This window comes from Orcinus orca, chromosome 19, assembly GCF_937001465.1.
Source record: "Orcinus orca chromosome 19, mOrcOrc1.1, whole genome shotgun sequence".
NCBI lineage: Eukaryota > Metazoa > Chordata > Mammalia > Artiodactyla > Delphinidae > Orcinus > Orcinus orca.
This window is the reverse complement of record NC_064577.1, coordinates 24,629,059-24,773,237: the sequence shown is the minus strand read 5'-3', so window position 1 is coordinate 24,773,237 and position 144,179 is coordinate 24,629,059.

Here is a 144,179-nt window from a genome sequence, read left to right as displayed (position 1 = left end):
TGATTGTTTTCAGTCCACAAAAGGTGGTCACGTTCCTTTCTCAATGGATCATATACTCTGCCAGGTAAGACCTCCCAGGAATTCGCCACCAAAAAAAGTCAAGAGTGAAATGTCAACCTCAAGGAATCTCTAATAAGAGATTATAATTCTCTGCCACAGATCAAATAAAAGTTGGTCGTTGGACCCATTGCATTCCACCTGTCATTTTGATGAATTACGGCCCGTATCCTCTTCTTTCCCTGGTTTAAGGAGAATTTTATTAAGAAATATTGCAATATTTTAATTCTTAGGGGCTTATTTGTTGTCCAAGAGGCAATGGTAGCAGTTTGCTTTCTAAATGCAAAATAGTTCAAGGAAGGAATAAGCGTGTTATTGCTCGGTTTCAAAATAAAGACATTATTTTGACTCCTCTCTTCAAAGACAATTATTTTGCAAGAAAGGTCCTTAATGAGGAGGGAATTAGCCCTAAAAAAATGTTATGCACGGAAAGGCAGTAAACCCTCAGTGTTTTCTTTTATGTGTTAGTTCAAGATATTTCACTTCCTCCTATTGAATTGTCACCTAAGCCAGCCTTAGAGTAGAAGTAGAAAATACCTGCGTTTTAAAAACTGTATTTGGATTTCTCTTTGCGTGCAAAATTCGGAGACCTTTATTTTAAATAAGCAAAATGAAATGAAAATAGTTAATGAATATTAGCCCACCTTCAAGCACAATATATACAAAATACTGGGATAGAATGACCTCCCTAAGAGAACTCAGCTGAATTCTCAAACTGCCCAGTTACATGGCAGAGTTTGCTGAAATGGCAGTGCACATCAGCTTTGCATATTATTTTCGATTGCCCTACACACACACACACACACGCAAACACACAAAGCGACTTCCACAATATCCTCTGGGGTAATTGAACATCTGACATTTTCAATGGATTTTGAAGCATTTGTATTTCGGATTGAGAGATATAGAAAGTACCGCTTACAGAAGGAAGAGAAATACAGGCATGGGAAGGGAACGGGAGTGGAGCCTGTGTCTTTGGTCTCTAAAGGAATATCCTTTATTCTCACTGAGAAGCTGGATTTGGAAATGAGTGCTTTTAACAAAAGGGCTGTGGGGTGTCAACAAGAGTCTTAAGGATATTAACTAAATACATCTACATCAGCTACTACTATAGTGAGGCAATAAATATTCCAGCTTATGCCAGACACCACGGTTCTGGCTTCCCTTTGGTGCTATCTTCATGTCTTTCTGATTTTACTTAACTGTTGAGAAAAGAAGATGATTTACCTGACCTTGACTGTTTGGGAAATAAAGATTCTGATAAAGACAGAAGTGGAAGAGGTTCCTTGGTTTGATGTCAACAGATGACGCTGGCAGCCAAGTCCTTTAAAGAGGAAACTCTGGGCTGGGAGTGGCTTCTTAACTTAACGTTTTTTCCTTGAGTATAACTCCCAGCACACTTTCCTGACCGTGGCAATTTGCCAGTTCAACAGCGATGTTTGCCATCCAGCTTCTTTTGAATTTACCATAATGCATTCTGTCAGAGCCAATATATAGGTCACTTTTCCCCTGTTCTCTTTCATTTCACAGGAAACTACCATCAAATACAAATATACTTGCAGGATATTAAACATCACTTTTACTTAGCCCAAGATTTCAGAGTCTGAGAGGAACATGGAAAGGCTGTTTGACTCACTGAGTCGAGTTGAGTCAGAGAACCCTGTGGTAAAGGCTGACAAACATGTTGCATATTGAGGATTCTGTTTTTATTTTTTCTCCAGCTGAGGATATATCAATATGCTGAAGCATTTTAAGGATTTGAATTGCTCAATATTTATTTGAGATGTGACTAGAAGCTACAAGTTGATTATGAAGCCAGGAAGAGTAGAACAGGAACATTTATTGAGCTGAATATGTTGGCGGCAACTCAACCCACAAGAGGCAGATAAAAATAAGTGAAAATAAACAATTAGTAATGTGTGTCATTTAGCTCACAAATGCAGTGCATGTCTTCTTGAGCTGAATATGAAACATTCTATAATCGACTATACACATATCAGCTCAGAAAGGCAGTATCAGTTTTCTCAGGCTGAATATTATGTACACCCAAAATAAGTGTATAGTGGAAAGAAATAATCTTTTAACTATTTTTTGGGTAGAAAGGACCCTGAGATGTCTCTGAGGCATGAGATCCTATTCTTCCAAAAATTATGACACTGATAATACTTTAGGCATCTTAAAAAAGAGAAAACATAAGAGACTCTTCTTTCAATGGTGGAGATGTTCTCCTGTCTCAACATGTCTCATAATGAGACATACTATAATAGAATAGCAATTTAAGAAGACTCAAAAAGCACCATGGAAATCTAACTTTGCTGAAAGAAATGGAAGGTGACCTGAAGAAGGAGACAGGGGTCAAGCGTAATTGGCTGAGATGGACCTCATGCTTTCTGGGAAAATAGAAGGCCATGTTTTCCCTGTGTCTGGAATTGCAAGTTGCTGAAAAAAATGATGTTATAGGAAATAGCATGTAGATGTAGTTACCCTGACTATCACCCAGGGGTGAGGTCTTCATCTAGTCATGCAGAAGGAAAAAATATAGAGAAGCAAGAGCCTCAGGCAACGCAGTGTTTCCTTCAGAGCCTGTGGTACCCAATGGGAGAAAATACCCAACTCAGAGCAGAGGGTTCTTATTAAGGAGAAGTGGAGGTGGAGGTGAAAAGAATGTGTGGAGAGAGCACACTTTGACTCCACAGGCAAACAAAGAAATTTAGACACAGACCTTACACCCTTCACAAAAATTAACTCAAAATGGGTCATACATCTAAATGTGAAATGAAAAATTACAAAGCTCCTAGAAGATAACATAGGAGAAAACCTGGATGACTTTGGGTATGGTGATGCCTTTCTAGATACAACACCAAAGACACAATCCATGAAAGAAATAATCAATAAGTTGAACTTTATTAAAACTTCTGCTCTGCAAAAGACACTGTCAAGAGAATTAGAAGACAAGCTACAGAGAAAATATTCACAGAAGACACATCTGATAAGGGACTGTTATCCAAAATACACAGAGAACTCTTAAAACTCAACAATAAGGAAACAAAAAAAACTTGATTAAAAAATGGGCCAAAGAGCTGAAGAGACCAATCACCAAAGAAGCTATTCAGAGGGCAAATAAGCACACGAAAAGATGCTCCACATCATATGTTATGCAAAGATGCAAATAAGCACACGAAAAGATGCTCCACATCATATGTTATGATGCTCCACATCATATATGCTCCACATCATATGTTATCATAATGGTCGAAATCTGGAATACTGACAACATCAAATGCCCATGAGGATGTGGAGCAACCAGAACTCTCATACACTGTCAGTGGGAATGCAGAATGGTTCAGCCACTTTGGAAAAAGCTTATCGATTTCTTATGAAACAACCATGCTCTTACCCTACAGTCCAGCAATCACACTTCTTGGCATTCACCCAAAGAAGATGAAAACTTATGTGCACACAAAAACCTGCATATGCATATTTATAGCAGCTTTATTCATTATTGTTAAAACCAAGATGTCCTGCCGTGGGTGAGTGAATGTAATGGTATATTATTCAGAGCTAAAAGCAAATGAGCTATGAAGCCATGAAGAGACACAGAGGAACTTTAAATGCATATTATCAATACAAGTGAAAGAAGCCGATCTGAAAAAGCTACATGCTGTAGGATTTCAACTCTATGATATTCTGAAAAAGGCAAAACTATGGAGACAATTAAAAAAAAATCACTGATTGCCAGGGTTTCGGGTGGGGTGGGGTGGGGTGAAGACTAGGTGGAGCACAGAGAATATTAGGGCAGTGAAAACACTCTATATAACATTATAATGACGGATATGTGTAATGATACTTTTGTCCAAACCCACAAAATGTACAACATGAAGAGTGAACCCTAAGTTAAACTATAGACTTTGGGTGATTATGATATATCAGTATAGGTGCACCCTTCATAAAAAATGTACCGTTTTGGTGAGTGATGTTCATAATGGGGGAGAGTATGTGTGTGTGGGGGCAGGGGTACATGAGAAATCTCTGTGCTTTCCCCTCAAACCTAGAGCTGCTTTTTTTAAAAAAAGAGCAAACATTTTCATTAGTAATTCTTATCTTAGATGTACAAAAATGATAATTATTTGAGGTCTCCAGCACATTATGTATTTATACGTACATATATAAATTAAGTGCCTCACTTTCTGACAGCTTAAAAATCTGGTTGAAAAAAATAGTCAACAAATTATGTCATAAGGATTCTTAACTGTAGACTAAAGGGTGCCCTTTTCAAAAGACAAGTGATAAAACTTCTATTTTCAGCCAGGATCCCAGAGGATAGTTCTGAGATGACTCCTGGTTGGTTTATGTTAAAGTGCATTGCTTTAAATGATTCTTTCTTTACCAAACGATTCTTTCTGTAAATGATAAGTATAGTCTTGGGAGGATTCCTTTTTCTCCTTTCACTTAACATATCATATTTGTATTGAGCTTTTCAAACCCCCAGGATTGACAAACCAACACTTATAAAGTACTTTAGAGGCATGGAATATAATTAGAATATATATTTTAACTGAAGATTATAATAACACTTTCTTTTTATTCAAGCTGATATCGGCACTTTATGTATCAATAAATTCCCATACAAATACAGAGCTCCTCCATGTTTGAGTCTTCATCAGACACAAACTTTCCTGAATCCATTATCTTTTCTCTAACTAATTCATGAGGTCTGATATCTTAACTATTAAGTATCCTTAAGAAAAGCAATGGAAATGTTTGGAGAGTTAAAGTTATTTCAACCACCAAAGCTCTTTCAGAAGCCTTTATCAGCTGTAATAGCCAGTCTCTCTAAATGTGTCTATTTCATTCTGCATTACCAGCAATCCTTATACAATATACCTCCTCTCCTCTGGTCATATTCCCTTCTGTGTGAATTAATTTCATATGTGGCAGCAGAATACAAAAATACAAGAATAACAACTTTTATTACGTGTTCACTAAGCAAGCATATTACATATATTATCTTAGGTAAGCCTCATGAGAAAGGAAGGAAGGAAGGAAGGAAGGAAGGAAGGAAGGAAGGAAGGAAGGAAGGAAGAAAAGAAAGAAAAAAAGGGAGTTTTTTTCCCACTGCTTTTTTTTTTTTTTTTTTGCGGTACGCGGGCGTCTCACTGTTGCGGCCCCTCCCGTTGCGGAGCACAGGCTCCGGACGCGCAGGCTCAGCGGCCATGGCTCACGGGCCCAGCCGCTCCGCGGCATGTGGGATCTTCCCGGACCGGGGCACGAACCCGTGTCCCCTACATCGGCAGGCGGACTCTCAACCACTGTGCCACCAGGGAAGCCCTGTTTTTTTTTTTTTTTTTTTTTTTTGAGGAAATTAAAGCTCAGAAAGTTTTAAAAGATGAAATTATTTTTCCAGAAATATTCAGTTAAAAAGTGATGAAACCAGAATTTGAATCTATAATATATCTGCCTAACTCCAAAGCCTATTATTATGATATCATACTACACTGTATTTCACATTTGTAAAATAATTATAATAATGTTTCTCTTGGGACAGTTGTTAAGATAATTAAGGTGTTTATAAAGTGCTGAGTTCAAGCTCATCAATGCTTGAAGACAGTAGCCATTCAATCAATGGTATACAGATTTTCGTACCCAAAAGTGGGGTGCTTCTGCATGTACCAAATATCTAAAAATGTAGAACTGGCTTTCAAATTGGATAAGGGGCAGAGCCTGGAAGAGTAGGGAAGTGTATGGTAGGAAAAAAACCTGTATCATCTTAGAAAACTCTGAGGTCATTATAAACAGACTATTGGTAAAAATATGGACATGAAATATACTGCAGGTGAAGACACAGAAGGAGATAAAGGAGAACAACAGAGAAAATCTGTATCATCTTAGACAATAACTACATCATCATAAATAGAATTTGGGTAGAAATATGAGTGTGAAATCATTGCTGTTGAGGCATCAGAAGGAAATGAGGGCAGTGTTATTGGAAACTGGAGGAAAAAAGATTCTTTCAATAGAGTGACAGAAACTTTAGCTGTATTTTGTCCTGAGGTTAGGCAGAAAGCAGAACTTGCAAATGATGAATATGGGTATTTATCTAGGGAAATTTCCAAGCCAAGTGTTGAAGGTGCAACCTGGTTTCTTCTTGCTCCTTATAGAAAATATGAGAGGAAAGAGATAAGTTGAAGAAAGAAGTGTGAAGCAAAAAGGAACCAGAACTTGGTGATTTGGGAAATTCTCAGCCTATCCAGATTTCAAAATGTGTTTAAATTAGGAGATTCCTGGCCAGAAAAGTATGCTCTAGAGAGAAAGCCAAGGATGTAGCTGGACAACATTCTACTAGTGCCTTAAAAGGACCAAAATGTTGGAATGTTCAGTCACATAGAGGACTCTTTGAAGAGCTTAGGTGTATGAATGGTGAATCCCTACATCCATCTCAGTAGAGGCCAGGAATAAAGATGTGTTTACCCAGGGATGATTTGTGAAGGAGCCTCTTGTCTAATGAACTGAATACCCCAGACACAAATGGAAGACCCACAAGGATTTTTAGAATGTTATATCGTTGGAAACACCACCAGTTTGGACTGAAAGGGACAAAGAGAAGGTTAAAAGAAGGAAGGCTATCTGAAACCCCCAACATTTTTAAGGCAGGAACCAGGCTGATGAAACCACTTGGCCCCAAGCATATTCTATCTTTCAAAATAAAGCAAGGACTCTGAGGGCAAAGCCACAGGTCCAGAGGACAGATGGCAAAGCCACAGAGGATGATTTCCAGGACTTGAACCCTAAATAGAGTTTGCCCAGCTGGATTTTTGAAATGGCTTGGGACTGGCGACTACATTTTTCCTTCCATTTTATTCCTTTGGACCAGGAATATCTACAGCTATTAACTGTTATCCTATGTCTGCCTCACCGTGGTATTTGGGAAGGAGATAACTTTTTTTTTTTTTCCAGTTTCACAGGCCCACAGATGGAGAGGAATTTTGCCCCATGATGGATTATACCCAGAGCCTCAACCATACCTAATTTAGATGACTGAGATGATGAGATTTGGGCCTTTTGAACTGGTAAGAGTCAACTGAGATTTTGGATTTGATTGGATGCTGTAATTGGTCAAGATTTTGGGGAACACTGCGGGGAGATGAACACAGTTTGTGTGTGAGATGGACGTGAATCTTTGGGGACCAGAGTTCCAACTGTGCAGTAGGCTGGATAATGGCTCCCCAAAGATATTATACCCTAATATCCCTGGAATCGGTGAATACGTTACCTTTCAAGTTAAAAGGGACTTTGCAGGTAGGGTTAAGTGAGGAGCTTGAGATGGGGAGATATCCTGGATTAGCCAGGGGACCCCAATGCAAGAGCTAGGCTGTGGAGTCAGAATGGAAGGAGGTGTTGATGACAGAAGCAGAGGCTGGAGTGACTTGCTTTGGATATGATCACAAACCAAAGAATGCAGTTGACCTTGAGGAGCTGGAAGAGTTAAGGAAACATATTCTCCCCTAAAGCCTCCAGAAAGAACACAACTCTGCAGATACCTTGATTTTAGCCTGTAAAACGCATTTGTAACTTCTGACCTCCAGAAATAGACGATGATAAATTGTGGCTGGCTATTACAGCAGTAATAGGAAACTAACGCAATATAATAATAATAACTTCTTATTGTGCCCTTTAACGTTTACACTTAGCCATTATGATAGGTATCTTTCTTAAATACAGTATTCCGATTATTTTCTTAAACAGAAAATATTGAGCAGAAGGGGAACACTTCGTCGTGAAGAAGGGTCCTAATTTTGTTTATTGCCTGATGTGTTATGTTACAATAAAGTGAAATATACATTAAATATACATTTAAAAAGGGACTATTGTAATAGTCTATTTTAATATTTGCTATTTACAACATTTTATAACTATTTTAATATTTGCTATTTATAACATTTAAAATTTTTTAATATATTTAAAAAATAAATATTAAAAAATATTTGAAAAACATTAAAAAATTTTTTAATATTTTAATAGAACTATTTTAATATTTGCTATTTATAACATTTAAAAAATGTTTTGATCTACATCAGTTCAAACGTCTAGATAATATCATTTTGCTTCCAGTCATCCCTTTTACCCTTGTAATTTGCAACTGTAATCTATAAGGATTTGGGTAACTACGATAGCAGAGTTGCTACCAATTTTTCTAAACTGTGAAACGGAAACTGAATTTTACAAGGAGCTTTCTCTTTGGCTTAACAAAATCGATAGAAATGTACTAAAAATGAACTTTTGAAAGAAATTTGTGCCTGGCTTTTTGGGTTGGTCTGAATTTTGGAGCCATATGGTTTAATACTTTAAACATTCTTTTTAAAACTTTTTGATTGCACATTCTTATCATCACATATTTTAAGCACAACCTACAGTATGTAAATTTTTGTATTTATACACTTTATAAACTTACTATATTATGCATATGTTATATCATATACAAAAACAATTTTTAAAGAAAGAAACACAAAAACTGAAATGAACTTCTTTCGTATTTTCTTCTCACACCCCAGCAGGTCATTTTATACACCTGCAGAGACATGCCCAGCCAATCTGGAGGCTGCTGGTTGTAAAGCTTGGATAGTAGAGACAAGCAGACGCATTTGGGGGTCAACTCCTCTTCTACTATCCACTGTGATCTCTGACAAATTGGATGGGTTGATTGAGTGAATTAATTTATTTAAAGCACATCACAATAATTAGCACTGTTCCCGGAAATTAGAAAGAGTTGAACCAACATTAAGGTGGTACTTGTGGCTATTACTATAATATCTGCCTTAAAAACATGTTAGACTTTTTGCTGGTGTTTCTTCTGGGTTTTGGCCATGTTTGGGGAAAAAATTGACTTTCTGGATAACAGTCATCATTCTTGGGAAATGAATGTATTTTTAATTTTCACAATCTCTTTCCACCTACTCTGTTGATCTCATTCTGATCACCCTGCCTTGCACCAGCATTTGTGATTTTCCTATGAGTCTGCACGTGTAGGTTTGATGTATGGTTTGTGTTTGCATGTGTTTTTCCGTGAGAGACTTCTGGAGAACAGAAACATTTTCCGTTCTTTATAACTTCAGTCCTGCCCCTTACATAAACTGAAACATAAAATGCTTTCTTACTCAAATTTTGTATTATCAAGAGCATTCCCCAAGATGATGGGATACTGCTGGTTCAGTGAGAGGCACACCTTCTCACTTACAAGAAACAAGGCTTTAAAAAAGGCGTTCTCGTGTTTTCTTCTCTATCTCTCAAACCTTCGCGGTTCTTCTCACCAAGCACGATCAACACGCCCTGTATTTATTTATTTATAAAAGTTAGAGTCCCTTATTTTCATTGAATGCACACTCTTATAACAGTTTGCGGTGAATTAAGTGCTTTTCCGTTGTGAAAGGCATTGTGTAAGTCCACTCAGCGGCAGCAGCTTGTGGGAAGAGAGATCGCTGGTGTCTTACGCTTGAATCTAAGAGATGTGTATTCCCTTGTGTTTTGAAACTACCACTTCCTCCTTTAACTGCCCACCCCTCCTACACACACACCCACTCGGGGCAGTCAGGTATAAAATTAGAAGGGAAAAAAATAACACAAGCACGGAAAATATGAGATAACATTTCTAAAAATAATTCTTGTAGGAGAAGCAGTCCACTTGGAAACCCATAAGAGGGTGTTAAGTCCTCTCCAGGCTGGATTTCTCAATTATTCTTCTTTGGTGCTGCCCTTAGTAGCCAACTAGCACCTTACATTTCCCAGTAACTTTCCTGTGTCCCTTACCTACGATTTTATAAGATTACCCAACACACGATGCAAGTTTCTTTTTATATCCTACAGAAGTACGTGTTCCCACTACATCTCCTTCCTTGCTTACTTCTTCCTCTTAAGTCTTTGTTTACTTCTGTCCACTGGGCAGGACCAGCCCTTTGTTAAGCTGTGAAATTGACAAAATATTCCTTAGACTTCTCCAAGTTCAGGCACCTTTCTACAGCAAGCTGCTGAGAAGTCTTGTGAAAGAATTATGAAGCCCATTCTCTGCATCTCCTAATAATTAAAACTAAGGCAGGTCGGAGAGAAGTTATGGGAAAAGAGAATTTAAATCAGAACGAGGAAAACTCGTTTTCTAACAAAGCCTGCCCAAGAATAAGACTGATTTGGGGGAGGATACAAAACAGTTCCTGGTGTGGGGGGGGGGTGACTTATAATAAGGGTGGCTGACAATGGTTTATGCAGTGAGAGGCATATTCTATGAGTTAGAATCCAGGAAGATATAGACATAGATATGATTATACGTATTTTAAAAAAAAATAATTCATTCTCATTGTAATAAGTAAATCAGAGGTGAAGAAAGAAGGAAAAAAATACACAAGTTTCTTTTTTCCTGTCCCCCGAAATCCCAGTGGAAATAATTTTGGGTGTTTCATCCTATCCTTTTTCTATGTCTTTTTTCTTAGCTCTTTGGGAGTAGTTCATATAAATACATCTTATTATGGCAGTTAGAGGGATCACGTTAAATATTGTTCACCACTCCAGTGTTTAAAATCTTCCAGTGGGTCCCACTTTACACAGAGGTGAAGGCCAAGTCCAGGGATGCTCTACCCTCCTCCCTCCCACTCTGCCCTCATCTCCTACCTCTCTCCCTCCGTCACGGCTCCCCAACATCTCCCTCCAGCCCTGAGGCTCCTGGACCCGTCTGTGCTCTCTGCTTGGACTACTCTTTTCTCTGATATTCACGCGACTCATTCTTTCATCTTCTCTATGTCTTTGTTCAGATACAATTTTCTCAATAACTCTTCGGTTTTCCCACCCTGTTGCTCTGCCTGTTTCCTATATAGGGATTCAGGGAGATACCAAACCAGTACCACTGCTGTAGTATCCTCCCCAGAAACCTACTGCATGTTTGCCTTTAGCTCAACAAATGGGTAGGAGTTATGCTAGTATAATTTATGTTCTCACAGTATACCCTTTCAAATTCTTTTTAACCTTGCATTTGATCATTGAATCTTCCACTTGGGAGATCTCTCCACCCTCTCCCCTCACGACTGGGGTTCTCAGGTTGTCAGTTTTGCTGCCCAGAAGCCCCTAACGGCCTGCCTCTCTCTAGCCTGGCTCTTTCTGGACCATGTGATAGTCTACGCTCTTTATCAAAATTTATTTGTTTTTGTGGGAACTTTTCCAAAAGACAGATTCATTGGGAGGAAAAGCTGAAAAACCCATCTATTTCCTTAAGAAGCCAAAGGATTGCATTTCAAATGGGAGGATTCAGACACCAAAGTAAGCATTTTTCCTGCTTCCTCTAAAATGTGTTCTGTACCTTCAGTTTTAGAGAATATTTCTTCTTTCCTTGAAGTCTAGGGGAATTCAAAGCAATTTGAAATCTGTCATGATTCCTCAAGTATAAATTTTATCACTTAAAGAACACGCTACATCTAGATATGAAAGGTCAACGACAAAAATGACTTTCCAGCCACCCCTTAGCTCTTTTGGAGTACTTACTTTTTCATCTAGTTCCTGAAAGCAAGAAACCAGAGAGTAAAAACACTGTGAGGTACAGAGATAACTGCAATTTCACAGGAAGAGACGTGTCATAAGAATTCGTGTACTGATTGGGAATTCCCTGGTGGTCCAGTGGTTAGGGCTCTGCACTGTCATTGCCGAGGGTCCGGGTTTGATCCCAGGTTGGGGAACTAAGATCCCATAAGCAGTGAGGCCAAAAAAATTAAATACATAAAATTAAAAAAAAAAAAGAATTGGTGTACTGATTGAAATTAAATGATATAATCTTGATACTGATGATATCTACCCAGAGTTACATATTGCTAAATTCATTTTCTGTTCTCTCTCACAGTTTTTAATTCAATTTAGTTAATATTTTTCTTTGCCTTTGCCAGCTCAAAAATAGAGGGGACAAAGTTTTCTTTGACTCCTAGTGTGTCTTTACTATTCTTTCTGATAATGTCTATAGCTGTGTTGGCCTCCATCACCCAGTGATAAGTAGATAAATGAAACAGAACCTCTAATAATATTGGACTAATATCTGTGGTTTTTCTAGGAAAGGCAGGACTGTACCTGGGCTGGTTAGAGATTATGGAATTCACAGATTTTTTTTTTAATTAAGCAATTACATTTAAGATTACTTTTCCAATAAAAACATAAAGCTAATCCTCTGATTTCCTAATATCGACTACATTTTTAAAAAATGCATCAACTATCAGGTAACACCTGTCAAATTTTCCTGGTGTGTTAGTTGGAAGCGTACACACACGTTTCATTGTCACAGGATTCTCTAAACCTTCTCTCATTATTTATTTCACTAATATAATACGTGTTGACGTCAATACTCTTTCCTTGCTTCCAATTTTATTCACTCCATGATGGTATCAAATCGTTTCCTGAATGAAAGAGAGACTCATAAATATTTTATCGTGGCCCAATCGCTATGTCAAGTGCTTCCTGATCTCTTGATCTTCCTGAACTGTTCATTTTTTGTTTTCTAATAGGACACGGTTTGGTCACAGTGTGTGGAATAAATGACATTTTTGGAGGTTGACATTAGCCATGCTATCTGGTATATTTTACACGTGAGTTTACTCATACGTTGCCCTATTTTTTTTTCTGCAAGTTGCAGCATAGTCCATTATTTCTAAAATATGGCAAATATGTCCTTGTATTAATAGCGGTGAATTTCATTTTCACTCTGTATCTTCCTTAAGGTCTATTGAGCTGATAAGGAATTATTTGATAAGCACTATGGGCAAACGCTTGCACCAGACAAAGAAGACTGCTACTTCTGGTTGCATCATTCGGACAAGGTTTCTCATTCCAAGAAATTTTAAGTTCGATTTTTGGAGAAAAATGTCTTTTAGGACCTTAAAGTCTTCTCAATCCATTGTTCAGTGCCATGACTAATCTAGCTTTAACTTTTTAAAAGTCAGTTTGCAATGATTTATGATGACGCAGGGAGAGACCATTTGCCCGAAATCAGTGTTACCATGAGACCCCAACATAAAAGGCCATGCGGCCAAAGTGAATGAAAAATACTTGTAAAATATTCAGCATAATATAATTAATAGCAAAACTCCCAAATTTACTCTGAAACGTCACCTTTAGTTTGAAATAATACAATAAGCAAAATTGAGAGTTTTACTTGAAAGAGGATACAATCTTTTTTTTTTTTTTGACCACACAGCTTGCAGGATCTTAGTTCCCTGACCAGGGATCAAACCTGCGCCCTCAGCAGTGAAAGCGTGGAGTCCTAACCCCTGGACCATCAGGGAATTTCCAACAATCCTGAGACTGTAGTGTGATTTCTTCCAGTCACCTTGATTCAAACAATGGACACATGTCCAAGAAGCAAATTGGATTTCTGTATATCATCTGGTTTTAACTTTGATATACACTTCCAAATATAATTTAATTAAATTAATACTGTGACAGAAACCCTGCTTTTTAGGAACTATATCTAAATCAGTCATGCTCTGTTTGACAGAAAACTGGGCATTTTACTGTTCAAAAGTAACATCTAAGTACTTAGAGGTTACGCTCCCAGGGAGTCTGAGATATCAGTCCTACAATATAGTTCAAGTCAAAGTTCCAAGCTCCAATCCACAAAGCCCCAGGGCCCCGCAAAATAACAAGTGTTAAATCCTGCTTCCAGAATAAGGCAAGAATTGCAGCTTATGAGAAATGAACTGAAACTCTGGTGCACTTGTCCACCAGGATCTTTCTCTGCCTTGTTTTCTGCCCAGGGAGCTTAACGACAGGAACTACAAAGCCCAGGGTCTTTTCCTCTGGCTTCGGGCTCTGCTCTCTCAGGGAGACTTGCCAGCAGGAGAACAGAGCGGTCCTATAGCCCTCTGCCCCTTTCTTGCTGGGCTGTCACTCTTCACCTGTGGCTTTTGCCGGGTGACCCTCTTCAACATCTACAACTCTCTCCGGGTTCTATATCACAACCTTCTCTTCTCTCCTCTGCAGGCTTAGAGGGTTTCGGCCTGAGCTTCCTATTCCCAGGAACCTCTGGGCACTTCACCATTTCTTTATGATTCCGTTAATCCTTCCCATACATCAGCTAATGTTCCTTCTCTTTGAACTCTCTTCAATTAACCCTTCGAATTGACTGAGTGTTTTACCTGTTTCCTGCCACAACTCTGTCTGATACACTTGGTTCTGGCTTTCCCCCTTGCCACAACCATTTAAAGTGGTCCCTCTACTCAGAGCCGTTTCTTCTTATGTAGTGTAGGAACAACACACCAGAAAAACATAACGGCACACTACGCGCCAGAGTGAAAGCTCATCACGTGCTAGAAAATCCGCCAGGTAGTTTGTCTGCATTATCTCAATTATAGACTCACCACAACCCTAGGAAGTGGCCACACTTATTATTTCCATTTTACAGGTGAAGTAAGTAACTTAGATGAAGTCTCTCAGTAAGCTGTGAAGCAGCGCTTCAATCCAGGACAACTCGCTACGGAAACCCTACATTTAATGACTTGACTTTCTTTCTTTTCCACGTAGGTAGCTGCTACCTCCAGAACTCCATCAGATATTACGACGTTTTCAAGAATCAGGGCTGCCTAGCTGTTGAAATGTTCACCTGCGACAATTCTCATTGTCGCAGAGCTGACATGAGTGACAAAACAAGAAGTCTTTGTTCATCGACAGAGGAATGGATAAAGATGTGGTACATATATACAATGGAATATTACTCAGCCATAAAAAAGGAATGAAAAAATGCCATTTGCAGCAACATGGATGGCCCTAGAGATTGTCATACTAAGGGAAGTAAGTCACACAGAGAAAGACAAATATCATATGATATCACTTATATGTGGAATCTAAAATAGATGATACAAATGAACTTATTCACAAAACAGAAGGAGACTCACAGACTTCAAAAACAAACTTATGGTTACCAAAGCAGGAAAGGGGGGGAGGGATAAATTGGGAGATTGGGACTGACATATACACATTACTATATATAAAACAGATAACTAATAAGGACCTACTGTATAGCACAGGAAACTGTACTCAATACTCTGTAATGACCTAAATGGGAAAAGGACCTGAAAAAGAACGGATCTATGTGTATGTCTTTGCTGTACAGCTGAAACTAACACAACATTGTAAATCAACTATACTCCAATATAAAATAAATATTAAATTAAAAAAAGAAAAAAGTTTTTTTTGTCTTAAAGTATCCAAATATTCTCTTGTCCTTATCTGAGTCTGAGATTCCCAGTTTGAAAAATCTATAGCTCAATGACAACACTATTATGATATCCAAAATGCTACAGTTGAAGGAAGAAGCAACCGGACCATTCATGAGACATGGCATCCGTTGGTAGTTAGTAACTTGGAAGCACAGAGTGACTGGTGTAAAGTCTGGACATATGTACTATGGACAGAGAAGATACCACACAGAATGAGTATCTCTCACATAAACACTGGTGTCAGCAGAAGACCCAAACTTGGGAAATGTCATTAAAGATTCCCAAATCGTTGTAGAGAAGTAGTGGGGAAAGGGAGGATGGACCAAGAGAGGTTCCATTAATACCACCTCCTCAGAGTCTTGACAGCTTGGTTCTGAAGATACACATCTCCTGTTTCACGTGTTTGACTAAGGCCTGGCTTTTTCATTTAAGTGTCCATTTTATTTTCCCCAGTATCATTCACAATGGTATTTGGAAGTTTAACGAAATGCCCAAGCAATAAATTCCCTAGAGTAATGTCCCTGTGAGGTTCAAATTATCATCCAAAGAGTTTTCAGCCTAAGAGTCTTAGATGGTCTAACCAAAACGATCCACTACTTGGGTTATATTAGGATCATCTTTTAAACGCGTGCCTTACAACTCTCTATTTTTAAGGTAACTTTAAAATTTCACTTTATTCTTCCAATTTTTAGTTATTTTCTATTTTTTTCTTCCACTAATTCATTTATTCTCTCCTCTTTCAAATTTTCCTCCTCTGAACTCCATCAGATATCATGACATTTTCAGGAATCAGGGCTGCCTGGCTGTTGAAATGTCCACCTGGGACGATTCTCATCAGGCAGAGACACCTGGAAGATGTGCCCCCAGGTGAGTAACAATATCCCCCATTGTGCTCCCAGCCTTTCATGCTCCCCTCTCTTCTCAGGAAACAATGTTTCTCATTCAATTTTAAAAGTCAACAGATTAGAATGCAGTCAGACAAAAGCAAAACTTACGACTGTCCAGTTCGAACTAAGCTTTTATGACGAGGGCTTTGTCCTCCTTGGACAAGAGTTGTATTTAGAGTTTGAAAAAAAAAAGGGTCTCTATGAATGCGATTTCCATCTGATGTAAACAGGCAACATCCCTCAAACAGTACCTCCCTTTACAATAAATATGAGATAGAGTTAGGGATTTCTTTTTCTACTTTTATTATTAGACGAAAAAACAAAGAGCTCCCTAGATAGTTAGAAAACAGTGACGCATCTGTTCTTTCCAGTTAAGCCATCTCTTCAGTCCCTTTGAAAGGCAAACACTGCTGATAATTGTAAGACGTGTCGTCAAATAAATAAAAATGTAGGAACACTTGGAGTTGAGGAAAGTGGAATGAGGGTGTAAACCAGAAGGGTGATCAGGAGACATTCTCGCCTTTAGCATCCTGTTTTACCCTCGTGTTTCCACAAATAGGACACCTGAGGTGACTTTTGGAGCTTCATAGATGTGCTCCTTTGATTTTAATAGTCAGGTATTTATTTTCATGAATTTTGGACAATAAGGAAATAAGACATTAAACTTATGATTCCATTATATCAAAGCTGCGATGGATAACCATATGACAAAGAAATGAATTTCTGTTACACACAAGGGATCACTTTGGAGAAAATGTCAGGAGAGGTGGCATTGATACGGAGCAAAAGCAAACACATGACTGAAATTTTGGAGTCATAGTTCTGAATTAGATATATGTTGCTACCTAATTTTAAGCCAAAGCAAACTTACTCTATGAGGGGATCATATTGCGTCTCTTAAGAGAACACATGCCACAAAGCCTCAAATGCGTTGTTTTGCTGTGTTCATTTGTGCACAAACAGGGATTTGTACACAAAAAGTGACTTTTTCTAAGAGAAAATGGTGCTTTCTTAAAAAAAAAAAAACAAACAAAAAACAGGGTATAAACCAATGGAAATGAAATCAGTACCTTCAAGAGATATCTGCCCACCTATGTTCATTCAGCATTATTTACAATATCTAAGATATGGAAAAAAACCCCAAGTGTCCATCAATGGAAGAATAAGAAATATTATATATATATATATGTAATTTAGATTTGATAAAGAAGGAAATCCTGCCATTTGAGACAACATACAACACGGGTGAACCTGGAGGACATTATGCTAAGGGAGATAAGCCAGACACAGAAAGACAAATACCGCGTAATCTCACTTATACGTAGAATCAAATAAAGTCAAATATATAGAAGCAGAGAGTAGAACTGTGGTTATGAGGGGCAGGGAGGTGGGGGAAACGGGGAGATGTTGGTCCAAGAGTACAAAGTGGCAGTTATGTATGATGAAAAAGTCTAGAGATCTAAAATACAGCATGTTGACGACAGTTAATAATACTGGGTATGTTAATTAGCTTGACAATAGCAATCATTTTTATTAAGTAAATCAAAACATCATGGTGTACACCTTCAATATATACATTTTAATTGGAAAAATCAAAGTGTAAAACGTTTTATTCTTTTCTTAAAGTCAGTGTAGTTTCATCAGTTGTAACAAATGTACCACGCTGGTGGGTATACTGACAAGGAGAAAAGCTATGCGTGTTGTGAGGGATATGTGAAATCTCCACAGCTTCCTCTCTATTTTGCTCTGAACCTAAAACTGCTCTAAAAAAAAAAAAAAAGCTTATTTAAAAATCCTTGATGGAATGCTATATTTCTGGTCTTTCCATTATGTGGAAATCATTCTTGATTTTGTGGAAACTGTCTATACTGCAAAGATCTGAGCTGGTTTACTTCAAAAGATCAGGCCTGATTTTGCGCACCAAGGTCTGTCCCTTTTTTTCTATTCACCAAAGCAACAGAATTCATTATTTTACTTCAATACAATGAAAATGAATGTAGAGAAAATGCTGACAGAGATCATATGTACGTTTTTCTTACTTTATTCTTTGAAGAAATGAAGACATTCTTTAACCATGTTTGAGGGGCAAAAGGCTGGTGAAATTCCACGACACTGGGTCACGGGATACAAGGGATTTTTAGATGATGATAGAATTTTGAGGGAAAGAAACAGTTGGCAGCTAATGAAGAGGAAAGGAAAAGGGGGTCCTTGTCTCAAATATTTCCAGGGCACACCCCTTCCTCACCCACCCTCATGTCGAAAAATGTGTGCAATACAGACCAATGGACACTCATCTAAGCTTCTCTGAGCTGGAAATCTAGGGTGGAAATTTTGTATAAGTGTTAGTTTATGATATTTCCTGTCTCTTCACTTCTTGAAGAGGCAAAACACTCAGCTAAATAGCCATTCCCTGAAATCTTAGAGTTTGGATCCTTTTTCTGGAAGCAGGAAACATAGAAGCTGATTAAAGTGAAAAATAAACCTAAAGAAACTTTAACCAAACTTTGATTTTTATGTCTTACCCGGATAGCTTCATTTTAGTCCATTCCATTCAAACCCTAAAGAATTCTAAAAGATTTTATATTACTTGTTGGCCTGAGGGGAGTCTATTTTTCTTGTCTGTATTAGATGACGTTCAAAATAGCCCAAGGAAATAAAATGTGTTTAGATTTACTTTTAAACTGTACATACGCTTCCAGAATTATTTCCAAAATCGTATTAGGCTTCCCTCATTTTCGATTTAAAAAGATGGAATGATATTTTATACATGGTAATGTGCAGTCTGTTACTTCCAGAGCCTTTTAAAAACAAACACGAGTCATGCCCTAGTTTTTATCAACATGTCATTTCATTTCAACAATCAATGATTTTTCTAACTTAAAAATTTCCCAACACTTCCATAAAATATACTCTCTCTGGCAGGAGTCATGTTATTACTTTCTGAGTCAGGAAGTTCATTACAGGACTAGCTAACGACACCCAGCTGAGAAAATGAACTGAGAGGCTAGTTTAAACAATTGGAGTTAGAGAAAGTGGGTGCAATACATTTGTTTATCATATGTAAACAGTAGTCTCAAAACACAGACAATCAATATTTGAGGAGAGTCATCGTTCCAAGAATTACAAAGATACATAAGAGAATGAATTCTGTTTCCACCCATCCTTCAAACAATCATTTTCCTAACTCCTTCAGAAAATTAGATTTGGAAGACTGACAGGAGAGTGAACGCTTAATAGGAAGCCATAACTTTGGTTTTGGGAAGTGATCTTAGACTTTTACTCACACTGAGTACGTAACAGTCCCGTGCCTCTAAAAAGAAGGATGTGTGAAATTCAGCTACTAAAAACAAAGCCTTGCGGCCCAGATTTCCCCTATATTCCCCTGCTTATCTGTCTATCTAATCCTCCCATGCCTTTGTCTCCTAGATTCTCTCATTTTTACATCCCCTTTCACTTAGGATATTTTCACACGTTTCCATTTTCTGAATTCAATATCTCAGTCTCGAACTGTGAGAGACAGACAGGGATTTAGTTACCATCTCTGCTGAATAAGCTTCCCGAGGTCCTTAATCTGACAGACTTTGGGGAACAATGAATAAAAGAGGGGGTTATATTAAATGCTGGGACATAGCAGCAGGGTTTGATGACTAAGTGGCCTGAGTCTTCTGACTCAGCACCTATTTCAAAAGGGTTGGGGGCGCTGCTGAGGGTGTCTTTGTAAATGACACGCCAGAGTGAGGGAGAAGCAGCCTCTGCTCCATCCTGAAGGTTTCCGGGGGAAGCAGAGCGGGAGACTCATTTGGTTTACATTCTACAAATACAACAAGTGACTGTGCCGAGAGACAAAAGAATTATTCCATGGCTCCTTTAACGGTTATAAAGATTAAGTGCATGGTTTGCTGATTCAACAACACTTTTCTATCTGTTTCCATGCTGGGTTTACTAGCTTTTGCTGGGCTTTCCACCTCTATCCCCTACCGTGTAGATTAGATGACCTAAGATAATAAACTTGAGTACGTTATTTGAAAAGAATGAGACCACTAGGAAGCTTATATTTAAATTCACTATCAGGGTCTCTGAGAATTTGAGGGCTGCAGGATCCTACTTCTATCTCATCGATGTTCCATAATTATCAAAGCTTTTCACCAGTGAAATACAGCAGGGACTGAATGGATCATGGCAAAGAAAGGCAAACAGTGAAAATAATACATTTTTTAAATGGACTACTCTCCCCATTAACTCCCCAAATTCACTGATCTTATCAATTTGGTCCTTCAATCCTTGATTCTATACCCAGTCTCTGTGTCTGCAGCTTTTCCTTTCTGGTTTGGAAATGCATCCCTTGGCTTATGGACTTCAAGGCAGGACTAGACTCATTCCTGCCAATGCTTCATTTTATCCACTGCAAGACCTTTTTATCCACAAACAATGAATAGATACAGTAAAAGAGTAACAATTATTGTTTTAACAGCCAGACAAGTTTCCCAGTGTGAATTTTAGGACACAGTTAGGTTTGACAGGTGGGGCCATAAACTAATGGGTCCCTAATCACTCTAATTCAAAGAACCACCTTCTCTGTGGGTTCTGTCCATTTTACTTTGATTTGATTGTTAAGTGCCTGAAGGAGGTGTATTGTGTATTAGCTACCTACTATATTATTTGATATACTTACTCTTAACAAGCATAAAAACTGGCAGAAAGCAGAACATACAATAGGATAGAGTCCAGATAAGATGTGATAAGTTTGGAAAAGTTAGGGAAATATCATGTCTACGTTCAGGCTGCTATTACAAAGATACCATTGGCTAGATGGTTTAAGTATCAAACACTTATTTCTCACACTTAGTTCTGGAGGCTAAGAAGTCCAAGATCAAGGCACTGGCAGATTGAGGGTCTGGAGAGGTCCTGCTTCCTGGTTTACAGTGGGCTGTCTTCTTACTGTGTTCTCCCAAGATGAAGAGAGCTCTCTGGGGTCTCTTTTATAAGGGCACTAATCTCATTCGTGAGAGCTCCACCTTCATGACCTAATCACCTCCCAAAGCATCAGCTCCTAATACCATCACATTGGAGGTTAGGATTCCAACATATGAATTTTGGGGGGATGCAAACGTTCAGTCTGTGATATATACATGACGCAATGCCTCCCAAATGTCAATTCCTATGTCTCTGCTGTCCTATGTACATACTATTTAAACCGGTAACTTGTTAAACGGAGTAATCCTGGGAGATTCTGATTCACAAGACCTAGAAGGGAAAGTGTGGTCTAGGAATTTGTATTATTTAGAAGCTTTCAGTTTTATTCTCAAGGAAGCACTCGTGTTGAGTAAAGGATAATGCCCCAGTCCTAGTTAGAAAAAACACGGGTAGATTTGAGTCATCGAGTGTTTTACTTGATGGTACGGGACACCTGGGAAGGTGCACCACTGAAAAGAACCAATAAAATCCAGGAGAGGAGCAATATTGACAAATTTTATCTTATCTATAATTTTCCTATTGGCTGGTCTCATTATTTTATATCCATTCTTCTGGTTTACAAAGGGATGGAAGTGAATTTAAAGTTTAGCTAATTAAAACAACAATACTGTCCAATCCATCACACCAATCTAGGCAAACTATTCATTTATGATAAGAAACAGAACCATCCAATGACCCAATAAAATGGAACATTCTTTAAAGCACATTTGGCAAATCATGTCCTAGCATGTAATCCTAACAGATTTTCCAATGAGAACGTGGAGACTGAGAGAAATATGGTAACTTACTAAGGTCACAGAGCTCCAAGTAGCCCAGACAAGACAAGAATTCAAACCTTAGTAATGTGATTCCTTACTTATTCCCTTAAACTATTTAGCTATGTCAGCTCTCAAGGGCCTACCTCTGTGGCACCTGAAATCTTAAGAAAGGCACACAGTTCTGGCACACAGAACTGAGTAGATGTGGTGTAAAGAAGTGAGGATAAAGACCTGCTTTGTGAAAGAGTTTATTCCTCTCTCCAAGATGAAGTCTTTGATCAGAAACTAAAACTGGAGGGACCCTGGAGATCAGCTAATCCCACCCAGTAGGTTACAGATGAGGCAAAGATAAGGAATCTACAGGAAAACTTCCTTTCCTGATGGGACACAGGTACCTACTAGATGCAACGGGGGCATTAAAATGTGACCGAGTAAAATAAGGTGGAATTATAACTCGTGACTTTCTACTGATATGTAATTCAGTGTTCTTCCCCCATTCACTGTGATAAATGAACAAAAAGAAGGGCAGAAGTGGAAGAGATCTGAATCCATACTCCAAAGGAGGCTTTCCTCTACTGAACAGCACAAGCACTTTTAGATCAGTGGCATACTCTATTTGCGTAAAAAGTATTGGCTGTGGGCTTCCCTGGTGGCGCAGCGGTTGAGAGTCCGCCTGCCGATGCAGGGGACTCGGGTTCATGCCCCGGTCCGGGACGATCCCACGTGCCGCGGAGCGGCTGGGCCCGTGAGCCATGGCCGCTGGGCCTGCGTGTCCGGAGCCTGTGCTCCGCAACGGGAGAGGCCACAACAGTGAGAGGCCCGCGTACCGCAAAAAAAAAATCGGCTGTTTTCAAAGTTTCTCAATGTTCATTTTATTGTAAGCAACAAAACAAAAACAACACAAAAAACAGACAAACACAAAACCTTAAATGCATCTGAAAAAGGCCTGGATTTATTTAGATTTTCCAGACAGGATTAAGCCTAATATTCTAATTTTCAGTGGCGTTCACACTGTTGCTGTTTTCCTTGCCTTTTTTTTTCTATCCTATTTTTACCTTTCTTTTAAAAAGTTGTTGTTGTTGTTGTTTTTGGTGAGGAGGGGGAATTTTACCAGTCCTACCGGCAAGAACATGTTCGTTCATAAACACATGGAGATTCTTATTTTCATGAAAGTCCTTTTTCTTTCCATGGAAGACTCTTTGGAAGCGTAGATCTCATTTGGAATGGCAGCGAGTAGTGAAAATTCATTTTTAGCATTTTGCCCATCATTTCTGCAAGGCCAATATTCTCCTCTGGAAAGATGGCATTAGCTGTGTCCTCAAAAAACAGTCTCTATTCCTTAAAATTGTTCCAGGTCACCAATCTCAGGTTACTATTTATTCTTACAAGATGGAAAGGGTTAATGATTTGACTCTGTTTTCCTTGAGAGTCTTTCCAATTCAATTTCCAGGTGTCCAAAATTGGCCCGTAACAAAAAAAAATACTGCAGCAGCTACTGTCTTCCATAACATTTTTTCTCTCTTGACTCTAATTTGGATTATAAATTCAGTCAGAAAAACCTATCTCTAATTTCACTGGGAACAAATGCAAAATGGTCAAATGACACACAGTTCTGAGCTCCTTGATGCAGAAATTAGATGGAGGGCGTCAACTGATTGGGATATTCTGACCTTTTCCCCTTAAAAAGTATAGTAGGGAAAATAGGTTTGGATGACGGTCTATGTTTAAAATATTCTACATTAACAATTTAGACAACTTCTTTGGTAAAGAAAATGGAAAGTTGGCATAAGCACCAACACACATACTTCAAGCCACGGCAAAGTATCCAAAGTCTATTTTACACTCTGCCTCTCTACATATGGACATGCAGTATGTAACAGACACAGTTCTATGAAATGCCCAATATTAGAGGAAATGTGTTTTATTTAAGTGACAAGTAATAAGTCATTCTCTGCATATATTATGAAAAAGAGCATTAGAAACTGGAATGTTGTTTTTGTGGGTTTGTGTGTGTGTGTGAAAGTCTGTTTGATCTCTATAGAACTGCAGTAAATAGAATTTTTTTTCAAAAGTCACTTCCAAATGAACAAAGTAAACCACAGAATTAAAAAATTAACTGGAAAATTTGAATTGTGTAGGCAATTGATTCTGCCTTTTAAATGTACCTTCTTTTGAATTACACTGTTTGGACTTTTTCAATATATGTGTGTGTGGTTTAATTCATACCTTCATATTTTCAGAAGAAGCAGAGACTTATTTTGGTTTGGAAAAAAATCTGCTAAACAACATATAAAATTAGACAAGATATTCTCTTAAATCAATGAGTTATATATGTACGTGTGTTTGTGTGTGTGTCACTCTGTTTGAAACTTAGTTTGTTGGTTTGTCCAATCCTTAGTAATCTTCACTGTGCTTCAATTACAGTCCACTTGTTATGAGTCAGATATTTTCTGAATAAGATAGCCATTTTTTTAAATTTAATGTTCAGTTGAAGATGTGACGAAGAATCTCTTTTTATAGACCAAATGTAGACTCCTCAGTATAATGATAACTTTTGTTAGTGTGACAGATCAAAACAAATAGTTGCAGTATCTTATTCATATATATATATATATATATAATTTCATTTTCCAGTGAAATAACAATAATGTTTACATTATATACTTTAATATGCCTAAGGAATAGGCATGTAACTATTATTCCCAGTCTGAAGTAAGTAGTCTGTTACACATCCTTGATGAAGTACAAAGTACAAAAGAAATATAGAGGGACGCAAGTGGAGGTACAATAGAAATAGTTCCCTTTTTTATGCTCTGAAGGATGCATGACAATAAAAAAGAACACTGTACATGTCCCCACTTCTATAAACATTAGTGGCAGGGTAAAAGTGTTAATCTCAGAAGTGGCATTGAGTTTTTACAGAATTAGAATGGAGGTATAGATTGTTTTTTAGTTTGTATTGTCCATAAGTTAAAAAAAAAAACCTTTTAATCTCCTTACATAGTACTGATAAATTAGAAAAAAAACAAGTAGTAAATTCAACCTTCTATCTATACAATATTGACTTTCCTAGGTGCTTTCACATATGTCAGTTATTTGAGATCAGCCTTTTAGGTAAGTAATATAGGTATTATCAACATCCCAGATATGAAATATTGTAAGTTGGTAAAAGCAAAAAGTAAACCAATGTAACTATGGTTGCTGATCCTTCCAACAACCCTGTGACATTGACAGGGGAGGTATTTTCTCTCATCTTCAGAGAAGAAAACTGAGGTTGTCGGTAGAATCAGGTTGCACGGAAGAACGTGACCAAGCCTGGTTTGAGCCACATGCAAAGGGCCACCTAATTTCCACTCTCCCAGAGTTTACCCAAATTCCATTCCATATTTCTCTAAAAGTGCAGAATCTATCTTAACCAAAGGAAAAGTGGCTTTTTCCTCAGGATCTTCCAGATTCTCAATGTGCTTAAGAATCTCCAAGAGAAGTACTACTCATCATGAAATGTTTTCAAAGTTTTTGGATCCTGAAATCTTTCTTTGTTTCCTTTTCTTCTTGTTATTATCCCCCTATTAAAATCTTCTGGAACCACTGTTTAGCAAAATACAGTGTGGGCAACGTTGCACTCTACCTTTGTAAGCAAAAATAGAAACTGTTTTTCCTTTAGAGTATTTTGTTAAAGTTTGGGAAAAGTAGTACCTGATGTGCTGAAACCAAAGAATGAAGCCCCAAGAGCACGGTTCCCACTCATTCCTGGGCAATCGTCTTCTGAAAAATCCTGAAGGTCCCTTGGAAATACCTTCAGCCCGTTAGACCTAACTCCATAGTCGAGAGCAGCTCCTCTCTTTGCAGGGTTGATGATAACAACGACGATGATGGTGATGATTTCATTTCTGTGTTAGTTTCCCAGGGAAGCCATACCAAGTTACCATCAACATGGTGGCCTAAAACAACAGAAATTTATTCATTCGTAGTTCAGGAGTTTAGAATTCTGAAATCAAGATGTCCGCAGGTCCATGCTTCCTCTGAAGGTTCTAAGAAAGAATTGTTTCTCGCATCTGCCTTGCTCCTGGTAGCTCTTAGTAATCCCTGGCATTCCTGGGCTTGTAGCTGCGTTACTTATTCTCTGCCACCATCACCACGTGGCCTTCTGCTCTTTGCACCCTCTCTTCTTCTTCTAAGAACACCAGTCACTGGATTTAAGACCGACTTTCATCAAGTATAAACTCATCATAACCTAATTACAACTGCAAAGCCCCTATTTTCAAACAAGATCGTGTTCTAAAGTTCCTGGTGGGCAGGAATTTGGGGGGAACACTGTTTAACCCACTACAGCTTCCAAAAAAGCTTTCTATTGGAAGGAAAGGTGAAGCTACTAAAATTAATGTCTGAAGGTTTTAGGTTTAGAAAAAGGAGAACTGGTAACGTCTTATATGATCATGCAGCAAAGCAAAAGCAAGCAGGATTCCTAACTGCATAAAGAAATGGAAGGGACACTTTTGAATATAATGTATTGCATAAAAGCATAGAGACAAATGTAAGTGCATACTACGACTCACAGTGTGCTTCAGTAAGATTTTCCACTGATGGCAAATTGACAGTGATTTTGTGTTTCTCACATTGCGTAAAGGTTGAGGATTGTCTGTAGGTACCATTCCATCCGTCATCATGTTATTAGTCATCTCAGTAAAAATAATTCACTAATCCAGAACATTTATCAGAAGAACGTCGTTTAGCTCCATATGTATGTAGAGATAATGGAAGAGGGTATTGTGAGACAGTGATTAAGGATACAGAAAAACCACCTTGAGAAGCACTACAGAAATCTTAGGAGTGGGGCTTATCTACATAGAAACAGAAAAGCATAACTCACAAAATACTGGGAAATGCTGTTGGCTAGAAACTGATTTGTTTCCCTTTATTTCTTTGTCAAGATTTCATAGAGAACATAAGAGGGTACAAATAATTTTTGTTTCTTAGTCCAGATGAGTGGTTTGCAAACTTGAACCTGCATCAGACTCATCTGGAGGGCTTGTTCAAACAAAGATTGCTAGGTCTTAAAACTACAATTCAAAAAGATCCATGCACCCCTATGTCCATAGCAGCACTATTCACAATAGCCAAGACATGGAAGCAACCTAAGTGTCCATGGACAGATGAACAGATAAAAAAGATGTGGTATATATACACAATGGAATATTACTCAGCCATAAAAAAGAATGAAATAATGCCATTTGCAGCAACATGGATGGACCTAGAGATTATCATACTAAGTGAAGTTAAGTCAGAAAGAGAAAGACAAATACCATGTGATATCACTTATATGTGGAATCTAAAATATGACACAAGTGAACTTATGTACAAAACAGAAACAGACTCACAGACACAGAGAACAGACTTGTGGTCACCAAGGTGGGGGGTGGGGGTTGGGGGGAAGGGATGGATTGGGAATTTGGGATTAGCAGATGCAAACTATTATATACAGAATGGATAAACAACAATCTCCTACTGTATAGCACAGGGAACTATATACAATATCCTGTGATAAACCATAATGGAAGAGAATATGAAAAAGAATGTATATATATTATATATATATATATATATATAACTGAATCACTGTGCTGTACAGCAGAAATTAACACAACATTGTAAATCAACTATACTCCCCAAAAAAATTTTTTTTGAAAAGTACAGAGAGGTAGATAGAGACAGGGAGAGGGTCTGGAGTAGACCCTACTGAGAGGGTCTCAGTAGGTCTGGAGTGTAGTTCCAGAATTACTTGCCTCTACAATGTTCTTAAAGAGATATTGATGTTGGTGGGCTAGGAACACACTTTGGGAACCACTGGTCTAGAGGAATCAAAGATCAAATCAAGTGGAATGAAGTATTCACAAAATACAAATTAATTCCAACCATTTATGAGAATATTTTAAAAGATTTTCTCCCTTTCATTCCAGGGGTAAAAGCTTTACATTGCATATGCTAATACTTAATATTAATGCAACTCAAGAGCTGGAGAAGGGCGGTAGACAAGGATTCTCATATGGAGGAAAAAGAGGGAAAAATATCATAGAACTTCCATATTTTTATGCTCTTTATGTTTCTTTAAAGGGTACATATCTAATATTTTTGCACTGTATTACATGTATATTAACTCATTATTGAATTTGTGTTGCGAGCTACATATTTGAGTCCTCCAATATTTCATATGTTGAAACTCTATTCCCCAATGGGATGGCTTTAGGAATTGGGGTCTTTAAGAAGTAATTAGGTTTAGATGAGGTTGTGAGGGTAGAGCTGCCGTGATGGGGTTAGTGTCCTTATAAGGAAAGGTAGAGACTATATCTCTTTCTTCCAATGTGAGGATACAGGGAGAGCATCCTCTGCAAACCACGAAGAGAGCTCTCAACATGAACGCATCGACCTGCACCTTGATCTTGGACTTCCAGCCTCCAGAACTGTGAGAAATAAATGTTTGTTGTTTAAGCTTCCCTGGCCATGGTCTATTCTGTTATAGCAGCTCAAGCGGGCTAAGACAATTACTAAATGAGTGAACAGGTGCAAAGTGCTAAGAAGAGGGCCTGGCACATAGCAAACATTCTGTGTTCATTGTCATTATGAAAACCGCCACACAACATAGCAGATGATGAAATAAATCCTTCAAGTTCTCCTCTGTCTCTGCCCACTCCTGGCAAATAAAGAGTGTTCATAGTTTGAGGTACATCCTCCTAGAATTTTTTATGCATACATACATGGAGAAATACACTTTTCATTTTTGCATAGTTGGGTTACTTAAAATACACGTATTATTATTTTTTTTTTTTGCGGTACGCGGGCGTCTCACTGTTGTGGCCTTTCCCGTTGCAGAGCACAGGCTCCGGACACGCAGGCTCAGCGCCATTGCTCACAGGCCCAGCCGCTTCGCGGCATGTGGGGTCTTCCTGGGCCGGGGCACGAATCCGCGTCCCCTGCATCGGCAGGCGGACTCTCAACCACTGCGCCATACGTGTGGGAAGCCCACACGTATTATTTTTGCACCTTGAACTTCTCATTCAAATATCATGACAATTTTACTGTGACAGTTCACGAGCATCTGCAAAATTCTCTTAGTTTTATAGAAGTACCGTAATCTTTACTTTTGTGTAGTTATTATTACATTTATTTTATTAGTATTGTATAGAAGCAATGTGTATATATGGTTAAAAATAATAAAAGTGAGGGCTTGTAGCAGATGAGCAAAATTTTCCTACTCTCCCACCTCCTTCCTAATCATTGCTTCATTCTCCCATTTTTCTCTACAAAAGCAACCACGGATTTAGATTCTTGTTCTGTTTTAAAATTTAATCTCTTGGTGGTTAGGCTATGACTTTAGCTGATATACCTTTATGGCGTGACTTTGTGGAACTTTAATGAGCCAGTGTTGGGCTAATTTACTAAATGATTCTAAATGGCAAGATAAAGAAAACCCAATTCCACTGGAGAAAAGATGCTAATTCCAAACAAAATAAACTATACATCACCATTTCAAATGAGATGAAATCCTTTTTTGAAAGGTACTTTTCTAGTGCAGAAACAAATCAGCTCTATTTTTAACCACCCAGGCAGTTAAAAGTAAGGATAAGCTGTGAATTATACATTAAATATTGTTTATAAACTTTCTAGTGGGGCTTATGTGTCGGGTTCATGTGAATGAGAGGGAACAGAATCAAGCTTTTTTAAAAACTTGATATAAATGCCATTCTCAGATTGTTTGGCTTCTAGAACCCAGATAACCATTACACTGTGGCAGGATGTAAGTGCTATCAATCTCAACTCTATTTCAAGTTGAAACTTTCGGCCAAACATGGCAAAGTATAAATGTAATTGCTTTTTTTTTCCCCAAGCCTTAAACCTTATCTGGCTGAAATGAAACAAGAGGGGGAAAAAGTCTTTAATTTTGTTTTATATACACCAGGAGGAAAACAGAAATCTTTCATCTGAAATCGTTCTGACATTTTGACAATGTATAAAGTGAGGGTCTTCCAATGCCTGACTGGAGTCATTTCCAGTAACCAAGGGTTTACACATGTTGAAATGTCTGTGAGATTCAGAATTTCTCTTGGTCACTGGGATTTTCTTTGTATCGTGATGACAGAAACAAAGGTTCCCACTACGCTCAGGGAATGTAGGCAACTGAATTACTCAAAATGTCTAGATCTTCCTCCTTTTTTCACTGAAGCCTCAGTGGAAGCTGTTTGTAGAACACTAGGGCTTAAAATCAGTCATTTAAAGAAAGCTTTCCCATTATATTTTTCTTCCTTAATAACATATTTGCTATTATACAGCAACGTTCTTTGTCTTAGTTTAGTTTCTTCCTATAATTTAATCTTATTGTTAAGAATTTCACATCAAGAAAAATTATTCAGGTCCTGGAAATAGGTAAGAGAGGCTTCCTGTTGAGTGAAGCACTGGGAATTCTCTAGAAGCTCCCCAGGGACTGTGTGATTCCACAGGAGTGTGCGTCTTTGGAGTGTGCGTCTTTGGAGTGTGCGTCTTTGGAGTGTGCGTCTTTGATTGATTTGCCATCGATGAGGCTCTCTGACAACTTTGAAGGAGTTAAATGGTGAAAAACGGGGAGTGATGCAAATGTTTCCTGTTCATGGCCATGCAAATTACTTTTGCCTGTTAGAGAATATACATTTCTGTAAGTCATAGTCTCACTTGAACCACGTTTAACACCTTACTGGTCTCCTCGTTAATTAATGAGTCAAATAAAATATTTGTTCTGCGTTCCCTGTATGTAAGTCATATTTTTGAGTTTTGAAAACACATACCTTAACAGCTGTCATTCATGGAGGCTGTGAATCTCTTGAAGGTTAGAAGTTATTTCAGAAGCAGTCGATTTCCAGACGTGTGTAAATCCTACAAAGATGAATTTCTCACCCGTCATGTGGACACAGCATTTCTTGTCTTTCAAGGAAACAGTAAATCTAACAGAAGTTATATTTGGAAGCCGGGCAAATCTCAATTTCAGGTCTCCAGAGAAAACGCAAAAGGAGGAGAAGAGTGCCTTCTTAATGCACAGCGAAACCTTTAAATGTCATTTTTTTTTTCTGGGTCCGCCACGAGGGCCAGAGCTCTGTGTTGGAGGGGGTCATCGAGAGGACGCGACCGCCGGCTGACCGTGGAGCTGAACCCAGTGATCCGAGGCGCCTCACCTCTCCCCGGCCTTGAAATGTACATTCCGCCCACCTTCTCCAAAGTAGGAGCCGTTTCCAAGGACGCAACGCAGCCTTGAGCAAGCGGTGTGTTATATACCCGTGTGGATGGAATAAGTGACTGAACCCCGTTAAGGCTTCTAGTCAAACTTTTGTTGTTGTTTTTTTTGCGGTACGCGGGCCTCTCACTGTTGTGGCCTCTCCCGTTGCGGAGCATAGGCTCCGGACGCGCAGGCTCAGTGGCCACGGCTCACGGGCCCAGCCGCTCCGCAGCATGTGGGATCTTCCCGGACCGGGGCACGAACCCGTGTCCCCTGCATCGGCAGGCGGACTCCCAACCACTGCGCCACCAGGGAAGCCCCAGACAAACTTTTAAGATTCTGGCCGTGGATGTGAAGACCTGCTCTTCTCTCTGTGCCCAGGACAAGCCTCGGATGTAAGTTCCCTGTTTCTGAAACCTGCCACCTCCCGGTCTGGAGGTGCTGCCTCTTTTTTCTTCCGTGTCTGCCTGACCTTCGTGCACCAGGGCCCGTTTTGGAACCAACACTCTATCTTCTCGCCTTCCCCCACCCGCCATCTCTTCTCTGGGTTCAAGTCTGAGGAACTAGAGCAGAACAGCTTAGAACTGAGGATCCAGCATCCCTGCATCCTTGGTCTGGCTCTCAGACTAGTAGCTGTGTGTCCTTAAGAGAGATGCTTAACCACCCTCTGCCTCAATGTCCTCATTCATAAAAGGAGACGATAATAATTATACTGTCGGGATGATTTCATTGGCTGGTAAATGTAGGTGCACTTTGAATAGTAGTACTTGATGTCTGGAACCTGGATGAAGGGGAGCTGTGGCTTCCGCCTTCCACTAATGAGAGCAGACAGGAATGGATTTTCTGTAAAGTATCTTCTCACGTTAAATCTCTGAATATATGAATCTAAGCGGCATCTTACACCTTCATCAGGACATTATTACTGCCTCCAGAATAAACGTTTGGAGGATTTGCTCTTTACTGTTAGCTCTCCATGAGTTCTGCATTATGGCTTCGGTTCTTTCATTTGCATTTAATATCAACATAGTTTCAGGGACTTCGCTGGCCGTGCAGTGGCTGACTCTGCGCTTCCACTGCAGGGGGCACGGGTTCAATCCCTGGTCGGGGAACTAAGATCCCCACGTGGTGCACGGTGTGGCCAGAAAAAATAAATAAATAGGTAAAATCAACATAGATTCAGTCGCTTTCTCTCTCCCACTTCAAATGTTCAACATTAACTCTTCTGCGACTACTTTGCTCTTTTCTCCACCTCTTTCACTGTGCTCTCCGAAACCTTCCTACTTCCTTGAATCTGCCATATATTAGATTTATTATGATTTTTCACTGCAGTCTCAATAAGTTTGGTTGCTGTTGTTCCCTCGGGTGAGGACTCTATTTTCTCATCTTCTTGTCCGTCTCAGGGCTTATATAATATCCGGCAGGTAGTACACACTCAGTAACTGTTTGCAGATTGAATACATAGAAGAAAAAGTGGATGCATGAACCATAAGACCAGTGAGATTTCTATTCTTTATCACATTTGAAAATTCCACCCTTTCTTTGATGTCTTGTTGGAGTTTCACGGAGTGAATGAAGACCTCTTTGATCATCTGAGACCTCAGAGATGTTCTTTTTAAAAAATTACTCCAGGATTAGAATACAACTTCTTTCCCTCCCCCGCTTCTTCTTTATTATTATTACTAAATTATTTGTTTTGAAGGCTGATACGTCTTGAGGGTAAGGACAATGTGATATGGTTTGGTACCACCTTCAGCTGCTCACACAGTGTCAGATTCATGTTAGGTACTGAGTAAATTTTAACTTAGTGAAGGTTGTCCCTTTTTTTTTTTTTTTGGCGGTACACGGGCCTCTCACTGCTGTGGCCTCTCCCGTTGCGGAGCACAGGCTCCGGACACGCAGGCTCAGCGGCCATGGCTCACGGGCCCAGCCACTCCGCGGCATGTGGGATCCTCCCGGACTGGGGCACAAACCCGAGTCCCCTGCATCGGCAGGCGGACTCCCAACCACTGGGCCACCAGGGAAGCCCAAGGTTGTCACTTTTCCCATCAATTCATCAAGGGGCAAGAAGCCTCCGTGAATTTCCAAAGGCAAGTACCTGAGAAACCTCCAAGGAGTTTGTGGTCGATTTAACCTAACCTGGCTTCAGAGCAGGCAAATGAGTTGCCGATTTTGTCACTTTGAGTTTCTAAGTTGTGAGCCACGCTAACTATCAACAACTCAATTTTTAGAAAAGACAGAGGAAAAGGAACAGGAAAACAATGCAGCTGTAGGGAAAGTCAGGGGAGACGGGCGTCGGGTACAGATGAAAACGCAGACAGAAGACTCAGTGCATTAGAACTCTGCTAAAGGAGAGGTGATTAGAAGCCGATGAGAAAGAACCTTACTGAATGAAAAGACAAAGCTATGCTTTGGCTGTAGGGGCATTTGTTCTGCAGGAGTGTCACACTTTTGAAAGTCTTTGGTTGTTAGTAACAAATATACTTAAATGGCATAAAAACAAAATGACACACAGGGCTGAAGGCTGTGAACCAGTCTGGCAGTACGTAGTTCCACGTTCTGGTTCCTGGGCCTCTTTTCCTTCCTTGGGTTTTGATTGTTTTTTCTGTCAACCAGGGGATGAAAGAGAATAGCAGGCATGTTTTCAATTTCTGGAAAGTTGCAGGATACCCCCGTTACTATTAATTGCAATACACCTTCTGTATTTCTTTTTCAAAAGAAGTGTTGGATTAGGAAATGTACAGGCTCATCAACCAAAGACAGAATGCTGGCTACCAGTTGGACCTCACAGGATATTTTTGGAAAAAAATCCTGGAATGGTGAATGGAAAAAGGACAATCTAAGAGCAAGCCCCACCATTGAAAAGCCATGCACAGGCACGTTTGATTCTGAAATCCCATCTCAGGTCTATAAACTTGGAAAAATGTATTTTCTTTTTTTCTTGTACTGTGTCAATCATTTGTAAGACACCAGAAACGAACTACCCGTTTTATTTTCAAGTTTCTCTAAAATTGTGAAAGGAGAACTGAATGAAATAACAACAGGCCTGCTGTCTGGCAGAGGATAAAGCATGATTTCAGAAAACCATAAGACCCTTAAAAAAAAAATGCCAGCATTCAAACAATGCCTAGCCTAGGACGGAGCCACAATTTCTCACAGATAAACAATTTCATAGATTTGACCATTTATCATTTTCTTGCGCTGTGCCCACAAAGTGACGATAAATATAAAACCATGTCAGCCTTGCCACAAACTATGATTTTTGAGAAATAAGTTAAAAATGAAGTTGTTCAATGTTTTGACACTTTTTTTTGGCATAAACGATACCATGCAAGTCTTTCGAGTTTTACCCCTTATTTCACGTTTCAGTGTATTTATCACTTAGTACCCATTGGTTCTGTTTTTACTTAATTGAAGTAGACTTTTGGACACACATTCCATCCAACCACTATAAGATTTCTGATGCATCAGTGCCGATGTCAAAGGCTTTAATGGCCTGGATTCGGATAGAAAGGTAAAGTTTCCACATCGTCACCATCATGATATAATGAACATACATGAAAATAGGGAGGGTGGGAGGGAGGAAGATGCAAGAGGGAAGAGATATGGGAACATATGTATATGTATAACTGATTCACTTTGTTATACAGCAGAAACTAACACACCATTGTAAAGCAATTATACCCCAATAAAGACGTTAAAAAAAAAAAAAGCTCTGAGAATGTTGGAGTTACTCCTTTGGGTCCCACTTAGGATGTTTCTTCCATGACATGCTGCCTCTAAAGATGTATTATTTGTTTATATTACTAATCTGTTTACTTCTCGTGTACCCACACTAATGTACAGGGAGCCTCAGAGCTGGTGACCTCTTCCACCACTCTTAAGAGAGCTTCTTTATGTTGCTTTCAAAGTGAGAAGCAGTAGGAATAATATTTATAATGGGAAAAGGATGTGCTAAGGGGGTCAGACAGACCTGGAAGCAAAGCCCAGCTCTGTCTTTTAACAGCTATGTAACTTCTCTGACTCTTAGTTTGTTCATCCATGAAATTGAGATATTAAGACGGACTCTGCCTGTGATGTTTCCAGGGTTTGAAATAATGTAGGTAGGTCTTTAGTAAGTATTAGCTAGTATTAAACAGTATTTCACTCCTTTTGTCACAATTGACCGATTAGGTAGAAATTCCTGTCCCATAGGAGTCTATCATGATTATGACCTATCTAGGGCCTTCCAGACAAAACAATACATGAGGTCATCATATCTTCTTTTCTTACAGATGTCTTTCCTCTGGAGACTTATGGATATACCTCCCCTACACACTGTCATTTTCAACTGCCGGCAGAAACAGGTCAGTCTCATTTTATTAAAATAATAAACAGAAGGTAATCGGGGAATCATTTCTGTCTTCTGCATTCCCAGATTCCCCAGAAAAGTTGAAAACTGTTAACAGACTGGTGGCATTGCTAACAAATCATGGGGCCAGAGGAAATGCAACACTCTCCAGCAGACATTTTCCAAATGGTGGAATTACTTTTCTTATTTACAAAATGAAACAAAAGAGCTGCATTATTTCAGCAAAACTTTTGGAGAACAATATTTAACCCATTCATTGAATGGGTAGTTGGGCTTTTGCATGATAAATGAATGAAAACTTATCTTGTGTGCCCGAACTTTTAAGTAGAAAATGAGACAAAGGAGTAGTTGATATCCAAACCTTCAATGCCCGTTAACAAACTTCTGCAAAGTTTTGCTACATATAGTTTGCCCTCTGTATCCACGGTTGTGGAACCCATGGATACAGAGCGCCAACTGTGCTAAGTTGCTTTATATAAAGAACTTGAGCATCCACAGATTTTGGTATCTGAGGCGGTCCTGGAACCACGGGATGACTGTATATCTGAAATCATATAATTTAATGCATTTTAAAGCATACATTGCATGGTTCTTAACAAATGAAACTATTGAAATTTGTCCAGCAACTACAAATACCTGTAGGATTATCACAAATATCACCTTCTTTTTCCTCAATTTGATAATAAGAAGTTAATCATATCAGATGTCGCCCTTATCAAACATACTTAATTTCTTTTAATGCTTGAGATTAAGAATGAACTACTGCAGACATTTGCCACCCTGATTCATGTTGCTCTGAAATTTCCACAGTCACATATGTTGCTGTTTTAAAGAAATTAATTCATACCTAAGATACAGTTCTTGAGAGTTCTTAGAACTGATGTTGCGTCTCAAACCACCCCCCAAGCTGAGGTATTACAGCTGAAGAAGATGAGAAGTAGCCTCACGATAGGGAGCTGTCTGAGCATCCTTTAAGTGAAATGTGTTCGCCCATAAACAAAGGAGTTGAATGATTCCATTGGGTAAATGAAAACTTTCCCCCGTAGCCCATGTTGCAGAAAAACCCATAAATTGGTTTCCTAATCATTTTGCTTAACATATATATTTTAGATGATGAGTAATTTGAAAGCCTGATGGAAACATTCTATTTAATTTTCTTTCAAACGTGGGCCAGAGAAAGAGAAATCAAAGGATGATTGTACGATGGATAAATAAATAAAAAACATGCGTGAAAGAAAGGTAGTGAAGGAGATCAGTAAGTTTGCTACAGCATAACACTTATTTGAACGTGTCTTTTGGACTTTATGCTTTTATGAATAGCACCAATGGGAAATGTTATAATTTGAGTCAACCCTGCTGATTCTCAGTCTGAAGGGCCCATTCCTTATGAGACCTCTCCCTCATATATAGATTTATATGTTCTCCCCCATTAGGCCAGGATAGGTTGTGTTTTATTAGGATTAGTGCTTTTATTGTGTGTACAAAATACATAGGAAACAAATCTACACCCCCGCTTTGAACCTGATTCTCTCAGGGATTATTCAAAGGAAAAAAAAGATACTTTTTAGTTTCCTAGGCTACAGCCGTCACTGAGAAAGAGCCCCTCTCCCATCACTGCTTCAAAACCTGTCTTTCTTTCATGCATTTTATTTTTTCCTTCCTAATGTTGAGACATGCTTCTCATTTTTCCCCATGGACTTCACTGTTTTGTGATATCAGATTTTTTTCCCCCTTCTAAACTCTGTCCCAGTCCTCTCTTTCTGTGAGATACAAATTACAATCGTTCTCCTTGACTGCTGAGGACATTTTCTTGGAGACATTTATAGATACAAATGCTTCCCCTAGTTTCTTCATATAGATTGCATTCCACGATAATACATTTTGAGCAATTGAATGGAAAGACTCAGCAATGTGATGTGGAAGGCAAGAAGGAAGTTCACCATGGATGGGAAAGGAAATGAACCACCGGCGATGAGATAAATGTGTACAATAAATATACCATTGTACCTCAGGGGATGACAGAGGCACTGCACCTAATGGCTACAGACCATAGGAAAGCCATAAAAATGACATAAAATAGAAGAGTGTACTATTCCCAATAGGCACCCACCCAAATGTCGCTATAAACCTAGCAGCACCACAGAAACAGATGAGCAGAAAAATTTCCATGATGCATGGACCACCAGTGGGGCTCAGAGAGATATGATTTAATTGTAGTTTTCTGGCTTATCTTTTCAAAGCAGTTTGCATAGGAATGTGATTGTGAATGAAGTAGGAACTCACTTCAGTTTCCAAAAGCAACTTAAACTACACTTCATTTATAAAGTCAGTAAGGGGGTATGTATACTACTATTAAGACTCACATTGGCTACTGTTAAGGAATTATACAATTATTAAGGAACAATAATACATTATTATCAAGGAATTATTAAGGCTTTTATTAAGGAATAATAATCAAATTCATGAGTCAGGGATAATTACCTTCTTTTAAAGAAATTATGGTTTCCAAATATGTATATATAAATTTTTAAGGTTTTAAAATTGTGAAATATAAATGGTGAAGAAAACATAGAATAGTTTCATATCCAGCTGAATGAATTGTAAGAAAAAGGACACCTGTGTTGCACCTGAGTCAAGAAAGAGGATGTTCCTGCATCCCAGAAGCTTCCTCGTGTCTCTTCTCTATCATAAACTGCTCCCTCACCCCTGGTGGCAACCACTTTCCCGATGTTTTAATAGCTTTCTTGAGCCACAACTGACTAAACATATTTAAAGTCTGCAGTTTGATACACTTTGCCATATTTCAATGCTGATAAAACAATGATCATGGGCTTCCCTGGTGGCGCAGTGGTTGAGAGTCCGCCTGCCGATGCAGGGGACACGGGTTCGTGCCCCGGTCCGGGAAGATCCCACATGCCGCGGAGCGGCTGGGCCCGTGAGCCATGGCCGCTGAGCCTGAGCGTCCAGAGCCTGTGCTCCGCAACGGGAGGGGCCGCAACAGTGAGAGGCCCGCGTACCGCAAAAAAAAAAAAAAAAAAAAAATCATCATCAGGACGATGAACATGTACATTAGCCCCCAGAGTCTCCTTGTGCCCCTTTATAACTTTATAATTCCTCTTTCTGCATTTCTATCCCCATCCCCAGGTACCCAATCATCTCCTTTCTGTCTCTATATTTTAGTTTGAATTTTCTAGGATCTTCCATACATGGAAGCATACAGTTGTACTATTTTCTTGCCTTTCTGCTTTCACTGAGCATAATGGTTTTGAGATTTGACCTTGTTGTGGTATTTATTCATAGCTCATTGTTTTACATTGCTGAAGAGTAGTCTATTACAAATGGATAAACATTTTTTTTTTATCCATTTACCTGTTAATGCACAAATGCACCTTTGCCAGATTGGGATCATTACACATGTAAACTCACTGTGAACATTTCTGTACATGTTTTTATACAGACACATGCTTTCCCTTAGGTAAATACTGAGTAGAAGAGCTGGGCTATACTGTATTATTTTAAAGGTTTAGATAACTGCCAAAGGATTTTTCCAAGGTGCTTGTATCTGTTTACATTCCTACCAACACTGTATGAGAATTTCAGTTACTCTACATCTTTGTCAAAACTTCATATGGTCAGTCTTTGAATTTCAGCAATTCTGTTAGGTGTGGAGTCATATCTCATTGTTTTTAAATTTCATTTTCCAAATGACCAATAGTGTTAAGGAAATTTCCATGTGCTTATCTGCTATCTGTGTATATATTCTTTGGTAAAGTGTCTGTTAAATAATTTCCTCATCTTTTTAAAATTGATCATTTGCTTTTTCATATTTGAGTTTCAAACATTCTTATATAGTATGGATATAAGCCCTTTATCAGTTACATGATTTGCAGATCTCTTCTCTAAGTCTTTGGTGACTTCATTTCCTTAACAATGTCTTAGGAAGGACAGAGATGTTTAATTTTGGTAAAATACAGCTTATCAAATGGGTTTTTAATGGTTCATGCCTTTCGTATTAGAGTCTAATAAATTTTTATACAGCCAAAGCCAACAAAGATTTTCTCCAAGGTATAGTTAAGAAATGTTATAGTTTTACATTTGACAGTTAGGTCTGTGATCCATTTTCTTTTAAATTTTGTATGTGGTACAAGCATGGATCAAAGCTCCTTCTTTTTATTTTTTTTTTCCCCCACATGGGCATCCAACTGTTCCAACACCATTTATAGAGAATCTTAAATATTCCTTTCTCAATAATTTCTAAAACAAGAAGAGAGAAAAATCAGTAGGCATATAGAAGTATGTAGATAATGTATTTTGAATCAAAATAAAACTTTGTAAGGTGATGGAGAATTGCTGTGGTTTTTAACACTATAAAAGTGAGAATAGGGCTTCCCTGGTGGCGCAGTGGCTGAGAATCTGCCTGCCAATGCAGGGGACACGGGTTCGAGCCCCGGTCTGGGAAGATCCCACATACCGCGGAGCAACTGGGCCCGTGAGCCACAGCTACTGAGCCTGCGCGTCTGGAGCCTGTGCTCCGCAACGGGAGAGGCCGCGATAGTGAGAGGCCCGCGCACCGCGATGAAGAGTGGCCCCCGCTCGCCGCAACTAGAGAAAGCCCTCGCACAGAAACGAAGACCCAACGCAGCCAAAATAAATAAATAGCGTTCCCTTTAAAAGAAAAAAAAAAAGTGAGAATACACTAGGAAATTTTATTCTTTGTTTCCTTTCCCACAGTGGGCCTGATGGAAATCTGTTTTCCTCCCTAGTGTAACGCCTAGGAAATTATTTGGTCTCAATATCCTGCGTGTCCAATTGCCTATTATCAGGAAGATAAAGGTTGTCGATTCTTGGAAATAGTCAAATGCAATGTTTCATTATGGAACTAATTTCTGGTGGGAGTTTTCCATCAGCTGTTGACAATATTTCTATTGATGCTTTCAGAATATTTGAGAAAAAATATGAAAAATTTCTCCCAATCAATGAAAATAAAAATTCTATAAATATTCAGAAAGAATGTCATGAATAGATCATTATGCCAAGTAATTTACCTGGGAACAAATGCAGTTTCGGGCAGAATTCAGATTCCTGGGCTATTTGTGATGACCTAAAATGTCAATTACGATACTAGTAAATTGCCTTTGAAAGAACAGCCCCAGTAACGATCAGGCTTATATGTGTCAGGAGCTGTAATTTTGTATGTTTCAAATACTTAATCTAGAAAAAAGCAGTGAGATTAAAAGTGAAGACAGTGTGCAAGGAAGAAGTAGAAAATAATAATTAAGACCTAACTTTAGACCTAAAATTCTTGAACCACATTAAGCTAAACAGTTATTTTATTTTCCCCAGTTTGAACATCGCATGCTGTTATGTAACAGGACACTACAGATTTATATTCGTTTATTTAGCTTTGCTGAGAGAGAAAACTGAAGCCAGAATTGTCAAGTACACACACACTTAAGAAAATACATTACAACACAGGCACTTTGGAGAGGTAAATCCCTGAGCTGTGTCTCCTTCAACATGTATAAAAATGGAAATGTTTGCAAGACATTCACCTTGAAAACACTAAGAAGATAAACTGTCATCCAGGTTGGCTGCCCTATCCAGCTAATACCTGTTCCATATCTTGTTACCATGAAAGTTTCATAGCTCGTTCACAAGATGTATCCTTGGGACATCTCGACTTTAAGAGATTATTATTAGCTCCTGTGAAATACAACCCAATACGTATGACCCCACTGTTGTTACTCTGTAACTGAGCTAGACTCTACATGGCTTGAATTTACCTAATCGAGAAACATTAAAGGGCTTTATCTTGCTCTCACCATTTGTGATGGTCTGTCTTAAAAATCATACTCTGATTCATTTCTTAAAAGACACAAAAAGGGAAAGATTCTTCTAACACAATAGCCATTTAGATGCTGTGTTGATGATGTATTTGCATCCACTGGCTTAAACATCTTAGGATAAGGAATGATACTGCATAAGAAAATAGTTAAACAAAAAAGCATTATATGTAGAGAATCTGTTCCTTTCCAAACAGACTGCTAATGACTAAGAGTCGATTATGATCTGTTCTGATTCAAAAAGACTGAGATAGACTATTAATAATTTAAAGAACTAGACCTTGGATAAGAGGCTCATTGTTCCGTAAGGTTGTGCTTGCAAAGTGTCCTGACCCGGCTCCCCAGAATTCCCACTTGAGGACCCAGGTTCTCATTCTAGGTGTTAGAAGTAATGCCTGCTGACACAGCTGACTCTTTCCCCAGGGACGCCCTTGGCCTGGAGGCACCTGTGTCCAATGATTTGTCTGTACATCAGGTCTGGCCCCTTTGCCTGGACTTGGGGCCTCTTTGAAGGACCACCCCAGCTGCAGAGCTTCCCTTGGGATTGGCTGAAGCCCTCCTGGCACCTGCTCAAGGCTGCCTCTTGTTCATAGGGAGACCACCCCCAGTTCCAGGCCATGTGGGCCCCTTCCACCTGGCAGGTTGCCTGCGGACAGTTTACTTCTCCCAGACGAGTGAGGGGGAGTCTCTACGGCTCCGATGGAATTAAGACTGAGTCTTACATAATGTGACATAATCACAGGAGGAACAGCCCATCCCATTGCCATATTCTATTGGCTGAAGCAAGTCCGAGACCCCACTCACACTATAAAGGTATTAATACTAGAAGACAAGAATCACTGCAGGGCAGAGTTCAGAGGGTGGGCTTAGGGTCTGTCCACCCAATAGACAGTGGAGACCATGGGTCACTATCTGTTGTTTCTCTGTTTTTGTATCTCTAGAGCCTCTCAGGTTGAATTCCTTCCAATAAACATCTCCATCTCCTTGGTCAGTGATAGATGGAGGAGGGGAAAGGGGAGGGGAGGAGGAAATGAAGAGGGAGAGGGCCACAGGCTCTGAGACTTCAAACCCTTTGTATTAAGTTCACCCATTTTGCCATACTCAGTGCTACCTTATCCTACCCCTGGGTGGTGCCTACTGTCTCTAGGGGTTAACCCCTCCTGAGGATTTTCGGGTCAGTTAATACACTTCTTTATCAAATTCTCATCAGACTCTGCGGTTGCAAATTCTTACCATCTGCTGAGTTCCTTCCTCTGCGGCATATGACAGTTCTCCAGCCTGTTGAAATATCTCAATTTCAGTTGAGTTCTCTCCAGTTTTTTGTTTTTTTGTTTTTTTTTTTGGTCTTTGTGGGTTTTTCTTTCCTTTTATGTTGTTTTATTGTGACTTTCATGAGGCACGAAGAGGGAGAAAAAATAAAGGTGTCTGGGCCTGCTGCCTTATTTAACTAGTCATTTCTCCTTAAGATGCTGGATTTTGCCTTTTCTCATGTAGCCCCTGCTCTCCCTTGTACCATGTTATCCCATGGAAGGTTGACACCTGGACAGTTTCTCTGTTTTCCCACATCACAGGAAGCACTTTTAAAGGTTTCTTGCCTTACCACATATAGAAGGAAAATAAAAAACAAGGATTAACTAATAACTGCCGTTAGACGCAGCAACACTTAGGGCCAGGAACAGTCATGGCCAGAGCAGGTATCATCCTCAGAAGAGGTCTGATGGGGACACTCAAAGGTTGCAATACCCATGTCCCTCCCAGCAAACTCACCTCTTAGCCAGAGAGGTAGCCTTGCCCTTGGCCTGCTGTAAGGTACTCATTAATCAGTACACTTGAGGAAGTACCTCGGCATATTTCACAAGGATAGGCTATACAGTCATTATAATCATTGTACATGGGACAGCAACAATATGGAGTTGTGGCCATCTGAGTCCATTTCTAAGTCTGTCACCCAGTAGGAGAGAAACAGCAGGATTTCAGCACTTTTCAGGGCATCCCAGGGTCTTTACTCCAAATCACCAGGGAGAAAATGCATTCGCTCACGGTCGTACACCTGCCCTGAAAAAGGCACTCTAATTCCATAAAGGGAATGCAAAAGCCAACAAGAGCAAACAAGAAGGTTCTGCAGACTTAGATCCCGTAAGTGCAACTAACTGAAAGTACCAGAAAGGCTGCATCAGGGGTCCTGAACATCCTCCCCCCCCCCACCGAATCAAATGGCAGGTGTTGCACTTGAACTTCATAACTAACATTTGTTGAGGTACTTGTTCCATAATGAAGAAGTAAGCTACCCCGAAATGAATTCACGTCGCCATTGCTTGGGATGGAAATGCTGCTGACAGGTTTAACGTGGCCGTAGTTTTTAGTTCTTAGTCCTAAGAATTATCTGATATATTGGAGCTCATTCACATTCTTTGTCTTGAGTTATTCTAATAGACGTAACGTGCGGAGGTGTGCGTGTAAGTGTGTGTACGTGTGTGCAGGCAAATTAAAAAAATATTTTTAAATTATATTTTAATTGCTGATTGCGTGACTCACAACAGTTATCCACATGTTTCAGATGAGGATAAATGAAAGAACTTAACAACATGATTCGACCAAGTCGATTCTACTCTAAGGACCTTTCACTCCATAATCCTGGCTTATCTCAGTAAGAGACGGAGCTACAAAGAACTCTCTCCTTTTTTTTTTTTTTTGTAATTAACATAGAGACACAGGAACCATATATTATTCCCTTAACAGTCCAGTGAGTAAATGGTATCAGATGCTTCTAGCTGACCCTCTTTCTACACCTGTGGCAAAACTCAAACAGATGCAAGAAATGCTGACAATGTTTTGTTTCTGATTTTTTGTAAACTACATCACGAGACTTTACAATGCGCTTTTTAAAAAACGTTCTTATTCAGCAACTAAGAAATTCTCAAATTATTAATACTTTTTCCTATGGAAGGATATCAGCTTCATACAGTGCGTGCTAATCTTAGTTTCAGAAAAAAAAATGCAAATCTTAGCATTTCTTTAATCCATGATGTCTTTTAAGGGTAAGCTGTTGAAACTCAGGGGTAAAAAAAGCATTGCACCCAGTGATTATTTGGAAAAAAGAATGACCTCAAAAATTTGAACTTAAATGCAGGAAAGGAAATACATCATATATTTTTTTTCCTATGGGTGATGACAGGACTTAAAATGCAAAATGCTACGCTTGCCTGGAAAAGCTACCTATTTAAAAAAAAAAATGAGACTTTAAATGATCTCCTGGGTACTACTATGTTACTCAGGACTGTCGACACAGAGAAATGCGGCATTCCAGTTACTGAAATGTTGAGAAATGGCTTAAACGGTGCCAAGTGCATGTCCCCTACCGTGAGCCATTTCTCCGTTCCCTGGACAGAAAGTTACAGACCGATAATCATTCCTTTGCCAACTATGTGAAGTTGAGATGCCAGGCCAGAAATGTCCCTTGATGTCCCTCCTGTACTCACTCATTCAAGAGAAGCAACATATAATTGTTCATCGTGATAAGATAATCCTTCACTCACTCTTGTAAAAGCATCTGAAAACATCTCAGATTTTCCAGCAACATTTGGATAGTGATACATAGTATATAGTCTGTGCCAAACTCAAAGTTACAAAGCCTTATTCTTGGCCATGACTACAAACAATTTCCATTTTACTATGAAAACGAAGGGAACACACAAAGTTTCAGGCTTCTTCCCTGGGGTGTTTGCAATGGATAAATACAATGTGTTATCCATGAGTAAATATGTTCTTCTACTGAGTTACTTTTTATATCAGAAGCACAAATAATGTAAAAGGAAAATTAAACATTATTTTGGACTGTGAAATCCTCATAAAAGAGAATATTAAACTATTTATTTTTACTGATTATAGTCACTTAGTATGGGAAATTTAGAAGGTAGAGAAAAGTAAAATTATAATAATAAAATGTTACCTGTAGTTCTTTTTGTTTTTTTAACATCTTTATTGGAGTATAATTGCTTTACAATGCTGTGTTAGTTTCTGCTTTATAACAAAGTGAATCAGTTATACGTATACATATGTTCCCATATCTCTTCCCTCTTGCATCTCCCTCACTCCCACCCTCCCTCTCCCACCCCCCTAGGTGGTCACAAAGCACGGAGCTGATCTCCCTGTGCTATGCGGCTGCTTCCCACTAGCTATCTATTTTACGTTTGGTAGTGTATATATGTCCATGCCACTCTCTCACCTTGTCACAGCTTACCCTTCCCCCTCCCCATATCCTCAAGTCCATTGTCTAGTAGGTGTGTCTTTATTCCCAACTTGCCCCTAGGTTCTTCATGACATTTTCTTTTCTTTCTTTCTTAGATTCCATATATATGTGTTAGCATACGGTATTTGTTTTTCTCTTTCTGACTTAACTTCACTCTGTATGACAGACTCTAGGTCCATCCACCTCACTACAAATAACTCAATTTCATTTCTTTTTATGGCTGAGTAATATTCCATTGCATATATGTGCCACATCTTCTTTATCCATTCATCTGTTGATGGGCACTTAGGTTGCTTCCATGTCCTAGCTATTGTAAGTAGAGCTGCAATGAACATTTCGGTACATGACTCTTTTTGAATTATGGTTTTCTCAGGGTATATGACCAGTAGTGGGATTGCTGGGTTGTACGGTAGCTCTATTTTTAGTTTTTTAAGGAACCTCCATACTGTTCTCCATAGTGGCTGTATCAATTTACATTCCCACCAACAGTGCAAGAGGGTCCCCTTTCTCCACACCCTCTCCAGCATTTATTGTTTGCAGATTTTTTGATGATGGCCATTCTGACCGGTGTGAGACGATATCTCATTGTAGTTTTGATTTGCATTTCTCTAATGATTAATTATGATGAGCATTCTTTCATGTGTTTGTTGGCAATCTGTATATCATCTTTGGAGAAATGTCTGTTTAGGTCTTCTGCCCATTTTTGGATTGGGTTGTTTGTTTTTTTGATATTGAGCTGCATGAGCTGCTTATAAATTTTGGAGATTAATCCTTTGTCAGTTGCTTCGTTTGCAAATATTTTCTCCCATTCTGAGGGTTGTCTTTTCGTGTTGTTTATGGTTTCCTTTGCTGTGCAAAAGCTTTTAAGTTTCATTAGGTTCCATTTGTTTATTTTTGGTTTTATTTCCATTTCTCTAGGAGGTGGGGCTAAGATCTAAAAGGATCTTGCTGTGATTTATGTCATAGAGTGTTCTGCCTATGTTTTCCTCTAAGAGTTTGATAGTGTCTGGCCTTACATTTAGGTCTTTAATCCATTTTGAGTTTATTTTTGTGTATGGTGTTAGGGAGTGTTCTAATTTCATACTTTTACATGTACCTGTCCAGATTTCCCAGCACCACTTATTGAAGAGGCTGTCTTTTCTCCACTGTATATTCTTGCCTCCTTTATCAAAGATAAGGTGACCATATGTGTGTGGGTTTATCTCTGGGCTTTCTTTCCTGTTCCATTGATCTATATTTCTGTTTTTGTGCCAGTACCATACTGTCTTGATTACTGTAGCTTTGTAGTATAGTCTGAAGTCAGGGAGCCTGATTCCTCCAGCTCTGACACTGCAGAAATACAAAGGATCATGAGAGATTACTACAAGCAACTCTATGCCAATAAAATGGACAGCCTGGAAGAAATGGACAAATTCTTAGAAATGTGCAACCTTCTGAGACTGAACCAGGAAGAAATAGAAAATATGAACAGACCAATCACAAGCACTAAAATTGAAACTGTGATTAAAAATCCTCCAAAAAAGAAAAGCCCAGGACCAGATGGCTTCACAGGTGAATTCTCTCAAACATTTAGAGAAGAGCTAACACCTACCCTTCTCAAACTCTTCCAAAATAGAGCAGAGGGAGGAACACTCCCAAACTCATTCTACAAGGCCACCATCACCCTGATACTAAAACCAGACAAAGATGTCACAAAGAAAGAAAACTACAGGCCAATATCACTGATGAACATAGTTGCAAAAATCCTCAACACAATACTAGCCAACAGAATCCAACAGCACATTAAAAGGATCATACACCATGATCCAGTGGGGTTTATCCCAGGAATGCAAGGATTCTTCAATATATGCAAATCAATCAACGTGATACACCATATTAACAAATTGAAGGAGAAAAACCATATGATGTTCTCAATTGATGCAGAGAAAGCTTTCGACAAAATTCAACACCCATATATGATAAAAACCCTCCAGAAAGTAGGCATAGAGGGAACTTTCCTCAACATAATAAAGGCCATATATGACAGACCCACAGCCAACATCGTCTCCAATAGTGAAAAACTAAAAACATTTCTACTAAGATCAGGAACAAGACAAGATTGCACACTCTCACCACTGTTATTCAACATAGTTTTGGAAGTTTTAGCCCCAGCAATCAGAGAAGAAAAAGAAATAAAAGGAATCCAAATCGGAAAAGAAGTAAAGCTGTCACTGTTTGCAGATGACATGATACTATACATAGACAATCCTAAAGATGCTACCGGAAAACTACTAGAGCTAATCAATGAATTTGGTAAAGGAGCAGGATACAAAACTAATGCACAGAAATCTCTTGCATTCCTATACACTAATGGTGAAATATATGAAAGTGAAATTAAGAAAACTCCCATTTACCATTGCAACAAAAAGAATAAAATATCTAGGAATAAACCTACCTAAGGAGACAAAAGACCTGTATGCAGAAAATTATAAGACACTGATGAAAGAAATTAAAGTTGATACAAGTAGATGGAGAGATATACCATGTTCTTGGATTGGAAGAATCAACATTGTGAAAATGACTCTACTACACAAAGCAATCTACAGATTCAACACAATCCCTATCAAACTACCACTGGCATTTTTCACAGAACTAGAACAAAAAATTTCACAATTTGTATGGAAACACAAAAGATCCCGAATAGCCAAAGCAACATTGAGAAAGAAAAACCTGTAGTTCTTATATCCAGAATTGGAAGCAATGTCATCATTTTTGTGCATTTATTTCCAGATATGTATGTATGCACATATATCCTTTGTGTCTTAGCTTTTGTGTGTTTCTTCACCATAAATATGTGATCATATTGTATAAATTGATATTTAGGTTTTCACTTATAATGAATACTTTTAAGGTATCCAAAATCACGGGCGCAGATAAAGTTTGCGGAATGCTTTGGTCACAAGCAATGGTTAATCGTAAGCAGTATCATTATACAATGATATATCTGGAATCGTTTTTAAAAAAGTCTTTATATCTTAAAACATTTTTATCCAGTGGAGAAGATTTGATTGAATCTATAGAAATTTTAGCCTTCGTTTATGCAATTTTGTAAGAGAAATCCAGTAGGTACAGGTTATTGTATTTCTTCTTACCATATGGATGCTGTAAACTGGTTTCCATTCTCTGACTTGCCTTTCCGTTTTTTTAAAATTAGTTAATTAATTAATTATATTTTTGGCTGAGTTGAGTCTCTGTTGCTGCGTCCGGGGCCCTCTCCAGCTCCGGCGAGCGGGGGCCACTCCTCGCCGCAGTGCGCGGGCCTCTCATCGCTGTAGCCTCTCCCGTTGCAGAGCACTGGCTCTGTTGTCTTTCGTTTTGAGAGATGTGGGGAACCTAGTTTTATTAAATCTTCCTTTGATTCACTTTATATATATATATATATATATATATATATATATATATATATTTGTTGTTGTTGTTGTTTTTTGGTGGGTTTTTTTTTGCAGAATTTGTGTTCCCTGTTTCAAACTTTGTTACACAGGTTAAGCATTTTGAGTAAAAAGCGCTCGTAATGTGTATTTGTTTGTAATTTCCTGTTGGTTTAATTTTTTTTTAAATTCATTTCAAGTTGATTTATTAGTCAGGTGTCACCTGAGGTACAGGTTTCTTTTCCCAGAGCCTGGTCACCACCTTTGCTCTGCTGAAGTGTAATCCTGTCTGGGCCATATGCATTCTATTTGTTCCTCCAGATTTACTCTGCCCGTCCTTCTTCCCTGTGCTCTGTGCCCTGGGAAGGTGGTCTTTGGGGTTCAGACATTGGGAAGCCTCTCTAGCGGCTCAAGGGTGGGAGGAAAGCAAGGCCAGTTTCCTCATTTCTAGGCCCCTTTCCTGTGAGGCTCGCTCACTCTACCTTTTCCCTTCCCCATGGTTTCTTTTTTTTTTTTTTTGTGGTACGCGGACCTCTCACTGCTGTGGCCTCTCCCGTTGCGGAGCACAGGCTCCGGATGCGCAGGCTCAGCGGCCATGGCTCACGGGCCCAGCCTCTCTGCGGCATGTGGGATCTTTCCGGACCGGGGCACGAACCCGTGTCCCCTGTATCGTCAGGCGGACTCTCAACCACTGCGCCACCAGGGAAGCCCCCTATGGTTTCTTATCTTCTTTACTCCAATCACTGCCTTCTGGTCTTCCAGGAATCTCACTCTGTTCCTTTCCTTTGTCCCTTTTGGGGAGTAGACTTACGGTTGCAAGATTTAGCAGAAAAGAAAAAAGGGGGAAAAGCATACTGACACTAAAACGTCTAACATTTATTTGTTATTTATCTGAACCACAAATCTAACTGGGCACCTTCTGTTTTATTTAGGAGTGATAGAATAGTTAGTTGCTGTCTTGCGGGCTATCTTTGTGATTTCCCTACCACACCCGCATGTTATAAGTGGGTCCTTTGTAAACGAATCCTCCTCAAATTTTCTTTACTTGATTAAACCATTTGTTGCCTCACTGAGACACAGTCTCATCTCTCTTTTCAGCAACAAAGGAAGTTCAAAAGAAATTAACTTCAGGCGTTCTTTCTTTGGAGCATCTTGATTTGTACTTGTGTTAAAAAGAAAGAATGTCTGTAGTATTTCAATGTACAGACATACAGTAATTGCGGTCAGTTTCCACCCAGAGTTAGCCCAAGGCAATTCTGGGCTACTTTTTGTCATTGCAGATTAGTTTTGCAAAGGACTTGTAAACTAGTTAATTTTATAAATAATGGATGGACCTCTAGCCAAGAAAGAATTTCAGTTATACCAAGAGATCACTATGGGAATCAAATTATAAATAGAAAGAGGAACAGCACATTTCTTATTGGTCTTCCCAACATCAGATATTATCCATTACAGAAAAATACTGTTATACATGTAATAGACAAGAATATAAAGATTTTTTAACTTTTGCCTTTATCTTATTTGTAGTCTCATTTAATACTTAATTATTACAATACTCTGGAGATAACATATAATCTTTGTTTCTTCTCTTTAAGTTGTATTTTGAAATTCAATTTAGTAATTTCAATTATTACATTAGGCATTGGTAGGGGGATATGTTTTGCCTCCAGTTTGTCTAAGTCCAGAGAATGTATATTTTTTTAAAATTGAAGTATAGTTGATTTACAATGTTGTCTTAGTTTCTGGTGTACAGCACACTGATTCAGTTATGAATATATACATATATTTTTTCATGTTCTTTTGCACTTTGGTTTAGTACAGGATACTGAGTAGAGTTCCCTGTGCTATACAGCAGGACCTTGTTGTTTATCTATTTTATTTATATAGTAGTGTGTATCTGCTAATTCCAAATTGCTAATTTATCCCTTCCCCACCCCCTTTCCCCTTCGGTAACCATAAGTTTGTTTTCTATGTCTATGAGTCTGTTCCTATTTTGTAAATAAGTTCATTTGTGTCATATTTTTATTTATTTATTCATTTATTTTGCGCCGTGCAGCATGCAGGATCTTAGTTCCCCGACCAGGGATCGATCCCGTGCCCCCTGCCTTGGGAGTGCAAAGTCTTAGCCACTGGACTGCCAGGGAAGTCGCTGTGTTATATTTTAGATTCCACATATAAGTGATATATGATATTTGTCTTTCTCTGTCTGAGTTACTTCCCTTAGTATGATAATCTCTACGTCCATCCATATTGCTGCAAATGGCTTTATTTCATCCTTTTTTATGGCTGAGTAATATTCCATTGTGTATATGTACCACATCTTCTTTCTCTCCTCCTCAGCTGATGGACATTTAGGTTATTTCCATGTCCTGGCTGTTGTAAATAGCGCTGCTAGGAACATTGGGGTGCATGGATCTTTTTGAATTAGAGTTTTCTCTGGATATACGCCCAAGAGTGAGATTGCTGGGTCATATGGCAACTCTATTTTTAGTTTTTTAAGGAACCTCCACAATGTTTACCATACTGGCTGCACCAATTTACCAGAGAATGTATTTTTCATATTCAGCCCATACATTTCTCATCCTCAAAAGTCTCCCTCTCTCTCTCTCTCTCTCCCCCCCTCGCCTCTCTCTCTCTCTCTCTCTCTCTCTCTCACACACACACACACACACACACACACCCAAAACACTCTGAAATAGAAAGCAACACCTTCATTATATCAGGGGAAGAAAAGTTTGCTTGCCTGTAGTTTAGAATTTCAAACCTTGGCCCTATTTACATTTGACCAGGTAATTCTTTGATGGGGGCTGGGGGCAGACGTTAGCAGTCCTGAGCAATGCAGGATATTTACCACCATACCTGACCTCTACCACTAAATGTCACTAGCAACCCCCCTCCAGCCATGCTGATCGGAACACTCTCCAGACCTTGCCAAATGTCCTGAGGGCCAAAAACAACACCCCTTTGGAGAATCACTTCGGTATAGGATGCTAAAATGTGTAGTACTTTTTATTCTCCTGTTAGCATAACAATAAGCTAGCAGTTGCCCTGTTGGATTCTCCCGCAGCTTAAACCAGTTTTGCGTTAATATTCTTATAGATTAACATTATACATCAACATTCTTTGCATATTAACATACTAACATTATTCCCCTAGATATGATGTCAACATGTACTGTGGGATGATAGGAAAAGCAAGAATCATAGGATTTACTATTTTTTTTATTTTTTATTTTTCTTATTTATTTAATTAGGGCAGGATTCAATGAACAGATTTACTACCTTTCTTCAAATTAATTAGGGAAAGTTTCCAAGGGATGGACATTTTTTGTTTTTCTTTTGAAGCAATAGCATGCAATAAAACCATCATAGGTTATATTAAATTTTGATTTGTATGTGAACCAATTGAAACGTTGAATTCATTAAACCACTATGGTTCTGCTTCCTCAGTGGAGGAGCTGTCAGACCAGTTTCCCCTGAATCGGCCCAGTGTGTACGAAGGTAGCAGGTCCCAGAGGAGCAGAGCCAAGCATCTGGAGCAACAAGCCGATGACAACGCCATCAGAACTTTTGGAGTAGAGGAAGCCCTCTTTTAGATCACAAAAGTGCGTGTCAGCAGCTTATATTTAGCAAATTATTCAGAACACTGCTCGTGGCTTCCTAGCAGGGCAAATTAGAGATAACCTTTCACTGTAATAAAGAAATAGATTGTCAGACTCCCTGAAATGCACACGTGCAACTAAGAGAAATGCCCAGCTTCTGTTTCTCCAGTTCATTTCTGTTTCTCCATTAACTATCCGAATCCAGATTATTTTAACCCGAGAGGAGGTACTTTAGGACAATTTTCACTCTTGTGTTTAATTACTAAGGTCTTCTGAGACTCCACACTGGAAAGCTTACCTGTGGTTTACCAACGGAATGAACAGAGTGGCGGAGAAAATACTTTACCCTTTTATTCCTATGACCACACATGTTTGCCCTCAGCTCTTTGTAAATAAGAATTGCTTCATCTTACGGTCTCTGAGGTCGCCATAGCAGCCAACTCGATGTACCCAGAGAGGAGGGGTGTCCACACTATTGATTTAATAGAATAGCATTCTTAATAAGTATGTTTTTTTTTCAGTTTGTCTTCATCACCTTCTTAACTTGCCATTTGGGAAGGTTAAGAAGTTAAATTTTCTGGCTATTTTTAAAATTCCTGATAATATTCTATTTATAAAAATAATTTTAAGGGCATTTCCAACTTTCACCTGCAGGCACGCGTGCACACAAACACACACGCACACACAATTGAGTTCAATAGCCTATATTCCCCGCTCAATGCTTTTTATTATTTATACTGTTTTTCAATATTAAATTCACGGATTAAAGGATAAAAGGTATGCATTAATAGATCTATTAATTGTTCACGAAAAATTAAGAGCATCGGTTTTTCTCTTAAAAGTACTTGCAGCCTTACATGTGATGCGTTTAAATATCATGAACCGAACTTTCCTAAGATTGCAGGTAATGTACTTTTGCATTATCTCAGTTTATAAAGTCATGGTTAAGAAATATCTTTTTCTTAAAATATAGGATTTTTATGGTAATTTTTTTTCTTGCTACCACTGTTTCTGTTTATAGATTGACACTAGGGACCCCCAACTTGCAGTGAGGGGCAGATGCCCCTCTAGAGAAGCATCTAGAGGCTTATTAAGTTCAGGTAGACAAAAAATATCTATACTCCAAGTGCTCATTCCTTATTCACAACTTCCTGGATCAGACAAAGTGGGTCCTGCAGCAACCTGAATAACTATTTAAGGGGAGTGTGAGAGTGTGTGTGTGTGTGTGTGTGTGAGTGTGTGTGTGTGTGTGTGTGTGTGTGTGGCTGAGGGAAGGTCAGAGGTCGGGGAACCAGAGGAAAGTCTGTATCACATTTATAAGTATGGGAATTGAATACATTTAAAATATATGTATATATTTTTAAGAAAGCTATCCCCGAATGATAAAGAATATTCTCTCACATTGTGGTGTGCTGTGCATTCAACACATTTTAGCATCGCAATATTGGGAGCCATGTTGATACGTACAATAGCAAAAGAATAATTCTAAAATCAAGAGCGTGATTCAGATGCTCTTGAAATGATTCAAATGCTTTCAAATGATTGAAAGCCCTAGCGGTTGAAAGGGGCACATAGATCTAACACGTGAACTGTCCGTCAGAGAGGAATAAACTTCTCATTGCAAATAATTGCAAAAAGGAAGATTCCCCTCTCCTTTGGCATGCTTTATTTTTACCTTAATTATCTCTTTTTTTTAATTCAACGACTGGTAATGAATTATGTATGAAGAAAAGAAGGTAGGATCTAATTAAGGGAGAGAAGAAGAAAAGAGAAATCTTATAGATTTAATCTACGTTCAGTAAGATAGGAGAATTTTAAGACCTCATCAAAATCTGTCTATCAGACAAAGAAGAGCTTAATTGGGTGATGGCAGGGGATAGAAGGTACTGTTATTGTAATATTAGTATCCTAAGACGCATTTTATTATTTTAATGTTAGTATTTTAGGAAACATTTTATGTTTTAATAAGTTGGAGAAGCCAGAACTGAGTTAGAAATTATAATAGATTAAACATATCTACCATATAGGAACCATTTGTTAATAAATCTTTATCTGTCCTAATACTTACAAATGCAAAGCATAAACCCTATCCTGGTACATCAAGTACGGGAAGACATAGCTGTTGGCTTGAATTTTTAAGAAAAGTTTTGTGGAGTTTGTATGGACCTTGAAGGATTACGGAGATTGCAAACAGTAGAGCAAAGGTGACAGGAAGTCTTGGAAAGTGGCAGGCAAGAAGGAAAGAAGAGAATAAAACAGCAGAGAAATGCATAGGAATTCCAGGAAAACTCTGTTCTATTTAAGAAGATATTAAATTAGAATTGGCTTATGTCATAACCTGTTCACGATAAGAGGAAATCTTTTTAAAATTAAATCTTCTAAGCCTTGACTTTGCAGATGTGGAAAAATATAGCAGGAAGATATTTTCAATTCCCTCCTGGCTAAACTTTCATACTTGTAGCCAATATTTTTTTTTTTATAAGGAATAAAGAAATCTTGTTTCCTTACGACTTAGGATAAAAGATTTATCCCAGTGTTCTCTCTTCCAATGAATGGTGACCCAGAAGTATAAACAGGTACCTCCTGGTCTAGCATGTTCTGCAGGACTTTGATGCCTGTGCAAAATGAAAAGGAAGTGTGTGGCTTAGTGATTAATGTTTATACCAATCTAAATTTTATGACGCCACATGAGTTACTATTAAAATGACAACAGAACTCTACCCATGTAAAAATCTTCCACTCCAGTCCTCTGGAAGAGAAATTTGTCCCAATTAAATTGACTTAACTTTGTTATCTATTAAGACATAGCATCTTTGAATTAGATGTTATCATTAATAACTAAGAAATTGAATTCAAAGTAACATCACTTTTGAAGAGGAAAAATTTTTTAACCAAGACCTATATTAGTTTCCACTACATAGCGTCATCTATAAACAGTGGAAAGTAGGTTATGGACTTGAATTTAAATTAACTCTTTTTATATGCAAGTAACTAGTCGAGACCAGTACCAGACAAACCAGGACTTAAAACAAGCGAAATTACTCTTCTGGAAAATTTAACACCTGGGAAATAGATTCTATAAAATAAAAGCCATTTTACAGAAGACATAAAAGCTTAACTAACATTATGGTGATTCCAGTTGGAGAGAAGGATCATATGCTGTATTTCTACAAATTCTGAGAGCAGGAAATTTCAGGGGATATTGGTTGAGAGGAAAAAAGTTCCTTTAATGTGAAAGAACTCTTCACATTAATTAGGCAAAAACCAGATTAATATTAAATTAATATTTCCCCAAAGCAGTTTGCAGTTTGACACGTCAATTAAATTGTAACTTTTTCAAGGTATCCTACACAAATATAGTATTTTATTTTATTTTTTAATTTATTTTTACATTTTATTTATTTATTTATTTTTGGCTGCGTTGGGTCTTTGTTGCTGCGTGCGGGCTTTCTCTAGTTACAGCGAGCGGGGGCTACTCTTCGTTGCTGTGCACGGGCTTCTCATTACAGTGACTTCTCTTGTTGCAGAGCACGGGCTCTAGGCACGCAGGCTTCGGTAGTTGTGGCTTGCGGGCTCTAGAGCGCAGGCTTCAGTAGTTGTGGCGCACGGGCTTAGTTGCTCCACGGCATGTGGGATCTTCCCGGACCAGGGCTCGAACCCGTGTCCCCTGCATTGGCAGGCGGATTCTTAACCACTGCGCCACCAGGGAAGCCCTAGTATTTTAAATTGCTACTCTAAAGTGGGTTAATATGATTCCAGAATTATTCAGTAATCTCTATCTTTGTACAAAGTGTTGATGAAAATCATATGCTTTTTAGAACTTTCATTTCTCAGAATTGCCATCATATCATTACATTTCATTTTCATTTATAAAATCAAATTTAGTTACATTAAGACAGTTATTATTTTCTACTATTATTTTCTACTATACCTGCTAGGCAGGAATGTTTGGGGATAAGTATCCAATTGACTTTATTTAGTTTAAGAGGGGGGATTTATTAAGAATACAATATTGTCTGAGAGAATCCAGGGCTAGAATGTAGACAATAATGGAACCAACATGGAAAGTTTCAGGAGCCCGGGGAAGTGTCTGTTACCTCTCTAGACACAACCTTCTCTCCAGGAATTGGCATTCTTGGCTGATAGTGAATGGCGGCAACATGGTCATGCCAACCTTGGAAAACTTCCATCTCTCTTCCTGAAAGCAGCTCAGGCTGATGAGAACCTCTTAGCCATGATTTCAAGGGTCAAGGGTCGAGGATCGGACTGTTTCCACTTCTCTCAAATCCTTACCCTTGTTCCATCAACTATTTTCAAATTTGGCTGCAGGGGACACATTCCACTAGGTGGCATGGGCAGGAAAAAAAGTCACTTGGAACTAAGCAAACTTCACCAAGAGTGCCTCTCAGCATCACAAGTTAAAAAAAAAAAAAAGATACAAGCATTTACATGATTGATCAAGACCCTCATAGTTGGTAATGGAGTTAATTCTAAGCTAATGTTTTTTTCTAAAATACCTTCAACTTCAAGATCCCACTCTATCAATAGTAGAAATATTCAAGGTTATACCGGACCTAAGATCAATGATTTGCTCTTGCTTTCCTTTGTCCAAAGGATTGATTTTTTAATATTGTACAAATTGACTTATGATGTCAGAAAGTTTCAGCTCTTTTCTCCTCTCTTTCTCACTCCTTTGTGTGTGTGTATGTGTGTCATATGGTTGGAGAGGCGGGATATGGCTGTACTGACAAAGATTGATCACTGAAATAATATTTGCCATGGAAGTATTAGCGGGTAACCAGCTAGGGGGTGGTCTTATTACAACTATATAATTCAGTTTCCTTTAGATTTTAATATAAATGTGGACTTTCTATCCTCAACATGATATTTCAAAAAATAAGTTTGGGTACTTCACTACTTCTAATAAAGAAAAAGAAAAAGAAAACTCTTTGACAGCACAACTAAAGTTTCCAAATCCTGAAGATGTAAGCCTGAAGCTCTCTACTGAAGACAAGGTTTTCAAAAGGATTTGAGAGTATTTAGGAAATCCTCTGTGTCTCTAAAACGAAGCATGATTCCACATTTCTTGCAGCAATTCTGATTCTATGTACACTGAGGTTTTACAAATGAAAACATAAAAATGGAGAGAGAGTATAGTTTTAAAATATCCGTATCGTGAAAGATAACTGTGAAATATCACTCTGTGAATCAGTAAGTACTTCTGAAATGACATAGCAGACAGAAGATAATTCCTTTGGAAAGTCATCTACTCACTCCTAACCCCTCAGGTCGTGAGGTGTTTGTGCAGGAAGGAGGAAAGAGCTGTTGTAAGTGTGTGGATTTTATGTATTTCATAAATGCCAAAATGAAACCATGAATAAGATAGCGCCTATGTGACTTTGTGCAAACCCGAGCTCCTTTTTGAGGTGAGACCTATAATACGTCGTTTTTCTTTATCATCATTCCCACAGAACACTGAAGGGGAGTGAGTTAAGGATTTGAGTTTTTAGCTTAACCCTTGGCTGAAGTCATCACTGAGGTACAGAAAGAGAAGAATCCCGTACAAGCTCTGGTCAAAAGCTTATTTTCTCTATGACCATCCATATCATTGGATGTACACTGAACACGTTCAAGATATTTTCAATGTCTTTAGGTAGGGGGGTACAATAATTTAGTACACTAAGAGGACAAATTGTTCTAAATAAAGCAATAGATCTCAAGGTGCTCTAGGTTTAAGAAAAAGATCAGAGGATAGAGCTAGAGTATATCTATCACTGTACATATATATGTATATAGAATGGATCATATATGTGGATATATATCCTTATCTATCTACCTATCTCACAGATAGATAGATAGAGATATATAATGGATCAATAAAGAAGTTCACATCACTACAAAATGACTATTAATATGAGACTATAGAAAAGTAAGGTTCCAATCTCAATAGGGACAAGTTCAGCTGCTTGGAATCTTAAATCATATCTCTGAAAACACTATCCCACACCTAATGGAACAAATACACCAGACAGCCCTTGGTATAATTAGGCAGATGGCCAGTAACAGCATTTAATTGATAAAGTATTTAGAGAAGACATGAGTGAAATTCAGACTGATGTAAGCTGACTGCAGTCATAGCATTTAGCAGCATTAGAAAACTGGAGAGTAAACCACTGCCTTACTGAAAATAAGGGAACCCAAATTCAGAGTTGATTCACTTGAGATCATACAGCTATTGAAGAAAAGGGCAAATTTGTGTCCTGTTTCCACTCCAATTTCAACATTGTTTCTACAAAACCAGGTTGATATTTGATGTCTAGTACTCAAAGGTAATCAAGGAGAAATTAAATTGTCTCACTATTAAGATTTAATAGGCAAGGGAAAATGCTGATTCAATTCTCAAACTTACAATATGTTTGGGTACCCAAACAAGCAAAAATATATATGTAATAAATATATTACCAAGATCCAGCCAAATGAATAGCTTGCCTGAATTTTTTTTAACATTATCGAGTTTCACTTTTTAGCCATGATCAGTACTCAGAAAAATGAAATAATAATATAGTAACTAGTTGTGGTTGATGAGTTAATTCAAAGTAGAAATGGCAAGAGTACTGTAATGATATCAATGCAGATAACTTGACTGAAAGAAAAATGGAAAAAAATAAAAAGAGTTTCTACTAGAATAAGTTGGTTTGGAATTTATCCCATCAAAACTAACATGCATTTTTATCCTCTTCATTCTTTCTTCCTTGTTACTTTGAAAATACTGCAAAAAAATATATATACAATAGTTATCTAAAGAAAGACACTGGGAACAGAGCCTAAGAAAACTACCAAAAGTACATTTGCAAACATAAATCAGCATAAGGCTTGTTAAAAACATAAGAGTAGGGCTGCATTCTTGGGCATCAAACCAGAGGGGTGTTGGTTGCTTTAGAAACCATTTCTACATTGTGTCTCTTGAATTACCAATAACCCCAGCTATGCGCTGTTTAAACACCAATAACTAAATACACATTTTAATGCAATTTTTAAACACCAAAAATGAAACCAGGCAGTTGCACATAGTACATGCTTATGGAAAGCAAGGAAAGGAAGGGGTATAATGCTGAAGACTAGAGTCCATTAAGCACATAGTACAGCCAAGGCATTTAGTCTTCACAAAGTCTGGCTATGATTTCTGTTTTACAGAGGAGGCTCAAAGAGGTTACGTGCTTTTTTTCCCAGAGTTCATATAATAACAGGAAGTTGTAATGCCAGTATTCAGACCTAGGTTCATTTGAGTCCAAAGTACAAGGCTTTTCACTACACTCTGTTGTGAAGTCATAGACCTTTGGGATCCCAGATAGAGCTCTCTTTCTCTTTCTCCATCTTTCCTTGCAGGCTTGGAATGTTGAGGGAATGTTTTGAAAAAGAGCTATTTTATATACTTTAGATAAATTTGTAGTTTATAAGATTCCCTTCCCAGCATGGAGGGATTAGGAAGCCAACTAATCCTCTCTCTGACAAAATGCGACCATAAAACTGGGCAAAACTGTCAAAAACAATCATTTCAGATTGCTAAAAAAAAAAAAAAATCTAGAGATCAAACAATACTGTACATCAATATGAGTAGCATTTATGTGATAACTGCTAAACTTTGGGTAAGGACAGCACGCGTCTATGGGGTCCTTGCCCAGGACTGCTCCCATGACCCCACTCATTCTGTCCATGATAATTCAGCCAGGGATGGACAGGCTCGGAACACCAGCAGCTTCACTGTCACTGCCCGTGAGGGCGCACGGGACTATAACATTATTATAAAGTGGTGTGATGGTTAATTTCATGCGTCCAGTTGACTAGGTCACAGGTGCCCAGATAATTGGTTATACCTTATTTTGGGGTGTGTCTGTGAAGAGGTTTCAGGAAGATATTTAGCATTTGAACCCATAGACTGAGTCAAGCAGGCTGCCCTTCCCAATGTCAGTGAGCATCTTCTAAACTGTTGAACGGAGGCCTGAATAGGACAAAAAGGTGGAGGAAAGGAGAATTCTCTCTCTGTCTGGCTGCTTGAGCTGGACATTGGTCTTTTCCTGCCCTCAGAATAGGACTTACACCATTGGCACTCCTGGTTTTCAGGTCTTTGAACTCAGATTGGGGCTAACCACAGTTTTCTTGGGTCTCAGATGCCTTGCAAATGGCGGATGGTGAAACTTCTTGGCCTCCATAATTATGTGAGCCAATTCTTTATAATAACGTTCTTTTTACATATCTATACACACATACACACAAATATATACACAAGTATATGCGTGTGTGTTTATATGTGTATGTGTGGATCCTGTTGCTTCTGTTTCTCTGGAGAGCCCTGACTAATTCAAGTGGCAATCTTGATAGCAAGGGAAAAGAGAGGGCCAGTTGCTCTATTAGGTTGAATGTGAATAGCTAGTGATTGAACAAGGAATTCTGGTAAAGGGAGGCACACATAGGGGGCTTGGTAAGCTTTCTACATATCCAGGGGTGGCCAGAGGCTGTGTGTGTGCAGCAGAGATCAGAGCAGACCAAAGCCACTTACACGTACCTGGTCTATAGTACCAGTGCACATGCTCAAATGAGACAGAAAAAAGTAAAAAGTGGGCAAACTTAATATAGTCTTTTTGAATACACACCTCAGCTCATACACAGACCTATCATCAGAGAGTGGAAAACCTTACTGGCTTGAGGTATTTGAGCATAACCTCTAACTTAGCTTTGGCTGAACAGTAAAGTATGCAGACGGTGGACTACCCCTAGGAAAGCAGGCTCTAACATAAAAACAAAAAATAATAACAACGAAACAAATACGAAACAGTAAAAACATCAGCAGCTACACCTTTGGGGGGAGACAGATGTCACAGATTTTATAAAGAAAACAAAAGTCAATCCTCAGGAGGGAAGAAGTCAATATTATCTAAGATATGCAATATTCAACAAAAGGTCATGCAAAGAAACAAGAAAATGTGACTCATACCCAGTGGAAAAAAATGGCAATCCATATAAACTGTGTCTGAGTGCCCTAGATTTTGAATTTAGCAAACAACAACTTCAAAGGAGTCCAAATAGCTAAAGATGACCATGTTTAGAGAATTAAAGGAAAGTATGAAGACCATGATTCAATAAACAGAGTCTCTTATTAAAGAGATGGCAATTATAAAAAAGAAACAATGATTTTTGTACTTGAAAAGTAAAATAATGAAAATGAGAAATTTACTAGAGAGGTTCAACAATAGATTCATGTAGGCAGAAAAAAAAAGAATCAGTGAACTTGAAGGTAAATCAGTAAAAGAATGAACAGAGACAGACATATATAGAGATTTATAGAACATTGTCAAGCATACATATGTGTAATGGGAGTCCCACAAGGAGAGGAGGGAGTGGAAGAGGAAAAATATTTGAAGAAATAATGGTGAAAAAGTTCCCAACTTTAATGAAAGGCCAATAATCTGTACATCCAAGAAGCTTAGTAAACCCAAACTTCTCTTTCTTTCTTTCTTTCCTTCCTCCCTTCTTCTTTCTTTCTCTTTCTTTCCTTTCTTTCTTTTCTTTCTTTTTCTTCCTTCCTTTCTTTCTTTCTTTCTTTCCTTTCTTTCTTCCTTCCTTCCTCCCTTCCTTTCTAAATTTCTTCCTCTCTCTCTTTCTTCCTGTCTTTCTTTCTTTCTTTCAATTTAAATTCCAAATTCTTATAAGCATTAGTAAAATAAGTAATGCAGACTTGCAACTGCTTTTGAAAATATGTATGAGATATATTGGATTGAGATGCTCAAAGTGAAAGAAATAGCTGTTGGAGAGGTACTATCGTGGTACATGACCTTGACTTTCTGTTTTCACTGGGCATCACCACCAGTTCCTTCTAAGGTTTCCTCTAAAGTGCAGGGAGCTACATTTCCCAGAATTTGCCCACACATAAGGTTCCAGGTTGGAGTGTATGAAAGGCAGGCGCTGGAGTCCAGTTGGTAAGTCTGGAAAGAAGGAGGGGTAAGGGGATGCATAGCTAGACAGAATGTTTGAAGCAGAATGTGTGTTCCAGCCGAACTTCTGATAACCCTCCACCTTGGAATCTCAGACTGAGAAAAGTCACGAGGAGATTCCTGGGAGTTCTTGAGCCCTACAGACACTCTCAGGGAAGCTCCTGAGAATCGCCCACTTTGGTGCTGAGGCTAAGACTTTGGGTGAGGGTTTACCGACTTTCACTTCCCTATCCTTCCACTAGAAGCACTTAAGCCTATAATGTTGTATATTAATAATTTGAGAAAAATACAATTATGCTTCACTATGAAAATGATGCTAACTTTTATTTTACATGGGCCTGACTCAAAAGGCCCTTCGAGTCCTTGGAATGTCTTTACATCAGCATTAGGAGAATAACCATCACCATACTCTCCACAAGCAGGACTGGAAAATTCCATTTTAGTGAAGATGATCTCCGTATCTTATAACAGAGGCCATCCCTAAAATGAGGCAACTTAAGTCACTAGTTTTCCCTCTAGGAAAGTTTATTTTTCTAAAATGTAGATATAACTACAAATAACTGTTCTAATTCTTCATTTCACTCTAACTCACCATGTAAATTTTGACCAGAGGAGTTTAAAAAAAAAAATTGAATTTGCTCAGAGTTGCTAATTCTGGAAATGGATGGAGTGCGATAGCAACAGTAGCAAATGCAAAAAATTTAGTTGCACCAAAGGCCCAGGTTTTAGAACAAAAACCTGTAGGTTGAGTATTAAAATTCCTTTTCAGGAGAATGTGAAAATACATTTGAATCTCTAATATCCTCTATCTACAAACTCCTTCTCATTGCCAACTCTTTATTAGCATGTAAATGAGGAGAAGGCAGAAGCTGACTGCATCTGTTCCAGAGAAATGGATAAGCGATCACCAGAATAAAGGCTCCAACATGCTTATAGCTCATTGCCTGGTCCTCTTATTAGAAATGCTACTATTGTATCTTTGCTGTTTAATAAATTTGAATGATTAATGGTTTATAATGATTCTGAATTATTGACTAGTCCTTTATTTCTTCGACACAATAGGGCACAGATTGAGGAAATAAAAGGAATTTTTAAATGACTCAAGGATAATAGAGAAGGATACATCTGCTTAAAGCACTTGGCCTTAGAGAATCTGGTCATTTCCTCTTAAGACTCATATTGATGGAGAACCCAGTAACATCCTCTTGCACTTCTATCTTGTATGAACATATTGTGAAGATGGTGTCTCCCCCTCTCTTTTTCAGTAGAATTTATTTTTTAAAGCAGTTTTAGGTTCACAGCAAAATCGAGTGGAAAGTACAGAGAGCTCCCATATACAGCCTCTCTGACTATCCACGTCCCCAACCAGATGGTACATTTGTTACAGTTGATGAACCTACATTCACATGATCACATCATTAACATCATCACTCAAAGTCCATAGTTTACTTTAGCGTTCACTCCGTTACACTATCGTACAGAATAGCTTCACTGCCCTAAAAACCCCTTCTGCTTTGCCTATTCATCCCTCTCTCCCCTCTCTGCCTGGCAACCACTGGTCCTTTTACTGTCGCCGTAGCTTTGCATTTTTCAGAATTTCATAGACTTGGAAACTTACAGTATGTCGTCTTTTCACATTGGCTTCTTTCACTGAGTAACATGCACTTAAGTTTTCTCCGTGTCTTTTCACGGCTTGATAGTTCATTTTTTTAGCCCTAAATAGTATTCCATTGTCTGGATGTGCCAGTTTATTTATCCACTCACTTAAGGATATCGTTGGTGGCTTAATTTTGGCAATTAAGAATAAAACTATTATAAACACTCATGTGCAGTTTTTTTTCCTGTGGACATAAGTTTTCAATTCTTTGGGTAAATACCAAGGAGCACGACTGCTGGATTGTTTGGTATGTTTAGTTTTGTAATAAACTGCTAAACTGTTTTCCGAAGTGGCTGTACCATTTTCATTCTCACCAGCAATGAATGAGAGTTGCTGTCGTCTCATATCCTTGCGAGGATTTGGCGTTGTCACTGTTCTGGGTTTTGGCCATAGGCGTGTATAGTGGCATTTCATTGTTTGAATTTGCATTTCTCTAATGACAGATGATGTAGAGCATCTTTTCATATGCTTATTTGCCATCTGCATATCTTTTCTAGTGAGGTGTCTGTTCAGATCTTTTGCCCATTTTTAAAATTGAGCTGTTCATTTTCTTTTTGTTGAGATTGAAGAATTCTTTGTATATTTTGGAGTGACCGTTTTTGAGATAACTCTCAAGAGTGTGCCCTATAGATGAAGGAAAGGCAGAAGTGTCATGGATGAGGATTTTGGTGAGGGGACTTCCCCACAATTACATGAGCCATTAATTCCTTCCAGGGGGGAAAGTACCACTGCTATGCTAATGACTTTGCTTTGCCAAGTGAAATATTTTTGGAATAAGTTTTGGGAAATGGTCATTTGCTTGGGTTTGATCAGACATGAAGTATCAAAAATGAATGCTAAAAGCTGCCGAATACTGCCTCTTTTCTACTTTTTTTTCTTATTTTTCTTACCAGAGAGTGTGTTCAATTATAGAATTGCCCGGTTCTCAATCCTCAATACATACTTACATAAAATTAATTGATGATCACAGACCAATAGGTACAGCACCATAGAGAATGTATTACTTCTTCCTCCCAGACTCAGAAATCCAGGTTATATTGGTTTGGCTATTAGAATTTGATACCAGTTTGCTTTGTATCCTTGGTGGGAATTGACTAAGAACCTTCAACTTCTAAAGTGTTTTACATGAGGAACAGCAGCCTTAACCTAAAAGAAACTACTTCCATAAATGATTTAAAAAATAGTATTAATGAACATAACAATGGCTGTTCTAACTCAGTTTGCAATTCGCTAAATGTCTCAGGCTCTTATTTTCCTCATCATAAATAACTCATCCTCCAAACTGTAGAAGAGTAATATAAAATCAATACCAATCAAAAACAAAAAAAGTGAATGATATAGGAAAATCTATTTTATTTTTTGAAAAAAAATGTATGTCCTTGAAAATATACTACAAAGCCATCAGAAACTAGCTTTAGGGAAATTTTCCATCCAGGGTACCCACAACCATATTTTGATCGCTTCCCCAAGAAAGAGCTTGGTCATGAATTTAGGGGGTCCTTCTATAGTATCAACAGGACATGCAAGATCTATGTAAATAGGAATTACTTCTGTTATTAGATTTACATCAGCTATGAATAGAATGGTATCTCCTAGCCTCTAAATGATGTTAATCAACCCCATAGACCACAGCCTTGAGAATTATGTCAAAATTTTTCACTCCAAAATACACAAAGAATTCTTAAAACTCAATAACAACAACAAATGAACCACCCAATTAAAACATGGGCAAAAGATCTGAACAGACACCTCACTAAAGAAGGTATACTAAGTTTAGGTGTAAATTTAGTGAAATCCGGGCATATATTTCAGGAATAGTGTAAATTAGTAAAGCCCTTTGAAAAGGCAATTTAGAAATGCATGTGTTCAGCCACGAAAAATACATATTTTGGGGGTTAATAACTTCATTCTTGTTTTCTTCCAAAAACTTCTGATTTGAAAACTCTAGAGAGTAAGTTAAAATTTGCTACTTTTTCCTCCAGTTATCATAGTTTTCACGCTATCTGCTGTCACTTCTATAACTTTTTATAAAGGGTTTGCTTAGCAAGGGACTATATTTCCAGCCAGTTGCTTTACCTGTGAGCCAGGTTAGTTATGCTCACTTACTATTAGAATGATAGTGTTAATTTGAGTGAAAAAAAAGAGTCTTTCTCTAGGCATAGCTGAGATACTGAAAGAAGTGCATAGCTGCTCAATGACACAGAAGTTTTTATTTATTGAGCCTTGGAAGTTAAAAAGACAAACAAACCCATAGCATAAGATTCTGACAAGTATAGAATAATGTCCTAAGCTTTTCAAGTCTGAGCTGAAAATATCGCTTCCTTGATCTCCTCGACGTATTTCCTTCTTTCTTTCTTTCTTTTCTTTTTCTTTCCTTGGATGAGGGGCCTGGAGGACAGGACGTGAGGTAAGTCGTTTCACCTCAATTTCAGCTTCTTTTATTGTAAAATGGAGATAATAAAACTCACCCTGCAACAAACTTGCTGTGAGGGCCAATAAACTCATAGCTGTAGACTCAATGCATGTAATGTCTAATCCAAGAAAAAATGCCGTTTTTAAATTACTCATCACTCTGTGCAAATGGAAGATATAAAAAGAGAACCAACACCTTGTACCTCCCAAATTGTGCTCTTCCAGCAAGTCTGCATCAAAAGTGTACATGGTGGGGCTTCCCTGGTGGCGCAGTGGTTGAGAGTCCGCCTGCCGATGCAGGGGACACGGGTTCGTGCCCCGGTCCGGGAAGATCCCACGTGCAGCGGAGCGGCTGGGCCCGTGAGCCATGGCCGCTGAGCCTGCGCGTCCGGAGCCTGTGCTCCGCAACGGGAGAGGCCACAGCAGTGAGAGGCCCGCGTACCGCAAAAAAAAAAACAAAAGTGTACAAGGTGCAGCTCTTCGGTGTAGTAGCTTCTCTAGTATTTAATCCCTGCTGACGCAAACTGAAGGGCTAGTCTTGATATTTTCTGCATCTCTTCAAATCTGTCTCTGCCCGCTGACTGTGACATTCACATGTCTGGCTTTCTGCTCATTTCAGAGATTCCTTTGTATTTATAGCCCTCAGAATACATTCTTTAAATTTGAAAGTCAAAGGGAAGCCTTGTCTTCCCTCATTCACGAAGTTCATTAGGCTATATTTTTTAATGTTGAACCTGCCCTGTTGTTGCCTCAGTCAGAAGAGGATGATTTTACTTTCCTTCAAAGTGTATTCCTAACTTGCTTTGGATACCAGTTGTAAGAATGTCTGCAAAATGTTTTATTTTTCAGAATTCCCTTTTAAAACATATACCTGTTTCTGGGTAACCATTCAAGGTTAACAGAAAAATAATTTTAAATACACTTACACTGATATCATCTTTTACAAAGTATAGAAAAACTTTTCATTTCAAGGTCCATACATGGTACGTATAAATAATCTGATTTTTGGCCCCTCTGGTTAGCTGACCTTCTCAGGGAGCTATCAACAGGTTTCATTTTGGGGTTGGGAGAAAGAAGTAGTTCTAATGATCTCGTCGTTACTTGGGTTAAGAGTTCAATGATATGTTACAGGAGGCCAAGCATTCGTATGATATTTAAATATTTTTCAATGATGTAGATTGTTCCCATTTGATGGATATTTGATTGACATTTTTATTTATGACATAGATCCTCTTGCGCATGGAAAATGCTGGCAACACTGGCTATGACAGAAAGGACCCGCTTGGAGACTGACCATATTTCCATTCACTGCATTTGCACCTAAGACGGGAGAGCCTTCTTCAACATCCTGGACTGTGTAAGAGAATCTTTTCTCAGTTTTATTCTGGTGGAGGGTGGTAGCCCTGAAAGCGATTAAGGTTGAATTTCACATCACCCACTCAAGGTAAGGTTTAATTGTATTTAGATTCTTCTGTTGAGCAAGAGTGATGGTGGCGAATTTCAACTTGGTCTATTACAGGAGCTCATGAATTGCAAAACATCCTTAGGTACCAGATCTCATTGCAAGTCACAGGCTATGAGTGATTGAACTGAGAAACCACATGCAGAAATAGGCTTGTCTCTTAGAAGTCAGTCCTGATTTGAGAAATACCAGCAGCTGCTGATGAAATTAAGATTGAAGGAATAATATATAATGTTTTGAAATCTCCAGACAGATTTGTAGTGGTCTGCATACAGATCAGAACAGAACTAAAGTGAAAGTAAACCTGTTAAAGTTTGCCGAAAAGAGGAATCTCTCTGATATTTATTCCCAACAATTTTTAATTTATATGTACACTACTATATGTTCAAAATACTTCAATATAAACAGTGATATGTGTATATATACAAGTTAACTCTAATCTGTACTTTAGGGGCCTTAGTTAACATTTTAAGAATGCTAATCATAATATATTATACATTGGCTGATATAAACGATTTTCAAGGAAAATATTTGATATTTTATTTCATTTTACATAATAATTTTAGAATTTTTCTCCAACTCACATATACTGATAAAAAGCAGTTGTACTCTATTTTCATATACTGTAACTATATAGTACATTTTAATACATTTGCATCAAAAATAACAAATATTACATATAATCTATTTCACATAATCTATATATACAACATGATTTTGTTGCCCCCAACTTTTGAATATTTATTTACATATTAATTTAACTGTAGGTTGTATTCTTGAACACCTTATACCATAGAGTTTTCTCAGAAATAACCATAGAAGTATATGATGGATTTCTTTATGGGATAATCTACAACTAATAGCCCCAAGCAAAAAGTCTTAGAAAGTGCTGGAACAAGTTAAAATGTGTTCAGCAAAGATTGGTTGAGTGATTGGTAATTATATAATTATTATAAATATCTTTTCCTAAGAACCTAACCACCTTGGGAATCTTGGAATTCCAAACTCTTCAGTAGATTTCAAATATGAAGAGCTTGTTATCTGCATAAAACAGGCTGGGGTCAGAAATGTTAGAAGGGTCAGAATGAGGATGATGGGGCAGCATGTTAACGTAAAGGTCCGCATGCTGGGGACAACCCACTGAGGCAGAGCCGCTTACAGATCAGCTTCCAGAACCTGACTGTACTGATTATCCTTCAGAAAGTGAGTGTTTTGATAGCTCCTAAGTAAGCAAATCCGAGATTTGGAGATTATCCTGTGCTTATAAATAGTGAGGAAAATTGATCTGGACGTTCAGTGCTCTTGGACTAGATTCTTGATCCTCAGAGTTTAGTCACGGTGCAGAATTCCAAACAGGATGATTCGAAGTGTTTAATGCATGTTGCCGGGATATTAACAAATAACTTAAGTGGCACGGACTGCTAATATCCAGACACCATTTTAAAAAAATAATTTCCTGCTTCCTCCTTCTCTGTTCTTCGATCTTTCAAAAAGCAGTGGAAGATCTCAATCCCTTGTCCAAGAAAACCTTCCTCATCCGTAATGTCCCTTTGATGGTGACGTTGACACTCAGCCGTGAGGGAGTGTGATGAGGCTGTCTTTCTCTGTCTGGAGTTACTGTGCTCGTTTATGGGATGTCCTGGGGTAGGCTTGGACAGAGCTCACAGGACCTCTTGTTCTTTTTGAAAAGGTATCAGTTAAATGTTGGGGATGTAAAAGCAATCACCCAGGGGCTTCCCTAGTGGCACAGTGGTTAAGAATCCGCCTGCCAGTGCAGGAGACACGGGTTCGAGCCCTGATCCGGGAAGATCCCACATGCCGCGGAACAGCTAAGCCCGTGCGCCACAACTACCAAGCCTGCTCTCTAGAGCCCGTGAGCCACAACTACTGAGCCCACGTGCCACAACTACTGAAGCCCACATGCCTAGAGCCTGTGCTCCACAACAAGAGAAGCCACCGCAATGAGAAGACCGCGCACCCCAACAAAGACCCCATGCAGCCAAAAATAAATAAATTTATTTTTAAAAAAGTAATAAATGAAAGCAATCACCCAGGTTCCTTCGGCATGGAAGCTCTTACGGCTGTGGGTTGCGGCCAGCTGTTCGCTGGTACCTAATGCTGTACTTGCAAGATTACAACTTTCAGGGTTCTGAGGATTGATTTTATCCCAGACTGCTTTCACTTATCTGTGTTAAAACGACAATCAAATTTTCCAGTATTTCCAAGGAGCTGCTGCCCATCATCTTAATAAAGGGAAGCAATTCAGTTCAATAACTTCAGTATAGGTCCTGAAGCACAAGCCTGTCTACTATAATATTGGGAGGAAGATAGAATGAGTTTTGGAATTCAGTGTAGCTGATTTCAATATGGACTCTGCTTGGCTCACCACCCATCCTGGTTTACAAGATATTACGTGTCCCGGGAAAGACCTGAGCCACCAGGGTGAGTTGGACACTACCTGTACTGCTTTCCTGGGCAAATTATTTCTCCCCTTTGAATAGCAACTATTCTCTTATTTATTACATGAAGGTAGAGTATACTATTTTCCCCTGGGACGATTTTGAAGATTTTATGAGATCACATATTATTTATTAAGTGCTATGAGTCAGAACCTGTGCTAAGTGTTTTATGTACTTGATTTTACTGAATCCTGAGAGTTTAATAAAGTGACTAAGAGCTCTATTCTCTCTGCCTGAGTTTGAATTCTGGCTCTGCCATTCACTAGCTGTATGACCCTTGGCATATTCTTTAACCTCTGAAATGTTTTCTCAACCATAAAAGGGTAAGAGTTTCAACTCCACAGAGTTGCTGGTAGGACGGTGTCTGAAACAGAGTAATGGGACATGGCCTCTATTTTTATGAAGCTTATTTTCTCATGGGGGGACTAAACCAAAGATATAAAAACTAAATAGATGATTTTGGAATTGACAAGCCCTTTGACAATATCGTGTTTGGTGATAGAAGACTACTTCTAAAGATGGGATTGGGGGCTACATTATAGAGAAGTATGCAGAGAGAACCAGTCTGAAGAAATAATATTTGGGCTGAACTTGAAGGTTGAGAAAAGAGCCAGCCAGGGGAAGAGCAAGCAGATCATTCTGGACAGAGGAAATGGCAAGTGGGAAAGGCCTGGGGCAAGAGTAATTTTGTTGGAGCAGAGGAACGGAAAGGAAGTTGGTAAGGTTAGAGTGTTGACCAAAGAAAAGAACACCATGGCAGCTGGGGGGATATGGTTTGCCAACCAACAGAAGCACCGCCATTTAATGATATAAACCTAAGCAACACAAGGTCAGGTTTTCTCTTGATCTCTCCTAGACAGTGAAGTGACTTTCATTAAAGCTGTGTGGCCAAGTGTCAGCAAAATCTACTAGAAAATGCCCCAGAACACAGCCATAGAAGCAGAGGTAACTAAAGAAAATGTACCCAAGCAGCATCACCCATGCATTTGGGGAGGAGAATGGATGGAGCTGTGAGAACCCATTCTTCTCTCTCACTTATATACGTCTCACTTTTTTTTTTACCAGACAAAATTAGCACTGGCTACTTTTGAGGGAACAGAAATAAATTGATTTTTTGCTGTGCTTTCCTAGAAATATTTCTGATTTTATAAACTGTAATGTCCCAGGATTGACTTTTCCTACAGAAAATGTCATTCTATGGCTGCATTCTGGGCTGGGCTGGGGGTGGGGAAGGGAAGATCTTCAGTAAAAAGAGAGCAGTGTGAGCTTTTTTATTATGTATGTATGTGTTCTTGAGGTTAACCTGAAATAATTACGCCTCCCCTCAATAAACTATATCAACCAAACACTACGGCAGCCTGCCGTTCGACTATTAGCAATTAATTGCCTAACGCTGGATTCTCCGTGGAAATGTACATAAGGCTAGGTTAACACCTACATTCTATTTTCAGGTGGCTTTTTTTTTTTTAATTTTAACGAGCGAGTCCCTGATGACAATATAACAATTAACAACAGGTTTTGAAGAAGTTTAAAGATGAATGAAAAGCATCTCAGAGGCATGGTTTAGATGGACAGTTGCATGTGACACATTTCAGGAAATGAAGGTAGAGTGACGTCAGATAATGCTTAAACTGAGGGCATGTATGGGTATAGAGTGTATCTAGGGTAAAGTGTTATTGGCCAATTATTCGTGAGAAATATTTTATTGGCCAAAGCTCTTCCAAGGTCCCTGCCCAACTTAAAGTCTTTGAGACTGTGATTCTGTGAATGATATAGATGCCTTTCCAAAAATTCTCACTAGATTTTACCAGTAGATGTTCCTAGCTTTCATCAAAGAAGTACCAGCAGCCACGATCAGACATGATCTGGCCCCATGCAAGTCACATCCAGAGTTAGAGACAATATAAAATTATATTCATTATCTTGGATATCCTGAATAGCCATCATTCTAACACTCGTTTTGACCCTTCTGCATTCTTTTAGAGTTTTTTATCCAAAATTTGAAGACCAATTTTTAGTGAGACATAAATCTGAGAAATCGTAGTGTAGCTTGATGTTTTAACGTCTATTTTTGGTCTAATGTTCAACGTACAGAAAAGTTGCAAAACTAATACAGAGAATTCCCATCTTACTTCGCTCAGCATCTACTAATGGTGGCATCTTAGATAGCATATGAAAATGATCAAAACCAGGAAATAACATCAGTTGCTTCAGATTTTCTTTGAATTTTACCAGTTCTTCATGTGTCCTATTTGTATTCCACTAGCTAATTGAGGACCTCGTATCATATTTAGTTTTTATGTCTCCTTGGTTGGCTCTAATCTGTAACAAAGTCTCAGTCCTTGTCTTTCAGACTTTGACATTTTTGATGCTTAGGGGTCAGTAATTTTGTAGAGAGTCTCTCAATTTGGGGTTGTCTGAAATTTTGTTTATTTGTTTTTTGCTCAGGAAGAGGTTATGCATCTTCGGCAAAGACACCACAGAAGTAAAGTTGTGTCCTTCTTAGGCATCATAGTATGATGTTTCGTGTTACTACTGGTAATGTTAGCCTTGATCTCTGAATTTTGGTGGTTTCTGCTGTGTTTATCCACTGTACAATTATTATATACAATTATTATATACTTTCCCAGTATACTTTGTATACCGGGGAAGATCATATAACAGATATCCTGGGGAAGATACTTTGAGGCTATGCAAATATCCTGTTCTCCTCCAAAATATGCTCACTAATTCTAGTATTCATTGTAGATCTTGTCCGCAACCTTATTTACTGTGGTGTTTGCTCAATGGTGATACTCCATTTCCATCTTTTTATATGTATTAATAGAATTCTTCTGTAAGAAAGAACTGTCCGTTCTATGCTATTTATTTATTCATTCAATTCGTATGTTTTTTTCTTTCTTTAAGATGATTCCCCAGAAAGGGGTTATTATTTCTTTAAATGCAGTTCAAAATGCATTCTTGGGCTTCCCTGGTGGCGCAGTGGTTGGGAGTCCGCCTGCCGATGCAGGGGACACGGGTTCGTGCCCCGGTCCGAGAAGATCCCACATGCCGCGGAGCGGCTGTGCCCGTGAGCCATGGCCGCTGAGCCTGCGCGTCTGGAGCCTGTGCTCCGCAACGGGAGAGGCCACAACAGTGAGAGGCCCGTGTACCGCCAAAAAAAAAAAAAAAAAAAAAAAAAGCAGTACCTTCATTTAAAATATGTGCTCTTAGATGCACGACTTATTTATATTTTAAATATGTGATTCTAGTTTCAAACTGAAATACAGTCTCCATTCTTAACCCTTATCGACTGCAAATGTCCAGCCATGTCTTTGGGTTACTGCTTTCCAATCCCTACAGGATTCTCTTGTGCTTACAAATATCCTGGAGAATTTGCTAACATGAATTATTTCAGTGTATTGTGAAGTTGGGTTCCTTCCTCAGCCAACTGTCAATGTATGAGAGATAAACAGTGCTCAACCATTTATCAGACTGAATGAAATCTAAACCATAGCTCAAGTGTAAATGCCCTGAATATATGCTCTTTAATACGCACCTGACTACTTAATGTAATCAAGGTCAGTTTTGAAATGCCCTGTTTCTTCATCTTTACTGCTGGGCATATCACACTATTTTTTGCTACTTTGTCCATTCTTAGTCCAGTGGGCCTCACATCTATCAACATAAGCTGTGTATCTCTGAAAAGAGTTACTGCAGTTTTATCTATATCTGGACTAAACTTTGCCAAATGAATCCCTGATGCACATCACATCAGGAGAAATAATTTGTTTTTGAAGATCATGGTATTTCTGAACTGAACAGCAGGTACATTTTATCCCAAGGGATGGAAAATGTCACCTCCTCAAACTGACATTTTTCAATCAACCACACTCTTAAGCCCAGATTTTTCTGTTGTCCACCAAGATGGGGATACTGGGTTATGCTCACTGGGATGGAGGAGAGACTGTATTTGTTGGAACGTGTGTAAATGTGTGTGTGTGTGAGTGAGAAAGACAGCATGCTCACAGGAAAATATTCTCCAATTCACACAGAAGAAACAATACTTGGAAATTCTCATATAATACAGTAACTTGTGTCACTAACCAATGTCCTTAAAGTACACTTTCCTGTGCATTTTACCCATGCAGGCTGAGAATTTTAAGCTCTGTACCAAATAAATGAGCACGAGTGTCAGAGCATCTCTCTGAGAATGCATTACTGGATTCCGTGTATTGTCACTAATGTGTCACCAGATGGCTTGTACTATTAATGCTGCACTGTCCGTTTGTATAGCTCTTTACAGTTTAGTAATGAGTTTCACATAGTTGACTTCATTTCATCTTAATAAAACTACCCAGTCCCTCTATAAACTTGATTATCTATTTCGGGGAAAATGACTTATTCATTCACGCATTTATATATTCATGGAAGCATCTGTCCATTTCATCATGACAAAATTCATGTGTCCATTCTTCAGTTAATCCATTCATTTGTTTACATCATTTTGCCTTACCTACGATTAAGATAGCTGGAAATATGGATTATTTATATGGATTATTTATACTAACATCTCTTCAGCTTTAATGTACATTTGAATAACCTGGGGAATTTTAAATAAAAGTGATGTTCAGATAGTTCTGGACCCAAGATTTGGCATTTCTAACAAGCAGATGCGGCCAGTGCCGCGTGACCTCTCTGACCTCACTCTGATTAGCAAGGCCTAGATGGCCTTCTGTCTTCTCGAGGAGACTCTGGTAAGGAGATTTAATACATATTGAACATTGAGTAATTCAGAGTAGCTTCCCAAGCTCCCAGTTACATCTGAGGGAGTAGGGCTTGGGAAGCGTTTACTACTCTCACAGGGGGTAGTTAATAGAGGGAAAGTGGACTTTCTCAACTAAAGATGCTACACCTATTCATATCATCTTCAGAATAGAGATGATCAATGATCCAACAGAGAAATCATAGTCCTGCAGTGCTCACCTGCTGTACTTTTTTCAGAGATAAATAGGCAAAGATCAAGAATTATCGTGATGGATGAGAATAATTCTGAGACCAGAAACTGCTCTTCCAGGCACGTGGTGCACACGACTTGAATGTCCCAGAGCCATTGCATTTGTCACCCAGCTTAACGGTTGGCTCCAGCTGCTTAGAGAAGGAAACTGATTCTGAAGTCAACTCAATGTACCTGTCACTTGTTTTCAATGAATGTGTGCAATTCTCACTAGAGGAGATGGGTTCAGTGCATTTCAAACAGTCTATTTGTTTTACCTTTTTCCAATCTTATTTTTGTAACTTCATAAAACTCCAGTTTAACACTCCAGATTGATACTCTAGGTATCAATCAACATATATACATATATTTGGAGAGTCATACCCTACGTGAGTGTAAGTGTCAAACTCAATCTCAACCGTTGGGAAACTATAGATTGCAGTCCGAATCTGATCTGCCACCTGTTTGTGTAACATAAACACCCCCGTTCATTTAGGTATCGTCCTTGGCTGCTTTCACACTAGAGTAGCAGAGGTGAGTAGTTGTACAGCGATCTTATAGTCTGAAAAGCTGATAATATTTACTCTCTGGCCTTTACAGGAAAAGGTTGCTGCCCCTGGTCAAGGTGATGGCAAAAATCTAGATTCAACACCTTCCCTTATAAAATTCCATGTGATCAGGGGCAACAATCGCATGGTTTTGTGATCATTAACAATATATGTACCTGTGCATGTGTATACGCACCCACACACCAGGGGGAGAGAGATGCACATTCCTAGTAAATAATTATCTTATGGACCTTCCCCTCATTGTATAAATAACAGATTTACTTTCAAGGAATCATTCAAAGCCCATGAAAGATGGGGTGCTGGGGGCATATAAAGGGAAGTTCTTTGACACTGAAAATAGTAAATGAGTTATCATGATAAAAACAATGTTGCCTGAGTACTGAGAGAGCGTGCATTTGGGTTCAAAACTTAAATACATGGATAAAAGTACAGATGCAACAGATGTAAAGCACTAGCCCCGGGATAAAATTTAAGTTTAATAAATTTAGCACAAATAAGGGAAAATTCTCCGTGCCCTCTTACCTACTCTCCCTCCCCCATCTTCCACCTTTCCAACACCTAAAAAAGTAATTTTGACTCATGTTTTTAAGGTGTCTGGGAACAAATACAGGAAGGGTAATAACAACAAACAACAGAACAAGAAACATAATCGGGATGCATTTAACCTAATGGGAACGTGAATGAGGATTGTGTCCTTTTCTGTTCTGTGATTGTTTGTGTCCTTCAGAGTATCCTGAAAACATAACCAGGGAAAATCCATGCCAAAGAAGGCAGAGAATCCCCTGGACTCAGGGAAAAAAAAATTAATAATAACATTGCTTTGTAGAGCTTGAGAAGTAAAACGTGACCAAGAAAAGAGGAACAAGGTCTGATCAAGAGTTAAGAACTTCATGGGTCTCTGGTCATTTGTCCAGATCTTGTTTTTATAGGTTTCTGCTGATTGTCAAGTTCTGGTTGGTTGTGTACCCAGTGCTACATCCAGCTTCTGCTATGGTGTTGTCATCCAATGCGGCAATATCATACCTCACACTGGAGTTGATTTGTGTTGTTATTATGACTCAAAACAAGTTTGTTGGCTTAATTCATAGTTTCTCTGCTCCGCAGTTGTCTGAGCTTTCTTTTTCTCTTCCCTTCCTAATATCTGTATTTTCTTGTTGTTGTTTTTAAATCTGATAACAACTCTACGTGTGAGGTTTCAGAACATCTTTCAGGACATCCTTTGACCTGCTTGAATCCAGAAGTACTTAATATAAAGACCAGGATAGCATGGTGTTCTGAAAAGATTATGCAGGCCCTGAATGTTCTAGAAATCTGTTTTCTAGTCTGCTGAGAACATTCTGCCCAGCTTCCATTGTCTTTCTTTGAGAATGCACCAAGATATTGGTTACTCAGGTGGTTATTTAGTCACTGTCTTTTCAGACCTTGGCCAAATGATAAACTCCTTGCCCCTGGGGCTCAACGTGGCCCAATTTCAAAGTCACAGCAAAAAATACATCAAAAGTCAGAGTACCAACTGAGTAGAATCAGTCATTCAACTGACTGTAATCAGTCTACCTGACATCTGTCTACGCAGCATCCGTTTGATTGTGACTGATCCCTGCGAACCCACATGGCTACACGTTCCCAACTTGCTGGCTTATGCCATGAGATGAGTATTCTCCTCTGGTTTTCTTGAAACTGTTTGGATCACCATGGACTCTACAGCAATGTCCTGATCTCACGTTTGCCTGCCACTTCCTTTAAGTAGCTAGATTCTGTTCGTTGTGCTTCCAAATGCAGCTTTCCTTCTGTGAATTACTCAGTTATCAAGAAAGAGATCATAACCTCGAGGAATCCTCCTCCTCCAGGCTCCTGCTGCTACTTCTTGCATCCTAAATTCAGCTCTTTAGTTATGAGGATTGGTCCAATCTAATCTTAGCTCTACTGTTGTCTCAAAACCTGCATATGGGTCTCTCCTCTCACCCCATGAGGGGCAGTCCTACCGGGTTACCAGCCCTCTTAGCTTCTACTTGGCCAATGAAACCATCTCATCATTCTGACAACTTGTTTTGTGTTCCCACAGTCCCCTAACTTATAAGTCAGGCTGTGTTACAGACTGAAAGACGTGGAAAATTAGATTTTTTTTGAAAATGAAGGATCTTACCCCAAAGAATCTTTATCAGTGAAGATGCTTAGTTACAAGACACAGAATCTGACTGTAGCTGACTTAAGAAGAAAGGAAATGGACTACAGGAACACAGGGTAGCTTATAGCCTAGGAAACCTGGTACATAAAGAGTTAATAGCCAATGTAGGAAAGAAAAATGAGTATTACTCAAGGTGGAAAGGAGCATGGGCAAGATCACCCTGCAAGAACATTCTCCTAAGGTGACTTTTATCAGGACCACACCTCTGGTACTGCCACCATCAAACACTCAGCACATCTGGATTTTCTGGTGCTGCTACATTCATCACACCTGCCATACTTCTAACTGCCACTATGAATAATGCTTAACAATCCCCGTAAAGCTAAAATGACCACCTAAGATGCAGAGTCAGGTGTGCATACGTCTAGTTGATCTACAGTTTAGCAGTCAAGAACGGGAGATGGGGCTTCCCTGGTGGTGCAGTGGTTGAGAGTCCGCCTGCCGATGCAGGGGACACGGGTTCGTGCCCCGGTCCGGGAAGATCCCACATGCCGCGGAGCGGCTGGGCCCGTGAGCCATGGCCGCTGAGCCTGTGCATCCGGAGCCTGTGCTCCACAACGGGAGAGGCCACTACAGTGAGAGGCCCGCGTACCGCAAGAAAAAAAAAAAGAATGGGAGATGTTGTTTCCATGGTGAGAGTCAGGGTCCTGCCTTTAACCTAGATTTTCAGATAACGGAATTCCTTAAAACAACACAAGAAATCAAGAATGGTTTTCAGATGGGCAGCTCCACTCACTGCCCACCACACCCCACCCCCGCACCCCAAATACCACAAGTGAAGTTGTGGTAGACAGAGTATGACTCCCAAAGATGCCAGGCCCTAATCCCCGGAACCCGTGAATACGCTGACTGTGTTACCTTACACCGCAAAGGGAAATGAAAGTTGCAAATGAAATTAAGTTGCTAATCAGCTGACCTTAAAATAGGGAGATTATCCTGGATTCTCTGGGCCAGCTGATCAGGTGATCACAAGCGTCCTTAGAAGTGGAAGAGGAAAGGCAGAAGGGAAGGGCAGAGTGATGCTCTAAGAGAAGGACTTGACCAGTGGGCTCTGAAGTTGGAGAGAAGGGCCCGTGACTCAAGGATGCAGGTGCCTCTAGAAGCTGAAAAAGGCGAGGAAACAGATTCTTCCCCAGAGCCTGCAGCGGGACAGGTGACCTGGCTGACACCTTGGTTTTAGCCCAAAAGACCCACGTCAGACTTCTGATTTACTGAACTGTCTAAGGTGATACATTTTATATGGTTTGAGAGTCCGCCTGCCGATGCAGGGGACACGGGTTCGTGCCCCGGTCGAAGCTGTGGTTATTTGTTACAGCAACAACAGAAAACTCATGCAGGAGTCTGTGACTTTACAGTTCTTTGGAGATAATTAAAATTTCTACCCCCTGGTGACATTTTTTTTCCCCTAAACACCATTAACCTACATTTAATTAACAGGCAAGGACTTTGGGTATTTTGCTGCTGAGGATTTTTTTTTTCCTCTCATAATTATGGGAAGAGTTTCAAGTTTTAATACCTTCTCAAAAATATGTTCATTAAAATAATATTCTACAATTCAATCTATAAAAAGAGCTCAACACATTCCAAACACAAAGAAAAAAGCTTCAGAGAGTGACACTGATGGACGGCCAAAAGATTATTCCAAATACTCATTGCTGCTAGGCCTGTTTAGTTCTCACTTTATATGCTTTCAAAAAAAGAGTCATGTTGGACCTCATAAAACCTTACCATGTCTCAATTCCTTTGCAAGTTACTGATTTGTAAAAGGTGGAAGGGGAACTGATAATGATTTCTCCTAGAGATCAGTGAAATCAGCACCTTTTTTTCCCCCAGTTGCCCACTATAAGTCGTAAATGGTGGAGCATGTGGTTTGGTAAATTATAGGTAGGTGTGTAGTTTTAGGAAACTATTCGCATTAGGTTTAGAAGTAGGAATGTCTAATCGATTTACTGTAGTGGTTTCTAGATCAGTGGTCAGCAAATTCATTCTGTAAAGGGCCAGATAATATCTTCGGCTTTGTGAGACAGGTCCGTCACGACTACTCAATTGTACTCATTGTAGCATGAAGACAGCTGTATTCAATATACACGCAAAAATGGGTGTGGCTGCATTATAATAAAACTAGATTTGGTCCACAAGTTAGTTTGCCAAACGTTGGTCTAGTTTATAATGTCTGGTTGGAATGGAATTTGGGAAAAGAGGTAAGCTAGAAAATTCAATCCTGTTTACTAGACGCAGTGGTTGGTAGAGCCCAGATACTCTGAGATGTGAGAAGAAATTCTGGGCTATTTCTGGTAGGTGTCAAAATGTAACAGAGCAGTCATGTGGGGAAACCAGCCTAGAGGAGACCAAAAAATGTGATAATTGAAAAGTGAGGCAATCATTTTGACATGTTCTACCCAGAGATCCACATTCCTGTATTTATTTGACTACCACATTCACTCAGGAGAATCACACATAAAAAAGTTATTTGGTCCATTTAGGTTGTTGATTCTTTTACTATTACTAAAATGTCTAAAACTCTCACAAAGTTTACCCATCTAGACAGGAGAAATATAGTCAGTAATAGAGAGACTATGTTTTGCAAGGTTGTTAATGATATAAGGGGAAAAAATGAAGCAGAGAAGCATTTCTTCAGCGTATCAATTATTCCTATTAAGAATAGGAAACATGAGAAGGAAGGAAGGAGGGAGAAAGAGTGAGAAAGATGGGGACAGAGAGAGAGATTTAGTATTAACCTGAGATTGCTGCTAAACTATGTACCTTAAGTGTTCTAATTGTTTATGTCCCTTTGATTATATATATTTCAATATTACCTTTAAAAGTTAAGAGGTAATGTGCTACAGTGGAATGATTATGTAATGGAATATACAATGGAGAAAAGAGAGTCTCTTCATTAAATGCTCTTGGGAAAACTGACTAGCCACGTGCAAATGCATGAAACTGGACCCCTAATCTTACACAAAAATTGACTCAAAGTGGATTAAAGACTCAAATGCAAGATCTAAAACTGTAGAACCCCTAGAAGAAGACATGGGGTGTAAGCTCCTTGACACTTGGCAATGATTTTTTTTTTTTTTTTTGGATTTAACACCAAAAGCAAAGGCAACAAAAGCAAAAGTAAACAAGCAGGATTGCATTAAACTAAGAAGCTTTTGCTTTAGTTTAGTTTAGTGAAGGAAACCATCAACAAAATGAAAAGGCAACCTATGAATTGGGAGAAAATATTTACAAACCACATATCCAATAAGGGGTTAATATCCAAAATACACAAAGAACTCATACAACTCAATAGCAAAACAAACGAAAGCCACCAAAACATCCCAAAACAACAAAAAAAAAACTAGTTAGAAAATGGGCAGAGCACCTAAATAGACATTTTTCCAAAGAAGAGATACAAATGGTCAACAAGTACATGAAAAGGTGCTCCCTGTCATTTAATCTTTAAGGAAATGCACATCAAAACCACAGCGAGGTATCACACATACCTGTTAGGATGTGTATTATCAAAAATGCAAGAGATTACAAGTGTTGGCAAGGATGTGGAGAAAAAGGAACCCTTGTGCACTGTTGATAGGAATGTAAACTGGTACAGCCACTATGGGAAACAGTATAGAGGTTCCTCAAGAAATTAGAAATTGAACTACCAGGGCTTCCCTGGTGGTGCAGTGGTTGAGAGTCCACCTGCCGATGCAGGGGACACGGGTTCGTGCCCCGGTCCGGGAGGATCCCACATGCCGCGGAGCGGCAGGGCCCGTGAGCCACGGCCGCTGAGCCTGCGCGTCCGGAGCCTGTTGCTCCGCAACAGGAGAGACCTCAGCAGTGAGAGACCCATGTACCGCAAAAAAAAAACCATATTGGTCTTTCTCTGTGTTAATAACAACAAACTTTGTATCGTGGGTACCTCTCATAGTTAATAAACATTTAGTCATAGGGCTTTATTCCATCTGCAAAATGATATTATAGAATAAGGAGAAGGCAAATGATTCTCCATTCACTTTTCTTTCCTTTTTACCAACTTCCCTTCACTCACACAAACTGTGTCACGACCAAGCAGATAGCAAAGCAACTCAGAACAAGCACAGCTTTTGCATTTGTAAAGGCCAAGGACCAGGTCTTATTCATTTTTGAATGCTAAGTACCTAGAAAAGTGCCTGTTAACATAGTGGACGTACTCAAAGATTACTGAATGAATGAACATAGGGAGAAAGAATTCCATGTAGAGGACAAGATGAATTTTTTTGGATGCCAGGATTCTGGAAGTGTCTAGGGACTGAGTCATGAGTACTCCTTTGTCAGAAGTACAGGTTTCCTAACGAGTTTCAGACATACATTGCTCTGTCCTTTGAGGAGCGTCAACCTAAAATCAGGTAATATAGATAGAGCAATAGAGTCCTCCTTGCTGGCATTCCATGGAGACCCCATACGAATAATCTCCATTCTCTCCTCCTCATATCTTCAGAGAGAATATCACCTCAAGATTTAGTGTGCAGAAGTTTGCAGAGCACTTGATGGACTGATACAGGGTTTTGAGGTATTTTTATTAGGTTTTCTGCAAGTGGGGAGTTCAAGCTCTCTTACCTCCAGGCTGGAAGAGTAGCTCATCCCTATTTGGGTCTTGAATCGTCATGAAGAAACGCCTATCTTCAGAATTTCAGTGCCCTGGTTATTTATGGCTGCCCATAAACCCATTCTTCTTCCACCTCCCTGGACACCAGTCACGAGGTTCGGATGCCAAGCTGGGAAATGTATTTTTCCAGGAGCAGCTGGCTTCTTGGCGAGACCTTTTGGCAATGGTGTGGTCCCCTTTGAAGTTGTCTGTTGCTCTGACTTGTGTTTTGAAGATGCGTGATTAACTGTTCGGGCTGCTGAGCCGTCGTACATGCTATTTTCCTTTTGACTCACCTTTTAAATTACGAGGAATTTATATCCACTTAAACCACATGGAAGTGGTTTAAAAAAAAAAAAGCCCATATATGGAATTTCCACACAATTAAATCTTAATGCTGGAAGTGACATGACAGCCACCTTCTCCAACTTCCTACCCCTTGCAGGAACTTCCTCCATCACAATTCTGAGCAGAAGTCAGTCACCATCTGCTTAACAGCTCTGGGTGACAGGGTGATTACTACTTCTTAAATCAGGCCACTTTATCACTGGATTGCTCTAATTGTTTAAAAGCCCTTCCTAATACTGAAATAAGATCCACCTTCCCACAGGTTTTGATACCAGTCACAGCCCTGACTTTGGAGCAGCACAGAAAACAGTTCATCACTCAGCAACATGGTAGCCTGTCCAAGGTTCCTCACTTTTTAAGTCTTTCTTTCTTTCTTTTTTTTTGTGGTACGCGGGCCTCTCACCGTTGTGGCCTCTCCCGTTGCGGAGCACAGGCTCCGGACGCGCAGGCTCAGCGGCCATGGCTCACGGGCCCAGCCGCTCTGCGGCATGTGGGATCTTCCCAGACCGGGGCACGAACCCATGTCCCCTTAACCGGCAGGCGGACTCCCAACCACTGCGCCATCAGGGAAGCCTAAGTCTTTCATTTTTAATGTTAACTTCTTCAGTTGTGTCAACCATTCCAATCCTCTAGTCAGAAAAGCCTGTCAATGTACATCTTCAAAGATGTAATCGGGACTTCCCTGGTGGTCCAACGGTTAAGACTTCGCCTTCCAATGCAGGGGGTGCAGGTTCGATCCCTGGTCAGGGAACTAAGATCCCACATGCCTCGTGGCCAAAAAAACCAAAACATAGAAGCAATATTGTAACAAATTCAATAAAGAATATAAAAATGGCCCACATCAAAAAAATCAATCAAAAAAAAACCGATGTCATCAAAAAAGAAAAAAGTCATCTTCCTTGGAAATGATCCACTGGGGTTCACTACGGCTCATTATCAGAACATTACAATTTTGCCAACATCGACCTTGATCACTTAGACTTTTTAAACAGCTTCACCACACTGTTGGCTCCCAATTAATCAGGAACTGCGTTAACCCCGGTATATTCTTGATGTCTCTCTTTTGATGCCCTCAAGACAGCTGTTATTATAACTCCCAATTATATTTGAGAAAACTGAAGATCAGAGAGATTGAGAAATCTGTTCAATGACACACAGCTAGTTCTTTCTGAGGGCAAAGCCCTTAATTCATAAACTACCTTGCCTCACTTGAAATAAATGCCAACTTAAACTCAGAGTTATTTGAAAAAATAAGCTACCATCAATATAACAATAACTAGACTTGCTATAGTGATCATTTTGCAATATATACAAGTATTGAATCATTATGTTGTACACCTAAAACTAATATGTTATAGTAAAAAAAAAAGTTGCTGTCAGGCCAGGACTTCTTCTGAATTTTGTTTGCTTGTCTTAATTTTTTGACATAATGACAATCATACAATATGTAATTTTATCATGAGAATTCACTTCCAAATACAATTAATGAATTTAATTCTTACAGCAAATCTATGGCATTGGTTTTTGTTAAATCATGGTTTATGGGTTAGAATTGAAGCCGTTTCACAAAGTCACGTTGCTAGTAATTGGATCATTTCTGAATCTGCTTCTATTGACCTTTTCATCTTTTGACTTTTAATCTTTTGATTACCAATCACTGTTAGCTGCTCCTTTGCATATATGTAATTGTCTGAATGCTTGCTGGATATTATAGGTGCTACATTAGAGATGCTCTGGACTATATCACCTTCCTATAAATGTTGTTGAGTCTTGACTGTCAGTTACATTGCTGATGGCTCGCTTTGACCTGTCACGTCCTGGTTATGGACTTTAATAAGGATGATACATTTTGGTTTTAAATTTACATCTAGAAAATTTTTCTTCCTCCTAAAGCATCTGGCTTTTCTGGGACCACAGGCAAATTCCCAGGGGGTTCACCGACACGGCTGTATAACAGCTCTGACTGAATTTCATTTCTCTGCAGACTGTGCAGCAGTGAAGTCTTTGCTCTGTTCTGTCCTCTTATCGGTACTCTCTGCAAGGCCCCGCTGGGTGTTTCCCTAAGCACGCATATATTTGGATGTGGTAGAGTACATTCGGTGATATTTTGGTAGTTTATTAGGGGGTTCTTCTCTGTAGCTACCTCCTGTCTGGTCCTCTGCCCCCCAAACCCTAACTTGTGCCTCCACTATTTCCTTTGCTCAGAAATAATGCTAGTTTCGGGCTTCCCTGGTGGCGCAGTGGTTGAGAATCTGCCTGCCAATGCAGGGGACACGGGTTCGAGCCCTGGTCTGGGAAGGTCCCACATGCTGCGGTGCAACTAGGCCCGTGAGCCACACTACTGAGCCTGCGCATCTGGAGCCTGTGCTCCGCAACAAGAGAGGCCGCGACGGTGAGAGGCCCGCGCACCGCGATGAAGAGTGGCCCCCGCTTTCCGCAACTAGAGAAAGCCCTCGCACAGAAACAAAGACCCAACACAGCCAAAAAAAATAAATAATTTTTTTAAAAAAAAGAAATAATGCTAGTTTCTCCTTGTGGTTTAGAAAATGCCTTGGAAGAGAAAGCACACAAGAATATGGGGCTCACTTTATGTCTTTGCCTTGTCTCGAGAATCAAGCATCATCTCTATTAGCAAAGGCCAATAACACCCCCTTGTATTAATTTCTCTCCTTGCCAGCTTCTCCCCTTCTGTCCTTCACTCCTGATTCGGGATCAATCCCAAATAAGTTACCTATGTGTAAGCCTTTATCATAGGCTCCGCTTTCGAGGAAAGCCAAGGTAAATCTTGCCTGATATAAGCCAATCATGGTAGTCTCATTTTCTTGCCAAGTGCCAAGCAAGACCCGAATCTGAAAAAGTCTGCTGGGGAGACTCTAAGAGAGCTTTCTTTCCATTTAAAAATGAGCAAAAGGGAGGAAAGTCTATCGTCTGCTTCTCGAACTTGTAGCCTGATGCTAACTTAGCTGTGATACTTTCTAACCCTGTCATCTTGGGTAAGCTGGGGTTGTTTAACTTCAGGGTATTTTAGTTCCCTTATGGGTAAGCTGGGAAAATACTTGTAAAACCTACCTCATGAGGTTGCGATGAGGATGAAAATGTAAAGCACTTATCACATGCCTAGCAGATACCAAGCCCAACACGATTGCTATTAATACTATTAGCATTATTATTTGATGTGTAGGAAATTACTTTAATTGAATCTGATCAGCTACTATGACTATGTCCTCCTTTCAAATTCCTCACTGTCTCTTTCATTTTCTTTCTTTGTTCCTTTGCTAAACATGCCAGAAATAAAATCCAGCTTCAGGTCCTCTGCCTTCCTTTTGTCACGTGTGATGTTGACACCAGCCCCTTCCAACACTGGTCCTCTCCCGAGTTTGTTCTTATTCTAGTCAATGCCTTTAAGGTCCTATTACTCTCCTAAAGAACCTTTTAGGACCGTTTTGAACTTTTCTCTAACTGGATTCCACCTCAGTCCTTTTAAATTCATCTTTCTTCGTGCATGGGATCAGTCTGTGTTTGGCATATTTTCTGAAAAGTTTTTTAGCATTTATCTGGCTGCTACAATGACTAATCCTTCTACCCCTAATTTATTCTCATTGGAATTATTTGTGACTTAAACATCCAGATTATATCTTTTTTTAAGGAATCTCTCTGACATGGGATCACACTTGTTTTTTCTCTATGAGTAGTTTGAAATCTGCTTTCCCAAAGCCAAGGTCACATCCAAATCTGCTCAGCAAATATAATTATAATGACTATAAGAAAAGCAGATGTCTGAGAAAATAAAAACAATGTTTCAGGGACCTATCCGTTTGTCCACTAAGTGGGCAAGGGAGGAATATGCCTGCCACTTTAATACAGTTGGCAGGTGGAAGTGAGAAGGTCAATAAGTATTGATCTATTGACCTATTTGGCTTTGAAAAAGAATCTTGAATGGGTGAGACCCTAGTTATTCTTCGTTTTACAAACTCCTTCAGCAACCAAAGGTAGGAGGTCTGTTGCAGTAGGAGTGGCAGAGTTTGCTCTATTCAGAGACGTTCTACAAAGAAAGAATATTCATCATTTCTTGACTCCTGATTATATGTCAGGTGCTGTGCTAAATGCTTTATATATCAATAACTCATTCAAACCACGTTATAGGTGACACTGAAAGAAGATGAAAAATGGGTTCAAAGGCACATGGCTAGTAAGTCTGGAGCTGTAGGATTTGACCTCACGACTGTTTAAGCCAACGTCTGTGCTCTCTGCATGCATGTGTCATATAAAATGCTCATTGTAGGCTCACTTTCAAATTAAAATCATTTCTGGAATTGAGGGAAAGGTCAAAGGTTCTACACATTCTGTGTTGTCAAATTTTCAGTTTATGTTTCTGATACCCAAGTTTGAATTTTCCAGCATTGCTTGGTCCAGTTGTGAGCACCTGTATGCAACATTTTCCACTCACTAATTCATATACACAAAACAGGATGTCTCCAGTCCACCACCACCAATTAAAATTTTTTAATTTTTAATATTTCCCTTAATCTCTCTTGATTTCCAGACTTCGGAATCATGTTTTCCTGAATATCTTCAGAGTAAATTGATTTTATCTGGACACACATCATTTGCTTCAGCCCTGACCGCAAAGGTCATCATCAGTGCAGTCATCTGTATGTTTTCATTTTCTAAGGGCTATACAAGTGTAAAGAACAAGACACGAAGTCCAGATAATGAATCCTATGTAAACAGATCACATACCTGTGAAAAATTACGATAATTAAAATTATTTGAAATATTCATGCATTTTGAGTGTGGTGTATGTGTCAACATATATAAAAATATATATGATCATTTAAAATTAATGTAAGGGAAAAAACTAGCCTTTAAAACAAACATACTCTTCTGTTCATTTTCTACTTTGGACATCCAGGGCCAGAAAAGTAAATCTCACTAGAACTCCTGTTACTTGTTCAGTGTTTGGATGTCCATTGTGATGTGAAAGTAAGAAAAGTGTTAGTGCCAGGATCCTGGCAACAGATGATATATTCTTATATAAAGAAGGAAGCTTTGTTTTCCCTGTATCTAGGCTTACTATATTTACCCAAGTGTAATTACACAAGCCAAATCATTGTTGTGTAGCAGACTGTACCCTAGCTGGAACGTATATGTACATGTGTGCCAAAGACAGAAAGAAACAGAAGCACAGAAATGAATGTAACATAGCCAATTTTGAGATCGTGATAATATTCTTTGGGCAGAACAAAGATAAATGTTTAATATTTCCATTCATATCTTTTGATTTCATGTTTTGGATTTTTTTGGTGTTTTTTTTTTTTCCTGAATATCTTTGGAGTAAATTGATTTTATCTGGGCACGTCATTGGCTTCATCCTCCTGACTGCAAAGGTAAAATCCTCAAACTGTCACAGAGCAGTCATCTGTATGTTTTCATTTTCTTTATCATTTTCATTATCTGTATATTTCTACTTGTCCTGAAATCTGTTTTTAACCGAATGGTGTTCTCTCTCCTGGACAATTAATTTATTCGAATGTTTCTAATTTTGCTTCCTCCAAATACTACAGAAACTCAGAAATAACTGATGAATTGTCCCACCCTTGGGACGATCACAGAATTTATTATCTAAAATGGGACACCTTTGAGAGTACAAGGGAGTGATTTCGGTAACTAAATCAGGGCAACAGGCTTCAACAGAGGCAGTCCCAGAAAATCAAGCACAGGGGTTCACCCTACTCATTCCAGACAGTTTTTGGTTACAGTGTCTTTGGCAACATGAAGGTGAATGAATATTTCATCTTCTTGCTTATCTTCGCCCATGTAGATGTGTTGTGGTGTCTGTGTGGGCGTGGGATGTCTTTCGATATGAACTGTTGTTATATATCCACAGTATATAAAAATAGATGAACGGTCACATAAAAATACAATGCATCGGTAATTTTTTCCTCAGCCTTAATTTAGCCAGTGGGCTGGAAAATGTCAGCATGCGGGGGGCTTAGAGGACACCTGATGCCTCGCGGAAACTTTGTAAAACATTCTATTTATAAACAATTCTACTTGGATATCACATTTTCTATCATGCTATTGGCTTGCTTTATTTTTATGCCTTAGAAAGTTTCCGGGAAAGGGGTTGGGCTCAGGGATAACTTTCTTTTAAAGTTTATACCTATTTCTGCTTGCGGGAGTCTGAACTCAGGTTTATCTGATATGTTTAATGGCTCTAAAGGCTTAAATGTGAATTTCACAAAAGTAATAAATTCATAATGAGAAAAATACCTAGGATCATGTTGAATGCATGTACCTGTGGTACGGTTTTGATTAAGGTGTCTCACATCAGGGACGTTTGAAATCTTTGAAATGTAATATTAGATATGCATAAATGATGGCTTCTAATTAAGCTTCAAAGAAGAAGTATATTTCTTAGTCTTTGTGAAAAAGACGGCACCATCAGAACAGAGCAACAGGAAGTGTAGCCTACTGGTTGGAGAAAGAATACTGAGGTCTCAGAAAACTGCTAAAGCCTTTTCTTTTAAAAGGGGATAAATACTGTGATCTGTAAGAAATACATGTTATCAGCACCCCTTAAAAGGACCTTTCGACGTTTGGCACCTTTCGACGTTTGGCACCTTATGACTTGAAGGCTTCCCAAACAGATCCTGGATTGTAACTGTGTATATGAGGAAGCCTGTGTTTTGTTATTTTGAGGACCTGGGAGATAGAATCACCCAACTTGTGGTCAGTGGGGTCCCTCTTCCTTGCTTTCCTCCGTACGGACGACCAGCAGAGTCTACCTTAAGTTTGGATCTGTGGTCATAGTTTCCACCACACCTTGTATTAAAGATGTATATTACATTATCTTTGTCATCTTGTTCCATTTCTTTATACACTGAAAATTATAGGAAAAATTAGACTCACCTTAATTCACAAATGGAGGCTTTTATCTGTGTGTCTTTGCTCATTCTTTCTGCCTGAAACTCTTTCTCTCTTCATCTGCTACCTTTATCTTTATGTCAAGATGTCTAGAATTAGTTGGGCCCCTCCTACTTGGTTAATCTTCATCGTAGGTGAGTAGTTACGGAACCAGGAGGAAACTAAAGGAAGCTGAGCGGATTACGGAAGTGATGTAGATGATGCCATTGAAAGCAGTAAAGATCAGAAGTAACTTTCTAAAAACGTAAAGAAACCACGTGGAGGACAACTTCAACCAATACTTGAAATTAGAGAAAATGACTATTAGAAAAGCATGGTAGATGCAGAGAACTGACAAGACAGATCCAACATACAGGTAACTCGGACAGGAAAGGGTGAAAAAAAGTGGAACAGAATCAAACTTAGAATATAAAAAAAAATGTTCCCTATTTTGGAAAGGGGGAGAGAGAGGAAGAGGGGGGTGGAGCGGGGAGAGAGGGGGAGGGGAAGAAAAGGGGAGGGGGCGAGAGAAAGAAAGAAGAATGCTATGGGGAATAGATACCAAAGTGTTACAAACAAACAAAAAACCCTATATACTGGTGATGCGGCTAGGGGAATTTTTTTTAACTTTTTGCGTGCGTATCTGTATTTGGCAATTTTTAAATCCTCCTGTATTAACTTTATTAGTAGAGAAAATTCAAAGGCTACTTCCGATCTTCTAGGCAGTCTGTCAGTCAGCATTTACTGTAAAGTTACTTCATCCAAAATCTGCTTTTCCATTCAGTGCTGCTCTATGTCAAAGCTTCTAAAATCCAAATAAATATCCCAAGACTTTGCTTTTCATTGTTAGTGTGTGTCACATGTTTGGAAGGAAGTCCTCTGGTCCAGATTCTAACCCCTTTCCTGGGAAGTGTTAGATGTTAACACTTTTTCTGTGGTTCCTTTGACACAGGCTAGTTTTTATTCTTCAAAGGAAGTTACTCTTTGGCTATAGACTCTGTACGAGGCAACATTTCTTGCCACTGTTGTTTCTTTATTTTGTACAACTGTGATTTTCTCCCTGAGAGTGTCATTGTTTGATACATTGTTCTTTCGGTGTTAGGTCGATTTCCCTTTGCAGATCCCAAGGGCTTAATTTAGAGTTTATAGGAATCAAATGAAAATTATTTGCCAAGTAGGTAAAATACGTGGAAAATGCACGTGTTACTTCCTGTCATAAAAACTGTCAGTACCTTCATATACTCTCAGAGTTTACCTTTATTCATCAAAGGCCGTTTACTGTAAACAACGGTGTTTCCTTGTCTGAGGTTTTATTTCTGGCCCAGGAAACACAATCTACCTTCGCACAAGGCAAGCTGAAAGTTCCCTAACGCAGCTCTTAATCAGAGAATTGGTTTACTGTATGCCAGGTTCCTCACTGCAGGTGGGTTACCTGTAAGGAAAGTTTTGCACGGTTTATCAATGTTCCCGGCAGGACTGCACTCTACCTGCCCAGAGTGGGAACAGGCTTGATAACACAGTTGATTGTCTTTTTTTCCATTTCCATTTCTCACTCCTCCATCTGTGGTTCCTGGGATTACCGATCAAACAAAAGAATCTTTGTCTCAGGATGAGATTCTTGGAAAACCCAAACCTAAGCAGTTGGTATTAGAAGTGGCCCAAGGAAGTAGCCCCTGGGGATGGGCTTCTGGGTCCGAATTCCTCACTAGAGTGTAGCTAGATGAATGGTCCTGAACAATGATGTTTGGTTTCTGGGAAGCTCCTGTAAGAGACTCGCTGGGAAAACATATCGGTGTGCTAGTAAACTGGCACTGAAAAAATTCCTCAGTTGTAGCATTGGACAGTGTACATGGTGTAAATACTCCTGCCGTGGCCAATGTCAAGCCATCCATGTGATGTCACTGAAAGTGGAGTTGGAAAGGGCAGATTACAATTAGCTCTCATGAGCAGGTACCAGCCGGCCTCCAGCACGGCATTGGGAAGACCTCTAGATTTTTGGAGCAAGGCCATGCCACAGTCAGCAGGGAACTATTCACTAAGCAGCAGCCCCATAGCTTGTACTGGGCCGTGTTAGGATCCGAACACCTAACCGTGAAACAGCAAAGGACTATAGTAAGAGAGCTTCCCGTCGCGAGCTGAGGAGGAGTCCACAAGGCTGTTGAGGCACAAGAGAACTATGTTGAAAGATGAAGAGGCGCATTCAGAAGTGGTCCTAAGCTGATCCAGAAAGCACAAGTGAACAAGCTTCCCAGACCCCCTTGTCACCTAAGACACGGATATCTTACTCTCAGTTCACTCCTATGCTTTTCTTGATAAGGAAAAACTCAGGTCTGACTTGATATATTGGCACAAGCCAAAGATGCACTGGGGATACCCCACCCTGAGAACTCTGGAAAGACAACGGTGGAGGGAAATCCTCCAGAAAGGTGTTTGAGCTGCACGATTGGCGATGAATTTTGGATGGAGAAAGAAGTGGCTATACAAGGACTTCTGAGCACTGAATGGCTTAGCTGGCTGGGCAGGGCTCCGGAAACAATATTGGAAATCAGATACAGAAACACCTGGGGTAGAGGCCTATGGGTGGACCTCAAGGAATGGGCACAGAGCGTAAGAATCTTTGAGCATCCAGCCACAAAGAAGCCATTGCAATTAGGTAGCTATAATGACTCATCCAGGGAGGGCAGCAAATCTCTGACCTTGACCCTTTCAATACTGGCACAATGGCTTATGAATGAAATAGTTCTGAAAACAGGATGGAGATGGTGCGTGGTTAACTTTTTACTAAGTCTGGTATTATTACCGCCCTAAATGTCTGGCATTCAGCAGCAGCACTATGGCATTACCCCTGGTAAACAGTTACTAGGATAGGTGCGTATTCTAAATACGGGTTTACCTTTTGTGCTCACAATTCTTTAGCCAGCACTATTATCCAGGGCTCACAGATAACGCCTGATTTATTGTCATTGTATCTTTCACTTCTTTTTTTTAACATTTTATATTGGAGTATAATTGATGAACGATGTTGTGATGGTTTCAGGTGTACAGGAAAGTGATTCAGTTACGTATATACATGTATCTATTCTTTTTCAAATTCTTTCCCCACTTAAGTTGTTACATAATATTGAGTAAAGTTCCCTGTGTTTTACAGTAGGTCCCTGTTGGTTATCCATTTTAAATATAGCAGTGTGTACATGGCAATCCCAAACTCCCTAACTATCCCTTCCCCCAACCCTTCCCCCCTGGTAACCAGAAGTTCATTCTCTAAGTCTGTGAGTCTGTTTCTGTTTTGTAAATAAGTTCATTTGTATCATTTCTTTTTAGATTCCGCATATAAGTGGTATCGTACGATATTTCTCTTTCTCTGACTTACTTCACTCAGTATGACAACCTCTAGGTCCATCCATATTGCTGCAAATGGCATTAGTTCATTCTTTTTAAAGGCTGAGTAATTCATTATTTCTGATCAGAGTAACCCACCTTAGGGTCAAGGAGATGTGACAATAGGCACATAACAATTTCGTCTCTTTTCCTTTTTTTTATACTTTTTAAAAAATTAATTTATTTCTGGCTGCTTTGGGTCTTCGTTGCTGCGCGTGGGCTTTCTCTAGTTGCGGCGAGCGGGGGCTACTCTTCGTTGCGGTGCCCGGGCTTCTCACTGCAGTGGCTTCTCTTGTTGTACAGCACGGGCTCTAAGTGCACGGGCTTCAGTAGTTGTGGCACGCAGACTCAGTAGTCGTGGCTCACGGGCTCTAGAGCACAGGCTCAGTAGCTGTGGCACAGGGGCTTAGTTGCTCCACAGCATGTGGGATCTTCCCGGACCGGGGCATGAACCCGCGTCCCCTGCATCGGCAGGCGGACTCTCAACCACTACGCCACCAGGGAAGCCCCGTATATGCAATTTTAACCTGCAGCTTAAAGAATTTAATTCGCCTAAAGGTGACACATAACTCGTAAAATGAAGAACTGTCATTCAGACTCCAGTCTGGGTTTTTAAGCTTCAATTTAGCACACTTACTGACTAGTCACTATAATTTGCTGACAGATCTCTTTTCTAGGTCTCTCCACTAGGTTTCAGAATCAGGTTCTTAACAGCCACTTTCAAAATTTCCCTTTTCACCTCAAACCACAAGGCTATACTCAATTAGGGCATAACAGTAGGCAAGCAAAAAGTGTAAGAATATTTTACTTAAACCAAGGTAAAGAATGGAAAAGGGGGGTTAGTTCATTCTATAAAGCATACCCTATTGTAAGTGACTGATAGATTACATTCAATGTTATAAGGGAATTTTCAAGTGGAAATACCCACCAGGTCATACACATGGCTTATCTCTCTATTTTTCTGTGTTCTCTTTCACTGACCGCTTTGATTCTTTCAAAATAAGCCTGGGAAAGGTTAGTTGTTGTTGATGTTATTTTTTATACTAAAAAAACTGCTATTAATCATAGTGTTAACCTTAGGGGTTAAAATGGAGTATTTTGAAATGATTTTTTCCTAACCAGGGGGAAGGCCATAGGAGCCAATAAGGCTAGGGTTCCCAAACAAAGTATAAATAAAATCAAACATTATCTCAACATCAAGTGTCCATAAATCCTTTCACAAATCATGCTACCACATTTCCTTTACTCTTCCAATTTTTTTTTCCTGTTTCCTCTTAAAATGTTGCCTATAACTTTCCTCAGTTACTGACATAGAATTTTCTTTGTATATAAAAAAACAATGTGGATGGTTTCTCCAAATTTTATGAGTTATTTCCTCATCACGTTTTCCCCCTTCTGACATCTGTAAGAACTGTTTAGATCTAAATCTCACCATCCTCCTTCAGTTGTGATCTCATGTATTACATCAGGCTTACCTGGGAAATCGGCTGGAAAAAGAACCTTCTCTAGACTTTCAATGTTAATGTCACTTTCCAAAGCCTTACTTGGACGCTGCCTTAAAAGTTAACGTGATATTCTAAACATTTGGAGATCTCACTTAGGCCATTTAATCCTTACAGTGTTAAAACTGCTCATCTCTGGGGGTCTAGAGGTGCCTGACTTAGGGATGAGGGATGCCATAATCCCTTCCCTTCCTACAGATGACCATTATTAATCCACCAGGGCCACGAAGAAAGAATATCCTCTAAACAACCTTATGCTTATTTCTACAGCCTTATCACTCATTGGAGTCCACTCTGTAACTCTTAGGAAACAGCTAAATGCACCACTCTAAATATTATGTAATTATATACTTCATAACATGAAGAGTGAGTTGTGAGTAGGTAACAGGTGAGCAGACCAGTAAAACCACCCAAAACAAAAACAGAGGAAAATTTCTCCAGCCCTTTCAGGGGAATGGCACTAGTCTTAATATAGCACAAAGTGCTCCAAATCCTAAAAGCTAATCCAAAATAAACAGAAAATAGTATCAGTGAGTAATTTTCATGAATCAGTTCTCTGGAATATATACTTTCCAGAAATGTCACTTGATCTAATTTATATTTTAACTCACCCATCACAGGGTGAACAATGTTTCTACCAAGACTTTGCTTCAGAGATTCTGAATTTTAAAAATGGAGTTTAAATCATTTTTTTTTTTTTTTACCAATAATACCCTAAAATGGACAGTGTCCAAACTGTGATGATTATAGAGGTGTATCTCAAATAATCATCTTGTAACTTTTATATCCAGTTAGGCTCAATTCTAGTGGGAGCTGTGAGGAACAGTTCTGATGATGCTAAACAGATTAGATGCTATGTGTCTCTTTGCCCATCTTTCAATGATTTAGGAAAATACTGAGACAAGCTCATTTCTGTGAACGTAGTAACTGTGTTGCTTTGACCCCTCTCCCTTTCCCTATCACTCCAGGGGACAATCCGCATTATCCCAAATCCTTCATCACATTTCCCTGGATTCAACGGCACCATTAAAAGTCCTTTCTGAGCTTCTGAAGTTTTGAGTGTCTATTTCATCTATAGGTATATGGATATCTAATTATCTGCAGCACTGCTGGATTTCCAAAGCACCTGCCTTTCTTCTTTGGATTTGCAGTTTTCTGTGCCCACCTCTTCCATGCAACATCAAATGTCCTTGCGTCTGTTTAAAGCCTATCCACAATGGGAACTCGCTCTTCCTTTTCTGATTCTGTACTGCCTGAATTTTTTGGCCTTTTGGAGAGATCATTCTGTAAACCTCATAGCATGTTAGGTAATACTCAAGTGCACACAGGAGCAATTGAATTGGCAACAAATCAACTAAAATAACAGTCACTACAGCAGAGTGATCAAGAAAATGAGATTGGCATGTTTCGGTTCAGGTGTGGCTTCGCCTCTTCCTAGCTATATGACCTTGAGAATGCCATTTATTCTCTGCAGAATTTAGCTTCTTCGCGGCTAAAGCAAGGGTGATTGTGGCAAAAGCATCTTCAAGATTAATGGTGAGAGAAAGAAGGTCCTGTGGAGAATTTAGCATAGTTTCTGGCATATAATCCACCCTTATTGTTTTTACTAAATATGTAGCATTTAAAGTTCATAGAAATAATGGGAAATGGGAAATTTATCTGCATCAGCAACTTCAACTTAAAATATATTAAGCATCTCTCTGTACCAATCACTTGTATGAAGAAAATACGTAGATTTGGTCCATGTGTTGGCCATAGCAGTTTTCCCGCAACAGAAGATAAATTGGTAATTAATTCACCATTTCTTTTCTGTGTCACACGTACCTAAAGCTGCTATAAGCCAGAGCAGGGAACATATATCGTTTTGTGTTTGAATATTCAGCTGATTCCCTAACAAAAAGTTCATGAGCTGACCTTCTCAGGGATCATGGAATCTCAACAAACACTACTGGGAAAAGGACGACTTTTCTTTTTTTAAAAAATATATTTATTTATTTATTTTTGGCTGTGTTGGGTCTCCATGGCTGCACGTGGGCTTTCTCTAGTTGTGGTGAGCGGGGGCTACTCTTTGATGCAGTACACGGTCTTCTCATTGTGGTGGCTTCTCTTGCTGCAGAGCACGGGCTCTAGGTGTGCGGGCTTCAGTAGTTGTGGCACGTGGGCTCAGTAGTTGTGCCGTGTGGGCTTCAGTAGTTGTGGCGTGCAGACTCAGTAGCTGTGGCTCGCGGGCTGTAGAGCACAGGCTCAGTAGTTGTGGCGCACGGGCTTAGTTGCCCTGAGACATGTAGGATCTTCCCGAACCAGGGATTGAACCCGTTTCCCCTGCATTGGCAGGCGGATTCTTATTCACCGTGCCACTAGGGAAGCCCACAGGCTGCATTTAAAAAGTGTTTAAGCTTGCTAATTTTCAACAGTATTTTTGAAGAACATTGTATCTACAGTATCGCCTGCAGTAACCAAATCCAATCTAGAGAGGTATTTAGGTTATTTAAATGAGAAGCAAACTAACCACTGCTAACTTAATGCTTAAGAGTTGGAAAGGGTTTGTCACTATTGGTTCTACTTGGGTGCAACAGAAAGAAGACCCTTCTAAGGCAACTTGCAGTCCTTTATTAGGGATCAATTAGTAACATAGAATTAATATTACTGATATTTAGATGCTATTTCAAGTTATAACCGATCATTAGTAGTAGTGCTGATTCAGACTTTCCTGCGCATCAGTGGTATATATTCTTGTTGATGTTTCCCACACCCCCGCCAATAAAAACATATTCTCCAAAGCCATATCTAGATGTGCTATGGCCTAAAAGAAAAAAATTTTTAAAGTGAAGATAAAATTTCTCACAGTTAAATCAGAGTTATTCTAATAATATTTTAGGTTATGGAGAATGGAAGTTGGCCCTATTAAAATAGAGCTAGTCTGCATTTAAACAATGGGAAAATCTTCTTTGTTCTCTGGAATCATCTCAGAATTCTTGTCTGCTTTTCATGGAGATATTTACACATATAAACATTTTCAAAAACATGTGAAGTGATATCCATTTTAGGTGGGCACTGCCTTCTTCAACCTTTTAAAAGGTGCATGCTTTTATGACATATTACCTGGGCCCATATCCATGCTGGTGTAATGGGACCTTGGCTATATACCATTATTCGTCAGTTTCTTATTCAAGTTTACTTCAGATATTTAAACTCTGAATTATGATTCCCAAGTATTAGCTGCCCATTTTTCCAGCGTATTGACGTTAGGTCATTTAAATTTCTGAAAAGTGTCTCTATCTGTCAAGTTAATAGTACAAAAAGAGCATAATGATTGTCATCTTTAAGGTAGAAAAAATGAGGTCATCTGCCCTTCGTGACATGTGAACTTCCGATCACCCCCGTGTCCATTCCCAAGCATCACCAGCGCCTCCTGCTAAGCGTGGAGGCCTCTGAGTGATGCTCCGGAGGGCACAGCCTTGTTGCTTCCTGGTTGTAAATACACAGAATGGACTCTAATTAGACTCAAGGGGAAATGTTGCGCAGGGAATAGATTTGGCACTCATGCAGGTGCTTCGGCAGTTCAGGCTCTGCAGAAAGAGGCTGGTATTGCTGTGTACGTGGTAGGCCTATTGTTGTTTCCCTCCAAAGCTTTACAGAATAAAAGAAACTCTAATAAAGAATATGGATGGCAGGGTGATTTCAATTACATGTCTCAGGTATAAATGAGATGAATTATTCTAGGGTAGCACACCTGCCTCATTGTGCCTAAGAAACAAATACTATTGAGTGCTTTTAAAGCGTATTCGCTTTCATTGTAATCAAGTGAATACGATCGGTTGTGGTATTTGCCTTTGTATAAAACTTTCCCCTCGTAATGATACTTAATCATTTTGGCATATAACATTTCAAGAGACATTCAATTACCATGCTGGAACACTGACAATGGTCCCTAAGACCAGAAACTATTCTCCAAGCTACTTTTTTCACTCTGCTAATTAAAGAGAATTATAATAATCTTCTGCTATCATGCATACAACTGACCAAAGTTGAGTGAGTTAAACCTCTCCTGTAATTATATGGACTTCAAAGACCAATACCTCCCGGGTGATAAGTGGTTTTGTGATTCCAAGATACATGCTCCAAGGGACAGAAAAGGAATAAATAAATTTTCATTACATGTGACACTATTAACTTATGGATAAAAAAACGGAATGCTGTTTCAAATGGCCACACATTTCATTATATAGATGCGATAAGAGATCCTCTGACAGCTGTTGCCCGTCCGCCACATATAAAGCACACTGCTTTATCACATACGTGACAAGCAATACACAGCAGCACAGAACACCACTCAAATATTACAAAGTCTACCTAGAACTCATCATTAAAGCTCAATGTTTGTTTCTCCAATAACTGGAGACTGTTGCATTTTATAAGTCATTTATCTGATGCATTTTGATCTCCGCAAAGCATTAATAGCAAAATGACAAATTAAGTCTCACTTATTTGGATCTTGCTAATTAAGAAATTGTGAAAATTCAGAAAGGCGAGGTTCATATTTACCTTGGTACTCTAGGCGGAGGGAACATTTTTCAAGTTAGGACACATAGCAGTGAGATGTTTGATCTCCACCACAAAGACTTCTTAACGTTTAAAGTCTGTGTTAAGAACATTTATTGACATGCCAACAGGGAACATAGTCTTCAAATTATTATCTAAAGTAGGTCTAGCAGGTAACACTTTTAGCAATTACTGTCTATATTTAATATGGTAAAGTTAGAAATTACTGCCTGTTTTTGAAATAACAGTATAAAACACATAATTTAAAACATATCTGTGTCAGCAATTCAAGCAGGATTTTTATTCCAAATCTCGTTTTTAATTAATTAGGAGTATACTTTAATTTTGTGCTTCTGCCTAATCTCTCATCCAGGAAAATGTAAGGGTGAAGAGCATGGGCTCCAGACAAAATCACCGGGCGTGAGTTCAAATTCAAGCTCTGACACTAGCTAGCAATCAAACACTAAGAATGTTACTTTGTCGGGACCTCGCCTTCCTCGGCTGTAAAGATAATACTAATACCTACTCAAAGGTAGTATCATGAGGCTCTGTCATCGTAATGTGTGGACAGCCTCAGAACAATGCCTGAAACATAATATATAAGTGTTTGCTACTGTTAATTAACTGCTAGAAGTAAGCACTAGGGGAAAAGAGAAAATGAGAGAGTAAGAGAGAGATGGGAAGGAAGAAAAGAAGGAAAGAGAAAACAGCATCACTGTGGGTCATGATATTAGTAAGAGCCAGAGCAACACTCACACGTGCTGGTGCCGGGATCGATACACTTTGTTGGAATCACTCTCAGTTTTCCATATTATTTTGCTTTAAAAGAATATGTACAGGTTTCCATAAGGTGTCTTTGAACGCCCAAGGATGGCAAATTGAAAGGGTCCGCTGGATTCTGTTTTTAATGGAGTGTGTTTATTAAAGCAATGGTGCGTGACACATACTAATAATGCCGTCCTATATATCAATAAATGGATCATAGCTCTGACCAGCCATCAGATAATCTACCTAATTTAAGGGGAGTTTGCGTGTGTGTGTTTTGCTTCATCTACATTCACTCTCTTAGACCCTCTTAGAAAACAAAGGCTGCATCTGAGAGGCATCCAACAGGGGTGAGGGGTAAGCCACCAGCCAGAGAGAACAAAATTGGGGGCATATACATGGACTGAACCTGGCAACCTTATGCACCATGTATGTTCTCCTATTCAATGAAGCTAGCTGGATACAAGCAATAAGACAGTAATCTGACTTGCTATAATTTATAACTTCTGCCATTTGACTACATCCGTAAACATAATTTAACAATAGCTAATCTCAAAATATGAAGCTAAATCTGTAATAATAGCCTGTCCTTATTATTCATCTTCCCAGAAGAATTTAGATCACATGGTATACATGTAGTAAATAAAATATTATTAAAATGATGTAAGCCATCGCTTAATAAGAGAGTACTCTGTGTTCATACAGCTCTTACTGAATGGCAACAGAGAGGCAGATATCCAGAAAAACTGAATGGAAAAACCCTGAACACAAACGTGATTTGCCGTTCTGCTCATTTTACATAGAAATTATGTCCAGGAGTAGAAGTTTAAATTCTAAAGCCTCCAGATAAAAATGTGGGTAGGCGTTCCTTTAGTCTTAATGCCTATAAATAAACTGCTGGGGGCTGGAATATCTGTTATGGTTCTCTACCAACAGTTTAAAGCAGAAAATACTTATAAAGAAAATTAATAAAGAAATATATAAAGAAAAAGGAGGAAAGAAAAATTAGTGCATAGGTATTGCCCCTCTTTCTTTGATTTCTTTATTTGACTGTTTTCCTTCTACCGCCATGTATAAATATACGTATACACACACACACACACACACACACACACATATATATACATTCATATATATATATTTCAATTGTCTACCTCCTATGTGGATAAATGACCTCAACAAATATTACAGCTTATATATCTCTATGTAACTGTCTCTTGGATAATTAAATTATATGAATATTTTACATCTAATACACGGCTTTTTCTCATTATCCTTCACCCAAGTATAGGGAACACACAGGCGATTATGCTGAATCTTTCTCGAAAGTTCTGAGGCATTCAGATATGTAAGAACGAAGAAAACCTGTGACACTACCAATGTTTCTTATAACACCAGAATGTTTATAGTCAACCTATTTAATTTTCATCATGGAAAAACAAATAAGCAAACAAAACCTCTCAGCCTTACCTCTTCTAAGTTATTTTTATTTTTCTTCTTCTCTGTCAGTATACAACCATCAAGGACTTAATATTTTGGAGTGTATAGAAATGGTTCAAAATTCCTCTGCCCAAGAATAGATTTAGGCCCGTAAGTGTGCCTTTAATCTAGGCTCATCTAAGTTTCTTTTTTTTTTCCCCTCATTAAACTTTTTTTTTAATGGGTCTCAAATTCTGTGACAGATTTTTGGTCAAGTGGTTTCCATTAAAAAGTACTGCTTTGAAAAACTAATAACTTAAAACTGCCACACACAAAACAAATGGTCCACAAAACATTCTCTTTTCCTTCTGAAGGATTTACAGTGCATTGTTATCATTAACCAGTCTTCTACTATTAAACTTAAATGGCCAATTGAGATAAACAGTTCTGAGATGGTTCTTTCACCACTGATTAAGACTGGGGTGGCAGGTACTGGGGATAATATTCATTTATAGGTTTATCTGAGTTTCTGATGATACAAATAGGCCCACAGAGAACACAGGCAAAGGCAATATTCCATTCTGACTGCAGAAATTAGAAAACTTTACTAAGCATCCTTTTATCTAGTCTCTGCAAACCTCCATATCTGAGAGAATTTAAAGAATAAAAACATAGTCACTTGGCCAAGAAGTCAAATGACTGTTTCATTAATACTAAATAATAATCAACATAAAATCTGTTGCCTGACTAAGCTCCTAGTCTGGGTATGAGGTTCATTCTGGGCTAAATATTCTGTAAACTTCACATACAAATAATAGATATCAATGTAGATATCATTTACGTCTTCATTATATTTTTAAGCAGGTTGTTTTCCTATAATTTTTATTCTTGGAAAAATAAGAGAGTACAAAAAATGACTTTAAAAAGATTGGCTTGGAAGTCAAGAAGAAAGAGTTTAGATAGATAGAAGGGATGAGCGTAACTCTCAATACCAGTGATTCCTGGACATGCAGCCTTCTGGGAAAATAGATGCCATGGTTGACAAGAAGCATTAATGAACCCTCATGCCACAGGATAGAGGGCCTAGCCGGCTGACTTGCAGTGCTGTTAGAGTATATTGGTTGCTTACTGCTCCAAATTACCTCTGTGTCGTTATTATCAACTCTCTAAAGAATGAATAACAGCTCTTTATTTAATGCTGTCCCACTGGGGTAACGATGAGTTTAGCTCCAACTCACGGATCATGCCGGATAATGGTTTTCTTGGATATCAAGCTACACTTTGCATAATTGGGTAACAAGCTACTTCTCAAGGCATTAAATCAACTCATTCTCTGTTTTCTTTGGAGCCCGAGTCACCGTTTACCCTATTGACTCATCCTCCACCAGGGGTTCTGCTTTAAGAAATGGCTGGTGGCCAAAAGAACATATTTCCTGGAAAAGGATGGTATAGCTGTGGTTTGCAAAGGATCAGTGCAGATCACGTGACTCTGGGTTTAATCATTCTTGACTTCAGAGCAAAACGCTGTGGATTTTTTTTTCTCCCAAAGCAGATTTTTAAAGGATTGGATCGAATTCTGGATTTTAACCTTTGGGCTCTGGGTAAACAAGAGCACTGTGTTGCACAGTTACCCAGATCATGCCATGAATCAACAAGGCTTCCTCAAGAAGCCACTGCTTAGAGGTCTATCTGGCAATTATGTCACCCCTGGGCACATGTGACATAAGCAAATAGACGGATGTACAGACCATGGAACTTGGGAAAAGAAAATCAGCTAATGAGGATAAAGTTCCCTGTTTGTGAACGTTTTAGCTCCTGATTTGAGGACAGGTTGTTGGGAAATTATATTGAATGCAGCTGGGACCAGGAAAGCAATTTTTCCATTCAAATGAGGTGGAATTAACACAATGTTATGCAACCTTGTCTGCCCATTGTGAGCACCTGGAAAATCTTACATTCTACTAATGCCTGAGGCCCACCCTCAGAGGTGCTGACACAAGTGGTCCAGAGAGTGATGTGGGCATCAGATTTTTAAAATACGCCCCAGGTGATGCAGCCAAAAAAGAGAACTCAAACTAAAGTCAGGTGGGTGTAGATATAACGTGGAAAGTATAGACAAGATAAGGTTGTAGAACTCACAGATTAAAAAAAAAATTTGTAATAACAAAAGCAGAATAACAGGGAAACAAGTTCATGACCTCTGATAGCAAGTGGACCAATCAATTATTACAGTCATACAATGCCTTATTATTCAGTGGTGGAAAAAATGGACTCCAACGACACAAGTTGACATCAGTGAATCTTACAAACATAATATAGATTGGCAAAAAACAAACTGCAGGAGAAAATATTTAATGCAGCATCATTTATATACAATTCAAAAATGCAAAACCCCTATTTTAGGGACACACACATTTATTTTCAAGTTACGAAGAAAAGCAAGAGACTGATGCCTACAAGATTCAGGGTAGCGGTCCCCTTTCAGAGAAGCGTATTTGGGAGCTTCAAAGCTCTTGGTAATATTCTATTTCTTCCGCTGAGAGGTAGCTATAATTTTTAAAAAGGGAATTCATCTATAAAACATGCTCTAATTCCTTTATGATCACTTTGATTTATTTCACTTTAAGAGCCTTGTAACTCTTGTGAGTTAAAGTATGAGTTAACTCAGAATGAAGGTGTGCTAATACAGGTTTAAGCTGTGACTATAAAAAAGAGGGACAGGGCTTCCCTGGTGGTGCAGTGGCTAAGCATCCACCTGCCAATGCAGGCACACGGGTTCGAGCCCTGGCCCGGGAAGATCCCACACGCCGCGGAGCAACTAAGCCCGTGCGCCACAACTACGGAGCCTGCGTCCTAGAGCCTGTGAGCCACAAGTACTGAAGCCCACGTGCCTAGAGCCCATGCTCCGCAACAAGAGAAGCCACCACAATGAGAAGCCCTTGCACCACAATGAAGAGTAGCCCCTGCGCGCCGCAACTAGAGAAAAACCCACGCGCAGCAACGAAGACCCAACGCAAACATAAATAACTAATTTTTTAAAAAAGGAAGAAAATCAAGACATTATATAAGGAGATGGAATAGGAATTAAAAAGCAGCTCTCAGGATTCTTACTCTCCTCTTAAATTATTGGGAGGGAGACAGAGATAGACCGAGAAAGGGTGGGAAGGAGGGAGGGGGAAGGGAGAGGAGGAGAGATTGATTTTCTCTCATTCAGGTTGAAAATGAAAAAATATACTTCAACTCTCAAGTGACTGAATAGAGTCACTGAGCTTTGTAGGTAAGAGAAACCCTGAGTGTAGGCTTACCCTCTGCATGCCTTAGGTTTTCTTGTACGTAGAATAGCAATTATAATGGTAGAAGATGCAAAGCCTTCCGAATGACTGACACAGATAAATGCTCAATAAATATCAGCTTTATTTTTGTTTTTGTCACTCAGATGTCATTGGCTTTTTAGCTTCCTACTTTCGCATCCTTCGTTTCTCTCAGGCCTACCTGGATGCAAAACTGAGAACCTCTTAGTTTTGCTGGCATCACGTTATTGAATGTATTTCATGAGTGATGGAGGATTTTCCATTGCATCCCTCAGAGCAACAGCTTCTAACAATGTTAGTGGCCTCTGTGGCCCCGTGGTGCCTCTTCAATCCTTCTGGTATGGTGGGCATCACCTAAATGACTCTGACTTCAATCTTTTCTAGTACACAGGATAGGTTCTCTGTTACACAGGATAACAACTCTCTTCCAGTATCTACTCCAAAATGCACAGAGAAAATTAAATCAATGCTATCCAGTGACCATGCTATCCAAAATGCTATCCAAAGTGGCTATCCAGTGACCATGCACATCACCACGGAGCTTTCTAGAAATTAAGATTCCTGGGTCTACCACAGCCGCGCTGAATCAGAATATGCTTAACAGATGCCCAGGTGTTTCCTATGCACTGTGAGGTTTGAGAAGCAAGGCTCTGCACCCCAGAATAGGGTGGCCACACAGAGGAAGGACCATTGCTCTCCTTGGAATATTTCTTAGCTGTTGGGTTTTTTTTTTTTTTTTACTTTAGCATGCAATTGCAGTCTTACAGCTCTAGACAACTTATCAAAACACATTTTCTAAACAAATATAATATTCTTCCCAGGAGGAATTCTGAAAAATAGCTTTCTATCTGCTATTGATCATTATTATTCAATAAGCCGGCTGTAGGCCTTAAGTACTGAATAAAGGAAGAATTACTAGCCATTCAGTTTTCTTCTTTCTCGGTCTTACTTTCTGGGTCTTACTGACCCAGAGTTATGATCCTAGCAAAGCAAGGAGGACATTTGTTAGGTTTAGAAGCAGACCAGAGGAGTGAGTTTATTTTGTTCTGCTGATTAAAGTGACGAAGCATCTTGATGATCCTAACTCAAGTTTCAGTTGTGCAAAGTATAAATATATTATCGGAGGAGGAAGAATGCGAATATTGTATTTCTAATATCCCTAGGGTAGAGAATCCTGTTCCGGATACCTGTACATCAACTCATGTTTCAAGAAGAAATAATGACTCTGAAGATTCTAAGTCAATGTACATATCCTATCCTATCTGATGGAGCTTTCTCTCTGATTAACCTTACCCTTTTGCTGTTGTATCTCCCCATGGTTTTAGCAATAATAAAGATTACGTGTGTCTAACCAAGATCCAGTAAGGCATTTATCATTGTGCTACCTCAGATATCACGTGAAAAAGAAAATTTAAAGTTGACTGAAGATAATCATCAAACTAGTTCCCTTCTGTAAAAAAGATATCTACATTTCTCTATGTTACCTAAGTGAATGAGATGTGTTTTGCCTTTCATTGATTCTGAAAATTATAGGGTAGTAGATGTTTCTTAGATGGACCCGAGTTCTTTAAGTACGTTCTTGTTCTTTTGTGGCCTAGTTTTGTGCTGATGACCTCCTACTGCATCAATCTTGAGTTTGTTTCTATATATTGAATTTTGAAGCCAGGTTCTTCTCACGTAACATCCTCTTTCGGAAGAGATCATCCGATATGCTGTTCTATCACCTTTCACATTCAGGGCAATATTACCCTGAGGCCCCAGAATATTATCTTACTTTTGCAAAATGGCTTGGTTCTTTCCTCCTAGTCATACAAGATAAGGGGTTGCTTAGTTGTTTTTTATGTATTTATTCCAAAACACGGAAGCTGATTGAATATCTACTGTGTACACGGCCCTATGTGTTGACTACAAAGGTACATTATTTCACCTTTCCCATCCAGTCCGATGTATTTCTGGTTGACACTTCTCATTGAGGAGGACAGAGGGCATGTGTGGCTTGAAGATTTTCACCTTGCATTAGAGCTATTTAAATCTCTGGATGTTCTTTTTTTTTTTTTTTTTCCCCCACCAAGCAACACGGTGATGGGCTGGTGGGAGGGGAGGGGAGTGAGAAAGGGGCTGGGTATGTTGGCAGCTTGCAAAGCCCTTGGTATCCCGGGACTTAACATCTCCTAAATAAAGTGGGCTTTCAGCTCAAGCCTTATTTAAAAAGAAAAGTCTTTTGCAGATGAAACAGATTCCAAATGGAAACTACTCTGGTGACTTTCTCCAAACAGCCCTGCAGCTGTTACCTCTTCCATAACTTTTTCCAATGAAATTTTTAGGCTTCACCTGTTGGATGACATGATGGGATTTTTTTTTTCTTCCCTCCCCGCCCCTAGCCTCACCCCCTCCCCAACTTCCCCTTAAAAGGAGAGCAGCCTGAACTCTTAGAAAGCACAGCTCAGGGTGACATCCACCATGTATCTGTTGTAGATGGAAAGGAAGACACCCCCCAGGGAGCTGGCAGACTGAAGTTAGTTCTAGCTCGTGGTCCAGTGGGCCCACTTCTCAGGGGGACAAGGCAAGCGGCGGAAAGGCAGATCCTCCCCCCTCCACGCCGCTGGTTGTCTCTCTGTATTTTTGCTCTTTAAAAACGGTTTCTCAGAACTTCGCTCAAGCTTGCCCAATTAGGTATAAATAGGACACCTTAGGGTGAGACCAGTGAAACACATTTTTGAATCAGATCCCAACTATAAGGGCAGATTCTCTTCATCTGAAATTGACTCTAGGAGAGAAAGAAGGGTAGGGGAAGGTTTTTCAGCCAAAGAAAAGAATACTTTCTCATTGCCTTAGACAGATGGCTTCACCAGCCACTGGCATCCATCACTGGGCATGCTTTCTTTCTTCTAAGATAATTAGTTCTATTGTACATGCAGAATTTTATATTCCAGAATGATCTAATAGATTTCCCAGCATCTGCTATCAAAGAAACAGAAGACGGCATTAAAAGATAAAGAACTGATAGGTGACGCATTGAAAACTTGCAATAACGTTAATTAAAACTCAGTCAAATAGTGGGTACAGGTTACGTAATGGCGTACATACTCTGCAAGCAGCCTACAATTTTCTAACATTTTTCACGATAAGTTCTGTTCGGGTTTCTCAGGTTAACTCAATCTTTGCGGTTGGAATGGATTTCTTTTTTAACTTTGTGATACTTCCCAATTCTGCCAGCCCTGCCCTTTTCCCCGAGGAGGACGATTTCACCTGCTGCTTCACAGACAAATCAGAAGCCCTAAAATGGAAAACCTCTCCTCTTGCCTCCATCCGCTACATAAATCCACATATGTGTGAACCTTCCCTGGGCCATCCCCATCTCCTCCTTCCCTTCTGACAAGTGCAAGAGCTGAATCCACTTATCTGTGGTTCCCTCCTCACCTCTCACCCTTGTAGGACACTTACTTGACCAATTTTCTCTTCTCTCAGTTGTATGATCAACCTTTCTCTGTCCACTGATTCATTTCCATTTGCTCTTATACATTGTCATTTTTCTAGTATCAAAACAAAAACCTTCAACCTAGCACCACCTTGCAGCCACCCACCCTGTCTCCTTCTGGCATTTGGAATTAGGCATCTTAACCAATGTGTATCTCTATACATACAGACCTACAGTCTTTGTTTCTGTTTTGTTTTTTTTTAACAAGAGACGTTTATATGAAATATCTTGGCCCACTCTCTATTCCTTCTTGAGAGCTCAAGAGAGAAAGGATGAATTTAAAAGAAGGAACCTAGCCTGCCTGGCTTATCACTAAATAGAAAAGAACATAAACCACCTCCACAGAGAAAGACATAGCAGGGAGACATGCTTTCAAGGCCCAGAATATTCAAAAGGTGAGGACAGCCAGTGTTTTATAACACACACGCCAGAAATACTGGCTCCCAAAAGGCTCTAGGGATGAAAGCTGCTGGCCAGCCGCCTGGCTTCAGGAATCCACGAGGGTAGTTTTTCTCTGGCCAAACGGACTGTGGCAATGAGAGAAAGCTTTTGCTTCAACTTGCTTCAAGTATGTTTCCTGGGCTTCAAGATACACAGAAAATATAGGACCCTGGATACTGGGGCACAGATCTAAACACGCCTGCTCCAGGGAGGAAACAAGCTCTGTGTCCCTAGAGAAACAAACACAGCACAGCATCACGGCGTCAGGAAGGCGGCTTCGAGGGAAAGTGGAAAAAGGCCACCTCAGTTAAAACCGGTCGCCTGGGGCGGCCAGAACTGCCCACCAGCTTCGTAGACTTGGGTGAATATCTTAACCAACCTGCACTGCAGTTTCCATATTCATAAAATAGGGTTGATAATAATGGTACCCCTGTGATGATTTCAAGTGGACTGAAGGACGCCCAGATCATTGGTAAAACATGATTTCCGGGTGTGTTGGTGAGAGTATTTCCAGAGGAGATTAGCATCTGAATTGATGAACTGAACAAAGCAGGTGGTCAGAGGCAAAGGCAGAGGAAGGGTGAATTCTCACTCTCTCTTCTGGAGGGGGATCACCCATCTCTCCTGCCCTCAGACATCAGAGGTCGTGGTTCTTGGGCCTTTGGACTCCAGGATCAGGACTTACACCAGCACCCCACCCCGACCCCCTACCCCATCCCCCAGTTCACGGGCCATCAAACTGAATCACACTCTCGGCTTTCCTGGTTCTCTAGCTTGTAGACAACATCTCTTGGTTCTTCTCACCTTCATCATTTCATGAGGCAATTCCCGTCATAAATCTCCTCTTACCTATATTTATATGTATCCTCTTGGTCTGCTTCTCTGGAGAACCTTGATGAGTACACCCACCTTCCTTACAGGGTCATTAGTGAACACATCTGAGAAACTTAGTGTCTGCCACCTATTATATTGAGCTATGTTATTTTATATAACTGCTCCTCTAAGCAAGAAAACAGTGTGCATAGACGAATGTTTATCAGCCCTTTCCCACACACGTGTGCTAATTAACAGAAGAATAGATGTCTCCCAGTGGGATTTAATTCCACCTCATGAAAACGAGACAACCGTCATCGTCTGTGTCTTGGGTCACCCTGAAGAACCGGAAACTTAGATTTTTTTTTTCCATGTCCCTCTTTTCTATGGTGTTGGACCATAGGCGTCTGATAAAATAGTTTCATTTGGTTTATCAGGACGCCGACTGCTCTAGGACTGCAAGTTAGCTTGTTTGCTATATTTTGTGAGTTTTCATTTGGGGCTGTGAACTCATCCATGGACTCAGAGAACGTTGAATTAAACTAAGTAAACCTCTGGAGCACTGAAAGAACTCTACTCATTTGAGATGAAGAAATCGCCTGCTGCAGCATCTAAGGGAACGCCTACTTTATCTTCCAGTAAAATAAAACTTTCTGGCCGTAAGATGATTTTTCGTTTTATATTAGTGTATTTGGACACTGACCTATGAGTTATGGACTTTATATAATACTTGGGCTTTTACATCTCCTTATGAATTTTGAAATGAATGCAAATTTGTATTGAATTTTTGGAAATCTCCATGTGGATGTATTATATTGTATCACCCTTATTCCACCATTTAATTTTATTCCCCGTAATCTCCCTTGAGCGCTAGACAACATGCCTGGGCAGAATTTGGAATGTGAGACAAATTATAAACCACTCCTAGAAATCAATAAGGAAAAGACAGAAACACCCAAAGCAAAATGGGTAAGAGCTTGGAATAGTCACAGCATAAAAGAGGATGTTAAATTACATATATGAAGGTACCGTTAACTTTCTTATGCATGGGGGAAAGATACATTAAATCCCAACTGAGATACCACTAATGGCCCGCCGGAACATGCACATTTTTCTGGAAGAGACTCTCAATACCCACTCTCGGCCAGGATGTAGAGCAACCGGTGAAAGGCAAATACAGAGCTTCCGTGGTGGCGCAGTGGTTGAGAGTCCACCTGCCGATGCGGGGGACACGGGTTCGTGCCCCGGTCCGGGAAGATCCCACATGCCGCGGAGCGGCTGGGCCCGTGAGCCATGGCCGCTGAGCCTGCGCGTCCGGAGCCTGTGCTCCACAACGGGAGAGGCCACGGCAGTGAGAGGCCCGCGTATCGCAAAAAAAAAGATAATATGGGAGGCATCTGATTTTTTTGGAAAAAATCAGAGTAGAACAAGAAAAGGGAATTACGGTTTAAATGCAAGCAATTAAGTAGCGCAGTACCCAATGGGGTATATGGGCTTAAATATGCTTCAGGTGCCTCTCCATCTGGATTTTAATAAGTTTTGAGTTATTGCCAATAAAATACCAAGGAGGCCTCTTCCGGCATTCAAGGACATCTGCCCGCATGGTTCAAACAGGCAGCCGATAGGCTGTAATTGCTGATGCGGACATGATTAAGAAGGAGGCCAACGTTTCAGAGTAAAAGGCAAAGGTTTCACTAGCTACATCACCGACACTCTAACCTCAACTAGATTTGCTCAAGTATCATTTTAAACAATTTTCAAGAACTATGAATTCTCTCTCACATTTTTAAGTAGACATGTTGATATGTGGAAGTTTTTATCTAAAGTTTAAGTAGTGCTATAGACTGTATTTTTAGTGTATTGTAAATATTGATATTTTAACACCCTAACCCCATTCTTTCAATTTTATCTACAGAATCTAAACTCCAAAGGTATTTGGTAAGCATTGCTGTCTACTCAGTACATGAACCAGCTTTTCAATGCCCAGAAATACGATAGGACTTTTTCTCCTTTGAGCCATACTTTCATTCTTCTTCCACAAGGGAATTTTATCTAAACTTCTGATTTATTTTTTTCATTTTAGCCATTCTGGAAGGTATGCGTAGTGGAATCCCATGGTGATTTTAATTTGTAGTTCCATACTAAATAGGTTTCATTATTTTAAAAACTTATTTGGTGAATTATCAATATTTTAATTATTCAAATTATTTTGACATATTTTATATGTCACAGACGTGGCATTTGATGACACTTTTTATACTGACTCTATTTTTGACATCCTACCCCAAGACCTTTAGCGTTTAAGCTTTTTATGTATGTGTGAATGGTTAACACCAACAAAAATGTATAAGTTAGCCTTTCAAGCCATCTCCAACCTCTAATCCATCTCTCATTTCTGATGACTCCAGGGTGAATATCAGACATGGAATGAAGATACTGGTTTCAAACATTATTTGCTAACAGAAGAAAATCTAAATCATATTTTGGGGGTCGTGATAAAGATGTGAAAATTTAGACGGTCCAACACCAAACAGCACGTTTTGTCATAATGTCCTTTGAAATCTATGCAAAGTAGACATTTTATCTGAATATAGAGCATTACATCTAATTTATCTGCTCTTCAGAATTAAACAATGATTCAGATCCAGCAGGCGTTCGATCTGATTCTGGCTTTGTCACTAATGAACTGGCTTGGACTTCAGGTTTGTTCATTTGTAGAATGAAACCCTGAAGGTGCTGACATTTCTGATAAGCAGGTGTCATTTCTGATAAGCGGGTTCTGCTCACATATCATGAAGCCTGAGGTCACAGGTACTAAGTTTAGCCTGCTCTAAGCCTCCTTCCAATCAACATCCAACACTTTTATCAATTAAATCACATCTGGAATATTTTATTAACGTACTGTCTGTTCTTTCACATTTTACAAATATAGTATTTATAATAACTCCACATGTTTGCCAATAGGATTTTTTTTCGGGGTTCATGTGTCATGTCTCTGGAACCTACAATATACAAACATACTAAAATGGTTCCAAAGGAGAGCAGTTGGACCAGAAATTACCACATGGAGAATGAGGAAAAAACTAGCAAGGGCTTAAAGAAAAGATGAAGTAGAAGAGACGTAATCTTCAAATATTTGATGAGTTAACACGTACAGGGGCTTCCCTGGTGGCGCAGTGGTTGAGAGTCCGCCTGCCGATGCACCCGTGTCCCGGTCCGGGAAGATCGCACATGCCGCGGAGCGGCTGGGCCCGTGAGCCATGGCCGCTGAGCCTGCGTGTCCGGAGCCTGTGCTCCACAACGGGAGAGGCCGCAATAGTGAGAGGCCCGCGTACCGCAAAAAAAAGAAAAAAAAAAAAAATGTACAAAGGGGAAGGAAGTGAGCATTAGGACAAAGGCAGATGGGACCTTTGATGCCTAGAGTGTAACCATGGCCTAAAAGCAGTCAACGTAAGAGTTATAGTATACATGGCTCAGTGTATTTCGGAGGAAAGCTGGGATTGCCTCAGAGTCCATACTCTGGGCCTAATTCCCTACTGGTTTATCCCCACAATCTGTAATAGGTCCACTATCACTGTAGTGAAGCAGCTCAACCTCCAGTATAAATCCAGGACCTGGATGAGTCCAACCCAAATAAAACAGGATTCCTGTAGAGATGAAGTAAAATAATAAGCACAAACATTTTTTGAAAAAAAAATAGGGCATAAATAAAACAAGAAGAGATCTCTATAAAAAACAAGCAATTTGAAATCAGGAAAATAAAAACTGTTGTCATTAAACAAAAGATTCAATGGATGGTATACTCTGAAATAGATATTTTCTTTTTTCTTTTTTTTTTTTTTTTTGCGGTACGTGGGCCTCCCACTGCTGCGGCCTCCCCCGCCGCGGAGCACAGTCTCCGGACGCCCAGGCTCAGCGGCCATGGCTCACGGGCCCAGCCGCTCCGCGGCACGCGGGATCCTCCCGGACCGGGGCACGAACCCGCATCCGCCGCATCGGCAGGCGGACTCTCAACCACCGCGCCACCAGGGAAGCCCTGAAATAGATATTTTCAAAGAGAAAATCAGAGAATTGAAGGACAGTACTGATAATTTCATCCACGATGCAGGACAGGTACAAAGGATGTTTTTAACCAAAAACAGAGCTACCATGTGAAGCTGTAATCCCACTCCTGGGCATATATCTGGAGAAAACTACAATTTGAAAAGATACATGCACCCCAGTGTTCACTGGAGCACTATTTACAATAGCCAAGACATGCAAGCAACCTAAATGTCCCCTGACAGATGAATGGATAAAGAAGATGTGGTGCTTATATACAATGGAATATTACTCAGCCATAAAAAAGAACGAAATAATGCCATTTGCAGCAACATGGATGGATCTAGAGATTATCATGCTAAGTGAAGTAAGCCAGACAAAGACAAAACAAAACAAAAACGCTGATACAAATGAACTTACTTACAAAACAGAAACAGACTTACAGTTTCCAAAGGGGAAGTGGGGGAAGGATAAATTAGGAGTTAGGGATTAACCAGCATACGCTACTGTATATAAAGTAGATGACCAACAAGGACCTACTATATAGAACAGGGAACTAAACTCAATGTTTTATAACGACTCATAAGGGAAAAGAATCTGAAAACGAATATATATATATATATATATATATATAGTATAACTGAATCACTTCGCTGTACACCTGAAACTGACACAACACTGTAAATCAACTATACTTTAATAAAAAAATTTTAAATCAACAATTAATTAAAATTATTTAACCCTAAAAAAAGGATTAAAAAATAGCCGTTCAAAACATGAGAGAGAGAATCATAGACAGATAATAGGATTTCATAGAAAGAGAATAGAGGAAATGGTAGAGGAAAAAACTCACCAATTTTAAAAAAAAATCTAGAAATAACCAATGAGAATAGTGTTGTAAAATAAGGACTGTAGCACTATCTAAAGGCATTTCAATTCTTTTTTTTTTTTTTTTTTTTTAAAGCTGAGTAACAACGAGACAAAACTGGAATACTGGACAAATTTGGCCGGTGGATTGCCAGTTTTCAAAACTGATAGTAAATACCACTTATAAAGAATTAACATGGAAAAGAAACCATACAAGCCCTACCAAAAAACCCTACCATAATTAGTACAGTTATAATTCTTAAATTCAAACTGGATTTACTCTAAATGTCAGTGTCTATTGGAATCACACATATGCCCAGCTGCTGACAGGGAGCCTTGTTCTACACTGTCAAGTACCACTGGGTTCATTTTGAAACCCTAGGGATCTGTTTCTATCATCAGGAGTCTGTGTTATTAGCAGCAATGCTCTCTACATATAAATGCCCAGGAGTGTAGGGCAGTTGATTTGTCAGAAGGGAAACCCACCGTAAGACTTCTCTTTCTCTCCTCTCTTTTCTGTACCCCACCTCCATTACATAATCGAGGGACTGTGAACAGCTCCTGGTCATGAACTCTGTGTAGTAAAACAACTCTGAACTTTTGTTCCAACTGTCTTCATTCGTGAGTGTAATTTATGCTTTGTACCACCATCACCAAAAAGACTGAGATTTATAGATTACAATTTACATCATATTGGCTCTATTTTCCTTTAGCTTAATTTTTCTCATAAAAAAAGGAGTAAAACCAGGGAAAGAGTTTTAATAGGACATGTGGGTCAACCTCAGATCCCTAAATGACCTTCTAAACCAAAAGTACATTTTTTAACTACTCATATGTGGGATTCCAGATTAAGTGAATTCCTTGCCACAGCTAAGGAACTGATTATTTTATATATACATAAAATCATTGTTTAGTGGTACATCTTGTAATTTCTTTCTTTTTTTCCAAGAGAAGAAATTACCCTGTATTCTTTTCTGTAGTTTATAGAAAAGATGAAAGACTATGGTTTTACTTCAGTTTCAGGAAATTACCAATTTTTTTCAGAGTTGGAGACTAACTAAAATGTTTGTATTTATAACCTATAATTTTAAAAAAATTGAAACATATATACCTGAGCTCATTTATTTTTAAGTAATTTAGAAGAGTTCTCTCTGAGAGGAAGAGAGACAACTAAGATTCTCCTGCCAACATTTGTAGCTTTTTTCCTAAAAAACAAAAACAAGAAACTCACTTGGCTTAGAGTAAACTAATTTGAACACTGTGAGACACAGATTTTCACTTGTAACTCTAAACATAAGAATTTTAAGTTCTAAATTTGGAGAATGCAATTCTAGCTTAAAAAAAAGAAAGAAAGAAAGAAAAAAAAAGCTTTGCAGTGGCAAAATCTTTCCTTCAGTGCTTAATGAATCCATTTTCCTTCTCAAATAAGATCACTTATAACTTCATAGGCAGGAAACGAACTTCGCGCTCCAGGTGCAAATTAAGAATTACTAGGAATTACTGTTTACATGCATTACTACTTCTAACATCCCTTTAAGACCTTCACTAATTGAACTGAATCAGGAACGTGCTTGAGATGGAAACTCATTGCATAGTTACCATCTTTCTTATATTTCAAGAATTATCTAATAGGATTTATATCTGCAGAGTTAAGCATATTTGTCAGGTACACCTGCATGTACATGCTGATAAAAAGAGTGTCAACACCTCTAGGAAGCATGGATGGATACAGTCATGTGTATTTGCATGCACATCTTTTCATCTCTGTTCGTATTTCTTTTCTTCCTAAGGGTCAAGCAGAACCACTCTTAGATCTGAGCAATTGTGGCCCATGCTAAGTCTCTGCTTCCAATGGCTCTGCACAGGGACACACAAGAATTCACTCGAGAACACCTGGTGCCTCGCTCAGGGGCTGGCACTCAGCAGCTGCAGCAATCTTTCGAGTCTTAAACATCTATGCTCATGACTAGCACGTTTCAGGCCCTCCATGACAGAGCCCCCCCACCTCCTGCACTCTGTTCTTATAGCAAAAGTCCACTGAGTCCAAATGTCTTGATCTTTTGATTTGGGCCACGACCGATGTAGGGGACAGATGCTGCTTAAGGGTACGGAGAGGATTTGAATGGCAGAAATGCTTCACAAACTAAGAAGGCAGCTTAATTCATCCAATCTCCCTTTTGAGACAGCACGAGAGCAAAAATTATTGGTTAAAATATCTTTTTCTCAGTAGTGCCGTCCATTTTCTTGCTTCTCGTGTTTTCCAATTCATGATGTTGGAGACAGTCATAACAGTTGCATAATTCTAAGTGTTACTAATACCTTTGAACCTCTAGATATCTATAGCTTAGATGCAATTATGAACCTCAAAAACATTCTTTACCAAATAGACATTGAATATTAAATTCCTAATTAGCTTTATTTTATAAAATAAATTTAACATGATTTAATTAAATTTTCAAAATATAAATTTGAATTTCATCTTTGTTTAAATGATTCTGATTTAAATAGTGATATTTACTAATTATAGATCATCTTTCACTTTAATTTTGATAAATATTCTGGATATTTTAGGAGAAAAATAACTTTTGGAAATGTGTAATAATAATTTTATTTAAAATGTATTTTGATTATGTTAATATAAAGTTATCATTACTAAAATAGTTGTTAAATAATTAAACACACATCTAAAGTATAATTTAGTATACTTTATATTTAATTTTAAAACTTTAAAGCATATCTATCAACAGTACAGCAATTAGGTGAAAATATTGATTATATAAATAACTGATTCTACTAGAATCAAGACAATGAAAATAAATGTTATTAAAATATACAATCAATTATGAATTGTGTATGCCTTCACTTCATTGTTCATCCGAAGGTTGCTGGCTTATGAGAACACCAAGCAGGCACAGTAATAGTGCATTTACTTATCTTTGGTATTTTGCCAACTTTCAGTCATATAAAAGCTAAACCTTTAAACACAGCTTTCAATTTTATAATTATGAAGATATATTTGTATATATATTTGCCAAGAATAGAACAGCTAACAGTTTGTTAGCTTGATATATAACTTTTAAATATTTGACATATGGAATGTGGGCCTCCCTTTTTACTCTTACTCCAGGCCTTGCAAATGTCAGAAATGAGCTTGGTATGAAAGACATGCTCTAGAGATTATGTCTAAGGACCAATACGTAGAAATGTCTAAGCCAATTCTTTATCATGTGGCCAAGCAATGGGAGGGCATAGTAGTCTTTCCAAAAAACATCATTAAATATTAACTATGTTATTAGAAGCATTCTACAGTACTTTAATATACTATATACAGTCACTGGTTCCACATTTTAGGAAAAACATACAATTCCAGTAATTCTTTGTTGTGGATAGACTTTTCCTCTAGATGTACTCTCTACCCCCTTTGACCAACTTGTTTTATACCCTGGGAGGCAGAGCCAGGTAGACTGCGCATTGATGGGTTATGTTGCTGTCTGGCTTCTGGTTGGGTTTGACAGTATTGGATGTGAGAGTGGGAAGGGAGTGAGGTCCATTGCTCTCTGTCTGGCCTGTTCCCACAGGTGGGCTACATCCATCCACTGCAGACCAAAGCTTCTTTCAGGAGCTTCACCTTAACTCCTCTAGACTCAGGTGCTGGTGCTGGATTTCCTGTTCGGGTATGCGTATGGACCCCTAATACCCTAGGAGCATCCCTAGTTCCTTCTTCTCATCTCTATGCACATCTTTGCAAATAGCTCCCTTCCCCCATTTTATACGCTTCCAAGGACCTAATTTGCATGTGCCGACTCTCCCATTTGCTAATGGGAGATCACAGTGCTTCTCATTACTATACATTCTACTAGCATAAGTATGGCTTTGATGCTTATCGTTCAGTTTTTGAGCCACAATTCCGTGTTCCAAATCATAGAACATAAGGGTTCTGCAAAAACTTCATTTAAGAATAGAGAATCAACTCGTTCTTGGAAGTGTATCCAATGTAAAGACTCTTCCAGTTAGTTCCCTTTGGGGAGTACCCTACCTCTATCACTGAAAACAGTGTCGGTTCATTATAGACACTTTGGTAGTTATTCAATAAATGCATGTTGATTCAATAGTAAAGGACAAGATATGACCTCTCAGAGTCAAGGGTAAAAAAGTTGCTTGCTTTCCTGAGTTGGTTTCCTTCATGTATCTGAGTATCTCTATGTCACCTTCTGTATTTACCTGGGCTTGGGCGGTTATGGTATCTGGAAGGGAAAAAAACTAGTGGAAGGGAGATGAAATTAATTGAAAGGGATTTTAGCAGTCTTTCAAATATGTAACGTCAAAATATTGGGCTGGCCAAAAGGCTCGTTTGGGTTTTTCTGTAAGCTGTTACAGAAAACCCAGAACGAACCTTTTGGCCAGCCCAATATTTGTGAAGGCCTCTGTCTTTGAGAGGCTAGGACTTGAATACTGTTTTCCAAAGCACGGAAGTTTTAAGTAGTATACAAGTTATACATTCCCTGGTCTTAGTACAACTTCATTATAAATTAAACTGAGGCTAGTTCCTTTAGAGGAAAATTGATCTGTTATCTGCTGCTCTTTCCTCTATTGATTTTTTTTCCTGTTTCTTATTTTCCAAGTTTAATATCATTTCATATTTTTAATGAGAGAGGTATGTAATTTATATAACTTATTTTTTCTGGGCAATAATGCTGTGCAACTGCATTTTCCAATGAAGTTACACATTGTTCCCTGTACTTCTTAAAAATGTATTTTACCAGTAGTTTTACCATCATTCTTGTTCCTAAAATTTTATGCTTTTTGGTGCACTAAAAGTGAAAGAAGTGGGATTTCCTTAGCAAGTCCATTTCTTATACTACCTAAACCACTCATTTCTGATTTTACATTCATGAGTTTCTTTCTGTACCCTTCACCTTCTTCTCTTCTTCCTAGTGTCTGCAGATAAATGCCTATGGAGTTGTTTTCACTCTGTGATTGACAATAATCATGGAAGCAACTTAATGCTGTGAGGTTGAACTTTGGCTGAAGTCTACAGCGGTCCAACTGGTGCTAGTTACTAAATTGATCATCAGAGCTTTAATTTTCTCAGGGATCTGAGAGTTATTTACAAGTATCTTCTCATTTCTAAAAACTTGGGGTGAAGTTGTTACCAGTTTATTAACTTCTAGGTATAGTACGTTTAGTTAGAGAACCCTGGTTACATGTTTCATAGAACATATTGACATTTCTTTGGGCCTTTAACTTGTTCAATTGATAAAATACTGCGGACATGATAAAGCTAATATATATATAATTGAGGTTTAAAAATGTTATTCAGATTCATTTTTCTTCTCCCTAAAACATACACGTATGCATACATACACATATATATGTATATTGTATATATATACACACACATACATATGTGTGTATATCACCTATTTACCCAATTTGCATGTACCATCTCTCTCCCATTTGCTAATGGTAGATCATATACTTCTGTTTCGTGTGGTTATAGGATCAACGTCCCATTTTCTTTCTTTTTTTTTAAATTTCTATTGGCGTGTATTTGATTTACAATGTTGTGTTAGTTTCAGGTGTACAGCAAACTGAATCAGTTATACATACACATATATCCCCTCTTTTTTAGATTCTTTTCCCATATAGGCCATCAGAGTATTGAGTAGAGTTGGGGGTGGGGGAGGGATAAATTGGGTCCCATTTTCTTGATGGCTCTAAACTTAGGGCCATTCCTAGATTCCAGAAATGGCTTCCTTCCTCCATTGTCAAAACCATTAACTAGTTTGATGGGTCAAGTCCAATCAAGTCAAGTCCTTCCCTGTCACCTCTCTGACCCTTCTTCCATCATCACGTCTCTCTGACCACAGATGCAAAGGTTCTCCACCTTAAAGACGCTTGGGATGAAATTGGGCCCACTTGTATAAACCAGATAATCTCTTCATCTAAAGGTTTCTAACTTCAGTCACATCTGCAAAGTCTCTCTGTTTTTGGTTGTACACATCTGTGGGGAGACGTTACTCTGTCTCCCACAAGTAGATTGACGTGAAGTACATTTGGAGAGTAAAGCGTTGAATTATGCAGTAACGAATGGATTTATCTCAATGATCTAAGTGACCAAAGTAATCCTTTAATAACACAGGTAAAATATGTTTGCTAAAACTATATCCAAACCGGTGAGATTCTTGTCAGTGTTTCCAGTACACAAAAATTGGTTCCAGAACTGTCCACGAGGTGTAAACTATTTTATGCGTGTAGAGCAGTGTTGTTCCGATCTTTATCCTGTTTAAGTCACACTTAGAAAGCTCAGCCCCCAATTTCCTCCCTTCAAAAGGGATTGTTGTTGTTGTTTCAATTTTTAGCTAATTTCCTTTATTTATACTGCCTTTGTCATGCGTCGATAATGTTGACCAACTTCAGATATTTACAGATTCAAAACAGCTGCAAACATATAATTAGATCTTATCAACTTTGGCCATATGTTTGTGAACAAAACTCTCTTCCCCTCCGCCACCAAAGAGCTAAAAACACTTAGGAATTTGGCAAGTTTACAAACTTCCGTATTCTTACTCTTCCGACTAGGAGCCTAGATCCTAACCAGCTTCCTCAGCCTAATCTATGCGAATTGCAAGTCTATGACCTGTCTTTCCAGAATTGTTACCCGATTTACACAGAAGGTTGTATATACTTGCCCTTCTGAGGGTTTCATCCATATTAAACAGTCTACCTAGTACTACTGTATTCCTGACGGTGAGGATGACCTAATATAAACTTATAACAAAATCACCCACAGTCACCCATGACTCACTTCACAGGGAAAGGGTCTCCTTTCTGAAAACTGAATATACCCAGATTCCTCCTCTTTACTATCTTTAGGCATCTGAAATTTAGCTTTGATTTTCTTCAGTTAGGATATCACTGGGCACCTTCCCTTTAATATTGTGAATGCAGAGAGCATATTTCAGGAGAACAGATTCTACAAGACTCAGCTACTTAATACATTCTATTTTATTAGGGCAACTGCCACCTTTCTACCTACACCTCCTACTAGGAGATAACAAGTCTCATTTTAATCAGCTCGCTCTGCTGGGTAAAAGTTTGTACTAACTGGTGTGAGTCATTACCTTGTTGAGATTTTATTCCTTTTTTTTTCCTGCTTAACAATCATTCCTTTAGCAAAAGGGAGTCAGTGATGAGCTGCATTTGGAAACAGGGTAGAGACTTTTGATCCTGGTTACTCTGATTCTCTGGAATCAGCAGCAAATGAAACCAAAGAGGTGACAGAAATCAAGGGAAGGCTGACACTGAAAAGTACAAGGAAGCGATTTCAGAAACAAAGCTTTCAATCTAAATTCAAATTAATTAAAAATGCTCTAGGTCAGAAATCTGCAATGAAATAACCCAGGATAAATGCATAGGGCTATTTCAGCTGAGATTGCTGTTTTCCTTAAAAAATAGCATGATTTTTTTTATAAGACTTTTTTTTTTTTTAAGGGTTTTTTCTTGATATATTTATTTATTTTTGGCTGCATTGGGTCTTCGTTGCTGCGTGTGGGCTTTCTCTAGTTGCGGCGAGCGGGGGCTACTCTTTGTTGCGGTGTGCGGGCTTCTCATTGCGGTGGCTTCTCTTTGTTGTGGAGCACGGGCTCTAGGTGCACAGGCTTCAGTAGTTGTGACACGTGGGCTCAGTAGTTGTGGCTCGCAGGCTTTAGAGGGCAGGCTCAGTAGTTGTGGCGCACGGGCTTCGTTGCTCCGTGGCATGTGGGATCTTCCCGGACCAGGGATCGAACCCATGTCCCCTGCATTGGTAGACGGATTGCTAACCACTGCGCCACCAGGGAAGCCCTGGCATGTGATTTTTGAACTGCATAATACATCTTGCAGGAAGATGACACATTACATTTCACGTTTGTTGCGAGGAACTAGGAAAAAAGGAATGGAAGCAACGCATGGGGAAGTATCTTAGCAAAGCTAATCTGTAGGATACAGAAATAATAATGTTTGCATCAAATCCCTTGTGTCATAGAGCCATGGCTATCGAAGACTTTTAATCGGCGTTCATGTTGAAATGCAACCATTAGCAGTAGTAGTCCGTAAAGGTAGCAAGGAAGTAAACGGACTTCGTAGCTCATTTTACTTTTAAGCGTGAATCCTTTCTTCCTGGGGGTGTGGGTGTGGTGGCGGATGAGGGGCAGAGGAGAGGCGATGGAAGTGGAGCCCATTTGAACAGAGCTGGATTTGGCTGATATTTTAATTCAGTTGTGTGGGTGCTCTTTTTCCAAGAAGACAGAATCCAAATGATCTCCGGGGAAAACTTCAGCCAGAATGGAAGCAAAGCACGTTCTAGAACCAACCAGAACGATGAAGCACTTGAGCTGCTCATTTCCAAATCATATACCCTAATATAAAAAGGTCGATCTCCTAAGTGGTTTTTATGCACTTTTCCCCTTTTCTGCACGATCCCTCCACCAGCTCTTTCTGGTTAGGCCCTCCACCTCCTTCAGGACTTCACCGATGGAGTCCTTTAAAGAAACCCTCACTGAAAGCATCCTGACGTGCTTCTCTTTGACATTTTCTTACAAATAATATAAAGACCCTTCTTGATTCTCCCTAAGCAATTTCCATCCTTGTGACAAAAAGCTCTCTTGGCAAATTCAGAACAGAATACAAATTAAAAAGGCAAAACAGCAGACTTCAAATCTGCAGCAAAGGAGAGCCCGTGGCTTATGTGTTCAGAGGCCTGTGCATCTGAATTGCCTATTAGGAAAGGATGGAGGCTAGAATATGTATGTCAGAGATTGCTGGTGCTCAGAGACACCCAGCCCCTTGTTCCGCTTTGCACCTGGGTGGAGCCACGTGACTAACTCTGCCCAATGGATTGTGAGAGGAAGAGAAGGCTGTTTCTTCCCGACGGAGGCAGTAAAGCCCGCAGGGGACCCTCTCTTCCCCTGACGTACAACCCTCGCACTCATGGGTTCCAAATATTAGACCTGCAAGCTGGGAGTGGCCTGCTCCATGGCCCGCTTGTAAGGAAGTGCCCAAGAAATCGGCTGGATACAAAATGGTTTTCTATAAATGAGAAATAAATATTTACATGTGGGGCTTCCCTGGTGGCGCAGTAGTTGAGAGTCCGCCTGCCAATGCAGGGGACACGGGTTCGTGCCCCGATCCGGGAAGATCCCACATGACGCGGAGCGGCTGGGCCCGTGAGCCATGGCCGCTGAGCCTGCGTGTCCGGAGCCTGTGCTCCACAACGGGAGAGGCCACAACAGTGAGAGGCCCGCGTACCACAAAAAAAAAAAAAAAAAATTTACGTGTGAAGCCACTGATATTTTGGGGTTAGTACATCCACAGCATGACCCAATCCCTCGTGACTTAGTCAAAACACAAATATAAAGTTATACAATTTGCAAATTCAGAAATAAAATTAGTAAACCATTATCCAGTATGACCTGTTAAAAATAAATGTGCAAATTAAAATCAGACATTTTAATTTATTGTTTAACAGCCTTCAGGAAAAAGTCACAACACCCATATGTCACTCGGTGTAGTAAAATAGATGCTCATGTGTGGCTGCCGAAAACTTAAGGGAAATATTTTTGGAATTTTTCACTAAAAGCATTCATAGTTTTGATCCCATATGTACACTTTTGATAATCAAGACAAAAAAAAAAAAAAAAGCTACAGGGAAAGTGTTATATAAAATGTGACTTCAATGTTAATCAGGGCCGTGGGAAAAAAATCGTAAATGTAAGGTAATAAAGCATTTAAGTAAACTTAATAATAAATCAGTGTGACTAATATTAATCAGCCATTGAAATATGTTCACCTCCCCGACTATCCACCATTTAAGATCTCGTTCCTTAAATATTTCAGCTCCAAATCTAAGATGATCCCACTTAACCTTTGCTTTCAAAAGGTTTACGGTCCACTTATTTTCAAAGGCAATTTTAAATGACAGGCAGTAAAACATATTTAAAGCAGGACACTTAAAATAAACAGTCGATGGTTGAGTTCAGAAACCATTAATGACTAGGCGGGTATAAAGATGTGTGTGTTTTCCTATGTCACTCCAAACTCATTTTTCTGTTACGTCCCTTTTTCATAAGAGGTGACCCTTCATTGGTGCTGCGTTATTATGTGACCTGACCATAACTGAGGGGACCACATGCAACTTCTTGACCCAAACTGGGTCAGTCCATTTCTCTCTGTATAGAATTTGGAATTGAGACTGAGAAGGTGTCCATTTAGCTGGAATTATCACATGTAGAGAACACAAGAAGCGAAAAATAAACCTGGGGCCCGGGGAGGGGGTCAGGGGGAAGAGAGAGAAAAAATTGTATTAGAAACTAGAGAAAAACAAAGTTCTATATGATGCTGGCTTAATTGGCAGCTTTTACAAAAGAGAAAAAGAGACATGAAAGTATTTCTCACCTCATACGAGGGAACATACAAATTAAATCTAATATAATATTAAACTATAAATAAAGTTATGGGTTGTTATTGTATTTATTAGCTAATATAATACATTTATAATGTAAACTTTCATAAATGGGATTCTGGGTTTCAATGATCATTTCAATATGCACACAACAAAACAAACCAAAAATCTCCAATGATATTCAGCAGGTATTTTTAGAGCTTGTTTCTGTCTCTTATAGCATTGCATCTGTTGCTTTGCTTATAACAGTGAGAATCCAAACTGCCATTTCCCTAAAGCACTAAACATTTTTTTCAGAAATTAAACAGGATTTCATTATGTTTACTGTACTGAAATAGAGGTATGATCATTTGTAAATAATTTAAAATATTTTCACAAGAAGGAAGCCAAACTGTTTCTTAATTCTTGTGAAACAGAAAGTGTCGTTTCTGTGGGCATTCTGATTTTATCATATCTTATTCCGAAGGCCCAGATATTTCATCAGAATAATTCCATTTTTTTAATGGAAAATTGAGTAAAATGTGTTTTATGTTAGATCACTATAAATAGGAGAAGAATGAAAATTATTTAAATTTGCATTAAATCTGGAAACATTCCTATTTCCTTTTCAACTTTCTGTTAGTCCCATCAGGTAGAGAGAAGATGCTTCGGGATAAGTAGAGAATTTAACGGGACATTTTTAAAGAGTGCAAGAATGTGAAGATGCCACTCAAATAAGATTTTAATCCTGGGATAACTCAGATTTCTTTTTGGAAATGGTGCACTTTTTTTTTTTTTTTTTTTTTTTGCCGTACGAGGGCCTCTCACTGTTGTGGCCTCTCCCGTTGTGGAGCACAGACTCCGGACACGCAGGCTCAGCAGCCATGGCTCACAGGCCCAGCCGCTTCGCGGCATGTGGGATCTTCCCGGACCGGGGCATGAACCCGTGTCCCCTGCATCGGCAGGCGGACTCTCAACCACTGCGCCACCAGGGAAGCCCTGGAAATGGTGCACTTTACAACCAGTCGTTTCAACCCAGGGATGACTTTGCTCCAGAACCACTTGGCACTTGAGTGCCTTTTAGTTATTCATTCTAATTCATTTATGGATTTTCCTTTTTATGCAGGGTGTTGAGTACTCTTCATTTGTCTTATAAATTTAGACACTTGTTCCTTTCTAGTTCTTTCTGGTCACCATTTGCTGGCCCTGGTCCCTTAATTTTCTGTCTTGTTTTTAGAGCTATTCACTCCCCCCATTATGAGGTCCTCTACAAATCATTGTGGATTTGGAATAAAACTTGGATTCAACCCTTTGCGCCTAACAGTCTAGTTAATTTTGGATAGATTAATTTGCCTCTGTTTATTCAAATGGAACGTGGGGAAACTAAACAAAATTTGTTTTCATTAGCTGTTCTGAGAGTGAAATGAGACAACATATAACTAGCAATGTTCAGGGAAAGATAACGCATAAGTATGAAACCGCATTTGCTCCATTGGTATTAGCTAGTATCAGGAGTATGCTAGTATTATTATATTAATAGGGTATGAATCAATCGGGGACAAGGCTGAAAACAAATGGGGAAATGGGGGAAAGTTTAAAAAAAAGGGGGGTGGAGTATTTATGAAAATATATGAGGTTAAGAGAAAGCCCCAGGGATGGTGAAGCACCCTGCGGCTGACTACAGCATGAAATCGTGACCATCCCAAGACGAAGGACTGGGTGCAGAAAATCAGATGGAACTGTGGGGTGGAGCCGACAAGAGCTAAGGCCCTTGGAAGAGGAAACCAGCTACTCTCTGCACAGCTCAGCAATGAGCCAGCCAAGGGAAGAGCTGACCTCATTCTCCTCCAGCCTCTGAGCACCAGCTGACGACCCCATAGGCTGAACCCAACGGGATCTTGGGGGACGGAAGAGACTTGTAGATGAAGGCTACACCCTCCGAGGCTCAGAGCAAGGTGTATCCTGGACAAGAATGGACCTCGGCAGCCAAAGGAAGCCATCCAGCCCATCTACCCGATTCATCCTCAGCATCCACTCTTATCATTTTCCCAACGAAAACCACGTGGCCGCAATAAGAGGAACGCACAAAATCCATTCCGCGGTCATCACTGGTGATGTTCATTTGGGCATAATACCATTTAAATCCCAAACTTTAGTCACCACCAGTTTTATTCACATAAAAGAGAGGAAAGAAACACGAAGCCATACCTGCTACAATTCTCACTTCTACAGCTGGTCATGGGTGCCACAGCGATAACTCCATCAAATGTTCTCACCTGCTCTCCTTCCCCAATTTCAGCCTGTGAATTTCCCATCTCATTCCACCATCAACATGTACTTTGCAAATATAAACCCCATCATCATAAATGGACCATGATTACTGTGCAACAGTTAAATCCCTGGACTCACTATATCTATCCATGTATATTAACTATGCATAGATAACACGGGGACTACATCCATATTAATATTTTTCATAAATGCTCATTTTAGCATTACATTACCAGAAACACTGCATTAACCCGAAGAAGTGTTTTTGAGGTGGTGGTTTTTAGAGCTGGACAAGTAAGTGCAGAAGCTATTTAAGGACAAAAATGATCAGATGCTTCCCAAATTAGACCTCAGGCAGCCAACTGTGCTTTTAGTTTCAGAGGAGCTGCTGAGAAACTCAGATATACTAGGCTCTAATTTTAAATTGGAAAGGTAACATATTTAGTGTTGTCTTTTTTTTGTTAGATATCTGCCAGGATATATGCCCACCGTGAAATGATGAATGCACTACAGCAGAGTTTTGCAAACTCCTTAAAATCATGTGTTTTTTTTTTTTCTATTGTGTTAAAAACTCTAACCTCCATCCTTACAACAGTGCCTGGCACACAGGAGGCCCTCGATAAATATTTGTTGAAAATAGAGGCAGGATAAGTAAAACAAGAATGATGAAAGGCAGCAGGGTACATAATAAGAAGTGACCATGAGGGCATACAAATGAAGATTGCATACTCTGACTCAGTGTTGAAACAGAAATTCTTTTTTTCTAGTTACTATATAGCAACTATATTAATAGAGTTAGGATTCCAAAGAACCAATAAAAGCATGCACTCTTTTTAACTAGTTTTGTTTATGCAACCACAGTGGAGCTGGGGTTGGGACTATTTCCACTAAAACATGCACATGTTTGCACACATCATTGGTGGGAGAATTAAGTGATGTCGATGTGACTCAAATATTTTTATTTCTGAACCAAACAAGATGCATCCGTGGACCAGGCATGTCGTTTGCAGAAATGTGACTCTACAGCAGTGGGACCGATACCCTCCTGTGGAATGACCATGGGCAAGCTACATAATGCGGTACACCTCAATTCTCTCAGCTGTAAAACTGGAAAAAAACGTACCTACATTATAGGCGTTCCTCAGAGATATTGTGGGTTCAGTTCCAGATACCCACAATAAGGCAAAGATTGCAGTAAAGCAAGTCACGTGAAATTTTTTGGTTTCCCAGTACGTATAAAATTTATGTTTACACTATACGGTAGTCTATTAAGCATGCAATATCATTATGTCTTAAAAAACAGTGTACATACCTTAATCTAAAAACACTTTACTGCCTCAAAATGCTAACCATCATCTGAGCCTTCAGCAAGTCACAGTAGTAACAAAAGTTACTGATCACAAATTACCGGAATAGAATAGAAGTTCAAAATACAGAGAGAAACACCAAAACATTACGACAGAGACCTGAAGTGAGCAAAAGCTGTTGGAAAAGCAGCCCTGATAGACTTGCTCGATGCAGGGTTGCCACAAACCCTCAGTTTGTTAAAAAAAAAAAAAAAAAAAAAGTAGTATCTGCAAAGTACAATAAAGTGAAGTGCAATGAAACAAGGTCTGCCTGTACAGGGTTGTGAGCTGAGACTTAATTTAACTCCTGGCACACAGTTGGTGTTCAATAATAGTAATAGTGTGGCTACAGTCAATCCTCCATATCCACGGCTTCTGCATCTGCAGATTCAACCAACTGCAGGTGGAAACAATATTTTAATTCCAGAAAGTTCCAAAGAGCAAAACTTGAATTTTCTGCACAGCGGCAAGTATTTACACAGCATTTACATTGTATTAGATACTGTAAATAATCAAGAGATGAATTAAAGTATACGGAAGGCTGTGTATAGGTTATATGCAAATACTGTGCCATTTTATATAAGGGGCTTGAGTATTTGCAGACGTTGGTAGCCACAGAGGTCCCAAAGTCCCAGTGTCCTGTAGATACCAAGGGATGACTGTATTAATATATTTAAATTGAACACAGTTGTGTTCCCAGGTTAAGAACTTAGACTCCTTAACACTATATATATATTTTTTGTTTGTTTGTTTTTGTTTTTGTTTTTGTTTTGCGGTACACGGGCCTCTCACTTCTGCGGCCTCTCCCGTTGTGGAACACAGGCTCTGGACGCACAGGCTCAGCAGCCATGGCTCACGGGCCAGGCCGCTCCGTGGCATGTGGGATCTTCCCGGACCGGGGCACGAACCCGTGTCCCCTGCATCAGCAGGCGGACTCTCAACCGCTGCGCCACCAGGGAAGCCCCATCACTATATTTAATAAATAAAATTGTCTGGACTAAACCTTTTCCTCTAAACCATTATACCAACCTTCAAATCTCTTAAGGGTCTCTCTCTAGCTGGGCTGTGGGGAAGCTGTTCCTGGAGTTGTCCTGAAAATTTCCTTTTCTTTGGAAAAAAAAAAAATTACCCACATTTTATAGAGATTGTCATTTGTGGCAGCAGGGTGTGAAACTTCCTTGACCTTCCCTGGCTTTCTAGCCCAGCCACAAAACCTTTAAATATAACCAAAAGAGAAGGGGAGGGAAAAGAAAGAGGGGAGGGGAACCAGGTCTTCTGCTTGGGTAGAGTCTCCCTAGAGTGATGCAAGCTCTAAGATGCTTCCTCTTAATCTCCCTGGGTCGGACTGCTGAGTCAGGCAGATTTCCTCATTCTAGAACAAGTGATGGAGCTTCAGCCCTGAAATCGTGGTTGGTTTTGTTTTTCTGATGAGGACATTAAAGTATTTGGAGATATTTGATGTAAGGCAATTAAGAGCCTAGAACACCATTAGCTCGACAAAGGAGCAAAGCCCTTTCCTGGCAGCAACGTAGGCTGTAGAAGATGTTTATTGCCAGCCTTCTGCCTCTGTAATGAGATGTTTCGTGCAGCTTTGCCCTGCAGTTGGGACAGAGTGCACAGGAAGACCGATTAGGAGCAAAGGACTGCAGTCTTTAGCGGAGGTGAGGAATTGGAATTCTCCAACGTAAACAGAAATGGAAGATGGATTAGCATCTTTTGAAAGGAATTTTCATCCTGGTATTACAATTTTCAAAGCAAAAATGTCAATAAAAAGGCTGTATACCAGCTTCAGAAAGTTTAAATCCGTTTATGGAAAAAATGAAGTAATCAAGCTATCTCCTGTGTCAAAAGTTTCCCTCAACTCATCCAATTATTCTCATAAAAACTACGCTATAGAAATAGTTTGGAGTAGTGTGTGTGGATTTTACGTAATGTTTATTTTAAAATCATTGAGAAGTCAAGAACCCTACCTACAGGTGCTTAACCATGTGTGATATAATAATACTAGAACCTCCCGAAGAAAAGGGAGGACTGAAGCCAAGCAAGACCCTGGGGGGCCCTCCCGGGTAAAAAAGTCCCTCTGTGTCCCCCATTTCTTGCTTGTAGAAAAAAGCCTTTAGTCTCCTATGCTTTCCCTGAGTTCCAAAGAGCAGACTGAAGCATTTAATGATTAGAACAATAGAGTCACAGGAGTCCTGGATCCTCCCAAAGGGATGTAGATAACTATCTGATGAATATCTTTGACTTGTTCTGCAAAAACTAAGACCCACCCCCCCCCCCAACAACTGGTGGAGGATGGTGACTACAAGCTGATCACATAGACCCCAGACTGGTGGGAACCAGAGGCTGATGACTGAGATTCCTGAAACATTGTTACCTCACCACCAGCCAATCAGAAGAAGGTCCACAGCTGACCAGGCATCCACTGATCTCTTCCCTAACACTGTCTTTAAACACTCTTTCCTGAAGAGCCATCAGGGAGTTCAGGTCTTTGAGCACGAGCTGTCCATTCTCCTTGCTTGGCGCCCTACAACTAAATCCTCACTTTGCTGCAAACACCCTTGTCAGAGTTTGGCTTTCCGCACCTCACACACGGGAGCCCTTGTGTAAGCAGATAGGATAGGGGGTCCCCGGAGAAAGAGAACCAGGCATGGCTTTCTTGACATGAGAACCCATTTTGGCCTAAGCCATGTTGTGACCTAAGCCTGGCCACAGTGCTTGCCTTTGAACAAGTCTCCGTAATTAATGATCTTAAGGGAACAAAGGAATGCAGGAACAGAGAAAAGGCAGTCAGACGACAGTGCAGTGATGCAGCAGAGTCCTAGTTCCTCCTCAAGGGAGATACGTAATAATAGACCTTTGAGTTCTGCAGGAACTAAGGCCCAATGTTGACCCTCCTGACTTCAATCAATTAGAGCTTGGATTCTGTGGACCTTTGCCCCAATTCTATGCTGAGTTCTCCTCGGCTCAAGCCCCTTCATGAATATGCACGTACCCTTAGCTTAAAACTCCCCCGATTTTGCTGTTGGGAAGACACTGCTTTGGGAAGGATCCCCCAGTGCTCTCCTTAATTGCTGCAAGTAATAATAAGTCCTATAGTAATAATAAATCCTAGTAATAATAAATCCTATAGTAATAATAAATCCTAGTCATAACAAACCCTTTGTTCGCCTGATCTCCGGCTTGCTTGTGTCTTTTGGCTTGACACCCACCAAGAGGCGAACCCAGTTTTCAGGTAAACTTGCTCGGTTACGTAAGTAAATTACTTGGCATATTAGTTTTTAATAGCAGCAGTCCTCTTTAAAAAGGCGACCTTTGAACAAAACAAATTGAAGGGCAGAGAGGCAACAGGAAAGGTATCTGCAGGAAGCACATTCCAGGTGGAGAAGACCAGGAAAGCTACGGATCTAAGTGAAAACAGGCTCCCCTTGTTTGAGGAACATCATGGAAGCCAAGGTATTGGGACCCAAGGGAGAGAAGCAGGAGATAGATTCGCTGGGGAGGAAAAATTATCCTTCTCTCCATCTAGGTTCTTTGGCTGGTCTGATAATTGACGTAAAACAGGTTAACAAGAGGAAAACAAATTTTATACACATGGAGCCCCATAAAATATGAGACCCAAGGGCAAATTGGATAATGAGGCTTACACGCCATCTGAGCTAAGGAATGGGATAGGGGCCTGGGACCTCCAAGTGGAGGAGAGTAATTCTCAGGGCAATCAGAGCAGATGTTTGGTGATTAGATGTTTGCCCTGCCACACAGGTCATTCAGGTAAAAGTTATCTCTGGTAATAGCTCTCTCTCTGAGCCAGGCCCCCAGTCCAAATTCTTTGGGGTAGTGAAGGGAGAGTAAAAGCTTTTTCCTGAGTCAGCTGGGTCTTGCTTGCCTTCAGCTCAAAATAATCCACATGCCAAAGCGGCATATTTTGGGCTTCCCTGGTGGCGCAGCGGTTGAGAGTCCGCCTGCCGATGCAAGGGACACGGGTTCGTGCCCCGATCCGGGAAGATCCCACATGCCGCGGAGCGGCTGGGCCCGTGAGCCATGGCCGCCCCTGCGCATCCGGAGCCTGTGCTCCGCAACGGGAGAGGCCACAGCAGTGAGAGGCCCGCGTACCGCAAAAAAAAAAAAAAAAAAAAAAAACAAAGCGGCATATTTTGGGATCATATATTCTGCTCCCCTTGACCAGTGAAAGGACTTTGATTTTACTCTGAGTGAAATAGAAAGCAATCAGAAGGTTTTAGCAGAGCAAAGGCATGATTCCTCTGATTGTTTTGTTGATAATACACCATAATAGAAGAGGCTGGGCAGAAGCAGGGAACATGTTGAAAACTGGTATAGTAATTCAAGCAAGAGGTGATAGGCAACCAGTCCAAGCTGGTGATATACAGACAGAACTGACACCAGAGAGCCTGGCCTGAAATTCACACTTCATAAGTATCAGCTCTTAGTTACTATCATTTTAAGGAAGTGGGTGATGAAATGACATCTCCCATTCATTGTCTTTCCCAGAAAGGCTCGTACTGTCTGTGAGTAATATGGAGACATTTACTGGACTGCAAAATTCCTCTTTCCTTCTGAGACTTAGTTCAGTTCAATCCTGAATCTAATCAGGGTAAATGGTGTTTAGATTTCTTTTTTTTTCCCTCTAACACCTTTATGATCACTAGTTTTTATGACTCGCTCATAAATCCGCCAGTCTGGGAGTCTGTTTTATATGGTATTTTGGCTCTAGACCATTGAAAAATAATGGTTTCACTCCCGTCCGTATTTTTGGCATCAACTACATTTTTCTATATCTGTTTACACTAATTTATTACTGTTTCCATCCCTTCCTATACACAATTTGCTTTTTCATCGTTCTTTTCTCAACTACAGCCTCAAACTATTTTAATTCATTCATCACTCAGTATCTTTCCTTTACTTTTTTTAAAAAAAAAGACATGCTGTCTAAAGACTCATTTTAGCCATAACTTTTGGCCTAGATAAGGCGAAACGTGCAAATAGTTAATACGAGCTAACATAGGCTAAACTGGGACTCTAAGGTGGATGTGAAGAATTGAAAGCCATTAGCACAGGGAGATCAGCTCGGTGCTTTGTGACCGCCTAGAGGGGTGGGATAGGGAGGGTGGGAGGGAGGGAGACGCAAGAGGGAAGAGAAATGGGAACATATGTATATGTATAACTGATTCACTTTGTTATAAAGCAGAAACTAACACACCATTGTAAAGCAATTATACTCCAATAAAGGTGTTACCAAAAAAAAAGTAGCCCTGATTACAAAAACAAAAAAAGAATTGAAATGCATACATCATTTTATACAAATATAGTTAACAGACATATGAAATGAAGCTATTAAAATTTCCATTCTGGGAAAAGTTATTTGTGGCCAAATTTAAAAAGCAAGGACTTTGTTCTAGGCAGGTATTACCAGTTTAATACATCTCAATAAATTATATACATAGCTCTGAACTTAATGCATCTGCCGGGGCAGGGGTAGAGTGGGAGATGTAATGTTACCCCCTAAATTCAAGTTAATTTTATTCATTCATTCATCCATCCATCCAACAATTATTTGTTGAATGCCTATTACATTTCAAATACTCTGGCAGCACTAACAATAAAATGTAGGACAAACACAGGAATAATTCCTGCTTTCATGGAGCTTCAAGTCTAGTGGAGGTGACTGGGTGGCCGTTAAGAAAATAATCACACCACTAATGAACGTGTCATTAAAAGTGGAGGAAAATACTTTCAGCTGGAAAAAAAAAAAGCCACCATTCTGGGAGAATGAATTTCACAGAAAATAAAACGAGGTAAATCTTTGTGTCTGTTCTTATCTAAGAACTTGGTTGTTAAGTTTAATTTATAAATATTTAAGAAACTGAAAGTGACAAATATATTTAAAATCTCTACCATATTCAGTATCCTATGATAAACCATAATGGAAAAGAATATATTAAAAAAATGAATGTATAACTCAATCACTTTGTGGTACAGCAGTAATTAACACAAGGTTGTAAATCAGCTCTACTTCCATATTAAAAAAAAATCTTGCAAATCTATAGATAGATGGTCATTCAGGATATCATTTCCCAGGTAGGAGACTCCACTCCCATGTACTGGTAATTTTCTTTTAATAATAAGATAATGCCAAAAAGAAGAGCTTACTTTAAGTTTACATTAACATGTATTCTATTTGGGGGTTTAGGGGCTTCCATTTCAGTGACCATTTGCTAAGCTGTCATCCACAGAAACCTGTGAGAATGCCTCAGATTTCTGTTCATTTTTTCCCCCCAAGAGACAAAATATGCAAGGAAATTAAAATGTGCTTACTTCTGCCCCAAATGTCCTTGGCAAATCAAAAGCCCTCGTATTAGCGAGCCTGCTGTGCTCTGTGATGGACAATGTGCTGAAGATTAAGGATACTTCATAAGTAAGGTAATGTGTGGTTCAGAGAAATAAAGTGATTTCTCTAAGGACTCACAGCTGGCAAAGAGCCAATCAGAAGTTCAAACCCAAGTTTTCCTTACTCCGAAACTCACGTATGTTCCATATGCAGCCTGACATCTTTGTAACAGAAGTACCATCTTTTTCTTTGCAGACTTTAAGTATCAGGAAGGAGCATCTACTCTGATTAACAAACAAAATGACAACTTCATAGGACACATACGATGTACACCCCAAAGGGCACCATCTCTTTTCATCTTAAAAAAAACGTGCTGACACGTCACAGAACCTCTTTAAAAATACTTTGTGTTCCATGACGCACCGTGGAAGCGCTGGCTAGGGAAAGTAGTAGTTGGACTCAGGAAGGGCTCAGACAAAACTCAGAAAACCATCCAGCGTCTCGGCGGTGGTGTCCATCTCTCAGGCCTGATCATCTATGCATTCCTTTGTTTTCCTTTGAAAACCAGCTTTTTCTTTTTTAGTACTCCCATGATTAAACATGGCCACTCTTTAAGATTTGGGGTTTGCATCTTCTGCATTCTAGCAACCATCACTGACCAACTAGCTTATCGCAGTACAAATTCAGATTTTCCAGGGAGAGACTCTAAGTGGCCTTGTCTCGCTCAAGGGTCGACTTCAATCCAGGCAACTGTAGTTGGAGAGTAGAAGACATCGTGTATCATGACTAATAGGGATCCCAGCCCTACAGGAGTAAGCATCAGAAGAGAAAAAGGATGAAGGATGGATAGACACTCCAGTAGGTGACCACATGGGGCAGAGCTGAAAAGACAAGTTTTAAAATGTATGAAATAAACAACAAGGTCCTAGTGTATAACAACAGGGAACTACATTCAGTATCCTGTGATAAACCGTAATGAAAAAGTATATGTATAATTGAATCACTTTGCTGTACAGCAGAAATTAACACAACATTGTAAATCAACTACAATAAAATTTAAAAAAATAAAATGTAGGAAATAAAAATGAAGAGCACAGCATACAGTTAAACTGTGAGGTCTCGAAATTGTTACAGACATTGCTGTGTGAAACGTTTCCAAGAGTGAAGGAGAATATGAGAATTTGATTAAAGAGAGAAGTAAAATGAAGATATTGCTCTCAGGGCATGACGGGAAAAAAATATGCACACAGAGATGCAACGAGCGTTCATGGGACCGTGAGAAAGCTAAAGGGAGGATGTTAGCGTGAATTAAGTACAAAAGGTTCACTAAAGACATAGCTGACGTTTTTACTTCTATAAAGGAGAAGTATGGCAGATATTAAAAGCCCAATGGAAAACTTAAAATCTTACAGGATAATACACAGAACTTGTTCTAAGTTTTGAACTGGAATTAGACAATGCAAATAGAATTTAAAGAAAATAAATCTGGGGAAAAGTGTCCTAATAATAGTGTAGATAGTCCTGTAACACTGAGCTGGAGTCTGAAGTGTGCAAAATCTCAATATTGGAAACATCAGGGCATGGAAAAAAGTTGTCGGAAACTATGTGTAACACAAGCTTGAAATGTAGGACTATTTGTTAGGATTGTGATACATTTAACTGACCATATCATTAAACGGTAAATTGATAACTTTGAGTTTAAAGAGAGTTTGTGGAAAAATAAATGAGGGAACAAGGAGATCACTGAGGATTTCCAAACTTTTTTTTGTTTCTTCTTAAAAAAAAAAAAAAAAAAGGCAGTACCTTTGTGTAGCATACCTTGCATAAGCAGAAACGTCTACTAAGATTACCAGGGATTAGGTTGGTGTGTAATTATGAGCTAGTTTGTATGTAATTAAGAGAGCTGGTTTACCACCTGGTTAGTCCCAATAAGCATGTGTTTCAAGATACGGAAAATCTTATGTAAATTATCTTCCTTGAGGCTAAGTATTTTTTGCTTATTTACTCCTCAACCAAAATTTTCCATCAAATGTTGGAGGGTAGAGGCTGTGGAGTGCTACTCAGTGCTCCAAGAAGAAATATGTCTGGTGGAGGGAAAATTCTAATACACACACACACATACACATAAGATTCCTGTAATATATTGTGTTTCTGTAATATACAATATACATTCCTGTCATGTATATTTGGATATACAATATAGGTGCCACTGTAATTCACAGCCTGTTCTGATATGTGTACCTCCTTTGCCCAGGATCTTTTTCACAACCCTTTCTGCTTTAAACGATATCTACAACATCCATCTCCAAAGAAAATCTCCTGTACAATTCTCTCCAATGAAGTTATTTTTTATCTCCCCTCTGATCTCCTTGGGAGAGAAGAGGGCTGCCCAGGTCCTATTCCCACTTGTGAATAATTGTTCCCTGGCCCCAACCCAACCATATTTCTTCTTATGAAGTCTACAATTTCTGCTAAAATATCCTTCAAACTTTTGATGATCAGGAAAAGCCGGGCTCCAAGACCCATTTTCATTTTCCTCCGTTGTTTCCGCATTTAGCTCGTATTTTCCTTCTATGCCAAGTCCTCTAATCATCATCTGCCTTATCTTTGAGAGTCACGGCCACGAGCTGCACCCAAAACTCAGGTCCTTAACTCAGTTTTGAGACCTCTAGTTCTATTCTGTGTGCTTACACAGTACAGTAGTTAATAGCACAGACATTGAGGCCAGATTTCCTGGTTTAAATCTTGTTTTTCCTTTAGACTCAGAGATACAATTGATATCTAATGTGCACGATTTGATGAGTTTGGACATGTGCAAAAAATACCTGTGATGCCATCACTACAATCAAGGTAATAGACACATCCAACATCTCCCAGAGATTCCTTGTGTTGTGTCCCTTTGTGTGTGTGTGTGTGTGTGTGTGTGAGTGAGAGATAAACACAATGTGAGATCAACCCTTTTAGATTCTGAGGTGCATGGCACTGTATTGTTAACCATGGGGCACTATGTTGTGACCTTCAGCGTGTATTAACCTCCCTATATGGTCCTTTCCACATCTATTAAATAGGGATATTATTATTATAGAACTCAGTGAGCTATCTTAACAGTTGTCAAAGTTTGGTTTGCAGAGTCCTGGGCATCCCCAAGACCCTTTCATGGAGTCCAAGAGATCAAAATACTTTTATAATAATACTAAGATGTTATTTGTCTTTCACTGATGGCGGAAAAGCCATGAGGGGTAAAATGGCTGATGCCTGAGCATGAGGTAAGGCAGGGGCACTAAATTGTATTTGGAGTCATTGCATTTCCATGACCATGCATGCACATACAGTTTTAAAAAAAAAAAAGCCAGTTTCACTTAGGAACATCCTTGAGGAAGCAGTATCATTTATTAATTTTATTAAATTCCCACCACTCAGTATACATATTTTTAATTATTGTGTGTAATGCAATTGGAAACATTTCTAAAACACCTCAGCTGCCTACTGAACTACAGTGGTTGTCTCAGGCTTATGCAATTCTTTGAGTGACGAGCTGAACTAGCTCCTTTTTTTAAAAGAACACTATTGTTACTTGAAAGAACAATTGACAACTATGGTTATTCAGACTTTGGTATTTGGAAGAAATTTTCTTGAAAGTGATAAAAGTAAGCCTGTCAGTTTAAGTAACTAAACTGACAGTATTTGCTACTAGTGATAAAATTTGAGCTTTTGTGAGAAAACTAGTATTTTGGAAACCTTATATTGGCCACTATGAGCTTAACAACAGTTAAGACGTGTTGATTTTGATGGCAAGCAACAAATTATGGGACGATGATATCCATGTAACTAGATTTCTCTGCAGTGATATCTTATTATCCACTGAATGTTTTTATTACTAGTTTGTATGAACTCTATAAATATTGTAATATTTCTCATGCCCTACATATGGCCAAAAAAAAAGTTCCCATTTGTTTACCATTTCAGGTGATCCATCCTTTCCTTTAAGTACAGAATGTAAGCCTTGCTGCAGTAATTTGATAAATAATTCTTTAAACATCCACGTCTAAGTTTAGATAGCTTATTCTTTATTTCAACTTTATCTTGGTATATAGTATAATATTTATGCTTATTTTTGCCCCTACCAACACTATACTAATTGTCCTAGAATGCTGTATAAAAAAATCCTTTCCTGTTATCTGACATTTGCTTTATCCTATACACTCTTTTACATTATGACACTGATTTAAAACAGATACTCACTCATGCCTACTTATTTTTTCATGGTACTTTCTTGAAGAGTTGAATTTATGTCGGCACAATTAAAGGCATTGAAAAAGTGGAATCAACACTTTGCCAGATTTACAGCAGTTGCTGCTATAACACTGAAATTTTGTAGGGTCTTTACACTATACTTCACATAGTTAATTCACTTCACGTAGCTTTCCTAGGGCACTATGCCCTCTGAGTAAAACTATTATTCATACTAATAGCTCAGGACTGAAAATTCTTATATGGTTCAGTAAATATGTGCTTTTCCTTTGGCCTGACAGATACAATAGGCATTGCCCTGGGAGTATGTATATTCTGATACAGCAAAATTATTCTTACCCACTGATCAAAATCTAGATCACCTACAAAAGCTATATAACATTTAACAACAAGAGCAAAGCTCTTGGAGGTATTCAGGAAGTAAGCAGTGCAGAAAGGACTTGAGGATTCAAGATGCTGAGAAAGAACAGACATTGAGGTGAGTCAGACATTGCCTCTTTTCCATCCGACGCTCATGCATAAGCAGTGGGGTGGCTAAGAGGGAAAATAGAACTTAGAGGCTTAGAACTTAGAGGCTTAGAACTTTCAGAAGTATTATAATAGGAGCCAAAGACTGGGGTTCAGGGCTACCAAGACAGCAAGGACTTGAGGGACCAAGATTCCAGAGAAAAGGGGCAGAGAGATCTAAATCTAACATTCTGCACTGATATCCCTTTTTGGCATTTGCTTACACCAAATATGTGCAGGGGGAGAGCCTAAGAAACCAAGCATAAAGTAGCAGTTTCAGCCTAAGAGCACAGCTATTGGTAGTCACATTACCGTGTGAAATAAAATTTGGGTTTAATTTGTTTTTAAATTTTATTTATTTTTAAACAGCAGGTTCTTATTAGTTATCTATTTTATGCACATCAGTGTATATATGTCAGTCCCAGTCTCCCAATTCAACCCCGCCCCCCAACACCTTCCCCACTTGGTGTCCATACGTTTGTTCTCTACATCTGTGTCTCTACTTCTGCCTCGCAAACAGGTTCAGCCAGGCTTTCAGTGGAGACCCCATTAAGGTCTACACATCAGGAAAACAGGCATTCTGGAAATAGACCAACTCTCATAAATGCTAAAAACTTGGGCTGCCATAAGAAAAATAAATATTTTCTGTAGAAGGAGAATATCTTCCAAATCTTCAATAATTGCTCATACACAACAGCTGATATCCAATTAAAAAAATCAAGAGGCATGCCATAAAACAGGATCATACAACAGTCACAGAAAAGAGATGATCCAGTCACTGGAATCTCCAGATAGAAATTTTAAGTTAATGATAATTAATATATTTAGAAAGCTAGATGTCAGGCTAGACAATTTCAAAAAAGAGCTGGGACTTATTTTAAAAATCAAACAGAAGTCCCCACACTGAAAAGAAAATGTAATTGAATCCAATAGATTGCAGTAGATTAGATAGGACAAAAGAGAATGATTCAGTTTTTTTTTAAGATTTTTTTTGGTGTGGACCATTTTTAAAGTCTTTATTGAATTTGTTACAATATTGCTTCTGTTTTATGTTTTGGTTTTTTTGGCTGCAAGGCATGTGGGATGATCCTAGCTCCCCGACCAGGGGTTGAACCCACACCCCCTGCATTGGAAGGCAAAGTCTTAACCTCTGGACCGCCACGGAAGTCCCAAGATACATTTTTAAAGTCACCTAGAGAAATGGACAAGTTCCTTTCAATGGAAACACAGTTAGTTAGATATTTGACTTTTCAACAGAAAAGATGACATCCACAAGACCCTCCCCCAGAAGTTCACCTATAAATCTGTATTGAGCAAACTTTTTCACAAATGAAGGTAAAATGAAGCTATTTTCAGAAAAACAAATGCCAAGATAATGTGTCACCATCCACATTAAAGTAAACATCAGAAGTCTTCTTTGAACAGGAGTTCTTTGAAGGAAAAGGATCCCAGTTGCAAGCACTAAGCTTAAGAAATAAAGCACAAAAGAGTAATTATATGGATGTTTAAATAAAAATTGACTTTAATAATGTCACATAGGAGATAAAATGTAATTAAAATAAAAACATATGATGGGGCTTCCCTGATGGCACAGTGGTTAAGAATCCACCTGCCAATGCAAGGGACACGGGTTCGATCCCTGGTCCTAGAAGATCCCATGTGCCGCGGAGCAACTAAGCCCGTGCGCCACAACTACTGAGCCTGCGCTCTAGAGCCCGTGAGCCACAACTACTGAGCCCGCGCGCCTAGAGCCCGTGCTCCACAACAAGAGAAGCCACCACAATGAGAAGAAGCCCGCGCACCGCAACGAAGGGTAGCCCCCGCTCGCCGCAACTAGAGAAAGCCCGCACGCAGCAACAAAGACCCAACGCAGCCAAAAATAAATAAATAAATAAATAAATTTATAAAGTTAAAAGTTAAAAAAAAAAAGCATATGATGACGTAGAATTGAATACGGAAGAGAAACAATGAAGTTAGGATTCTGGAGACCTTGCATTGCCCAAAAAATGATAAAAGCACTAATCCATAGTTATAGATGTTATTCTCTGCTAATAGAGGGGGAAGATAAAGAAGTGTTTGATCACTAAAAGAAAAAAGTAAAACATGGGAAATATATATTAACAGTAACATAATAAATATATAAAATACTCCTCCAAACTGGAAATATAACATTGAAAAACTGGAAGTAATTCAAATATCTATCAGTAATATAATGGATAATTAAATTAGGTATATTCATAGAATAGATTATGTAACAATGGAAATGAAAAATGATAACAATAATAAATTATAATTTTGAGAAAACTTGCCTGACCTAAAAGATCCCATTTGCCTAAGATGTTTTGAAACAAGTAAAATTAATATGTGAGCTACTAATTAAAATAGTGATAATCTTTGTGCAGAAGTAATTATACAGAGGCAATCAGGAAGTTTCTGAGGCGCCAGTGTGTTCTATATTTTGATCTGGGTCATGGTTTCGTGGCCTTATCTTATAAAATTTTATCAGACTGAACTTGTGATTTGTACAATTTTCTGAAACAACTCTATACTACAGTTAAAAACAAGAAATTTTACAAAAAAGAAATTGGTGGTGTATCTCTAAATACTTCACATTCCTTCAAAGTATTGCTCAAAATACTAAGAATCAGTGTTGTAGATAGCATCTCTCAACAGCATAATCTGTTCTTTTTTTCTGCTTATTTATCTTATCACTCATCCAGGTTCTATGATATGGTTTACTGTCTGGCAGACCAGTCCCTTCTTAAATCTCTTTAATTTTCAAAAATGTCATCAGTAAGGGAAAATACATTTACATCTCTTTTAAAAGCTGGTAAGTGTTTGGTTTATCTGATAAGTCAGGACATATTTTATTGTTCACAGTGAATGATGATGATCATGAAGATCATGATGGCTACTTTTTTTGAATAACATTTATTGAGCACTTAATGTATACCCACATTGTTCTAATCACTTACATATATTAACTTGTTATCCTTGCAACCATCCTATGATATATGAACATGCTTCAGAAGATATCAATGGCCCTGCTCCTTGCTAGTTTTGTATTGATTTAATGTATTTAGGGCACTTAAAACATGATGTACGTCCCTAAGTAAGAAATATATTTCTATGTACAAAGTGATTTTACCATTATGAAAATTGTTTTCTGAAACTTCTTTCCATTTCTTAGTAACCATTTCCTTTTCTTAGAAAGTAGATTTTTAAAAATTATTTGTTATCTTCATTATTTTTGGCCACACAGTGCAGCAGTGAAAGCGCAGAGTCCTAACCACTGGACTGCCAGGGAATTTCTGGTAACCATTTCTCTTATCCTGCAGTAGCTTCAAAAATGCTTTGCTCTGAATATAAGAGTTCCTTCATTGGCTTTTCTCTTGTTAGCCCATTTATTTCTTCTTGGGTGTGTTATTTTGTTTTGGGACTAGAGAAGGCATTTACACATTGCAGGAGTTTTTGACATTGTAGTTATAGATGATAATAGGTGATGCTCTAAACCTCACTGTCAGCTGGCTTCTCTCCCCAGCCCCATGCCCAGGATCTGTTGAGAAAACCTACTGCTTAACAAAGCTATTCATAGTGATCACTTTTATAATAACCTTTGCTCAAGTAAAATATTTGCTCTCTGAAAGTACAAAGGAATAAACAAGCGCTTTTTATCAAGACATTAAAGTTCGTATAATTAGGTGGCTGTGGCTCCCTGGCGCTGGGGACAGATGGGAGGAAAGCGATTAGTAAATTCACAGCCGTTGTCACTAATCATTAGCTCCTCCTGTTTCCCTTGTCACCACTAATGGGAATTTCCCAATGGTGACCCTTTGTGATTTTTACCTGTGCTTTGTCCTTCCGTGTTTTTTTTCCTGATACTCTTTTAAAAGTATTCTTGCCAGACCTGTGGCCACTCTTAGCTGTCCTTAAATCCCTCCCTTCCCCTTTTTCCTGTGTCATTTATTAATGTACTTAAATCATCTGATTGTGTCTATGATGAACTGAATTCTGGAAACAAAGTTTTGCACCTGTTGTCAGCTCTTTCCTTAATGATCTGATTACATTTCATGAATGGAGCACTTCATGGTTGTTAAGGAAACCAGAATTTACTACCACATAAAGAAAGACATTGGGCATTACTGCTTCCACTTCACTCTGTTAGAAGGTGTGGGAGAGGCGTGGCTGGGCTTGGGAAATATTTATTTAGCTATTCCAGGAAAAACATTCATAGGTGTGCTGATAGACTGACTCTCCTGAAATCAAGTTGTAGAGTTTATTACACGTCTATAGAACATTCAAGTCAATCCTTCTGTTT